We start from the raw sequence: 144,179 nt of genomic DNA, 5'->3' as shown, positions 1-144,179 counted from the left end.
TATGTGTACAGTATGGCACTACAGTGTGAATGTGCATCTATATGTGTGTGTACTGTGTGGCGGCACTACTTATGTGTACAGTATGGCACTACAGTGTGAATGTACTTCTATATGTGTGTGTACTGTGTGGCGGCACTACTTATGTGTACAGTATGGCACTACAGTGTGAATGTGCATCTATATGTGTGTGTGTACTGTGTGGCGGCACTACTTATGTGTACAGTATGGCACTACAGTGTGAATGTACTTCTATATGTGTGTGTACTGTGTGGCGGCACTACTTATGTGTACAGTATGGCACTACAGTGTGAATGTACTTCTATATGTATGTGTACTGTGTGGCGGCACTAATTATGTGTACAGTATGGCACTACAGTGTGAATGTACTTCTATATGTGTGTGTACTGTGTGGCGGCACTACTTATGTGTACAGTATGGCACTACAGTGTGAATGTTCTTCTATATGTATGTGTACTGTGTGGCGGCACTACTTATGTGTACAGTATGGCACTACAGTGTGAATGTACTTCTATATGTATGTGTACTGTGTGGCGGCACTACTTATGTGTACAGTATGGCACCACAGTGTGAATGTGCATCTATATGTGTGGTGTACTGTGTGGCGGCACTACTTATGTGTACAGTATGGCACTACAGTGTGAATGTACATCTATATGTATGTGTACTGTGTGGCGGCACTACTTATGTGTACAGTATGGCACTACAGTGTGAATGTGCATCTATATGTGTGTGTACTGTGTGGCGGCACTACTTATGTGTACAGTATGGCACTACAGTGTGAATGTGCATCTATATGTGTGTGTACTGTGTGGCGGCACTACTTATGTGTACAGTATGGCACTACAGTTTGAATGTACATCTATATGTGTGTGTACTGTGTGGCGGCACTACTTATGTGTACAGTATGGCACTACAGTTTGAATGTACATCTATATGTGTGTGTACTGTGTGGCAGGCACTACTTATGTGTACAGTATGGCACTACAGTTTGAATGTACATCTATATGTGTGTGTACTGTGTGCGGCACTACTTATGTGTACAGTATGGCACTTACAGTGTGAATGTACTTCTATATGTATGTGTACTGTGTGGCGGCACTACTTATGTGTACAGTATGGCACTACAGTTTGAATGTACATCTATATGTGTGTGTACTGTGTGGCGGCACTACTTATGTGTACAGTATGGCACTACAGTTTGAATGTACATCTATATGTGTGTGTACTGTGTGGTGGCACTACTTATGTGTACAGTATGGCACTACAGTGTGAATGTACTTCGTATATGTATGTGTACTGTGTGGTGGCACTACTTATGTGTACAGTATGGCACTACAGTGTGAATGTTCTTCTATATGTATGTGTACTGTGTGGCGGCACTACTTATGTGTACAGTATGGCACCACAGTGTGAATGTACTTCTCTATGTGTGTGTACTGTGTGGCGGCACTACTTATGTGTAAAGTATGGCACCACAGTGTGAATGTACATCTATATGTATGTGTACTGTGTGGTGGCACTACTTATGTGTACAGTATGGCACTACAGTGTGAATGTACTTCTATATGTATGTGTACTGTGTGGTGGCACTACTTATGTGTACAGTATGGCACTACAGTTTGAATGTACATCTATATGTGTGTGTACTGTGTGGTGGCACTACTTATGTGTACAGTATGGCACTACAGTGTGAATGTACTTCTATATGTGTGTGTACTGTGTGGTGGCACTACTTATGTGTACAGTATGGCACTACAGTGTGAATGTACTTCTATATGTGTGTGTACTGTGTGACGGCACTACTTATGTGTACAGTATGGCACTACAGTGTGAATGTGCATCTATATGTGTGTGTACTGTGTGGCGGCACTACTTATGTGTACAGTATGGCACTACAGTTTGAATGTACATCTATATGTGTGTGTACTGTGTGGTGGCACTACTTATGTGTACAGTATGGCACTACAGTGTGAATGTACTTCTATATGTATGTGTACTGTGTGGCGGCACTACTTATGTGTACAGTATGGAACTACAGTGTGAATGTGCATCTATATGTGTGTGTACTGTGTGGCAGCACTACTTATGTGTACAGTATGGCACTACAGTGTGAATGTACTTCTATATGTATGTGTACTGTGTGGTGGCACTACTTATGTGTACAGTATGGCAACACAGTGTGAATGTACTTCTATATGTGTGTGTACTGTGTGGCAGCACTACTTATGTGTACAGTATGGCACTACAGTGTGAATGTACTTCTATATGTATGTGTACTGTGTGGTGGCACTACTTATGTGTACAGTATGGCACTACAGTGTGAATGTACTTCTATATGTGTGTGTACTGTGTGGCAGCACTACTTATGTGTACAGTATGGCACTACAGTGTGAATGTACTTCTATATGTATGTGTACTGTGTGGCGGCACTACTTATGTGTACAGTATGGCACTACAGTGTGAATGTACTTCTATATGTATGTGTACTGTGTGGCAGCACTACTCATGTGTACAGTATGGCACCACAGTGTGAATGTACTTCTATATGTGTGTGTACTGTGTGGCGGCACTACTTATGTGTACAGTATGGCACCACAGTGTGAATGTACTTCTATATGTGTGTGTACTGTGTGGCGGCACTACTTATGTGTACAGTGTGGCACCACAGTGTGAATGTACCTCTATATGTATGTGTACTGTGTGGCGGTACTACTTATGTGTACAGTATGGCACCACAGTGTGAATGTACTTCTATATGTATGTGTACTGTGTGGCGGCACTACTTATGTGTACAGTATGGCACCACAGTGTGAATGTACTTCTATATGTATGTGTACTGTGTGGCGGCACTACTTATGTGTACAGTATGGCACTACAGTGTGAATGTACTTCTATATGTATGTGTACTGTGTGGCGGCACTACTTATGTGTACAGTATGGCACCACAGTTTGAATGTACATCTATATGTGTGTGTACTGTGTGGCGGCACTACTTATGTGTACAGTATGGCACTACAGTTTGAATGTACATCTATATGTGTGTGTACTGTGTGGTGGCACTACTTATGTGTACAGTATGGCACCACAGTGTGAATGTACTTCTATATGTATGTGTACTGTGTGGCGGCACTACTTATGTGTACAGTATGGCACTACAGTGTGAATGTACATCTATATGTATGTGTACTGTGTGGCGGCACTACTTATGTGTACAGTATGGCACTACAGTGTGAATGTACTTCTATATGTGTGTGTACTGTGTGGCAGCACTACTTATGTGTACAGTATGGCACTACAGTGTGAATGTACTTCTATATGTATGTGTACTGTGTGGCGGCACTACTTATGTGTACAGTATGGCACTACAGTGTGAATGTACTTCTATATGTATGTGTACTGTGTGGCGGCACTACTTATGTGTACAGTATGGCACTACAGTGTGAATGTACTTCTATATGTGTGTGTACTGTGTGGCGGCACTACTTATGTGTACAGTATGGCACCACAGTGTGAATGTACCTCTATATGTATGTGTACTGTGTGGCGGTACTACTTATGTGTACAGTATGGCACCACAGTGTGAATGTACTTCTATATGTATGTGTACTGTGTGGCGACACTACTTATGTGTACAGTATGGCACCACAGTGTGAATGTACTTCTATATGTATGTGTACTGTGTGGCGGCACTACTTATGTGTACAGTATGGCACCACAGTGTGAATGTACTTCTATATGTATGTGTACTGTGTGGCGGCACTACTTATGTGTACAGTATGGCACTACAGTGTGAATGTACATCTATATGTATGTGTACTGTGTGGCGGCACTACTTATGTGTACAGTATGGCACCACAGTGTGAATGTGCATATATATGTGTGTGTACTGTGTGGCGGCACTACTTATGTGTACAGTATGGCACTACAGTGTGAATGTTCTTCTATATGTATGTGTACTGTGTGGCGGCACTACTTATGTGTACAGTATGGCACTACAGTGTGAATGTTCTTCTATATGTGTGTGTACTGTGTGGTGGCACTACTTATGTGTACAGTATGGCACCACAGTGTGAATGTGCATCTATATGTATGTGTACTGTGTGGCAGCACTACTTATGTGTACAGTATGGCACTACAGTGTGAATGTGAATCTATATGTAGGTGTACTGTGTGGCGGCACTACTTATGTGTACAGTATGGCACCACAGTGTGAATGTACTTCTATATGTATGTGTACTGTGTGGCAGCACTACTTATGTGTACAGTATGGCACTACAGTGTGAATGTACTTCTATATGTGTGTGTACTGTGTGGTGGCACTACTTATGTGTACAGTATGGCACCACAGTGTGAATGTACTTCTATATGTGTGTGTACTGTGTGGCGGCACTACTTATGTGTACAGTATGGCACCACAGTGTGAATGTACTTCTATATGTATGTGTATTGTGTGGCGGCACTACTTATGTGTACAGTATGGCACCACAGTGTGAATGTGCATCTATATGTGTGTGTACTGTGTGGCGGCACTACTTATGTGTACAGTATGGAACTACAGTGTGAATGTACTTCTATATGTATGTGTACTGTGTGGCGGCACTACTTATGTGTACAGTATGGCACTACAGTGTGAATGTACATCTATATGTGTGTGTACTGTGTGGCGGTACTACTTATGTGTACAGTATGGCACTACAGTGTGAATGTACTTCTATATGTGTGTGTACTGTGTGGCGGCACTACTCATGTGTACAGTATGGCACCACAGTGTGAATGTACTTCTCTATGTGTGTGTACTGTGTGGCGGCACTACTTATGTGTACAGTATGGCACCACAGTGTGAATGTACTTCTATATGTATGTGTACTGTGTGGCGGCACTACTTATGTGTACAGTATGGCACTACAGTGTGAATGTACTTCTATATGTGTGTGTACTGTGTGGCAGCACTACTTATGTGTACAGTATGGCACTACAGTGTGAATGTACTTCTATATGTATGTGTACTGTGTGGCGGCACTACTTATGTGTACAGTATGGCACTACAGTGTGAATGTACTTCTATATGTATGTGTACTGTGTGGCGGCACTACTTATGTGTACAGTATGGCACCACAGTATGAATGTACTTCTATATGTATGTGTACTGTGTGGCGGCACTACTTATGTGTACAGTATGGCACCACAGTATGAATGTACTTCTATATGTATGTGTACTGTGTGGCGGCACTACTTATGTGTACAGTATGGCACCACAGTGTGAATGTACTTCTATATGTATGTGTACTGTGTGGCGGCACTACTTATGTGTACAGTATGGAACTACAGTGTGAATGTACTTCTATATGTATGTACTGTGTGGCGGCACTACTTATGTGTACAGTATGGCACTACAGTGTGAATGTACTTCTATATGTATGTGTACTGTGTGGCGGCACTACTTATGTGTACAGTATGGCACTACAGTGTGAATGTACTTCTATATGTATGTGTACTGTGTGGCGGCACTACTTTTGTGTACAGTATGGCACTACAGTGTGAATGTTCTTCTATATGTATGTGTACTGTGTGGCGGCACTACTTATGTGTACAGTATGGAACTACAGTGTGAATGTACTTCTATATGTATGTGTACTGTGTGGCGGCACTACTTATGTGTACAGTATGGCACCACAGTGTGAATGTACTTCTACATGTATGTGTACTGTGTGGCGGCACCACTTATGTGTACAGTATGGCACCACAGTGTGAATGTACTTCTATATGTATGTGTACTGTGTGGCGGCACTACTTATGTGTACAGTATGGCACTACAGTGTGAATGTACTTCTATATGTATGTGTACTGTGTGGCGGCACTACTTATGTGTACAGTATGGCACCACAGTGTGAATGTACTTCTATATGTATGTGTACTGTGTGGCGGCACTACTTATGTGTACAGTATGGCACTACAGTGTGAATGTACTTCTATATGTATGTGTACTGTGTGGCGGCACTACTTATGTGTACAGTATGGCACTACAGTGTGAATGTACTTCTATATGTGTGTGTACTGTGTGGCGGCACTACTTATGTGTACAGTATGGCACCACAGTGTGAATGTACTTCTATATGTATGTGTACTGTGTGGTGGCACTACTTATGTGTACAGTATGGCACCACAGTGTGAATGTACTTCTATATGTATGTGTACTGTGTGGCGGCACTACTTATGTGTACAGTATGGCACCACAGTGTGAATGTACTTCTATATGTATGTGTACTGTGTGGCGGCACTACTTATGTGTACAGTATGGCACTACAGTGTGAATGTACATCTATATGTATGTGTACTGTGTGGCGGCACTACTTATGTGTACAGTATGGCACCACAGTGTGAATGTGCATATATATGTGTGTGTACTGTGTGGCGGCACTACTTATGTGTACAGTATGGCACTACAGTGTGAATGTACTTCTATATGTATGTGTACTGTGTGGCGGCACTACTTATGTGTACAGTATGGCACTACAGTGTGAATGTTCTTCTATATGTATGTGTACTGTGTGGCAGCACTACTTATGTGTACAGTATGGCACTACAGTGTGAATGTACTTCTATATGTGTGTGTACTGTGTGGCGGCACTACTTATGTGTACAGTATGGCACCACAGTGTGAATGTACTTCTATATGTATGTGTACTGTGTGGCGGCACTACTTATGTGTACAGTATGGCACTACAGTGTGAATGTGAATCTATATGTAGGTGTACTGTGTGGCGGCACTACTTATGTGTACAGTATGGCACTACAGTGTGAATGTACTTCTATATGTATGTGTACTGTGTGGCGGCACTACTTATGTGTACAGTATGGCACCACAGTGTGAATGTACTTCTATATGTATGTGTACTGTGTGGCGGCACTACTTATGTGTACAGTATGGCACTACAGTGTGAATGTGCATCTATATGTGTATGTGTACTGTGTGGCGGCACTACTTATGTGTACAGTATGGCACTACAATGTGAATGTACTTCTATATGTATGTGTACTGTGGCGGCACTACTTATGTGTACAGTATGGCACCACAGTGTGAATGTACTTCTATATGTGTGTGTACTGAGTGGGGGTATTAGTTATGTCTACAGTATGGCACTAGTATTCATGTGTACTGTGTAGTTATGTGTACAGTATGGCACTACAGTGTGAATGTACTTCTATATGTATGTGTACTGTGTGGCGGCACTACTTATGTGTACAGTATGGCACTACAGTGTGAATGTGCATCTATATGTGTATGTGTACTGTGTGGCGGCACTACTTATGTGTACAGTATGGCACTACAATGTGAATGTACTTCTATATGTATGTGTACTGTGGCGGCACTACTTATGTGTACAGTATGGCACCACAGTGTGAATGTACTTCTATATGTGTGTGTACTGTGTGGCGGCACTAATTATGTGTACAGTATGGCACTACAGTGTGAATGTACTTCTATATGTATGTGTACTGTGTGGCGGCACTACTTATGTGTACAGTATGGCACCACAGTGTGAATATACTTCTATATGTGTGTGTACTGTGTGGCGGCACTACTTATGTGTACAGTTTGGCACCACAGTGTGAATGTACTTCTATATGTATGTGTACTGTGTGACGGCACTACTTATGTGTACAGTATGACACCACAGTGTGAATGTACATCTATATGTAGGTGTACTGTGTGGCGGCACTACTTATGTGTACAGTTTGGCACCACAGTGTGAATGTACTTCTATATGTATGTGTACTGTGTGACGGCACTACTTATGTGTACAGTATGGCACCACAGTGTGAATGTTCTTCTATATGTGTGTGTACTGTGTGGCGGCACTACTTATGTGTACAGTATGGCACTACAGTGTGAATGTACTTCTATATGTATGTGTACTGTGTGGTGGCACTACTTATGTGTACAGTATGGCACTACAGTGTGAATGTGCATCTATATGTGTGTGTACTGTGTGGCGGCACTACTTATGTGTAAAGTATGGCACTACAGTGTGAATGTACTTCTATATGTATGTGTACTGTGTGGCGGCACTACTTATGTGTACTAAATGGCACTACAGTGTGAATGTGCATCTATATGTATGTGTACTGTGTGGCGGCACTACTTATGTGTACAGTATGGCACTACAGTGTGAATGTGCATCTATATGTATGTGTACTGTGTGGCGGCACTACTTATGTGTACAGTATGGCACTACAGTGTGAATGTACATCTATATGTGTGTGTGTACTGTGTGGCGGCACTACTTATGTATACAGTATGGCACTACAGTGTGAATGTGCATCTATATGTATGTGTACTGTGTGGCGGCACTACTTATGTGTACAGTATGGCACTACAGTGTGAATGTACATCTATATGTGTGTGTGTACTGTGTGGCGGCACTACTTATGTATACAGTATGGCACTACAGTGTGAATGTGCATCTATATGTATGTGTACTGTGTGGCGGCACTACTTATGTGTACAGTATGGCACTACAGTGTGAATGTGCATCTATATGTATGTGTACTGTGTGGCGGCACTACTTATGTGTACAGTATGGCACTACAGTGTGAATGTGCATCTATATGTATGTGTACTGTGTGGCGGCACTACTTATGTGTACAGTATGGCACTACAGTGTGAATGTACTTCTATATGTGTGTGTACTGTGTGGCGGCACTACTTATGTGTACAGTATGGCACTACATTGTGAATGTGCATCTATATGTGTGTGTACTGTGTGGCAGCACTACTTATGTGTACAGTATGGCACTACAGTGTGAATGTGCATCTATATGTAGGTGTACTGTGTGGCGGCACTACTCATGTGTAGAGTATGGCACTACAGTGTGAATGTACTTCTATATGTATGTGTACTGTGTGGCAGCACTACTTATGTGTACAGTATGGCACTACAGTGTGAATGTGCATCTATATGTGTGTGTACTGTGTGGCGGCACTACTTATGTGTACAGTATGGCACTACAGTGTGAATGTACTTCTATATGTGTGTGTACTGTGTGGCGGCACTACTTATGTGTACAGTATGGCACTACAGTGTGAATGTGCATCTATATGTGTGTGTGTACTGTGTGGCGGCACTACTTATGTGTACAGTATGGCACTACAGTGTGAATGTACTTCTATATGTGTGTGTACTGTGTGGCGGCACTACTTATGTGTACAGTATGGCACTACAGTGTGAATGTACTTCTATATGTATGTGTACTGTGTGGCGGCACTAATTATGTGTACAGTATGGCATTACAGTGTGAATGTACTTCTATATGTGTGTGTACTGTGTGGCGGCACTACTTATGTGTACAGTATGGCACTACAGTGTGAATGTTCTTCTATATGTATGTGTACTGTGTGGCGGCACTACTTATGTGTACAGTATGGCACTACAGTGTGAATGTACTTCTATATGTATGTGTACTGTGTGGCGGCACTACTTATGTGTACAGTATGGCACCACAGTGTGAATGTGCATCTATATGTGTGTGTACTGTGTGGCGGCACTACTTATGTGTACAGTATGGCACTACAGTGTGAATGTACATCTATATGTATGTGTACTGTGTGGCGGCACTACTTATGTGTACAGTATGGCACTACAGTGTGAATGTGCATCTATATGTGTGTGTACTGTGTGGCGGCACTACTTATGTGTACAGTATGGCACTACAGTGTGAATGTGCATCTATATGTGTGTGTACTGTGTGGCGGCACTACTTATGTGTACAGTATGGCACTACAGTTTGAATGTACATCTATATGTGTGTGTACTGTGTGGCGGCACTACTTATGTGTACAGTATGGCACTACAGTTTGAATGTACATCTATATGTGTGTGTACTGTGTGGCAGCACTACTTATGTGTACAGTATGGCACTACAGTTTGAATGTACATCTATATGTGTGTGTACTGTGTGGCGGCACTACTTATGTGTACAGTATGGCACTACAGTGTGAATGTACTTCTATATGTATGTGTACTGTGTGGCGGCACTACTTATGTGTACAGTATGGCACTACAGTTTGAATGTACATCTATATGTGTGTGTACTGTGTGGCGGCACTACTTATGTGTACAGTATGGCACTACAGTTTGAATGTACATCTATATGTGTGTGTACTGTGTGGTGGCACTACTTATGTGTACAGTATGGCACTACAGTGTGAATGTACTTCTATATGTATGTGTACTGTGTGGTGGCACTACTTATGTGTACAGTATGGCACTACAGTGTGAATGTTCTTCTATATGTATGTGTACTGTGTGGCGGCACTACTTATGTGTACAGTATGGCACCACAGTGTGAATGTACTTCTCTATGTGTGTGTACTGTGTGGCGGCACTACTTATGTGTAAAGTATGGCACCACAGTGTGAATGTACATCTATATGTATGTGTACTGTGTGGTGGCACTACTTATGTGTACAGTATGGCACTACAGTGTGAATGTACTTCTATATGTATGTGTACTGTGTGGTGGCACTACTTATGTGTACAGTATGGCACTACAGTTTGAATGTACATCTATATGTGTGTGTACTGTGTGGTGGCACTACTTATGTGTACAGTATGGCACTACAGTGTGAATGTACTTCTATATGTGTGTGTACTGTGTGGTGGCACTACTTATGTGTACAGTATGGCACTACAGTGTGAATGTACTTCTATATGTGTGTGTACTGTGTGACGGCACTACTTATGTGTACAGTATGGCACTACAGTGTGAATGTGCATCTATATGTGTGTGTACTGTGTGGCGGCACTACTTATGTGTACAGTATGGCACTACAGTTTGAATGTACATCTATATGTGTGTGTACTGTGTGGTGGCACTACTTATGTGTACAGTATGGCACTACAGTGTGAATGTACTTCTATATGTATGTGTACTGTGTGGCGGCACTACTTATGTGTACAGTATGGAACTACAGTGTGAATGTGCATCTATATGTGTGTGTACTGTGTGGCAGCACTACTTATGTGTACAGTATGGCACTACAGTGTGAATGTACTTCTATATGTATGTGTACTGTGTGGTGGCACTACTTATGTGTACAGTATGGCAACACAGTGTGAATGTACTTCTATATGTGTGTGTACTGTGTGGCAGCACTACTTATGTGTACAGTATGGCACTACAGTGTGAATGTACTTCTATATGTATGTGTACTGTGTGGTGGCACTACTTATGTGTACAGTATGGCACTACAGTGTGAATGTACTTCTATATGTGTGTGTACTGTGTGGCAGCACTACTTATGTGTACAGTATGGCACTACAGTGTGAATGTACTTCTATATGTATGTGTACTGTGTGGCGGCACTACTTATGTGTACAGTATGGCACTACAGTGTGAATGTACTTCTATATGTATGTGTACTGTGTGGCAGCACTACTCATGTGTACAGTATGGCACCACAGTGTGAATGTACTTCTATATGTGTGTGTACTGTGTGGCGGCACTACTTATGTGTACAGTATGGCACCACAGTGTGAATGTACTTCTATATGTGTGTGTACTGTGTGGCGGCACTACTTATGTGTACAGTGTGGCACCACAGTGTGAATGTACCTCTATATGTATGTGTACTGTGTGGCGGTACTACTTATGTGTACAGTATGGCACCACAGTGTGAATGTACTTCTATATGTATGTGTACTGTGTGGCGGCACTACTTATGTGTACAGTATGGCACCACAGTGTGAATGTACTTCTATATGTATGTGTACTGTGTGGCGGCACTACTTATGTGTACAGTATGGCACTACAGTGTGAATGTACTTCTATATGTATGTGTACTGTGTGGCGGCACTACTTATGTGTACAGTATGGCACCACAGTTTGAATGTACATCTATATGTGTGTGTACTGTGTGGCGGCACTACTTATGTGTACAGTATGGCACTACAGTTTGAATGTACATCTATATGTGTGTGTACTGTGTGGTGGCACTACTTATGTGTACAGTATGGCACCACAGTGTGAATGTACTTCTATATGTATGTGTACTGTGTGGCGGCACTACTTATGTGTACAGTATGGCACTACAGTGTGAATGTACATCTATATGTATGTGTACTGTGTGGCGGCACTACTTATGTGTACAGTATGGCACTACAGTGTGAATGTACTTCTATATGTGTGTGTACTGTGTGGCAGCACTACTTATGTGTACAGTATGGCACTACAGTGTGAATGTACTTCTATATGTATGTGTACTGTGTGGCGGCACTACTTATGTGTACAGTATGGCACTACAGTGTGAATGTACTTCTATATGTATGTGTACTGTGTGGCGGCACTACTTATGTGTACAGTATGGCACTACAGTGTGAATGTACTTCTATATGTGTGTGTACTGTGTGGCGGCACTACTTATGTGTACAGTATGGCACCACAGTGTGAATGTACCTCTATATGTATGTGTACTGTGTGGCGGTACTACTTATGTGTACAGTATGGCACCACAGTGTGAATGTACTTCTATATGTATGTGTACTGTGTGGCGACACTACTTATGTGTACAGTATGGCACCACAGTGTGAATGTACTTCTATATGTATGTGTACTGTGTGGCGGCACTACTTATGTGTACAGTATGGCACCACAGTGTGAATGTACTTCTATATGTATGTGTACTGTGTGGCGGCACTACTTATGTGTACAGTATGGCACTACAGTGTGAATGTACATCTATATGTATGTGTACTGTGTGGCGGCACTACTTATGTGTACAGTATGGCACCACAGTGTGAATGTGCATATATATGTGTGTGTACTGTGTGGCGGCACTACTTATGTGTACAGTATGGCACTACAGTGTGAATGTTCTTCTATATGTATGTGTACTGTGTGGCGGCACTACTTATGTGTACAGTATGGCACTACAGTGTGAATGTTCTTCTATATGTGTGTGTACTGTGTGGTGGCACTACTTATGTGTACAGTATGGCACCACAGTGTGAATGTGCATCTATATGTATGTGTACTGTGTGGCAGCACTACTTATGTGTACAGTATGGCACTACAGTGTGAATGTGAATCTATATGTAGGTGTACTGTGTGGCGGCACTACTTATGTGTACAGTATGGCACCACAGTGTGAATGTACTTCTATATGTATGTGTACTGTGTGGCAGCACTACTTATGTGTACAGTATGGCACTACAGTGTGAATGTACTTCTATATGTGTGTGTACTGTGTGGTGGCACTACTTATGTGTACAGTATGGCACCACAGTGTGAATGTACTTCTATATGTGTGTGTACTGTGTGGCGGCACTACTTATGTGTACAGTATGGCACCACAGTGTGAATGTACTTCTATATGTATGTGTATTGTGTGGCGGCACTACTTATGTGTACAGTATGGCACCACAGTGTGAATGTGCATCTATATGTGTGTGTACTGTGTGGCGGCACTACTTATGTGTACAGTATGGAACTACAGTGTGAATGTACTTCTATATGTATGTGTACTGTGTGGCGGCACTACTTATGTGTACAGTATGGCACTACAGTGTGAATGTACATCTATATGTGTGTGTACTGTGTGGCGGTACTACTTATGTGTACAGTATGGCACTACAGTGTGAATGTACTTCTATATGTGTGTGTACTGTGTGGCGGCACTACTCATGTGTACAGTATGGCACCACAGTGTGAATGTACTTCTCTATGTGTGTGTACTGTGTGGCGGCACTACTTATGTGTACAGTATGGCACCACAGTGTGAATGTACTTCTATATGTATGTGTACTGTGTGGCGGCACTACTTATGTGTACAGTATGGCACTACAGTGTGAATGTACTTCTATATGTGTGTGTACTGTGTGGCAGCACTACTTATGTGTACAGTATGGCACTACAGTGTGAATGTACTTCTATATGTATGTGTACTGTGTGGCGGCACTACTTATGTGTACAGTATGGCACTACAGTGTGAATGTACTTCTATATGTATGTGTACTGTGTGGCGGCACTACTTATGTGTACAGTATGGCACCACAGTATGAATGTACTTCTATATGTATGTGTACTGTGTGGCGGCACTACTTATGTGTACAGTATGGCACCACAGTATGAATGTACTTCTATATGTATGTGTACTGTGTGGCGGCACTACTTATGTGTACAGTATGGCACCACAGTGTGAATGTACTTCTATATGTATGTGTACTGTGTGGCGGCACTACTTATGTGTACAGTATGGAACTACAGTGTGAATGTACTTCTATATGTATGTACTGTGTGGCGGCACTACTTATGTGTACAGTATGGCACTACAGTGTGAATGTACTTCTATATGTATGTGTACTGTGTGGCGGCACTACTTATGTGTACAGTATGGCACTACAGTGTGAATGTACTTCTATATGTATGTGTACTGTGTGGCGGCACTACTTTTGTGTACAGTATGGCACTACAGTGTGAATGTTCTTCTATATGTATGTGTACTGTGTGGCGGCACTACTTATGTGTACAGTATGGAACTACAGTGTGAATGTACTTCTATATGTATGTGTACTGTGTGGCGGCACTACTTATGTGTACAGTATGGCACCACAGTGTGAATGTACTTCTACATGTATGTGTACTGTGTGGCGGCACCACTTATGTGTACAGTATGGCACCACAGTGTGAATGTACTTCTATATGTATGTGTACTGTGTGGCGGCACTACTTATGTGTACAGTATGGCACTACAGTGTGAATGTACTTCTATATGTATGTGTACTGTGTGGCGGCACTACTTATGTGTACAGTATGGCACCACAGTGTGAATGTACTTCTATATGTATGTGTACTGTGTGGCGGCACTACTTATGTGTACAGTATGGCACTACAGTGTGAATGTACTTCTATATGTATGTGTACTGTGTGGCGGCACTACTTATGTGTACAGTATGGCACTACAGTGTGAATGTACTTCTATATGTGTGTGTACTGTGTGGCGGCACTACTTATGTGTACAGTATGGCACCACAGTGTGAATGTACTTCTATATGTATGTGTACTGTGTGGTGGCACTACTTATGTGTACAGTATGGCACCACAGTGTGAATGTACTTCTATATGTATGTGTACTGTGTGGCGGCACTACTTATGTGTACAGTATGGCACCACAGTGTGAATGTACTTCTATATGTATGTGTACTGTGTGGCGGCACTACTTATGTGTACAGTATGGCACTACAGTGTGAATGTACATCTATATGTATGTGTACTGTGTGGCGGCACTACTTATGTGTACAGTATGGCACCACAGTGTGAATGTGCATATATATGTGTGTGTACTGTGTGGCGGCACTACTTATGTGTACAGTATGGCACTACAGTGTGAATGTACTTCTATATGTATGTGTACTGTGTGGCGGCACTACTTATGTGTACAGTATGGCACTACAGTGTGAATGTTCTTCTATATGTATGTGTACTGTGTGGCAGCACTACTTATGTGTACAGTATGGCACCACAGTGTGAATGTACTTCTATATGTATGTGTACTGTGTGGCGGCACTACTTATGTGTACAGTATGGCACTACAGTGTGAATGTACTTCTATATGTGTGTGTACTGTGTGGCGGCACTACTTATGTGTACAGTATGGCACCACAGTGTGAATGTACTTCTATATGTATGTGTACTGTGTGGCGGCACTACTTATGTGTACAGTATGGCACTACAGTGTGAATGTGAATCTATATGTAGGTGTACTGTGTGGCGGCACTACTTATGTGTACAGTATGGCACTACAGTGTGAATGTACTTCTATATGTATGTGTACTGTGTGGCAGCACTACTTATGTGTACAGTATGGCACTACAGTGTGAATGTACTTCTATATGTGTGTGTACTGTGTGGTGGCACTACTTATGTGTACAGTATGGCACCACAGTGTGAATGTACTTCTATATGTGTGTGTACTGTGTGGCGGCACTACTTATGTGTACAGTATGGCACCACAGTGTGAATGTACTTCTATATGTATGTGTATTGTGTGGCGGCACTACTTATGTGTACAGTATGGCACTACAGTGTGAATGTGCATCTATATGTGTGTGTACTGTGTGGCGGCACTACTTATGTGTACAGTATGGAACTACAGTGTGAATGTACTTCTATATGTATGTGTACTGTGTGGCGGCACTACTTATGTGTACAGTATGGCACTACAGTGTGAATGTGCATCTATATGTATGTGTACTGTGTGGCGGCACTACTTATGTGTACAGTATGGCACTACAGTGTGAATGTGCATCTATATGTATGTGTACTGTGTGGCGGCACTACTTATGTGTACAGTATGGCACTACAGTGTGAATGTACATCTATATGTGTGTGTACTGTGTGGCGGTACTACTTATGTGTACAGTATGGCACCACAGTGTGAATGTACTTCTATATGTGTGTGTACTGTGTGGCGGCACTACTCATGTGTACAGTATGGCACCACAGTGTGAATGTACTTCTCTATGTGTGTGTACTGTGTGGCGGCACTACTTATGTGTACAGTATGGCACTACAGTGTGAATGTACTTCTATATGTATGTGTACTGTGTGGCGGCACTACTTATGTGTACAGTATGGCACTACAGTGTGAATGTGCATATATATGTGTGTGTACTGTGTGGCGGCACTACTTATGTGTACAGTATGGCACCACAGTGTGAATGTACTTCTATATGTATGTGTACTGTGTGGCGGCACTACTTATGTGTACAGTATGGCACTACAGTGTGAATGTACTTCTATATGTGTGTGTACTGTGTGGCGGCACTACTTATGTGTACAGTATGGCACTACAGTGTGAATGTACTTCTATATGTGTGTGTACTGTGTGGCAGCACTACTTATGTGTACAGTATGGCACTACAGTGTGAATGTACTTCTATATGTATGTGTACTGTGTGGCGGCACTACTTTTGTGTACAGTATGGCACTACAGTGTGAATGTACTTCTATATGTATGTGTACTGTGTGGCGGCACTACTTATGTGTACAGTATGGCACTACAGTGTGAATGTTCTTCTATATGTATGTGTACTGTGTGGCGGCACTACTTATGTAAACAGTATGGCACCACAGTGTGAATGTACTTCTATATGTATGTGTACTGTGTGGCGGCACTACTTATGTAAACAGTATGGCACCACAGTGTGAATGTACTTCTATATGTATGTGTACTGTGTGGCGGCACTACTTATGTGTACAGTATGGCACTACAGTGTGAATGTACTTCTATATGTGTGTGTGTACTGTGTGGCGGCATTACTTATGTGTACAGTATGGAACTACAGTGTGAATGTACTTCTATATGTAGGTGTACTGTGTGGCGGCACTACTTATGTGTACAGTATGGCACTACAGTGTGAATGTACTTCTATATGTATGTGTACTGTGTGGCGGCACTACTTATGTGTACAGTATGGCACTACAGTGTGAATGTTCTTCTATATGTATGTGTACTGTGTGGCGGCACTACTTATGTGTACAGTATGGAACTACAGTGTGAATGTACTTCTATATGTATGTGTACTGTGTGGCGGCACTACTTATGTGTACAGTATGGCACCACAGTGTGAATGTACTTCTATATGTGTGTGTACTGTGTGGCGGCACTACTTATGTGTACAGTATGGCACTACAGTTTGAATGTACATCTATATGTGTGTGTACTGTGTGGCGGCACTACTTATGTGTACAGTATGGCACTACAGTTTGAATGTACATCTATATGTGTGTGTACTGTGTGGTGGCACTACTTATGTGTACAGTATGGCACTACAGTGTGAATGTACTTCTATATGTATGTGTACTGTGTGGTGGCACTACTTATGTGTACAGTATGGCACTACAGTGTGAATGTTCTTCTATATGTATGTGTACTGTGTGGCGGCACTACTTATGTGTACAGTATGGCACCACAGTGTGAATGTACTTCTCTATGTGTGTGTACTGTGTGGCGGCACTACTTATGTGTAAAGTATGGCACCACAGTGTGAATGTACATCTATATGTATGTGTACTGTGTGGTGGCACTACTTATGTGTACAGTATGGCACTACAGTGTGAATGTACTTCTATATGTATGTGTACTGTGTGGTGGCACTACTTATGTGTACAGTATGGCACTACAGTTTGAATGTACATCTATATGTGTGTGTACTGTGTGGTGGCACTACTTATGTGTACAGTATGGCACTACAGTGTGAATGTACTTCTATATGTGTGTGTACTGTGTGGTGGCACTACTTATGTGTACAGTATGGCACTACAGTGTGAATGTACTTCTATATGTGTGTGTACTGTGTGACGGCACTACTTATGTGTACAGTATGGCACTACAGTGTGAATGTGCATCTATATGTGTGTGTACTGTGTGGCGGCACTACTTATGTGTACAGTATGGCACTACAGTTTGAATGTACATCTATATGTGTGTGTACTGTGTGGTGGCACTACTTATGTGTACAGTATGGCACTACAGTGTGAATGTACTTCTATATGTATGTGTACTGTGTGGCGGCACTACTTATGTGTACAGTATGGAACTACAGTGTGAATGTGCATCTATATGTGTGTGTACTGTGTGGCAGCACTACTTATGTGTACAGTATGGCACTACAGTGTGAATGTACTTCTATATGTATGTGTACTGTGTGGTGGCACTACTTATGTGTACAGTATGGCAACACAGTGTGAATGTACTTCTATATGTGTGTGTACTGTGTGGCAGCACTACTTATGTGTACAGTATGGCACTACAGTGTGAATGTACTTCTATATGTATGTGTACTGTGTGGTGGCACTACTTATGTGTACAGTATGGCACTACAGTGTGAATGTACTTCTATATGTGTGTGTACTGTGTGGCAGCACTACTTATGTGTACAGTATGGCACTACAGTGTGAATGTACTTCTATATGTATGTGTACTGTGTGGCAGCACTACTCATGTGTACAGTATGGCACCACAGTGTGAATGTACTTCTATATGTGTGTGTACTGTGTGGCGGCACTACTTATGTGTACAGTATGGCACCACAGTGTGAATGTACTTCTATATGTGTGTGTACTGTGTGGCGGCACTACTTATGTGTACAGTGTGGCACCACAGTGTGAATGTACCTCTATATGTATGTGTACTGTGTGGCGGTACTACTTATGTGTACAGTATGGCACCACAGTGTGAATGTACTTCTATATGTATGTGTACTGTGTGGCGGCACTACTTATGTGTACAGTATGGCACCACAGTGTGAATGTACTTCTATATGTATGTGTACTGTGTGGCGGCACTACTTATGTGTACAGTATGGCACTACAGTGTGAATGTACTTCTATATGTATGTGTACTGTGTGGCGGCACTACTTATGTGTACAGTATGGCACCACAGTTTGAATGTACATCTATATGTGTGTGTACTGTGTGGCGGCACTACTTATGTGTACAGTATGGCACTACAGTTTGAATGTACATCTATATGTGTGTGTACTGTGTGGTGGCACTACTTATGTGTACAGTATGGCACCACAGTGTGAATGTACTTCTATATGTATGTGTACTGTGTGGCGGCACTACTTATGTGTACAGTATGGCACTACAGTGTGAATGTACATCTATATGTATGTGTACTGTGTGGCGGCACTACTTATGTGTACAGTATGGCACTACAGTGTGAATGTACTTCTATATGTATGTGTACTGTGTGGCGGCACTACTTATGTGTACAGTATGGCACTACAGTGTGAATGTACTTCTATATGTGTGTGTACTGTGTGGCGGCACTACTTATGTGTACAGTATGGCACCACAGTGTGAATGTACCTCTATATGTATGTGTACTGTGTGGCGGTACTACTTATGTGTACAGTATGGCACCACAGTGTGAATGTACTTCTATATGTATGTGTACTGTGTGGCGACACTACTTATGTGTACAGTATGGCACCACAGTGTGAATGTACTTCTATATGTATGTGTACTGTGTGGCGGCACTACTTATGTGTACAGTATGGCACCACAGTGTGAATGTACTTCTATATGTATGTGTACTGTGTGGCGGCACTACTTATGTGTACAGTATGGCACTACAGTGTGAATGTACATCTATATGTATGTGTACTGTGTGGCGGCACTACTTATGTGTACAGTATGGCACCACAGTGTGAATGTGCATATATATGTGTGTGTACTGTGTGGCGGCACTACTTATGTGTACAGTATGGCACTACAGTGTGAATGTTCTTCTATATGTATGTGTACTGTGTGGCGGCACTACTTATGTGTACAGTATGGCACTACAGTGTGAATGTTCTTCTATATGTATGTGTACTGTGTGGCGGCACTACTTATGTGTACAGTATGGCACTACAGTGTGAATGTTCTTCTATATGTGTGTGTACTGTGTGGTGGCACTACTTATGTGTACAGTATGGCACCACAGTGTGAATGTGCATCTATATGTATGTGTACTGTGTGGCAGCACTACTTATGTGTACAGTATGGCACTACAGTGTGAATGTGAATCTATATGTAGGTGTACTGTGTGGCGGCACTACTTATGTGTACAGTATGGCACCACAGTGTGAATGTACTTCTATATGTATGTGTACTGTGTGGCAGCACTACTTATGTGTACAGTATGGCACTACAGTGTGAATGTACTTCTATATGTGTGTGTACTGTGTGGTGGCACTACTTATGTGTACAGTATGGCACCACAGTGTGAATGTACTTCTATATGTGTGTGTACTGTGTGGCGGCACTACTTATGTGTACAGTATGGCACCACAGTGTGAATGTACTTCTATATGTATGTGTATTGTGTGGCGGCACTACTTATGTGTACAGTATGGCACCACAGTGTGAATGTGCATCTATATGTGTGTGTACTGTGTGGCGGCACTACTTATGTGTACAGTATGGAACTACAGTGTGAATGTACTTCTATATGTATGTGTACTGTGTGGCGGCACTACTTATGTGTACAGTATGGCACTACAGTGTGAATGTACATCTATATGTGTGTGTACTGTGTGGCGGTACTACTTATGTGTACAGTATGGCACTACAGTGTGAATGTACTTCTATATGTGTGTGTACTGTGTGGCGGCACTACTCATGTGTACAGTATGGCACCACAGTGTGAATGTACTTCTCTATGTGTGTGTACTGTGTGGCGGCACTACTTATGTGTACAGTATGGCACCACAGTGTGAATGTACTTCTATATGTATGTGTACTGTGTGGCGGCACTACTTATGTGTACAGTATGGCACTACAGTGTGAATGTACTTCTATATGTGTGTGTACTGTGTGGCAGCACTACTTATGTGTACAGTATGGCACTACAGTGTGAATGTACTTCTATATGTATGTGTACTGTGTGGCGGCACTACTTATGTGTACAGTATGGCACTACAGTGTGAATGTACTTCTATATGTATGTGTACTGTGTGGCGGCACTACTTATGTGTACAGTATGGCACCACAGTATGAATGTACTTCTATATGTATGTGTACTGTGTGGCGGCACTACTTATGTGTACAGTATGGCACCACAGTATGAATGTACTTCTATATGTATGTGTACTGTGTGGCGGCACTACTTATGTGTACAGTATGGCACCACAGTGTGAATGTACTTCTATATGTATGTGTACTGTGTGGCGGCACTACTTATGTGTACAGTATGGAACTACAGTGTGAATGTACTTCTATATGTATGTACTGTGTGGCGGCACTACTTATGTGTACAGTATGGCACTACAGTGTGAATGTACTTCTATATGTATGTGTACTGTGTGGCGGCACTACTTATGTGTACAGTATGGCACTACAGTGTGAATGTACTTCTATATGTATGTGTACTGTGTGGCGGCACTACTTTTGTGTACAGTATGGCACTACAGTGTGAATGTTCTTCTATATGTATGTGTACTGTGTGGCGGCACTACTTATGTGTACAGTATGGAACTACAGTGTGAATGTACTTCTATATGTATGTGTACTGTGTGGCGGCACTACTTATGTGTACAGTATGGCACCACAGTGTGAATGTACTTCTACATGTATGTGTACTGTGTGGCGGCACCACTTATGTGTACAGTATGGCACCACAGTGTGAATGTACTTCTATATGTATGTGTACTGTGTGGCGGCACTACTTATGTGTACAGTATGGCACTACAGTGTGAATGTACTTCTATATGTATGTGTACTGTGTGGCGGCACTACTTATGTGTACAGTATGGCACCACAGTGTGAATGTACTTCTATATGTATGTGTACTGTGTGGCGGCACTACTTATGTGTACAGTATGGCACTACAGTGTGAATGTACTTCTATATGTATGTGTACTGTGTGGCGGCACTACTTATGTGTACAGTATGGCACTACAGTGTGAATGTACTTCTATATGTGTGTGTACTGTGTGGCGGCACTACTTATGTGTACAGTATGGCACCACAGTGTGAATGTACTTCTATATGTATGTGTACTGTGTGGTGGCACTACTTATGTGTACAGTATGGCACCACAGTGTGAATGTACTTCTATATGTATGTGTACTGTGTGGCGGCACTACTTATGTGTACAGTATGGCACCACAGTGTGAATGTACTTCTATATGTATGTGTACTGTGTGGCGGCACTACTTATGTGTACAGTATGGCACTACAGTGTGAATGTACATCTATATGTATGTGTACTGTGTGGCGGCACTACTTATGTGTACAGTATGGCACCACAGTGTGAATGTGCATATATATGTGTGTGTACTGTGTGGCGGCACTACTTATGTGTACAGTATGGCACTACAGTGTGAATGTACTTCTATATGTATGTGTACTGTGTGGCGGCACTACTTATGTGTACAGTATGGCACTACAGTGTGAATGTTCTTCTATATGTATGTGTACTGTGTGGCAGCACTACTTATGTGTACAGTATGGCACTACAGTGTGAATGTACTTCTATATGTGTGTGTACTGTGTGGCGGCACTACTTATGTGTACAGTATGGCACCACAGTGTGAATGTACTTCTATATGTATGTGTACTGTGTGGCGGCACTACTTATGTGTACAGTATGGCACTACAGTGTGAATGTGAATCTATATGTAGGTGTACTGTGTGGCGGCACTACTTATGTGTACAGTATGGCACTACAGTGTGAATGTACTTCTATATGTATGTGTACTGTGTGGCAGCACTACTTATGTGTACAGTATGGCACTACAGTGTGAATGTACTTCTATATGTGTGTGTACTGTGTGGTGGCACTACTTATGTGTACAGTATGGCACCACAGTGTGAATGTACTTCTATATGTGTGTGTACTGTGTGGCGGCACTACTTATGTGTACAGTATGGCACCACAGTGTGAATGTACTTCTATATGTATGTGTATTGTGTGGCGGCACTACTTATGTGTACAGTATGGCACTACAGTGTGAATGTGCATCTATATGTGTGTGTACTGTGTGGCGGCACTACTTATGTGTACAGTATGGAACTACAGTGTGAATGTACTTCTATATGTATGTGTACTGTGTGGCGGCACTACTTATGTGTACAGTATGGCACTACAGTGTGAATGTGCATCTATATGTATGTGTACTGTGTGGCGGCACTACTTATGTGTACAGTATGGCACTACAGTGTGAATGTGCATCTATATGTATGTGTACTGTGTGGCGGCACTACTTATGTGTACAGTATGGCACTACAGTGTGAATGTACATCTATATGTGTGTGTACTGTGTGGCGGTACTACTTATGTGTACAGTATGGCACCACAGTGTGAATGTACTTCTATATGTGTGTGTACTGTGTGGCGGCACTACTCATGTGTACAGTATGGCACCACAGTGTGAATGTACTTCTCTATGTGTGTGTACTGTGTGGCGGCACTACTTATGTGTACAGTATGGCACTACAGTGTGAATGTACTTCTATATGTATGTGTACTGTGTGGCGGCACTACTTATGTGTACAGTATGGCACTACAGTGTGAATGTGCATATATATGTGTGTGTACTGTGTGGCGGCACTACTTATGTGTACAGTATGGCACCACAGTGTGAATGTACTTCTATATGTATGTGTACTGTGTGGCGGCACTACTTATGTGTACAGTATGGCACTACAGTGTGAATGTACTTCTATATGTGTGTGTACTGTGTGGCGGCACTACTTATGTGTACAGTATGGCACTACAGTGTGAATGTACTTCTATATGTGTGTGTACTGTGTGGCAGCACTACTTATGTGTACAGTATGGCACTACAGTGTGAATGTACTTCTATATGTATGTGTACTGTGTGGCGGCACTACTTTTGTGTACAGTATGGCACTACAGTGTGAATGTACTTCTATATGTATGTGTACTGTGTGGCGGCACTACTTATGTGTACAGTATGGCACCACAGTATGAATGTACTTCTATATGTATGTGTACTGTGTGGCGGCACTACTTATGTAAACAGTATGGCACCACAGTGTGAATGTACTTCTATATGTATGTGTACTGTGTGGCGGCACTACTTATGTGTACAGTATGGCACTACAGTGTGAATGTACTTCTATATGTGTGTGTGTACTGTGTGGCGGCATTACTTATGTGTACAGTATGGAACTACAGTGTGAATGTACTTCTATATGTAGGTGTACTGTGTGGCGGCACTACTTATGTGTACAGTATGGCACTACAGTGTGAATGTACTTCTATATGTATGTGTACTGTGTGGCGGCACTACTTATGTGTACAGTATGGCACTACAGTGTGAATGTTCTTCTATATGTATGTGTACTGTGTGGCGGCACTACTTATGTGTACAGTATGGAACTACAGTGTGAATGTACTTCTATATGTATGTGTACTGTGTGGCGGCACTACTTATGTGTACAGTATGGCACCACAGTGTGAATGTACTTCTATATGTGTGTGTACTGTGTGGCGGCACTACTTATGTGTACAGTATGGCACCACAGTGTGAATGTACTTCTATATGTGTGTGTACTGTGTGGCGGCACTACTTATGTGTACAGTATGGCACCACAGTGTGAATGTACTTCTATATGTGTGTGTACTGTGTGGCGGCACTACTTATGTGTACAGTATGGCACTACAGTGTGAATGTACTTCTATATGTGTGTGTACTGTGTGGCGGCACTACTTATGTGTACAGTATGGCACTACAGTGTGAATGTACTTCTATATGTATGTGTACTGTGTGGCGGCACTACTTATGTGTACAGTATGGCACCACAGTATGAATGTACTTCTATATGTATGTGTACTGTGTGGCGGCACTACTTATGTGTACAGTATGGCACTACAGTGTGAATGTACTTCTATATGTATGTGTACTGTGTGGCGGCACTACTTATGTGTACAGTATGGCACTACAGTATGAATGTACTTCTATATGTATGTGTACTGTGTGGTGGCACTACTTATGTGTACAGTATGGCACCACAGTGTGAATGTGCATCTATATGTATGTGTACTGTGTGGCGGCACTACTTATGTGTACAGTATGGCACCACAGTGTGAATGTGCATCTATATGTATGTGTACTGTGTGGCGGCACTACTTATGTGTACAGTATGGCACCACAGTGTGAATGTACTTCTATATGTATGTGTACTGTGTGGCGGCACTACTTATGTGTACAGTATGGCACCACAGTATGAATGTACTTCTATATGTATGTGTACTGTGTGGCGGCACTACTTATGTGTACAGTATGGAACTACAGTGTGAATGTACTTCTATATGTGTGTGTACTGTGTGGCGGCACTACTTATGTGTACAGTATGGCACTACAGTGTGAATGTACTTCTATATGTATGTGTACTGTTTGGCAGCACTACTTATGTGTACAGTATGGCACTACAGTGTGAATGTTCTTCTATATGTATGTGTACTGTGTGGCGGCACTACTTATGTGTACAGTATGGCACCACAGTGTGAATGTACTTCTATATGTGTGTGTACTGTGTGGCGGCACTACTTATGTGTACAGTATGGCACCACAGTGTGAATGTACTTCTACATGTATGTGTACTGTGTGGCGGCACTACTTATGTGTACAGTATGGTACTACAGTGTGAATGTACCTCTATATGTATGTGTACTGTGTGGCGGCACTACTTATGTGTACAGTATGGCACTACAGTGTGAATGTACCTCTATATGTATGTGTACTGTGTGGTGGCACTACTTATGTGTACAGTATGGCACTACAGTGTGAATGTACCTCTATATGTATGTGTGCTGTGTGGCGGTACTACTTATGTGTACAGTATGGCACTACAGTGTGAATGTACTTCTATATGTATGTGTACTGTGTGGCGGCACTACTTATGTGTACAGTATGGCACCACAGTGTGAATGTACTTCTATATGTATGTGTACTGTGTGGCGGCACTACTTATGTGTACAGTATGGCACTACAGTGTGAATGTTCTTCTATATGTATGTGTACTGTGTGGCGGCACTACTTATGTGTACAGTATGGCACTACAGTGTGAATGTTCTTCTATATGTATGTGTACTGTGTGGCGGCACTACTTATGTGTACAGTATGGCACTACAGTGTGAATGTGCATCTATATGTGTGTGTACTGTGTGGCAGCACTACTTCTGTGTACAGTATGGCACTACAGTGTGAATGTTCTTCTATATGTATGTGTACTGTGTGGCGGCACTACTTATGTGTACAGTATGGCACCACAGTGTGAATGTACTTCTATATGTATGTGTACTGTGTGGCGGCACTACTTATGTGTACAGTATGGCACCACAGTGTGAATGTTCTTCTATATATATATGTGTACTGTGTGGCGGCACTACTTATGAGTACAGTATGGCACTACAGTGTGAATGTGCATCTATATATGTATGTGTACTGTGTGGTGGCACTACTTATGTGTACAGTATGGCACTACAGTGTGAATGTACTTCTATATGTATGTGTACTGTGTGGCGGCACTACTTATGTGTACAGTATGGCACCACAGTGTGAATGTACTTCTATATGTATGTGTACTGTGTGGCGGCACTACTTATGTGTACAGTATGGCACCACAGTGTGATTGTACTTCTATATGTAGGTGTACTGTGTGGCGGCACTACTTATGTGTACAGTATGGCACCACAGTGTGAATGTTCTTCTATATGTATGTGTAGTGTGTGGCGGCACTACTTATGTGTACAGTATGGCACTACAGTGTGAATGTACTTCTATATGTATGTGTACTGTGTGGCGGCACTACTTATGTGTACAGTATGGCACTACAGTGTGAATGTACTTCTATATGTATGTGTACTGTGTGGTGGCACTACTTATGTGTACAGTATGGCACTACAGTGTGAATGTACTTCTATATGTGTGTGTACTGTGTGGCGGCACTACTTATGTGTACAGTATGGCACCACAGTGTGAATGTACTTCTATATGTATGTGTACTGTGTGGTGGCACTACTTATGTGTACAGTATGGCACTACAGTGTGAATGTACTTCTATATGTATGTGTACTGTGTGGCGGCACTACTTATGTGTACAGTATGGAACTACAGTGTGAATGTACTTCTATATATGTGTGTACTGTGTGGCGGCACTACTTATGTGTACAGAATGGCACCACAGTGTGAATGTTCTTCTATATATATATGTGTACTGTGTGGCGGCACTACTTATGTGTACAGTATGGCACTACAGTGTGAATGTACTTCTATATATGTATGTGTACTGTGTGGTGGCACTACTTATGTGTACAGTATGGCACTACAGTGTGAATGTACTTCTATATGTATGTGTACTGTGTGGCGGCACTACTTATGTGTACAGTATGGAACTACAGTGTGAATGTACTTCTATATGTAGGTGTACTGTGTGGCGGCACTACTTATGTGTACAGTATGGCACCACAGTGTGAATGTGCATATATATGTGTGTGTACTGTGTGGCGGCACTAGTTATGTGTACAGTATGGCACTACAGTGTGAATGTACTTCTATATGTATGTGTACTGTGTGGCGGCACTACTTATGTGTACAGTATGGCACCACAGTGTGAATGTACTTCTATATGTATGTGTACTGTGTGGCGGCACTACTTATGTGTACAGTATGGCACTACAGTGTGAATGTTCTTCTATATGTATGTGTACTGTGTGGCGGCACTACTTATGTGTACAGTATGGCACTACAGTGTGAATGTTCTTCTATATGTATGTGTACTGTGTGGCGGCACTACTTATGTGTACAGTATGGCACTACAGTGTGAATGTGCATCTATATGTTTGTGTACTGTGTGGCAGCACTACTTATGTGTACAGTATGGCACTACAGTGTGAATGTTCTTCTATATGTATGTGTACTGTGTGGCGGCACTACTTATGTGTACAGTATGGCACTACAGTGTGAATGTACTTCTATATGTATGTGTACTGTGTGGCGGCACTACTTATGTGTACAGTATGGCACTACAGTGTGAATGTACTTCTATATGTGTGTGTACTGTGTGGCAGCACTACTTATGTGTACAGTATGGCACTACAGTGTGAATGTACTTCTATATGTATGTGTACTGTGTGGCGGCACTACTTATGTGTACAGTATGGCACCACAGTGTGAATGTGCATCTATATGTGTGTGTACTGTGTGGCGGCACTACTTATGTGTACATTATGGAACTACAGTGTGAATGTGCATCTATATGTGTGTGTACTGTGTGGCGGCACTACTTATGTGTACAGTATGGCACTACAGTGTGAATGTACTTCTATATGTATGTGTACTGTGTGGCGGCACTACTTATGTGTACAGTATGGCACCACAGTGTGAATGTACTTCTATATGTATGTGTACTGTGTGGCGGCACTACTTATGTGTACAGTATGGCACCACAGTGTGAATGTTCTTCTATATATATATGTGTACTGTGTGGCGGCACTACTTATGAGTACAGTATGGCACTACAGTGTGAATGTGCATCTATATATGTATGTGTACTGTGTGGTGGCACTACTTATGTGTACAGTATGGCACCACAGTGTGAATGTACTTCTATATGTATGTGTATTGTGTGGCGGCACTACTTATGTGTACAGTATGGCACTACAGTGTGAATGTACTTCTATATGTATGTGTACTGTGTGGCGGCACTACTTATGTGTACAGTATGGCACTACAGTGTGAATGTGCATCTATATATGTATGTGTACTGTGTGGTGGCACTACTTATGTGTACAGTATGGCACCACAGTGTGAATGTACTTCTATATGTATGTGTATTGTGTGGCGGCACTACTTATGTGTACAGTATGGCACTACAGTGTGAATGTACTTCTATATGTATGTGTACTGTGTGGCGGCACTACTTATGTGTACAGTATGGCACCACAGTGTGAATGTACTTCTATATGTATGTGTACTGTGTGGCGGCACTACTTATGTGTACAGTATGGCACCACAGTGTGAATGTTCTTCTATATATATATGTGTACTGTGTGGCGGCACTACTTATGAGTACAGTATGGCACTACAGTGTGAATGTGCATCTATATATGTATGTGTACTGTGTGGTGGCACTACTTATGTGTACAGTATGGCACCACAGTGTGAATGTACTTCTATATGTATGTGTATTGTGTGGCGGCACTACTTATGTGTACAGTATGGCACTACAGTGTGAATGTACTTCTATATGTATGTGTACTGTGTGGCGGCACTACTTATGTGTACAGTATGGCACTACAGTGTGAATGTACTTCTATATGTATGTGTACTGTGTGGTGGCACTACTTATGTGTACAGTATGGCACTACAGTGTGAATGTACTTCTATATGTGTGTGTACTGTGTGGCGGCACTACTTATGTGTACAGTATGGCACCACAGTGTGAATGTACTTCTATATGTATGTGTACTGTGTGGTGGCACTACTTATGTGTACAGTATGGCACTACAGTGTGAATGTACTTCTATATGTATGTGTACTGTGTGGCGGCACTACTTATGTGTACAGTATGGAACTACAGTGTGAATGTACTTCTATATATGTGTGTACTGTGTGGCGGCACTACTTATGTGTACAGTATGGCACCACAGTGTGAATGTTCTTCTATATATATATGTGTACTGTGTGGCGGCACTACTTATGTGTACAGTATGGCACTACAGTGTGAATGTGCATCTATATATGTGTGTACTGTGTGGTGGCACTACTTATGTGTACAGTATGGCACTACAGTGTGAATGTACTTCTATATGTATGTGTACTGTGTGGCGGCACTACTTATGTGTACAGTATGGCACTACAGTGTGAATGTACTTCTATATGTGTGTGTACTGTGTGGCGGCACTACTTATGTGTACAGTATGGCACCACAGTGTGAATGTACTTCTATATGTGTGTGTACTGTGTGGCGGCACTACTTATGTGTACAGTATGGCACCACAGTGTGAATGTACTTCTATATGTGTGTGTACTGTGTGGCGGCACTACTTATGTGTACAGTATGGCACTACAGTGTGAATGTACTTCTATACGTGTGTGTACTGTGTGGCGGCACTACTTATGTGTACAGTATGGCACTACAGTGTGAATGTACTTCTATATGTGTGTGTACTGTGTGGCGGCACTACTTATGTGTACAGTATGGCACTACAGTGTGAATGTACTTCTATATGTATGTGTACTGTGTGGCGGCACTACTTATGTGTACAGTATGGCACCACAGTGTGAATGTTCTTCTATATATATATGTGTACTGTGTGGCGGCACTACTTATGTGTACAGTATGGCACTACAGTGTGAATGTACTTCTATATGTGTGTGTACTGTGTGGCGGCACTACTTATGTGTACAGTATGGCACCACAGTGTGAATGTACTTCTATATGTGTGTGTACTGTGTGGCGGCACTACTTATGTGTACAGTATGGCACTACAGTGTGAATGTACTTCTATACGTGTGTGTACTGTGTGGCGGCACTACTTATGTGTACAGTATGGCACTACAGTGTGAATGTACTTCTATATGTGTGTGTACTGTGTGGTGGCACTACTTATGTGTACAGTATGGCACTACAGTGTGAATGTTCTTCTATATATATATATGTATGTGCTATTGATGGCTCTCGGCAGGTCGGTCCATTTGGTGGTGGAGAGGGGACAGAAGTCGTGTCATTCACAGCCCGGAGATGTTTCTTGGTTGATATTGGTCCATGTAAATCCGCCACATCCTTAGTACTGTATAATACCGTCTTACACTCTTCTTGGACTCATATTGTGCAGTTTGCAGCCATCTTGTCGGTTCCCCATATTACATTAAATTCTGAGATATTATAGTGTGGGTGTAATAGAGAGCAAATCTGAGGAGGGAGAAGCGGAGAGTTAGTGAGCGGGGAGGAATCGGGAGCCTCACATAATGTCTGTATCAGCGGGGCAGGGACTCGCGGAGGAATTTATAGGGTTAAATTGACGACCCGGGGATGACACAGGACGGCTTTATCCCCTGGGTGAGGAGCAGTTACACAATATATACACGGGCCTCACTTCTGCAACTACCAACCGTGCAAACTTTTTTGAATTATGCGGAGGTGCGGCTGCGCGGACTGTCAGGTGTTTGCTTTGGCTTAGAGCTTCGGGGCAGACTGCAGTGTGACTAGAGCAGGGCACGGCCTCAGGTTACGTCACATTACACCGCTGTTGTACTGATGTTTGTGGGTTGTCAGTATTATTGTCATTGTCCTTTCTCCTGGTTTATGTCGCTCTCCCCTCCCCCTGTTCTGGAGAATAATTAAGGGTAATAATATCTATGAATGCCGCCATTATGTGCACTTTATAATACCGTCTACTGTATGGCGCCGTCTAGCTGCTGACTGGGGTCCGGTATTTACAAAGCAGCTTTGTGTTTGGTATTGGGGCCCAGGCACACGGTGTACACACGTGTACATCACATGATAAGTGGCGATATCTATCTATGTCCTTTATGGCAGCAGACAGAGGTTGTGCAGCCTCATACTAAGGAGCCTCCGTGTCAGGTCTCGGAGCCCTCAGCTTCTCTTTGTTCACCAGCGCAGGGGAAGCCGAAGACCCCGACGTGAAATTGTTAGTGAAAATTGCAGAAATTGCTGATCTTGTTGCCCCTCTAATCCCTGTCACTAATACACCCATAGACTGTATAGGGATATACACCAGGAATTCCTACTCTGTTCCAGGGGTCTAGAATGTAACACCTGGGACTAGAGTTACCTTCTGTATGACGGCGCGCAGCGCGGGATCAGAGGACGAGTGGCTTGTCAGTCTAACTCTAAGGACTGAGGTTCCTGCAAAAAACAGAAATATAATCTCAGGACGAGAAACTTAGACAATGAAAGAAATATCAACCAAGACTGGAATAGAAGAAGAGATATCACCATAGGAAGAGTCTGACCAGGATCTCACAGCCCTCACTGCAGTCCTGCGCATGCGCCGGCCTCTCATCTATTGTAACATGTGCAAGACTTCAGAGCTGCGAGGCAGAGACCACACCCTGAGTGCACCAAACACCTCATCTGCATATACGTCATGGTGGAGGCCGCATGTTACAGAAACGCAGCAAAGCTAATCACGTCATGGGAATTTACATCAGATACAAAAAGTGGTACCAAAACCCACGGCCGTCTGTGTCCATAGACATCAGGGGACAAAATATCTGATGGACTGGACGGACACAAAGAAATGTTCTAATAGATATAATTATATACAATGCAAAACCGTAATGTGAATGAGAAGTCACTGAATCTAATCCAAAGACTGCAGAACAAAAACCTCTGCAAAAATGCAAAAAAACCCACAGAATTGTATAATACCCATGGAAATGCTCTGTATACTGCATAGACTTGTACAGGGAATGCAAGAATGGAAGACACTGATCAGTTGTTTTATATCCTAATAATACAAATATCTTACCGGCTATTGACCTTAGTGCAGGCGCTGTAGTCCTAGTGGTGGTTGTCGTAGACTTGGTTGCAGAGCTGATGGTTGTATTTGCTGCAGTCCTTGGAGTGGTCCTTGGGGCTGTTGTAGATACCCTGAGTGTAGCAGTCATGTCTGTCACCCTTTCTGGAGTATTTGTTGGTATAGCAGGATTACTACTTGCACTATCTGGTGTAGAGGTGCAGGGAGCGATGGCTGTTACTGGAGATGTGGCCGTAGAGGCTCCTGTTGTACAGGTTGTAGTCCTGGTCACCAGGCTGGCACTGGTCGTCTGTATTGTAGTATCCGCTCGGGGTGATGCCGCACTTGCAGAATTTGCTGTTACTACAGTCAGTCCTGTACTTGGTGCTGGAGAAGTGATGGCGGTGTTGGATATCATTACCGTGGTTGATCTCGTGGCTGTTCTGGATGCGACAGGAGTCAGACTAGAAGTTGAGGTTGTGGTCACCGCTGTAACACTGGAATAGTCTGCGGTAGGTGTTTCTAATGTAGGAAACGTTCCGGGTGTAGAAATTGATGTGAGTTCACCAGTTGGATCTATATCCTCACTTGTGCCTGTAGTGATGGTGGTAGTCGTGCTGTATCTCCCCCTTGTATCTGTGGTAGGACCAGTAGTTGTGTATACAGCCTCATTTGTTCCTGTGCTGGTTTTGGTGGTTTTAGTAAGTTCCTCAGTTGCATCAGTGGTAGATCCGGAGATAGAAGTTGTATCTATATCCTCAGTTGTATCTATATCCTCAGTTGTATCTATATCCTCAGTTGTATCTGTAGTAGGACCAGTGATATTAGATGTATCTATATCCGCCATTGTATCTGTGATAGGTCCGGGGATAGAAGTTGTATCTATATCTTCCATTGTATCTGTGGTAGAATCAATGATGGAAGTTGTATCTATATCCTCAGTTGTATCAGCGGTTGGTTCGGTGATAGTAGTTGTATCTATATTCTCAGTTGTATATTTGGTAGATCCGGGGATATTAGTTGTATCTATATCTTCACTTGTATCCGTGGTAGAAACAATGATGGAAGTTGTATCTATATCCTCAGTGATATCTGTGCTAGGTCCAGTGATAGTGGTTGTATCTATATCCTCAGTTGTATCTATATCCTCAGTTGTATCTATATCCTCAGTTGTATCTGTAGTAGGACCAGTGATATTAGATGTATCTATATCCGCCATTGTATCTGTGATAGGTCCGGGGATAGAAGTTGTATCTATATCTTCCATTGTATCTGTGGTAGAATCAATGATGGAAGTTGTATCTATATCCTCAGTTGTATCAGCGGTTGGTTCGGTGATAGTAGTTGTATCTATATTCTCAGTTGTATATTTGGTAGATCCGGGGATATTAGTTGTATCTATATCTTCACTTGTATCCGTGGTAGAAACAATGATGGAAGTTGTATCTATATCCTCAGTGATATCTGTGCTAGGTCCAGTGATAGTGGTTGTATCTATATCCTCAGTTGTATCTATATCCTCAGTTGTATCTATATCCTCAGTTGTATCTGTAGTAGGACCAGTGATATTAGATGTATCTATATCCGCCATTGTATCTGTGATAGGTCCGGGGATAGAAGTTGTATCTATATCTTCCATTGTATCTGTGGTAGAATCAATGATGGAAGTTGTATCTATATCCTCAGTTGTATCTATATCCTCAGTTGTATCTATATCCTCAGTGATATCAGTACTGGTGTCTTCATTGTTCATAGTCACGCCATCAGGATCAGATGACACTATGCGGCTCGGTTCGGTTCCTGTAGTTGATGGATTTGTGCTGGGGATTATCGGACCATGTTTGGGAGCAGAAGCTGCAAGAAAGAGTTAATAAGTGTTAATATCAATATAAATATGCAATATAAGTAACTTAATTTAGAGAGAGAAATGTCATCAGTCATAATACATATCCTGTGGCTAAAAGATAAAAACACTGTTGTTCACAGTAAGGGCTCGTTCACACGGTGTAACGTCCCGCGAGATTTGGCACGTGTACGCCGTGTGACCCTTTGCGTGCCGTACACGCTCCCATTCATTTCAATGGGAGCGGGGATCGTATGCGCCGCGCTAGTTTGCGGCCATGCATTTATTCACGGCCGCAAACTAGCACGGCGCATACGATCCCCGCTCCCATTGAAATGAATGGGAGCGTGTACAGCACGCAAAGGGTCACGCGGCGTACACGTGCCAAATCTCGCGGGACGTTACACCGTGTGAATGAGCCCAAACCTATCTATCTGCAGGGCTGGGGTGATATGCTGAGGGACAGTAACCTATCTATCTGCAGGGCTGGGGTGATATGCTGAGGGACAGTAACCTATCTATCTGCAGGGCTGGGGTGATATGCTGAGGGACAGTAACCTATCTATCTGCAGGGCTGGGGTGATATGCTGGGTCTGGTGACAGTAACCTATCTATCTGCAGGGCTGGGGTGATATGCTGGTTCTGGTGACAGTAACCTATCTATCTGCAGTGCTGGGGTGATATGCTGAGGGACAGTAACCTATCTATCTGCAGGGCTGGGGTGATATGCTGGGTCTGGTGACAGTAACCTATCTATCTGCAGGGCTGGGGTGATATGCTGGGTCTGGTGACAGTAACCTATCTATCTGCAGGGCTGGGGTGATATGCTGGGTCTGGTGACAGTAACCTATCTATCTGCAGGGCTGGGGTGATATGCTGGGTCTGGTGACAGTAACCTATCTATCTGCAGGGCTGGGGTGATATGCTGAGGGACAGTAACCTATCTATCTGCAGGGCTGGGGTGATATGCTGGGTCTGGTGACAGTAACCTATCTATCTGCAGGGCTGGGGTGATATGCTGAGGGACAGTAACCTATCTATCTGCAGGGCTGGGGTGATATGCTGAGGGACAGTAACCTATCTATCTGCAGGGCTGGGGTGATATGCTGAGGGACAGTAACCTATCTATCTGCAGGACTGGGGTGATATGCTGGGTCTGGTGACAGTAACCTATCTATCTGCAGGGCTGGGGTGATATGCTGGTTCTGGTGACAGTAACCTATCTATCTGCAGGGCTGGGGTGATATGCTGGGTCTGGTGACAGTAACCTATCTATCTGCAGGGCTGGGGTGATATGCTGGGTCTGGTGACAGTAACCTATCTATCTGCAGGGCTGGGGTGATATGCTGGGTCTGGTGACAGTAACCTATCTATCTGCAGGGCTGGGGTGATATGCTGAGGGACAGTAACCTATCTATCTGCAGGGCTGGGGTGATATGCTGAGGGACATAATACTGTGTGCAGGGGCCACTAAGGGATATAATAGAGCGTGCAGGAATGCGATCGCCACGGGGCCTCCTAGTTATGCCACTAATCACAGGCACAGTGCAAGGAACAAGTTCAGCAGCAGGACAGTTTGAGAGCTGCCGAAACGCCGAGCAGGTGGATCATCGGCACCAACAACACGCTCATTATATGGCGTCCCAGCGAGCTGCTGAGATGCCAGAACAATCACAGGCACGGCGTGAGGAGCAAGTTCAGCAGCAGGACAGCGTGAGAGCTGCTGAAACACTGGAGCAAGCGAACCATTGACGGCCCAGCCCCACTACCCCATCATACTTACCTGTCTGGATATTGTGGGCACAGGAGATGACTTCCTTCTGTCCGGCCATCCTCCTCCTCCTCCTCCTCTTGACATCTTCCAGCATTTGCTCAATCCAGAGGAGGAGCCGCCCCCACCAGAAGGAAGTGGTGTTGTGTGTCCAGGAGACAGGTAAGTACGGTGGGGTGGGAATGGAGGTATTGGTGATGTTTGTTTCCGAATCCAATATCTGTGAATGTGCCTGGGGCGGCCCCGGGTGATCTGGGTAAAGATACATTTCTAGAAGTTCATATTATCCCGGACAACCCGTGTAAGCAACGTGACTTCATCAGGATCAATACTGTGCAGATATTCATGTACCCGGCCATGACAGGAAGATACTGTCTGTGTATCACCATAGTGGGAGGTATAGACTGAGTCCTCCTCTTAGTCTTCTACATGTGGCCATATGGTGACACCGAACCCATTGCACTGCCCAATATCCGTAACTAGAAGTCTCTGCAGACAAGAAATAGATATTACTGAGAAGCAATATGTCCTAAGGGAATGGTTTCAGCAGTGAAACCTGTGGTGTCCGATTCCCTACCGAGCGCGTCTTGTCCCCGAGCACACGCTAAGTACACATACAATGACACCAGCTCAGTACATGGAAAAATTTATTTGTGAGACTCTTTCCACAGGACGAAGCTCTTTCTTAGCGCCAGGTGATTCCTTTGAGATGTTTTTCCCATTATTGAGGGTCATTGTAAACCTTTGTGTGACGGGGTCAGAAGGGAATTGGATACTGCAGTGGAGAAGCTGTCGTTGGTTTTCAGGAACATCTCGTTCTTGTTTGGCAGTGAGTTTTATTTACATATTGCAGGCACCGCGATGGGGGCCAGTATGACGCCATTTTATTTCAACACCTATAAGAATGTATTGGAGAAGGTATCGGTCCACATATCCCACCAGGGGATGAGCCGAGGTGTTAGGCGACCTTCGCAAGATTCCTTCCATGAATATTCTCATGGTTAACCTGAGCCTGAACTTGTTTCATCCAAACCCAAAGTGATGGTAGCAATCCTGCGCCAACATTGAGGCCTGTGATTTGACGCAAGTGTCAGGACGTCAACTCCCCCGTGACCGCTGAGGTCCAATCATAGGGAGGGAATGGCAGGGAAAGAAGAGCAGATGCCGCCAGGTTACCCAGGAGAGGTGGGGGAGGGTGAGAATCTCTGGATATTAGTTTTTGCACCTTCCTTGGGCTTATTATTTTCTAGATCAAACATTGGTGTGTACTCGAGTATATACGATAAGTTATTTACTGCCATGTCCGTGTAATCTCTTGTATGGCAGGATTAGTGAGGCTCAACCAACACAAGGAAAGAAAGATAGAAATGTATAGATATGAGAGATGGAGATACATGAGACGTATAGATAAAGAGGAGACGTGAAGGAGATGAGACTGGTGGATATGAGAGATGGAGATCCATGAGACGTATAGATAGATAACGAGGAGACGTGAAGGAGATGAGACTGATGGATATGAGAGATGGAGATACATGAGACGTATAGATAGATAACGAGGAGACGTGAAGGAGATGAGACTGATGGATATGAGAGATGGAGATACATGAGACGTATAGATAACGAGGAGACGTAAAGATGAGACTGATGGATATGAGAGATGGAGATACATGAGACGTATAGATAGATAAAGAGGAGACGTGAAGGAGATGAGACTGGTGGATATGAGAGATGGAGATACATGAGACGTATAGATAACGAGGAGACGTGAAGGAGATGAGACTGGTGGATATGAGAGATGGAGATCCATGAGACGTATAGATAGATAACGAGGAGACGTGAAGGAGATGAGACTGGTGGATATGAGAGATGGAGATCCATGAGACGTATAGATAACGAGGAGACGTGAAGGAGATGAGACTGGTGGATATGAGAGATGGAGATACATGAGACATATAGATAGATAACGAGGAGACGTGAAGGAGATGAGACTGGTGGATATGAGAGATGGAGATCCATGAGACGTATAGATAACGAGGAGACGTGAAGGAGATGAGACTGGTGGATATGAGAGATGGAGATACATGAGACGTATAGATAACGAGGAGACGTAAAGATGAGACTGATGGATATGAGAGATGGAGATACATGAGACGTATAGATAGATAAAGAGGAGACGTGAAGGAGATGAGACTGGTGGATATGAGAGATGGAGATACATGAGACGTATAGATAACGAGGAGACGTGAAGGAGATGAGACTGGTGGATATGAGAGATGGAGATACATGAGACGTATAGATAGATAAAGAGGAGACGTGAAGGAGATGAGACTGGTGGATATGAGAGATGGAGATACATGAGACGTATAGATAACGAGGAGACGTGAAGGAGATGAGACTGGTGGATATGAGAGATGGAGATACATGAGACATATAGATAGATAACGAGGAGACGTGAAGGAGATGAGACTGGTGGATATGAGAGATGGAGATACATGAGACGTATAGATAGATAACGAGGAGACGTGAAGGAGATGAGACTGATGGATATGAGAGATGGAGATCCATGAGACGTATAGATAATGAGGAGACGTGAAGGAGATGAGACTGGTGGATATGAGAGATGGAGATACATGAGACGTATAGATAGATAACGAGGAGACGTGAAGGAGATGAGACTGATGGATATGAGAGATGGAGATACATGAGACGTATAGATAGATAACGAGGAGACGTGAAGGAGATGAGACTGATGGATATGAGAGATGGAGATCCATGAGACGTATAGATAATGAGGAGACGTGAAGGAGATGAGACTGGTGGATATGAGAGATGGAGATACATGAGACGTATAGATAGATAAAGAGGAGACGTGAAGGAGATGAGACTGGTGGATATGAGAGATGGAGATACATGAGACGTATAGATAACGAGGAGACGTGAAGGAGATGAGACTGGTGGATATGAGAGATGGAGATACATGAGACGTATAGATAACGAGGAGACGTGAAGGAGATGAGACTGGTGGATATGAGAGATGGAGATACATGAGACGTATAGATAGATAACGAGGAGACGTGAAGGAGATGAGACTGATGGATATGAGAGATGGAGATCCATGAGACGTATAGATAATGAGGAGACGTGAAGGAGATGAGACTGGTGGATATGAGAGATGGAGATACATGAGACGTATAGATAGATAAAGAGGAGACGTGAAGGAGATGAGACTGGTGGATATGAGAGATGGAGATACATGAGACGTATAGATAGATAACGAGGAGACGTGAAGGAGATGAGACTGATGGATATGAGAGATGGAGATACATGAGACGTATAGATAGATAACGAGGAGACGTGAAGGAGATGAGACTGATGGATATGAGAGATGGAGATCCATGAGACGTAGAGATAATGAGGAGACGTGAAGGAGATGAGACTGGTGGATATGAGAGATGGAGATACATGAGACGTATAGATAGATAAAGAGGAGACGTGAAGGAGATGAGACTGGTGGATATGAGAGATGGAGATACATGAGACGTATAGATAACGAGGAGACGTGAAGGAGATGAGACTGGTGGATATGAGAGATGGAGATACATGAGACGTATAGATAACGAGGAGACGTGAAGGAGATGAGACTGGTGGATAAGAGAGATGGAGATACATGAGACGTATAGATAACGAGGAGACGTGAAGGAGATGAGACTGGTGGATATGAGAGATGGAGATACATGAGACGTATAGATAGATAAAGAGGAGACGTGAAGGAGATGAGACTGATGGATATGAGAGATGGAGATACATGAGACGTATAGATAGATAACGAGGAGACGTGAAGGAGATGAGACTGATGGATATGAGAGATGGAGATCCATGAGACGTATAGATAATGAGGAGACGTGAAGGAGATGAGACTGGTGGATATGAGAGATGGAGATACATGAGACGTATAGATAGATAAAGAGGAGACGTGAAGGAGATGAGACTGGTGGATATGAGAGATGGAGATACATGAGACGTATAGATAACGAGGAGACGTGAAGGAGATGAGACTGGTGGATATGAGAGATGGAGATACATGAGACGTATAGATAACGAGGAGACGTGAAGGAGATGAGACTGGTGGATATGAGAGATGGAGATCCATGAGACGTATAGATAGATAAAGAGGAGACGTAAAGGAGATGAGACTGATGGATATGAGAGATGGAGATCCATGAGACGTATAGATAGATAAAGAGGAGACGTAAAGGAGATGAGACTGATGGATATGAGAGATGGAGATCCATGAGACGTATAGATAACGAGGAGACGTGAAGGAGATGAGACTGGTGGATATGAGAGATGGAGATACATGAGACGTATAGATAGATAAAGAGGAGACGTGAAGGAGATGAGACTGATGGATATGAGAGATGGAGATCCATGAGACGTATAGATAACGAGGAGACGTGAAGGAGATGAGACTGGTGGATATGAGAGATGGAGATACATGAGACGTATAGATAAAGAGGAGACGTGAAGGAGATGAGACTGGTGGATATGAGAGATGGAGATACATGAGACGTATAGATAGATAAAGAGGAGACGTGAAGGAGATGAGACTGGTGGATATGAGAGATGGAGATACATGAGACGTATAGATAAAGAGGAGACGTGAAGGAGATGAGACTGATGGATATGAGAGATGGAGATACATGAGACGTATAGATAATGAGGAGACGTGAAGGAAATGAGACTGGTGGATATGAGAGATGGAGATACATGTGACGTATAGATAGATAACGAGGAGACGTGAAGGAGATGAGACTGGTGGATATGAGAGATGGAGATACATGAGACGTATAGATAGATAAAGAGGAGACGTGAAGGAGATGAGACTGATGGATATGAGAGATGGAGATACATGAGACGTATAGATAGATAACGAGGAGACGTGAAGGAGATGAGACTGGTGGATATGAGAGATGGAGATACATGAGACGTATAGATAGATAAAGAGGAGACGTGAAGGAGATGAGACTGATGGATATGAGAGATGGAGATACATGAGACGTATAGATAGATAACAAGGAGACGTGAAGGAGATGAGACTGATGGATATGAGAGATGGAGATACATGAGACGTATAGATAAAGAGGAGACGTGAAGGAGATGAGACTGGTGGATATGAGAGATGGAGATACATGAGACGTATAGATAGATAAAGAGGAGACGTGAAGGAGATGAGACTGGTGGATATGAGAGATGGAGATACATGAGACGTATAGATAACGAGGAGACGTGAAGGAGATGAGACTGATGGATATGAGAGATGGAGATACATGAGACGTATAGATAGATAACGAGGAGATGTGAAGGAGATGAGACTGATGGATATGAGAGATGGAGATACATGAGACGTATAGATAACGAGGAGACGTGAAGGAGATGAGACTGGTGGATATGAGAGATGGAGATACACGAGACGTATAGATAAAGAGGAGACGTGAAGGAGATGAGACTGATGGATATGAGAGATGGAGATCCATGAGACGTATAGATAACGAGGAGATGTGAAGGAGATGAGACTGGTGGATATGAGAGATGGAGATCCATGAGACGTATAGATAAAGAGGAGACGTAAAGATGAGACTGGTGGATATGAGAGATGGAGATACATGAGATGTATAGATAGATAAAGAGGAGACGTGAAGGAGATGAGACTGGTGGATATGAGAGATGGAGATCCATGAGACGTATAGATAGATAAAGAGGAGACGTGAAGATGAGACTGATGGATATGAGAGATGGAGATCCATGAGACGTATAGATAAAGAGGAGACGTGAAGGAGATGAGACTGGTGGATATGAGAGATGGAGATACATGAGACGTATAGATAAAGAGGAGACGTGAAGGAGATGAGACTGGTGGATATGAGAGATGGAGATCCATGAGACGTATAGATAAAGAGGAGACGTGAAGGAGATGAGACTGGTGGATATGAGAGATGGAGATACATGAGACGTATAGATAGATAACGAGGAGACGTGAAGGAGATGAGACTGGTGGATATGAGAGATGGAGATACTTGAGACGTATAGATAGATCACAAGGAGACGTGAAGGAGATGAGACTGATGGATATGAGAGATGGAGATACATGAGACGTATAGATAATGAGGAGACGTGAAGGAGATGAGACTGGTGGATATGAGAGATGGAGATACATGAGACGTATAGATCACAAGGAGACGTGAAGGAGATGAGACTGATGGATATGAGAGATGGAGATACATGAGACGTATAGATAGATTACGAGGAGACGTGAAGGAGATGAGACTGATGGATATGAGAGATGGAGATACATGAGACGTATAGATAACGAGGAGACGTGAAGGAGATGAGACTGATGGATATGAGAGATGGAGATACATGAGACGTATAGATAGATAATGAGGAGACGTGAAGGAGATGAGACTGGTGGATATGAGAGATGGAGATCCATGAGACGTATAGATAAAGAGGAGACGTGAAGGAGATGAGACTGATGGATATGAGAGATGGAGATACATGAGACGTATAGATAAAGAGGAGACGTGAAGGAGATGAGACTGATGGATATGAGAGATGGAAATCCATGAGATGTATAGATAACGAGGAGACGTGAAGGAGATGAGACTGGTGGATATGAGAGATGGAGATACAAGAGACGTATAGATAACGAGGAGACGTGAAGGAGATGAGACTGATGGATATGAGAGATGGATATGAGAGATGGAGATACATGAGACGTATAGATAACGAGGAGACGTGAAGGAGATGAAACTGATGGATATGAGAGATGGAGATCCATGAGACGTATAGATAGATAACGAGGAGACGTGAAGGAGATGAGACTGGTGGATATGAGAGATGGAGATACATGAGACGTATAGATAACGAGGAGACGTGAAGGAGATGAAACTGATGGATATGAGAGATGGAGATCCATGAGACGTATAGATAGATAACGAGGAGACGTGAAGGAGATGAGACTGATGGATATGAGAGATGGAAATCCATGAGATGTATAGATAACGAGGAGACGTGAAGGAGATGAGACTGATGGATATGAGAGATGGAGATCCATGAGACGTATAGATAACGAGGAGACGTGAAGGAGATGAGACTGGTGGATATGAGAGATGGAGATCCATGAGACGTATAGATAGATAACGAGGAGACGTGAAGGAGATGAGACTGGTGGATATGAGAGATGGAGATACATGAGACGTATAGATAGATAACGAGGAGACGTGAAGGAAATGAGACTGGTGGATATGAGAGATGGAGATACATGAGACGTATAGATAGATAACGAGGAGACGTGAAGGAGATGAGACTGGTGGATATGAGAGATGGAGATACATGAGACGTATAGATAGATAAAGAGGAGACGTGAAGGAGATGAGACTGCTGGATATGAGAGATGGAGATACATGAGACGTATAGATAAAGAGGAGACGTGAAGGAGATGAGACTGATGGATATGAGAGATGGAGATCCATGAGACGTATAGATAGATAACGAGGAGACGTGAAGGAGATGAGACTGGTGGATATGAGAGATGGAGATACACGAGACGTATAGATAGATAACGAGGAGACGTGAAGGAGATGAGACTGGTGGATATGAGAGATGGAGATACATGAGACGTATAGATAGATAAAGAGGAGACGTGAAGGAGATGAGACTGATGGATATGAGAGATGGAGATACATGAGACGTATAGATAACGAGGAGACGTGAAGGAGATGAGACTGGTGGATATGAGAGATGGAGATCCATGAGACGTATAGATAACGAGGAGACGTGAAGGAGATGAGACTGGTGGATATGAGAGATGGAGATCCATGAGACGTATAGATAGATAAAGAGGAGACGTGAAGGAGATGAGACTGGTGGATATGAGAGATGGAGATACATGAGACGTATAGATAACGAGGAGACGTGAAGGAGATGAGACTGATGGATATGAGAGATGGAGATCCATGAGACGTATAGATAGATAACGAGGAGACGTGAAGGAGATGAGACTGGTGGATATGAGAGATGGAGATCCATGAGACGTATAGATAAAGAGGAGACGTGAAGGAGATGAGACTGGTGGATATGAGAGATGGAGATACATGAGACGTATAGATAACGAGGAGACGTGAAGGAGATGAGACTGGTGGATATGAGAGATGGAAATCCATGAGATGTATAGATAACGAGGAGACGTGAAGGAGATGAGACTGGTGGATATGAGAGATGGAGATACATGAGACGTATAGATAAAGAGGAGACGTGAAGGAGATGAGACTGATGGATATGAGAGATGGAGATCCATGAGACGTATAGATAACGAGGAGACGTGAAGGAGATGAGACTGATGGATATGAGAGATGGAGATACATGAGACGTATAGATAAAGAGGAAACGTGAAGGAGATGAGACTGGTGGATATGAGAGATGGAGATACATGAGACGTATAGATAGATAGAGAGGAGACGTGAAGGAGATGAGACTGATGGATATGAGAGATGGAGATACATGAGACGTATAGATAACGAGGAGACGTGAAGGAGATGAGACTGATGGATATGAGAGATGGAGATACATGAGACGTATAGATAAAGAGGAAACGTGAAGGAGATGAGACTGGTGGATATGAGAGATGGAGATACATGAGACGTATAGATAGATAGAGAGGAGACGTGAAGGAGATGAGACTGATGGATATGAGAGATGGAGATACATGAGACGTATAGATAACGAGGAGACGTGAAGGAGATGAGACTGATGGATATGAGAGATGGAGATACATGAGACGTATAGATAACGAGGAGTCGTGAAGGAGATGAGACTGATGGATATGAGAGATGGAGATACATGAGACGTATAGATAGATAAAGAGGAGACGTGAAGGAGATGAGACTGGTGGATATGAGAGATGGAGATCCATGAGATGTATAGATAGATAACGAGGAGACGTGAAGGAGATGAGACTGATGGATATGAGAGATGGAGATACATGAGACGTATAGATAGATAAAGAGGAGACGTGAAGGAGATGAGACTGGTGGATATGAGAGATGGAGATACATGAGACGTATAGATAAAGAGGAGACGTGAAGGAGATGAGACTGGTGGATATGAGAGATGGAGATACATGAGACGTATAGATAGATAAAGAGGAGACGTGAAGGAGATGAGACTGGTGGATATGAGAGATGGAGATACATGAGACATATAGATAAAGAGGAGACGTGAAGGAGATGAGACTGGTGGATATGAGAGATGGAGATACATGAGACATATAGATAAAGAGGAGACGTGAAGGAGATGAGACTGGTGGATATGAGAGATGGAGATACATGAGACGTATAGATAACGAGGAGACGTGAAGGAGATGAGACTGATGGATATGAGAGATGGAGATCCATGAGACGTATAGATAACGAGGAGACGTGAAGGAGATGAGACTGATGGATATGAGAGATGGAGATACATGAGACGTATAGATAGATAAAGAGGAGACGTGAAGGAGATGAGACTGGTGGATATGAGAGATGGAGATACATGAGACGTATAGATAATGAGGAGACGTGAAGGAGATGAGACTGGTGGATATGAGAGATGGAGATACATGAGACGTATAGATAACGAGGAGACGTGAAGGAGATGAGACTGGTGGATATGAGAGATGGAGATACATGAGACGTATAGATAACGAGGAGACGTGAAGGAGATGAGACTGGTGGATATGAGAGATGGAGATACATGAGACGTATAGATAACGAGGAGACGTGAAGGAGATGAGACTGGTGGATATGAGAGATGGAGATCCATGAGACGTATAGCTAGATAATGGGGAGACGTGAAGGAGATGAGACTGGTGGATATGAGAGATGGAGATACATGAGACGTATAGATAGATAAAGAGGAGACGTGAAGGAGATGAGACTGATGGATATGAGAGATGGAGATCCATGAGACGTATAGATAAAGAGGAGACGTGAAGGAGATGAGACTGATGGATATGAGAGATGGAGATCCATGAGACGTATAGATAGATAAAGAGGAGACGTGAAGGAGATGAGACTGGTGGATATGAGAGATGGAGATACATGAGACGTATAGATAACGAGGAGACGTGAAGGAGATGAGACTGGTGGATATGAGAGATGGAGATACATGAGACGTATAGATAGATAAAGAGGAGACGTGAAGGAGATGAGACTGGTGGATATGAGAGATGGAGATACATGAGACGTATAGATAAAGAGGAGACGTGAAGGAGATGAGACTGATGGATATGAGAGATGGAGATCCATGAGACGTATAGATAGATAACGAGGAGACGTGAAGGAGATGAGACTGGTGGATATGAGAGATGGACATACATGAGACGTATAGATAGATAAAGAGGAGACGTGAAGGAGATGAGACTGATGGATATGAGAGATGGAGATACATGAGACGTATAGATAGATAACGAGGAGACGTGAAGGAGATGAGACTGGTGGATATGAGAGATGGAGATACATGAGACGTATAGATAGATAAAGAGGAGACGTGAAGGAGATGAGACTGATGGATATGAGAGATGGAGATCCATAAGACGTATAGATAGATAACGAGGAGACGTGAAGGAGATGAGACTGGTGGATATGAGAGATGGAGATCCATGAGACGTATAGATAATGAGGAGACGTGAAGGAGATGAGACTGGTGGATATGAGAGATGGAGATACATGAGACGTATAGATAGATAACGAGGAGACGTGAAGGAGATGAGACTGATGGATATGAGAGATGGAGATCCATGAGACGTATAGATAATGAGGAGACGTGAAGGAGATGAGACTGGTGGATATGAGAGATGGAGATACATGAGACGTATAGATAGATAAAGAGGAGACGTGAAGGAGATGAGACTGATGGATATGAGAGATGGAGATACATGAGACGTATAGATAGATAACGAGGAGACGTGAAGGAGATGAGACTGATGGATATGAGAGATGGAGATACATGAGACGTATAGATAAAGAGGAGACGTGAAGGAGATGAGACTGGTGGATATGAGAGATGGAGATACATGAGACGTATAGATAGATAAAGAGGAGACGTGAAGGAGATGAGACTGGTGGATATGAGAGATGGAGATACATGAGACGTATAGATAACGAGGAGACGTGAAGGAGATGAGACTGATGGATATGAGAGATGGAGATACATGAGACGTATAGATAGATAACGAGGAGATGTGAAGGAGATGAGACTGATGGATATGAGAGATGGAGATACATGAGACGTATAGATAGATAACGAGGAGACGTGAAGGAGATGAGACTGGTGGATATGAGAGATGGAGATACACGAGACGTATAGATAAAGAGGAGACGTGAAGGAGATGAGACTGATGGATATGAGAGATGGAGATCCATGAGACGTATAGATAACGAGGAGATGTGAAGGAGATGAGACTGATGGATATGAGAGATGGAGATCCATGAGACGTATAGATAAAGAGGAGACGTAAAGATGAGACTGGTGGATATGAGAGATGGAGATACATGAGATGTATAGATAGATAAAGAGGAGACGTGAAGGAGATGAGACTGGTGGATATGAGAGATGGAGATCCATGAGACGTATAGATAGATAAAGAGGAGACGTGAAGATGAGACTGATGGATATGAGAGATGGAGATCCATGAGACGTATAGATAAAGAGGAGACGTGAAGGAGATGAGACTGGTGGATATGAGAGATGGAGATACATGAGACGTATAGATAAAGAGGAGACGTGAAGGAGATGAGACTGGTGGATATGAGAGATGGAGATCCATGAGACGTATAGATAAAGAGGAGACGGGAAGGAGATGAGACTGGTGGATATGAGAGATGGAGATACATGAGACGTATAGATAGATAACGAGGAGACGTGAAGGAGATGAGACTGGTGGATATGAGAGATGGAGATACTTGAGACGTATAGATAGATCACAAGGAGACGTGAAGGAGATGAGACTGATGGATATGAGAGATGGAGATACATGAGACGTATAGATAATGAGGAGACGTGAAGGAGATGAGACTGGTGGATATGAGAGATGGAGATACATGAGACGTATAGATCACAAGGAGACGTGAAGGAGATGAGACTGATGGATATGAGAGATGGAGATACATGAGACGTATAGATAGATTACGAGGAGACGTGAAGGAGATGAGACTGATGGATATGAGAGATGGAGATACATGAGACGTATAGATAACGAGGAGACGTGAAGGAGATGAGACTGATGGATATGAGAGATGGAGATACATGAGACGTATAGATAGATAATGAGGAGACGTGAAGGAGATGAGACTGGTGGATATGAGAGATGGAGATCCATGAGATGTATAGATAACGAGGAGACGTGAAGGAGATGAGACTGGTGGATATGAGAGATGGAGATACAAGAGATGTATAGATAACGAGGAGACGTGAAGGAGATGAGACTGGTGGATATGAGAGATGGAGATACATGAGACGTATAGATAACGAGGAGACGTGAAGGAGATGAAACTGATGGATATGAGAGATGGAGATCCATGATACGTATAGATAGATAACGAGGAGACGTGAAGGAGATGAGACTGGTGGATATGAGAGATGGAGATACATGAGACGTATAGATAACGAGGAGACGTGAAGGAGATGAAACTGATGGATATGAGAGATGGAGATCCATGAGACGTATAGATAAAGAGGAGACGTGAAGGAGATGAGACTGGTGGATATGAGAGATGGAGATCCATGAGACGTATAGATAGATAACGAGGAGACGTGAAGGAGATGAGACTGGTGGATATGAGAGATGGAGATACATGAGACGTATAGATAGATAACGAGGAGACGTGAAGGAAATGAGACTGGTGGATATGAGAGATGGAGATACATGAGACGTATAGATAGATAACGAGGAGACGTGAAGGAGATGAGACTGGTGGATATGAGAGATGGAGATACATGAGACGTATAGATAGATAACGAGGAGACGTGAAGGAGATGAGACTGGTGGATATGAGAGATGGAGATACATGAGACGTATAGATAGATAAAGAGGAGACGTGAAGGAGATGAGACTGCTGGATATGAGAGATGGAGATACATGAGACGTATAGATAGATAACGAGGAGACGTGAAGGAGATGAGACTGGTGGATATGAGAGATGGAGATACACGAGACGTATAGATAGATAACGAGGAGACGTGAAGGAGATGAGACTGGTGGATATGAGAGATGGAGATACATGAGACGTATAGATAGATAAAGAGGAGACGTGAAGGAGATGAGACTGATGGATATGAGAGATGGAGATACATGAGACGTATAGATAACGAGGAGACGTGAAGGAGATGAGACTGGTGGATATGAGAGATGGAGATCCATGAGACGTATAGATAGATAAAGAGGAGACGTGAAGGAGATGAGACTGGTGGATATGAGAGATGGAGATACATGAGACGTATAGATAACGAGGAGACGTGAAGGAGATGAGACTGATGGATATGAGAGATGGAGATCCATGAGACGTATAGATAGATAACGAGGAGACGTGAAGGAGATGAGACTGGTGGATATGAGAGATGGAGATCCATGAGACGTATAGATAAAGAGGAGACGTGAAGGAGATGAGACTGGTGGATATGAGAGATGGAGATACATGAGACGTATAGATAACGAGGAGACGTGAAGGAGATGAGACTGGTGGATATGAGAGATGGAGATCCATGAGACGTATAGATAGATAACGAGGAGACGTGAAGGAGATGAGACTGGTGGATATGAGAGATGGAAATCCATGAGATGTATAGATAACGAGGAGACGTGAAGGAGATGAGACTGGTGGATATGAGAGATGGAGATACATGAGACGTATAGATAAAGAGGAGACGTGAAGGAGATGAGACTGATGGATATGAGAGATGGAGATCCATGAGACGTATAGATAACGAGGAGATGTGAAGGAGATGAGACTGATGGATATGAGAGATGGAGATACATGAGACGTATAGATAAAGAGGAAACGTGAAGGAGATGAGACTGGTGGATATGAGAGATGGAGATACATGAGACGTATAGATAGATAGAGAGGAGACGTGAAGGAGATGAGACTGATGGATATGAGAGATGGAGATACATGAGACGTATAGATAACGAGGAGACGTGAAGGAGATGAGACTGATGGATATGAGAGATGGAGATACATGAGACGTATAGATAAAGAGGAAACGTGAAGGAGATGAGACTGGTGGATATGAGAGATGGAGATACATGAGACGTATAGATAGATAGAGAGGAGACGTGAAGGAGATGAGACTGATGGATATGAGAGATGGAGATACATGAGACGTATAGATAACGAGGAGACGTGAAGGAGATGAGACTGATGGATATGAGAGATGGAGATACATGAGACGTATAGATAACGAGGAGACGTGAAGGAGATGAGACTGGTGGATATGAGAGATGGAGATACATGAGACGTATAGATAACGAGGAGTCGTGAAGGAGATGAGACTGATGGATATGAGAGATGGAGATACATGAGACGTATAGATAGATAAAGAGGAGACGTGAAGGAGATGAGACTGGTGGATATGAGAGATGGAGATCCATGAGACGTATAGATAGATAACGAGGAGACGTGAAGGAGATGAGACTGATGGATATGAGAGATGGAGATACATGAGACGTATAGATAGATAAAGAGGAGACGTGAAGGAGATGAGACTGGTGGATATGAGAGATGGAGATACATGAGACGTATAGATAAAGAGGAGACGTGAAGGAGATGAGACTGGTGGATATGAGAGATGGAGATACATGAGACGTATAGATAACGAGGAGTCGTGAAGGAGATGAGACTGATGGATATGAGAGATGGAGATACATGAGACGTATAGATAGATAAAGAGGAGACGTGAAGGAGATGAGACTGGTGGATATGAGAGATGGAGATACATGAGACATATAGATAAAGAGGAGACGTGAAGGAGATGAGACTGGTGGATATGAGAGATGGAGATACATGAGACATATAGATAAAGAGGAGACGTGAAGGAGATGAGACTGGTGGATATGAGAGATGGAGATACATGAGACGTATAGATAACGAGGAGACGTGAAGGAGATGAGACTGATGGATATGAGAGATGGAGATCCATGAGACGTATAGATAACGAGGAGACGTGAAGGAGATGAGACTGATGGATATGAGAGATGGAGATACATGAGACGTATAGATAACGAGGAGACGTGAAGGAGATGAGACTGGTGGATATGAGAGATGGAGATACATGAGACGTATAGATAACGAGGAGACGTGAAGGAGATGAGACTGGTGGATATGAGAGATGGAGATCCATGAGACGTATAGCTAGATAATGGGGAGACGTGAAGGAGATGAGACTGGTGGATATGAGAGATGGAGATACATGAGACGTATAGATAGATAAAGAGGAGACGTGAAGGAGATGAGACTGATGGATATGAGAGATGGAGATCCATGAGACGTATAGATAAAGAGGAGACGTGAAGGAGATGAGACTGATGGATATGAGAGATGGAGATCCATGAGACGTATAGATAGATAAAGAGGAGACGTGAAGGAGATGAGACTGGTGGATATGAGAGATGGAGATACATGAGACGTATAGATAACGAGGAGACGTGAAGGAGATGAGACTGGTGGATATGAGAGATGGAGATACATGAGACGTATAGATAGATAAAGAGGAGACGTGAAGGAGATGAGACTGGTGGATATGAGAGATGGAGATACATGAGACGTATAGATAAAGAGGAGACGTGAAGGAGATGAGACTGATGGATATGAGAGATGGAGATCCATGAGACGTATAGATAGATAACGAGGAGACGTGAAGGAGATGAGACTGGTGGATATAAGAGATGGACATACATGAGACGTATAGATAGATAAAGAGGAGACGTGAAGGAGATGAGACTGATGGATATGAGAGATGGAGATACATGAGACGTATAGATAGATAACGAGGAGACGTGAAGGAGATGAGACTGGTGGATATGAGAGATGGAGATACATGAGACGTATAGATAGATAAAGAGGAGACGTGAAGGAGATGAGACTGATGGATATGAGAGATGGAGATCCATAAGACGTATAGATAGATAACGAGGAGACGTGAAGGAGATGAGACTGATGGATATGAGAGATGGAGATCCATGAGACGTATAGATAGATAAAGAGGAGACGTGAAGGAGATGAGACTGATGGATATGAGAGATGGAGATACATGAGACGTATAGATAACGAGGAGACGTGAAGGAGATGAGACTGGTGGATATGAGAGATGGAGATACATGAGACGTATAGATAACGAGGAGACGTGAAGGAGATGAGACTGATGGATATGAGAGATGGAGATACATGAGACGTATAGATAACGAGGAGACGTGAAGGAGATGAGACTGATGGATATGAGAGATGGAGATCCATGAGACGTATAGATAGATAACGAGGAGACGTGAAGGAGATGAGACTGGTGGATATGAGAGATGGAGATCCATGAGACGTATAGATAAAGAGGAGACGTGAAGGAGATGAGACTGGTGGATATGAGAGATGGAAATCCATGAGATGTATAGATAACGAGGAGACGTGAAGGAGATGAGACTGGTGGATATGAGAGATGGAGATACATGAGACGTATAGATAAAGAGGAGACGTGAAGGAGATGAGACTGATGGATATGAGAGATGGAGATCCATGAGACGTATAGATAGATAAAGAGGAGACGTGAAGGAGATGAGACTGGTGGATATGAGAGATGGAGATCCATGAGACGTATAGATAGATAAAGAGGAGATGTGAAGGAGATGAGACTGATGGATATGAGAGATGGAGATCCATGAGACGTATAGATAACGAGGAGACGTGAAGGAGATGAGACTGGTGGATATGAGAGATGGAGATACATGAGACGTATAGATAGATAAAGAGGAGACGTGAAGGAGATGAGACTGGTGGATATGAGAGATGGAGATACATGAGACGTATAGATAAAGAGGAGACGTGAAGGAGATGAGACTGATGGATATGAGAGATGGAGATCCATGAGACGTATAGATAACGAGGAGACGTGAAGGAGATGAGACTGATGGATATGAGAGATGGAGATACATGAGACGTATAGATAACGAGGAGACGTGAAGGAGATGAGACTGATGGATATGAGAGATGGAGATACATGAGACGTATAGATAGATAACGAGGAGACGTGAAGGAGATGAGACTGGTGGATATGAGAGATGGAGATCCATGAGACGTATAGATAGATAAAGAGGAGACGTGAAGGAGATGAGACTGGTGGATATGAGAGATGGAGATACATGAGACGTATAGATAAAGAGGAGACGTGAAGGAGATGAGACTGGTGGATATGAGAGATGGAGATACATGAGACGTATAGATAAAGAGGAGACGTGAAGGAGATGAGACTGATGGATATGAGAGATGGAGATACATGAGACGTATAGATAACGAGGAGACGTGAAGGAGATGAGACTGGTGGATATGAGAGATGGAGATACATGAGACGTATAGATAAAGAGGAGACGTGAAGGAGATGAGACTGATGGATATGAGAGATGGAGATCCATGAGACGTATAGATAACGAGGAGACGTGAAGGAGATGAGACTGGTGGATATGAGAGATGGAGATACATGAGACGTATAGATAACGAGGAGACGTGAAGGAGATGAGACTGGTGGATATGAGAGATGGAGATACATGAGACGTATAGATAGATAACGAGGAGACGTGAAGGAGATGAGACTGGTGGATATGAGAGATGGAGATACATGAGACGTATAGATAGATAAAGAGGAGACGTGAAGATGAGACTGATGGATATGAGAGATGGAAATCCATGAGACGTATAGATAACGAGGAGACGTGAAGGAGATGAGACTGGTGGATATGAGAGATGGAGATACATGAGACGTATAGATAACGAGGAGACGTGAAGGAGATGAGACTGGTGGATATGAGAGATGGAGATACATGAGACGTATAGATAACGAGGAGACGTGAAGGAGATGAGACTGGTGGATATGAGAGATGGAGATACATGAGACGTATAGATAACGAGGAGACGTGAAGGAGATGAGACTGGTGGATATGAGAGATGGAGATACATGAGACGTATAGATAACGAGGAGACGTGAAGGAGATGAGACTGATGGATATGAGACATGGAGATCCATGAGACGTATAGCTAGATAATGGGGAGACGTGAAGGAGATGAGACTGGTGGATATGAGAGATGGAGATACATGAGACGTATAGATAGATAATGGGGAGACGTGAAGGAGATGAGACTGGTGGATATGAGAGATGGAGATACATGAGACGTATAGATAGATAAAGAGGAGACGTGAAGGAGATGAGACTGATGGATATGAGAGATGGAGATCCATGAGACGTATAGATAACGAGGAGACGTGAAGGAGATGAGACTGGTGGATATAAGAGATGGAGATACATGAGACGTATAGATAAAGAGGAGACGTGAAGGAGATGAGACTGATGGATATGAGAGATGGAGATCCATGAGACGTATAGATAGATAAAGAGGAGACGTGAAGGAGATGAGACTGGTGGATATGAGAGATGGAGATACATGAGACGTATAGATAACGAGGAGACGTGAAGGAGATGAGACTGGTGGATATGAGAGATGGAGATACATGAGACGTATAGATAGATAAAGAGGAGACGTGAAGGAGATGAGACTGGTGGATATGAGAGATGGAGATACATGAGACGTATAGATAAAGAGGAGACGTGAAGGAGATGAGACTGATGGATATGAGAGATGGAGATCCATGAGACGTATAGATAGATAACGAGGAGACGTGAAGGAGATGAGACTGGTGGATATGAGAGATGGAGATACATGAGACGTATAGATAGATAAAGAGGAGACGTGAAGGAGATGAGACTGATGGATATGAGAGATGGAGATACATGAGACGTATAGATAGATAACGAGGAGACGTGAAGGAAATGAGACTGGTGGATATGAGAGATGGAGATACATGAGACGTATAGATAGATAACGAGGAGACGTGAAGGAGATGAGACTGATGGATATGAGAGATGGAGATCCATGAGACGTATAGATAGATAAAGAGGAGACGTGAAGGAGATGAGACTGATGGATATGAGAGATGGAGATACATGAGACGTATAGATAACGAGGAGACGTGAAGGAGATGAGACTGGTGGATATGAGAGATGGAGATCCATGAGACGTATAGATAAAGAGGAGACGTGAAGGAGATGAGACTGGTGGATATGAGAGATGGAGATACATGAGACGTATAGATAACGAGGAGACGTGAAGGAGATGAGACTGATGGATATGAGAGATGGAGATCCATGAGACGTATAGATAGATAACGAGGAGACGTGAAGGAGATGAGACTGGTGGATATGAGAGATGGAGATCCATGAGACGTATAGATAAAGAGGAGACGTGAAGGAGATGAGACTGGTGAATATGAGAGATGGAGATACATGAGACGTATAGATAACGAGGAGACGTGAAGGAGATGAGACTGGTGGATATGAGAGATGGAGATCCATGAGACGTATAGATAGATAACGAGGAGACGTGAAGGAGATGAGACTGGTGGATATGAGAGATGGAAATCCATGAGATGTATAGATAACGAGGAGACGTGAAGGAGATGAGACTGGTGGATATGAGAGATGGAGATACATGAGACGTATAGATAACGAGGAGACGTGAAGGAGATGAGACTGGTGGATATGAGAGATGGAGATACATGAGACGTATAGATAACGAGGAGACGTGAAGGAGATGAGACTGGTGGATATGAGAGATGGAGATACATGAGACGTATAGATAACGAGGAGACGTGAAGGAGATGAGACTGATGGATATGAGAGATGGAGATCCATGAGACGTATAGCTAGATAATGGGGAGACGTGAAGGAGATGAGACTGGTGGATATGAGAGATGGAGATACATGAGACGTATAGATAGATAATGGGGAGACGTGAAGGAGATGAGACTGGTGGATATGAGAGATGGAGATACATGAGACGTATAGATAGATAAAGAGGAGACGTGAAGGAGATGAGACTGATGGATATGAGAGATGGAGATCCATGAGACGTATAGATAACGAGGAGACGTGAAGGAGATGAGACTGGTGGATATAAGAGATGGAGATACATGAGACGTATAGATAAAGAGGAGACGTGAAGGAGATGAGACTGATGGATATGAGAGATGGAGATCCATGAGACGTATAGATAGATAAAGAGGAGACGTGAAGGAGATGAGACTGGTGGATATGAGAGATGGAGATACATGAGACGTATAGATAACGAGGAGACGTGAAGGAGATGAGACTGGTGGATATGAGAGATGGAGATACATGAGACGTATAGATAGATAAAGAGGAGACGTGAAGGAGATGAGACTGGTGGATATGAGAGATGGAGATACATGAGACGTATAGATAAAGAGGAGACGTGAAGGAGATGAGACTGATGGATATGAGAGATGGAGATCCATGAGACGTATAGATAGATAACGAGGAGACGTGAAGGAGATGAGACTGGTGGATATGAGAGATGGAGATACATGAGACGTATAGATAGATAAAGAGGAGACGTGAAGGAGATGAGACTGATGGATATGAGAGATGGAGATACATGAGACGTATAGATAGATAACGAGGAGACGTGAAGGAAATGAGACTGGTGGATATGAGAGATGGAGATACATGAGACGTATAGATAGATAACGAGGAGACGTGAAGGAGATGAGACTGGTGGATATGAGAGATGGAGATACATGAGACGTATAATTAGATAAAGAGGAGACGTGAAGGAGATGAGACTGATGGATATGAGAGATGGAGATACATGAGACTTATAGATAACGAGGAGACGTGAAGGAGATGAGACTGGTGGATATGAGAGATGGAGATACATGAGACGTATAGATAGATAAAGAGGAGACGTGAAGGAGATGAGACTGATGGATATGAGAGATGGAGATCCATGAGACGTATAGATAGATAACGAGGAGACGTGAAGGAGATGAGACTGATGGATATGAGAGATGGAGATCCATGAGACGTATAGATAGATAAAGAGGAGACGTGAAGGAGATGAGACTGATGGATATGAGAGATGGAGATACATGAGACGTATAGATAACGAGGAGACGTGAAGGAGATGAGACTGGTGGATATGAGAGATGGAGATCCATGAGACGTATAGATAACGAGGAGACGTGAAGGAGATGAGACTGGTGGATATGAGAGATGGAGATCCATGAGACGTATAGATAAAGAGGAGACGTGAAGGAGATGAGACTGGTGGATATGAGAGATGGAGATACATGAGACGTATAGATAGATAAAGAGGAGACGTGAAGATGAGACTGGTGGATATGAGAGATGGAGATCCATGAGATGTATAGATAACGAGGAGACGTGAAGGAGATGAGACTGATGGATATGAGAGATGGAGATACATGAGACGTATAGATAAAGAGGAGACGTGAAGGAGATGAGACTGATGGATATGAGAGATGGAGATCCATGAGACGTATAGATAACGAGGAGACGTGAAGGAGATGAGACTGGTGGATATGAGAGATGGAGATACATGAGACGTATAGATAACGAGGAGACGTGAAGGAGATGAGACTGGTGGATATGAGAGATGGAGATACATGAGACGTATAGATAAAGAGGAGACGTGAAGGAGATGAGACTGATGGATATGAGAGATGGAGATCCATGAGACGTATAGATAGATAAAGAGGAGACGTGAAGGAGATTAGACTGATGGATATGAGAGATGGAGATACATGAGACGTATAGATAGATAAAGAGGAGACGTGAAGGAGATGAGACTGGTGGATATGAGAGATGGAGATACATGAGACATTTAGATAGATAACGAGGAGACGTGAAGGAAATGAGACTGGTGGATATGAGAGATGGAGATACATGAGACGTATAGATAGATAACGAGGAGACGTGAAGGAGATGAGACTGGTGGATATGAGAGATGGAGATACATGAGACGTATAGATAGATAAAGAGGAGACGTGAAGGAGATGAGACTGATGGATATGAGAGATGGAGATACATGAGACGTATAGATAACGAGGAGACGTGAAGGAGATGAGACTGGTGGATATGAGAGATGGAGATACATGAGACGTATAGATAGATAAAGAGGAGACGTGAAGGAGATGAGACTGATGGATATGAGAGATGGAGATACATGAGACGTATAGATAAAGAGGAGACGTGAAGGAGATGAGACTGGTGGATATGAGAGATGGAGATCCATGAGACGTATAGATAAAGAGGAGACGTGAAGGAGATGAGACTGGTGGATATGAGAGATGGAGATACATGAGACGTATAGATAAAGAGGAGACGTGAAGGAGATGAGACTGATGGATATGAGAGATGGAGATACATGAGACGTATAGATAGATAAAGAGGAGACGTGAAGGAGATGAGACTGATGGATATGAGAGATGGAGATCCATGAGACGTATAGATAACGAGGAGACGTGAAGGAGATGAGACTGGTGGATATGAGAGATGGAGATACATGAGACGTATAGATAAAGAGGAGACGTGAAGGAGATGAGACTGATGGATATGAGAGATGGAGATACATGAGACGTATAGATAACGAGGAGACGTGAAGGAGATGAGACTGGTGGATATGAGAGATGGAGATACATGAGACGTATAGATAACGAGGAGACGTGAAGGAGATGAGACTGGTGGATATGAGAGATGGAGATCCATGAGACGTATAGATAACGAGGAGACGTAAAGATGAGACTGGTGGATATGAGAGATGGAGATACATGAGACGTATAGATAGATAATGAGGAGACGTGAAGGAGATGAGACTGGTGGATATGAGAGATGGAGATACATGAGACGTATAGATAGATAAAGAGGAGACGTGAAGGAGATGAGACTGGTGGATATGAGAGATGGAGATACATGAGACGTATAGATAGATAACGAGGAGACGTGAAGGAGATGAGACTGATGGATATGAGAGATGGAGATACATGAGACGTATATATAGATAACGAGGAGACGTGAAGGAGATGAGAGTGGTGGATATGAGAGATGGAGATACATGAGACGTATAGATAGATAACGAGGAGACGTGAAGGAGATGAGACTGATGGATATGAGAGATGGAGATCCATGAGACGTATAGATAACGAGGAGACGTGAAGAAGATGAGACTGATGGATATGAGAGATGGAGATACATGAGACGTATAGATAGATAAAGAGGAGACGTGAAGGAGATGAGACTGATGGATATGAGAGATGGAGATCCATGAGACGTATAGATAAAGAGGAGACGTGAAGGAGATGAGACTGGTGGATATGAGAGATGGAGATACATGAGACGTATAGATAAAGAGGAGACGTGAAGGAGATGAGACTGATGGATATGAGAGATGGAGATACATGAGACGTATAGATAACGAGGAGACGTGAAGGAGATGAGACTGGTGGATATGAGAGATGGAGATACATGAGACGTATAGATAGATAATGAGGAGACGTGAAGGAGATGAGACTGGTGGATATGAGAGATGGAGATACATGAGACGTATAGATAGATAAAGAGGAGACGTGAAGGAGATGAGACTGGTGGATATGAGAGATGGAGATACATGAGACGTATAGATAACGAGGAGACGTGAAGGAGATGAGACTGATGGATATGAGAGATGGAGATACATGAGACGTATAGATAGATAATGAGGAGACGTGAAGGAGATGAGACTGGTGGATATGAGAGATGGAGATCCATGAGACGTATAGATAGATAAAGAGGAGACGTGAAGGAGATGAGACTGGTGGATATGAGAGATGGAGATCCATGAGACGTATAGATAGATAACGAGGAGACGTGAAGGAGATGAGACTGATGGATATGAGAGATGGAGGTACATGAGACGTATAGATAGATAACGAGGAGACGTGAAGGAGATGAGACTGGTGGATATGAGAGATGGAGATACATGAGACGTATAGATAACGAGGAGACGTGAAGGAGATGAGACTGATGGATATGAGAGATGGAGATCCATGAGACGTGTAGATAGATAGAGAGGGGACGTGAAGGAGATGAGACTGGTGGATATGAGAGATGGAGATACATGAGACGTATAGATAAAGAGGAGACGTGAAGGAGATGAGACTGATGGATATGAGAGATGGAGATCCATGAGACGTATAGATAACGAGGAGACGTGAAGGAGATGAGACTGGTGGATATGAGAGATGGAGATACATGAGACGTATAGATAAAGAGGAGACGTAAAGATGAGACTGGTGGATATGAGAGATGGAGATACATGAGACGTATAGATAACGAGGAGACGTGAAGGAGATGAGACTGATGGATATGAGAGATGGAGATCCATGAGATGTATAGATAACGAGGAGACGTGAAGGAGATGAGACTGATGGATATGAGAGATGGAGATACATGAGACGTATAGATAAAGAGGAGACGTGAAGGAGATGAGACTGATGGATATGAGAGATGGAGATCCATGAGACGTATAGATAACGAGGAGACGTGAAGGAGATGAGACTGGTGGATATGAGAGATGGAGATACATGAGACGTATAGATAGATAAAGAGGAGACGTGAAGGAGATGAGACTGGTGGATATGAGAGATGGAGATACATGAGACGTATAGATAGATAAAGAGGAGACGTGAAGGAGATGAGACTGATGGATATGAGAGATGGAGATACATGAGACGTTTAGATAGATAACGAGGAGACGTGAAGGAAATGAGACTGGTGGATATGAGAGATGGAGATACATGAGACGTATAGATAGATAACGAGGAGACGTGAAGGAGATGAGACTGGTGGATATGAGAGATGTAGATACATGAGACGTATAGATAAAGAGGAGACGTGAAGGAGATGAGACTGATGGATATGAGAGATGGAGATACATGAGACGTATAGATAACGAGGAGACGTGAAGGAGATGAGACTGATGGATATGAGAGATGGAGATCCATGAGACGTATAGATAACGAGGAGACGTGAAGGAGATGAGACTGATGGATATGAGAGATGGAGATCCATGAGATGTATAGATAACGAGGAGACGTGAAGGAGATGAGACTGATGGATATGAGAGATGGAGATACATGAGACGTATAGATAAAGAGGAGACGTGAAGGAGATGAGACTGATGGATATGAGAGATGGAGATCCATGAGACGTATAGATAACGAGGAGACGTGAAGGAGATGAGACTGGTGGATATGAGAGATGGAGATACATGAGACGTATAGATAGATAAAGAGGAGACGTGAAGGAGATGAGACTGGTGGATATGAGAGATGGAGATACATGAGACGTTTAGATAGATAACGAGGAGACGTGAAGGAAATGAGACTGGTGGATATGAGAGATGGAGATACATGAGACGTATAGATAGATAACGAGGAGACGTGAAGGAGATGAGACTGGTGGATATGAGAGATGGAGATACATGAGACGTATAGATAGATAAAGAGGAGACGTGAAGGAGATGAGACTGATGGATATGAGAGATGGAGATACATGAGACGTATAGATAACGAGGAGACGTGAAGGAGATGAGACTGGTGGATATGAGAGATGGAGATACATGAGACGTATAGATAGATAAAGAGGAGACGTGAAGGAGATGAGACTGGTGGATATGAGAGATGGAGATACATGAGACGTATAGATAGATAACGAGGAGACGTGAAGGAGATGAGACTGATGGATATGAGAGATGGAGATACATGAGACGTATAGATAAAGAGGAGACGTGAAGGAGATGAGACTGATGGATATGAGAGATGGAGATACATGAGACGTATAGATAGATAAAGAGGAGACGTGAAGGAGATGAGACTGGTGGATATGAGAGATGGAGATACATGAGACGTATAGATAACGAGGAGACGTGAAGGAGATGAGACTGATGGATATGAGAGATGGAGATACATGAGACGTATAGATAGATAAAGAGGAGACGTGAAGGAGATGAGACTGGTGGATATGAGAGATGGAGATACATGAGACGTATAGATAAAGAGGAGACGTGAAGGAGATGAGACTGATGGATATGAGAGATGGAGATACATGAGACGTATAGATAACGAGGAGACGTGAAGGAGATGAGACTGGTGGATATGAGAGATGGAGATACATGAGACGTATAGATAACGAGGAGACGTGAAGGAGATGAGACTGGTGGATATGAGAGATGGAGATCCATGAGACGTATAGATAACGAGGAGACGTAAAGATGAGACTGGTGGATATGAGAGATGGAGATACATGAGACGTATAGATAGATAATGAGGAGACGTGAAGGAGATGAGACTGGTGGATATGAGAGATGGAGATACATGAGACGTATAGATAGATAAAGAGGAGACGTGAAGGAGATGAGACTGATGGATATGAGAGATGGAGATACATGAGACGTATAGATAACGAGGAGACGTGAAGGAGATGAGACTGGTGGATATGAGAGATGGAGATACATGAGACGTGTAGATAGATAACGAGGAGACGTGAAGGAGATGAGACTGATGGATATGAGAGATGGAGATACATGAGACGTATAGATAGATAACGAGGAGACGTGAAGGAGATGAGACTGGTGGATATGAGAGATGGAGATACATGAGACGTATAGATAACGAGGAGACGTGAAGGAGATGAGACTGGTGGATATGAGAGATGGAGATACATGAGACGTATAGATAAAGAGGAGACGTGAAGGAGATGAGACTGATGGATATGAGAGATGGAGATACATGAGACGTATAGATAACGAGGAGACGTGAAGGAGATGAGACTGGTGGATATGAGAGATGGAGATACATGAGACGTATAGATAGATAATGAGGAGACGTGAAGCAGATGAGACTGGTGGATATGAGAGATGGAGATACATGAGACGTATAGATAGATAAAGAGGAGACGTGAAGGAGATGAGACTGGTGGATATGAGAGATGGAGATACATGAGACGTATAGATAACGAGGAGACGTGAAGGAGATGAGACTGGTGGATATGAGAGATGGAGATACATGAGACGTATAGATAGATAATGAGGAGACGTGAAGGAGATGAGACTGGTGGATATGAGAGATGGAGATCCATGAGACGTATAGATAGATAACGAGGAGACGTGAAGGAGATGAGACTGATGGATATGAGAGATGGAGGTACATGAGACGTATAGATAGATAACGAGGAGACGTGAAGGAGATGAGACTGGTGGATATGAGAGATGGAGATACATGAGACGTATAGATAACGAGGAGACGTGAAGGAGATGAGACTGATGGATATGAGAGATGGAGGTACATGAGACGTATAGATAGATAACGAGGAGACGTGAAGGAGATGAGACTGATGGATATGAGAGATGGAGATCCATGAGACGTGTAGATAGATAGAGAGGAGACGTGAAGGAGATGAGACTGGTGGATATGAGAGATGGAGATACATGAGACGTATAGATAGATAACGAGGAGATGTGAAGGAGATGAGACTGATGGATATGAGAGATGGAGATACATGAGACGTATAGATAAAGAGGAGACGTGAAGGAGATGAGACTGATGGATATGAGAGATGGAGATCCATGAGACGTATAGATAACGAGGAGACGTGAAGGAGATGAGACTGGTGGATATGAGAGATGGAGATACATGAGACGTATAGATAAAGAGGAGACGTAAAGATGAGACTGGTGGATATGAGAGATGGAGATCCATGAGATGTATAGATAACGAGGAGACGTGAAGGAGATGAGACTGATGGATATGAGAGATGGAGATACATGAGACGTATAGATAACGAGGAGACGTGAAGGAGATGAGACTGGTGGATATGAGAGATGGAGATACATGAGACGTATAGATAACGAGGAGACGTGAAGGAGATGAGACTGATGGATATGAGAGATGGAGATACATGAGACGTATAGATAGATAAAGAGGAGACGTGAAGGAGATGAGACTGATGGATATGAGAGATGGAGATCCATGAGACGTATAGATAACGAGGAGACGTGAAGGAGATGAGACTGGTGGATATGAGAGATGGAGATACATGAGACGTATAGATAAAGAGGAGACGTGAAGGAGATGAGACTGATGGATATGAGAGATGGAGATCCATGAGACGTATAGATAGATAAAGAGGAGACGTGAAGGAGATGAGACTGGTGGATATGAGAGATGGAGATACATGAGATGTATAGATAAAGAGGAGACGTGAAGGAGATGAGACTGATGGATATGAGAGATGGAGATCCATGAGACGTATAGATAGATAAAGAGGAGACGTGAAGGAGATGAGACTGATGGATATGAGAGATGGAGATACATGAGACGTATAGATAGATAAAGAGGAGACGTGAAGGAGATGAGACTGATGGATATGAGAGATGGAGATACATGAGACGTATAGATAGATAACGAGGAGACGTGAAGGAGATGAGACTGGTGGATATGAGAGATGGAGATACATGAGACGTATAGATAGATAAAGAGGAGACGTGAAGGAGATGAGACTGATGGATATGAGAGATGGAGATACATGAGACGTATAGATAACGAGGAGACGTGAAGGAGATGAGACTGGTGGATATGAGAGATGGAGATACATGAGACGTATAGATAGATAAAGAGGAGACGTGAAGGAGATGAGACTGATGGATATGAGAGATGGAGATACATGAGACGTATAGATAACGAGGAGACGTGAAGGAGATGAGACTGGTGGATATGAGAGATGGAGATCCATGAGACGTATAGATAACGAGGAGACGTGAAGGAGATGAGACTGGTGGATATGAGAGATGGAGATACATGAGACGTATAGATAAAGAGGAGACGTGAAGGAGATGAGACTGATGGATATGAGAGATGGAGATACATGAGACGTATAGATAACGAGGAGACGTGAAGGAGATGAGACTGGTGGATATGAGAGATGGAGATACATGAGACGTGTAGATAGATAACGAGGAGACGTGAAGGAGATGAGACTGATGGATATGAGAGATGGAGATACATGAGACGTATAGATAGATAACGAGGAGACGTGAAGGAGATGAGACTGATGGATATGAGAGATGGAGATCCATGAGACGTATAGATAGATAAAGAGGAGACGTGAAGGAGATGAGACTCTTGGATATGAGAGATGGAGATACATGAGACGTATAGATAGATAACGAGGAGACGTGAAGGAGATGAGACTGGTGGATATGAGAGATGGAGATACATGAGACGTATAGATAAAGAGGAGACGTGAAGGAGATGAGACTGATGGATATGAGAGATGGAGATACATGAGACGTATAGATAGATAACGAGGAGACGTGAAGGAGATGAGACTGGTGGATATGAGAGATGGAGATACATGAGACGTATAGATAAAGAGGAGACGTAAAGATGAGACTGGTGGATATGAGAGATGGAGATACATGAGACGTATAGATAACGAGGAGACGTGAAGGAGATGAGACTGATGGATATGAGAGATGGAGATCCATGAGACGTATAGATAACGAGGAGACGTGAAGGAGATGAGACTGATGGATATGAGAGATGGAGATCCATGAGACGTATAGATAACGAGGAGACGTGAAGGAGATGAGACTGATGGATATGAGAGATGGAGATCCATGAGATGTATAGATAACGAGGAGACGTGAAGGAGATGAGACTGATGGATATGAGAGATGGAGATACATGAGACGTATAGATAGATAAAGAGGAGACGTGAAGGAGATGAGACTGGTGGATATGAGAGATGGAGATCCATGAGACGTATAGATAACGAGGAGACGTGAAGGAGATGAGACTGATGGATATGAGAGATGGAGATCCATGAGATGTATAGATAACGAGGAGACGTGAAGGAGATGAGACTGATGGATATGAGAGATGGAGATCCATGAGATGTATAGATAACGAGGAGACGTGAAGGAGATGAGACTGATGGATATGAGAGATGGAGATCCATGAGACGTATAGATAGATAAAGAGGAGACGTGAAGGAGATGAGACTCTTGGATATGAGAGATGGAGATACATGAGACGTATAGATAGATAACGAGGAGACGTGAAGGAGATGAGACTGGTGGATATGAGAGATGGAGATACATGAGACGTATAGATAACAAGGAGACGTGAAGGAGATGAGACTGATGGATATGAGAGATGGAGATCCATGAGACGTGTAGATAGATAGAGAGGAGACGTGAAGGAGATGAGACTGGTGGATATGAGAGATGGAGATACATGAGACGTATAGATAAAGAGGAGACGTGAAGGAGATGAGACTGATGGATATGAGAGATGGAGATCCATGAGACGTATAGATAACGAGGAGACGTGAAGGAGATGAGACTGGTGGATATGAGAGATGGAGATACATGAGACGTATAGATAAAGAGGAGACGTAAAGATGAGACTGGTGGATATGAGAGATGGAGATACATGAGACGTATAGATAACGAGGAGACGTGAAGGAGATGAGACTGATGGATATGAGAGATGGAGATCCATGAGACGTATAGATAACGAGGAGACGTGAAGGAGATGAGACTGATGGATATGAGAGATGGATATACATGAGACGTATAGATAGATAACGAGGAGACGTGAAGGAGATGAGACTGGTGGATATGAGAGATGGATATACATGAGACGTATAGATAGATAACGAGGAGACGTGAAGGAGATGAGACTGATGGATATGAGAGATGGAGATACATGAGACGTATAGATAAAGAGGAGACGTGAAGGAGATGAGACTGATGGATATGAGAGATGGAGATACATGAGACGTATAGATAGATTACGAGGAGACGTGAAGGAGATGAGACTGGTGGATATGAGAAACATATATGAGATAGAATGAGAGGTACGAAGGAGAAAGACAGATAAATATGAGAGATAAATCCATCGATAGATAAATTCTGAATAGAGCTTAGAATATTAACTATGACATATAAGATCGTCCTCCTCCAGATCCCTGACCTAACCCCCAATACCCTCCCACACACACACATGTCATCTCTGATACTTCTCTTATCTCTTCTCACAACCATCTCCAATATTCCTCTCCTGCCTCCCGCTTGCTCTGGGACTCGCTACCGTCACACATCAGACTGTCCTCTACAATCACAACTCCAATCTGAACCTGAAAACCTTCCTCATTAGGAAAGCCTCCCCCCTCCAGAGCTCCTGCTGCCACCATCTGAGCAGGTTCTTGAGGACCTCTACTGTCCATCTTACATGGTCCTCGGTGGGTCACTCTCTAGTTCTTGCACTGGTTTGTATGTGAATAGTGTTCTATAATACCAGTTCTATAGTGTGACAGGTCTCATGTACTCACCTGATATCAGAAGCAGAGTCAGCGTCCAGTAGAGAGCCCAGGCCGTCCCAGAGGTCATGGCTCCTCGCTCCCAGCATCTCATTATAACTTCTCCTTGTGATGTTGGATTGAGGTCAGTGGCGAGCTGAGTGGTGAGACCTCGCACCGCGCCAGAGACTTATTACAGTAATGTGTGTATACAAACAATGAGCAGACGCTGAGGACTGAAAGGAAACCTGATCTGAGCCGGACACGTCAGGTCCCGTAACCAAATTATATCGAACTGGAGAAGTCACAGAACAAAGACAAGGAAAGTGAGAAGGGGCGAAATACAAAAACATTCAGCCATAGTCCTAAAAGGGGAAGTGCAATGAGGAGATCCCCTTTATAGACCATTATGTGCAAATGAACGGGAACAAGAGGGACATTAGGAAAATAATTGCAAATATTGTCCCCAAGTGTCATGAGGTGAAGTCACCCACAGTCTTACCTTTAAGGGTTTCTCCATGGAGGACTTACTTATAGTGTCTCTTCCAATGGCTGCACACAGCACCCTGGGCTAAGGAGTCACCCAACCAGTGTTCCGTCATCACCTCCCCCAGACATGTCCTCCATAGCTGACCCGTCCACTATCCTTTACCTCCACTCCTCGTATAGGTTATAGGTTCCTGTGATCAGGACTCATCCTCCACCTCTTGTATCTCCTATGGATAAGACCACGAATGACTCCTTGAACGAGGTCAACCTCCAATAGGAGAAGGAGTTCACCCGCTCTGTTGTATTCCCACACGCACGGCATCCCAGGGTCATAAGATAAGGGGGTCATAAGATAAAGGGGTCATAAGATAAGGGGGTCATAAGATAAGGGGGTCATAAGATAAGGGGGTCATAAGATAAGGGGGTCATAAGATAAGGGGGTCATAAGATAAGGGGGTCATAAGATAAGGGGGTCATAAGATTTCACTTGACAAGCCTTGAGCCCATGAGATTCTATCAGGAGAGAAGGCAGGGCCAGACCAGGACAGGTGAGTGTAATACTTTCATTATTGTCTACGTATTTTCGGGATTCCGGGGTCTGTGCTGATTATATTGATGTCCTGCAGGAGTCCTGTGGTGGAGTTTTATTTCAATTAATGTTTTTTTTAATGTCTTTATGTCTAGTTTTTTCTTTGTTTTTTTTTTTACTTCATTAGTAGAGATGAGGGAACAGTAAGATATTCGATATTCGTTATTCGTTCCGAATATCATCTGAATATGTGACTATTGGAAGGAATATCGAGCCCCATTATAGTCTATGGGAGAAAATGCTTCATTTCAGGGGATCCCACCATTCACCTCAGGAGGGTCACCAAGTCCACTATGACACCCCAGGAAATGATGCAACACCTCTGCAATGTAACTGGGCCAGCAGGGGGCGCATGTTTGGGGGCATCTAACACACTGGGACAGCAGGGGGAGCATGTCTGGGGGCATCTAACACACTGGGACAGCAGGGGGCGCATGTCTGGGGGCATCTAACACACTGGGACAGCAGGGGGAGCATGTCTGGGGGCATCTAACACACTGGGACAGCAGGGGGCGCATGTCTGGGGGCATCTAACACACTGGGACAGCAGGGGGAGCATGTCTGGGGGCATCTAACACACTGGGACAGCAGGGGGCGCATGTTTGGGGGCATCTAACACACTGGGACAGCAGGGGGAGCATGTCTGGGGGCATCTAACACACTGGGACAGCAGGGGGCGCATGTCTGGGGGCATCTAACACACTGGGACAGCAGGGGGAGCATGTCTGGGGGCATCTAACACACTGGGACAGCAGGGGGCGCATGTCTGGGGGCATCTAACACACTGGGACAGCAGGGGGAGCATGTCTGGGGGCATCTAACACACTGGGACAGCAGGGGGCGCATGTCTGGGGGCATCTAACACACTGGGACAGCAGGGGGCGCATGTCTGGGGGCATCTAACACACTGGGACAGCAGGGGGAGCATGTCTGGGGGCATCTAACACACTGGGACAGCAGGGGGCGCATGTCTGGGGGCATCTAACATGCCCAAGTCCCTGTATTATGTCGGGATCCCTCTCAGCTTGTGATATGCGGGAGCTGATCTCTTCCCATAGGAATGCATTGAACAGCGTTGATTGGCCGAATGCCATACAGAGTACAGCATCCGGCCAATCAACGCTGGTTCTGCCGGAGGAGGCGGAGTCTAAGATCAGACCACAATGGAGACTGCTGTGGACCGATCAGTGCCGCACCTCCCATGAGGCGACCTGAAGCGAGCGCTATGGCAGGGCCCCAGGGAGGGCGGCATTTTTGCTTACCTAAGCCAGTCCAGGACAAGCTGTCCTGGGACTGGCTTAGCACTGAGCGGTGGATTGGGGAGGCCACTGGAGCAGCGCTGCTCCAGTGGCCTCCCCTCACACTCAGGCAGAGAGCAGGTCCTCTCCCTGCCTGTTCTCTGCCTGCGAACGTCGCTAAGCCCCGCCCCCTTCGCTTCACTTTGCCCCCCTCCTCCCGGGGGGAGGGGGGTGGCTTTCTGTCATCCGCCTCGGGCGGCGGAAAGGGCAGGTTCACCCCTGGAACCGATCTTAGACTCCGCCTCCACTGGCAGAACCAGCTTTGATTGGCTGAATGCTGTACCCTATGGCATTCGGCCAATTAACGCTGGCCAATGCATTCCTATGCCGAGATGTAGCAGAGCTGAGTGCGCTGAACCCTGCAAACAGTCGACAGCAAATGATCTTTTCACTGATGAGATATTGTGGTTGTTACGTGAGAGGCGGCAGAAGACGCGGCTGCTCCGATATTCTCTGCACATGAAATGTGATTGGACCTACAGGAGAGGTTTTACATCCGACCTCTCCCAACTGTACCTTCTGCCGATCCTATGACTGGCGCCCCCCAGTGTAATCCTCTAGGGAGCACCCCCTGAGTATGGCAGCTAAAGGGAGCCCCTAATTCTATTACCCCTGATTACTACTCTTCTAGGCTGCTCCCATTCCTCTAGGGGGCGCTCTCCATCTTCTGTAGAGCCTATAACTGCATGGCCTGTTGTTAGAGCCGGTGATAAGGATTAGATTGGTGGCCCTGACTAGCTGAAGGGGTCCTGGTGCTCATGGACATCACAGGCTCTTGCCCCCTGGTTTGGATCCACAAATTCGGCACATTGTGAGGTCCCTGGTATTGCAGCGGGTCACGTTTACTTTCATGTGACAACTCTTGAATATCTTGCAACACCACTGTGACGTCAGATACAATGTAAGTCAGCGACATACCGCCATGTAGACTGTGAAGAGGCCGCAGTTCTTACAGGAGCGACATGAGCCCAAACATGTGGTTGGTGGGGAATATATTGTATAACAACAGCAAAAGAAAGCACAGAATACACATAATATATACCGCACAACCGTGCACATCAGTATATACAGACCGCAGGAAGGTACCAGGAAGTGCAGCTACAGCAGGACACAGAGGACTTACTTATGCACAATCTTCTGTTTGCTTTCACAGAATGGACTCAGTGTTATCTGTGTGTTTACAAAGACAAATAACAGACCGGGCTTTATCAGCAAGCTGCAGAGGAACGTAAATTCGTAACAGTAGTGAAGCCATGTCATTTACCGGGATAGAAAGTAGCCCATGTGTTACAATCTATCTATCTGCCAAATCTCATCCAAATCCGTTTAGTAGGAATAGGAATTAGTAGGAAGGATAGCATAGGATCACCACAGTGTGAATGTGCATCTATATGTGTGTGTACTGTGTGGCGGCACTACTTATGTGTACAGTATGGCACTACAGTGTGAATGTGCATCTATATGTGTGTGTACTGTGTGGTGGCACTACTTATGTGTACAGTATGGCACTACAGTGTGAATGTACTTCTATATGTATGTGTACTGTGTGGCGGCACTACTTATGTGTACAGTATGGCACCACAGTGTGAATGTGCATCTATATGTGTGTGTACTGTGTGGCGGCACTACTTATGTGTACAGTATGGCACTACAGTGTGAATGTGCATCTATATGTGTGTGTACTGTGTGGTGGCACTACTTATGTGTACAGTATGGCACTACAGTGTGAATGTACTTCTATATGTATGTGTACTGTGTGGCGGCACTACTTATGTGTACAGTATGGCACCACAGTGTGAATGTACTTCTATATGTATGTGTACTGTGTGGCGGCACTACTTATGTGTACAGTATGGCACCACAGTGTGAATGTACTTCTATATGTATGTGTACTGTGTGGCGGCACTACTTATGTGTACAGTATGGCACTACAGTGTGAATGTACTTCTATATGTATGTGTACTGTGTGGCGGCACTACTTATGTGTACAGTATGGCACTACAGTGTGAATGTGCATCTATATGTGTGTGTACTGTGTGGCGGCACTACTTATGTGTACAGTATGGCACTACAGTGTGAATGTACTTCTATATGTGTGTGTACTGTGTGGCGGCACTACTTATGTGTACAGTATGGAACTACAGTGTGAATGTGCATCTATATGTATGTGTACTGTGTGGTGGCACTACTTATGTGTACAGTATGGCACTACAGTGTGAATGTACTTCTATATGTATGTGTACTGTGTGGCGGCACTACTTATGTGTACAGTATGGCACTACAGTGTGAATGTACTTCTATATGTATGTGTACTGTGTGGCAGCACTACTTATGTGTACAGTATGGCACTACAGTGTGAATGTACTTCTATATGTATGTGTACTGTGTGGTGGCACTACTTATGTGTACAGTATGGCACTACAGTGTGAATGTACTTCTATATGTATGTGTACTGTGTGGCGGCACTACTTATGTGTACAGTATGGCACTACAGTGTGAATGTGCATCTATATGTGTGTGTACTGTGTGGCGGCAATACTTATGTGTACAGTATGGCACCACAGTGTGAATGTGCATCTATATGTGTGTGTACTGTGTGGCGGCACTACTTATGTGTACAGTATGGCACCACAGTGTGAATGTGCATCTATATGTATGTGTACTGTGTGGCGGCACTACTTATGTGTACAGTATGGCACTACAGTGTGAATGTACTTCTATATGTGTGTGTACTGTGTGGCGGCACTACTTATGTGTACAGTATGGCACTACAGTGTGAATGTACTTCTATATGTATGTGTACTGTGTGGCGGCACTACTTATGTGTACAGTATGGCACCACAGTGTGAATGTACTTCTATATGTGTGTGTACTGTGTGGCGGCACTACTTATGTGTACAGTATGGCACCACAGTGTGAATGTGCATCTATATGTATGTGTACTGTGTGGCAGCACTACTTATGTGTACAGTATGGCACCACAGTGTGAATGTACTTCTATATATATATGTGTACTGTGTGGCGGCACTACTTATGTGTACAGTATGGCACCACAGTGTGAATGTGCATCTATATGTATGTGTACTGTGTGGCAGCACTACTTATGTGTACAGTATGGCACCACAGTGTGAATGTGCATCTATATGTATGTGTACTGTGTGGCGGCACTACTTATGTGTACAGTATGGCACCACAGTGTGAATGTGCATCTATATGTATGTGTACTGTGTGGCAGCACTACTTATGTGTACAGTATGGCACCACAGTGTGAATGTACTTCTATATGTATGTGTACTGTGTGGCGGCACTACTTATGTGTACAGTATGGCACCACAGTGTGAATGTACTTCTATATGTATGTGTACTGTGTGGCGGCACTACTTATGTGTACAGTATGGCACCACAGTGTGAATGTACTTCTATATGTATGTGTACTGTGTGGCGGCACTACTTATGTGTACAGTATGGCACCACAGTGTGAATGTACTTCTATATGTGTGTGTACTGTGTGGCGGCACTACTTATGTGTACAGTATGGCACCACAGTGTGAATGTACTTCTATATGTGTGTGTACTGTGTGGTGGCACTACTTATGTGTACAGTATGGCACTACAGTGTGAATGTACTTCTATATGTATGTGTACTGTGTGGCGGCACTACTTATGTGTACAGTATGGCACTACAGTGTGAATGTACTTCTATATGTGTGTGTACTGTGTGGCGGCACTACTTATGTGTACAGTATGGTACTACAGTGTGAATGTACTTCTATATGTGTGTGTACTGTGTGGCGGCACTACTTATGTGTACAGTATGGCACCACAGTGTGAATGTACTTCTAAATGTATGTGTACTGTGTGGCGGCACTACTTATGTGTACAGTATGGCACCACAGTGTGAATGTACTTCTATATGTATGTGTACTGTGTGGCGGCACTACTTATGTGTACAGTATGGCACTACAGTGTGAATGTGCATCTATATGTATGTGTACTGTGTGGCGGCACTACTTATGTGTACAGTATGGCACCACAGTGTGAATGTGCATCTATATGTGTGTGTACTGTGTGGTGGCACTACTTATGTGTACAGTATGGCACCACAGTGTGAATGTACTTCTATATGTATGTGTACTGTGTGGTGGCACTACTTATGTGTACAGTATGGCACTACAGTGTGAATGTACTTCTATATGTATGTGTACTGTGTGGCAGCACTACTTATGTGTACAGTATGGCACCACAGTGTGAATGTACTTCTATATGTATGTGTACTGTGTGGTGGCACTACTTATGTGTACAGTATGGCACTACAGTGTGAATGTACTTCTATATGTGTGTGTACTGTGTGGCGGCACTACTTATGTGTACAGTATGGCACTACAGTGTGAATGTGCATCTATATGTATGTGTACTGTGTGGCGGCACTACTTATGTGTACAGTATGGCACTACAGTGTGAATGTACTTCTATATGTATGTGTACTGTGTGGCGGCACTACTTATGTGTACAGTATGGCACTACAGTGTGAATGTGCATCTATATGTATGTGTACTGTGTGGCGGCACTACTTATGTGTACAGTATGGCACTACAGTGTGAATGTACTTCTATATGTATGTGTACTGTGTGGCGGCACTACTTATGTGTACAGTATGGCACCACAGTGTGAATGTACTTCTATATGTATGTGTACTTTGTGGCGGCACTACTTATGTGTACAGTATGGCACTACAGTGTGAATGTACTTCTATATGTATGTGTACTGTGTGGCGGCACTACTTATGTGTACAGTATGGCACCACAGTGTGAATGTACTTCTATATGTGTGTGTACTGTGTGGCGGCACTACTTATCTGTGCAGTATGGCACCACAGTGTGAATGTACTTCTATATGTATGTGTACTGTGTGGCGGCACTACTTATGTGTACAGTATGGCACTACAGTGTGAATGTGCATCTATATGTATGTGTACTGTGTGGCGGCACTACTTATCTGTGCAGTATGGCACCACAGTGTGAATGTACTTCTATATGTATGTGTACTGTGTGGCGGCACTACTTATGTGTACAGTATGGCACTACAGTGTGAATGTACTTCTATATGTGTGTGTACTGTGTGGCGGCACTACTTATGTGTACAGTATGGCACCACAGTGTGAATGTACTTCTATATGTGTGTGTACTGTGTGGCGGCACTACTTATGTGTACAGTATGGCACCACAGTGTGAATGTACTTCTATATGTATGTGTACTGTGTGGCGGCACTACTTATGTGTACAGTATGGCACCACAGTGTGAATGTACTTCTATATGTATGTGTACTGTGTGGTGGCACTACTTATGTGTACAGTATGGCACTACAGTGTGAATGTACTTCTATATGTATGTGTACTGTGTGGCGGCACTACTTATGTGTACAGTATGGCACCACAGTGTGAATGTACTTCTATATATGTATGTGTACTGTGTGGCGGCACTACTTATGTGTACAGTATGGCACTACAGTGTGAATGTACTTCTATATGTATGTGTACTGTGTGGTGGCACTACTTATGTGTACAGTATGGCACTACAGTGTGAATGTACTTCTATATGTATGTGTACTGTGTGGCGGCACTACTTATGTGTACAGTATGGCACTACAGTGTGAATGTACTTCTATATGTATGTGTACTGTGTGGTGGCACTACTTATGTGTACAGTATGGCACCACAGTGTGAATGTACTTCTATATGTATGTGTACTGTGTGGTGGCACTACTTATGTGTACAGTATGGCACTACAGTGTGAATGTACTTCTATATGTATGTGTACTGTGTGGCGGCACTACTTATGTGTACAGTATGGCACTACAGTGTGAATGTACTTCTATATGTGTGTGTACTGTGTGGCGGCACTACTTATGTGTACAGTATGGCACCACAGTGTGAATGTGCATCTATATGTATGTGTACTGTGTGGTGGCACTACTTATGTGTACAGTATGGCACCACAGTGTGAATGTACTTCTATATGTATGTGTACTGTGTGGCGGCACTACTTATGTGTACAGTATGGCACTACAGTGTGAATGTGCATCTATATGTATGTGTACTGTGTGGCGGCACTACTTATGTGTACAGTATGGCACTACAGTGTGAATGTACTTTTATATGTGTGTGTACTGTGTGGCGGCACTACTTATGTGTACAGTATGGCACTACAGTGTGAATGTACTTCTATATGTACGTGTACTGTATGGCGGCACTACTTATGTGTACAGTATGGCACCACAGTGTGAATGTACTTCTATATGTATGTGTACTGTGTGGTGGCACTACTTATGTGTACAGTATGGCACTACAGTGTGAATGTACTTCTATATGTATGTGTACTGTGTGGTGGCACTACTTATGTGTACAGTATGGCACTACAGTGTGAATGTTCTTCTATATGTGTGTGTACTGTGTGGCGGCACTACTTATGTGTACAGTATGGCACTACAGTGTGAATGTACTTCTATATGTGTGTGTACTGTGTGGTGGCACTACTTATGTGTACAGTATGGCACCACAGTGTGAATGTGCATCTATATGTGTGTGTACTGTGTGGCGGCACTACTTATGTGTACAGTATGGCACCACAGTGTGAATGTACTTCTATATGTGTGTGTACTGTGTGGCGGCACTACTTATGTGTACAGTATGGCACCACAGTGTGAATGTACTTCTATATGTATGTGTACTGTGTGGCGGCACTACTTATGTGTACAGTATGGCACTACAGTGTGAATGTACTTCTATATGTGTGTGTACTGTGTGGCGGCACTACTTATGTGTACAGTATGGCACTACAGTGTGAATGTACTTCTATATGTATGTGTACTGTGTGGCGGCACTACTTATGTGTACAGTATGGCACTACAGTGTGAATGTACTTCTATATGTATGTGTACTGAGTGGCGGCACTACTTATGTGTACAGTATGGCACCACAGTGTGAATGTACTTCTATATGTGTGTGTGTACTGTGTGGCGGCACTACTTATGTGTACAGTATGGCACTACAGTGTGAATGTACTTCTATATGTATGTGTACTGTGTGGTGGCACTACTTATGTGTACAGTATGGCACTACAGTGTGAATGTACTTCTATATGTATGTGTACTGTGTGGCGGCACTACTTATGTGTACAGTATGGCACTACAGTGTGAATGTACTTCTATATGTATGTGTACTGTGTGGCGGCACTACTTATGTGTACAGTATGGCACCACAGTGTGAATGTACTTCTATATGTATGTGTACTGTGTGGTGGCACTACTTATGTGTACAGTATGGCACTACAGTGTGAATGTACTTCTATATGTATGTGTACTGTGTGGCGGCACTACTTATGTGTACAGTATGGCACCACAGTGTGAATGTACTTCTATATGTATGTGTACTGTGTGGTGGCACTACTTATGTGTACAGTATGGCACTACAGTGTGAATGTACTTCTATATGTATGTGTACTGTGTGGCGGCACTACTTATGTGTACAGTATGGCACTACAGTGTGAATGTACTTCTATATGTATGTGTACTGTGTGGTGGCACTACTTATGTGTACAGTATGGCACTACAGTGTGAATGTACTTCTATATGTATGTGTACTGTGTGGCGGCACTACTTATGTGTACAGTATGGCACTACAGTGTGAATGTACTTCTATATGTATGTGTACTGTGTGGCGGCACTACTTATGTGTACAGTATGGCACTACAGTGTGAATGTACTTCTATATGTGTGTGTACTGTGTGGCGGCACTACTTATGTGTACAGTATGGCACCACAGTGTGAATGTACTTCTATATGTGTGTGTACTGTGTGGTGGCACTACTTATGTGTACAGTATGGCACTACAGTGTGAATGTGCATCTATATGTATGTGTACTGTGTGGCGGCACTACTTATGTGTACAGTATGGCACTACAGTGTGAATGTACTTCTATATGTATGTGTACTGTGTGGCGGCACTACTTATGTGTACAGTATGGCACCACAGTGTGAATGTACTTCTATATGTATGTGTACTGTGTGGCGGCACTACTTATGTGTACAGTATGGCACCACAGTGTGAATGTGCATCTATATGTATGTGTACTGTGTGGCGGCACTACTTATGTGTACAGTATGGCACTACAGTGTGAATGTGCATCTATATGTATGTGTACTGTGTGGCGGCACTACTTATGTGTACAGTATGGCACTACAGTGTGAATGTGCATCTATATGTATGTGTACTGTGTGGCGGCACTACTTATGTGTACAGTATGGCACTACAGTGTGAATGTACTTTTATATGTGTGTGTACTGTGTGGCGGCACTACTTATGTGTACAGTATGGCACTACAGTGTGAATGTACTTCTATATGTACGTGTACTGTATGGCGGCACTACTTATGTGTACAGTATGGCACCACAGTGTGAATGTACTTCTATATGTATGTGTACTGTGTGGCGGCACTACTTATGTGTACAGTATGGCACCACAGTGTGAATGTGCATCTATATGTGTGTGTACTGTGTGGCGGCACTACTTATGTGTACAGTATGGCACCACAGTGTGAATGTACTTCTATATGTATGTGTACTGTGTGGCGGCACTACTTATGTGTACAGTATGGCACTACAGTGTGAATGTACTTCTATATGTATGTGTACTGTGTGGCGGCACTACTTATGTGTACAGTATGGCACTACAGTGTAAATGTACTTCTATATGTATGTGTACTGTGTGGCGGCACTACTTATGTGTACAGTATGGCACTACAGTGTGAATGTACTTCTATATGTGTGTGTACTGTGTGGTGGCACTACTTATGTATACAGTATGGCACCACAGTGTGAATGTGCATCTATATGTGTGTGTACTGTGTGGCGGCACTACTTATGTGTACAGTATGGCACCACAGTGTGAATGTACTTCTATATGTGTGTGTACTGTGTGGTGGCACTACTTATGTGTACAGTATGGCACTACAGTGTGAATGTACTTCTATATGTGTGTGTACTGTGTGGCGGCACTACTTATGTGCACAGTATGGCACCACAGTGTGAATGTGCATCTATATGTATGTGTACTGTGTGGTAGCACTATTTATGTGTACAGTATGGCACTACAGTGTGAATGTACTTCTATATGTGTGTGTACTGTGTGGCGGCACTACTTATCTGTGCAGTATGGCACTACAGTGTGAATGTACTTCTATATGTATGTGTACTGTGTGGCGGCACTACTTGTTTGTACAGTATGGCACTACAGTGTGAATGTACTTCTATATGTATGTGTACTGTGTGGCGGCACTACTTATGTGTACAGTATGGCACTACAGTGTGAATGTACTTCTATATGTATGTGTACTGTGTGGCGGCACTACTTGTTTGTACAGTATGGCACTACAGTGTGAATGTACTTCTATATGTATGTGTACTGTGTGGCGGCACTACTTATGTGTACAGTATGGCACTACAGTGTGAATGTACTTCTATATGTATGTGTACTGTGTGGCGGCACTACTTATGTGTACAGTATGGCACTACAGTGTGAATGTACTTCTATATGTATGTGTACTGTGTGGTGGCACTACTTATGTGTACAGTATGGCACTACAGTGTGAATGTACTTCTATATGTATGTGTACTGTGTGGCGGCACTACTTATGTGTACAGTATGGCACCACAGTGTGAATGTACTTCTATATGTAGGTGTACTGTGTGGCGGCACTACTTATGTGTACAGTATGGCACTACAGTGTGAATGTACTTCTATATGTATGTGTACTGTGTGGTGGCACTACTTATGTGTACAGTATGGCACTACAGTGTGAATGTACTTCTATATGTGTGTTTACTGTGTGGCGGCACTACTTATGTGTACAGTATGGCACTACAGTGTGAATGTGCATCTATATGTGTGTGTACTGTGTGGCAGCACTACTTATGTGTACAGTATGGCACTACAGTGTGAATGTACTTCTATATGTGTGTTTACTGTGTGGCGGCACTACTTATGTGTACAGTATGGCACTACAGTGTGAATGTGCATCTATATGTGTGTGTACTGTGTGGCAGCACTACTTATGTGTACAGTATGGCACCACAGTGTGAATGTACTTCTATATGTATGTGTACTGTGTGGCGGCACTACTTATGTGTACAGTATGGCACTACAGTGTGAATGTGCATCTATATGTGTGTGTACTGTGTGGCGGCACTACTTATGTGTACAGTATGGCACTACAGTGTGAATGTGCATCTATATGTATGTGTACTGTGTGGCGGCACTACTTATGTGTACAGTATGGCACTACAGTGTGAATGTGCATCTATATGTATGTGTACTGTGTGGCGGCACTACTTATGTGTACAGTATGGCACCACAGTGTGAATGTACTTCTATATGTATGTGTACTGTGTGGCGGCACTACTTATGTGTACAGTATGGCACTACAGTGTGAATGTGCATCTATATGTATGTGTACTGTGTGGCGGCACTACTTATGTGTACAGTATGGCACCACAGTGTGAATGTACTTCTATATGTGTGTGTACTGTGTGGCGGCACTACTTATGTGTACAGTATGGCACTACAGTGTGAATGTACTTCTATATGTATGTGTACTGTGTGGCGGCACTACTTATGTGTACAGTATGGCACCACAGTGTGAATGTGCATCTATATGTATGTGTACTGTGTGGCGGCACTACTTATGTATACAGTATGGCACCACAGTGTGAATATACTTCTATATGTGTGTGTACTGTGTGGCGGCACTACTTATGTGCACAGTATGGCACCACAGTGTGAATGTGCATCTATATATGTGTGTACTGTGTGGCGGCACTACTTATGTGTACAGTATGGCACCACAGTGTGAATGTGCATCTATATGTGTGTGTACTGTGTGGCGGCACTACTTATGTGTACAGTATGGCACTACAGTGTGAATGTACTTCTATATGTGTGTGTACTGTGTGGCGGAACTACTTATGTGTACAGTATGGCACCACAGTGTGAATGTACTTCTATATGTATGTGTACTGTGTGGCGGCACTACTTATGTGTACAGTATGGCACTACAGTGTGAATGTGCATCTATATGTATGTGTACTGTGTGGCGGCACTACTTATGTGTACAGTATGGCACCACAGTGTGAATGTGCATCTATATGTGTGTGTACTGTGTGGCGGCACTACTTATGTGTACAGTATGGCACTACAGTGTGAATGTACTTCTATATGTGTGTGTACTGTGTGGCGGAACTACTTATGTGTACAGTATGGCACCACAGTGTGAATGTGCATCTATATGTATGTGTACTGTGTGGCGGCACTACTTATGTATACAGTATGGCACTACAGTGTGAATGTACTTCTATATGTATGTGTACTGTGTGGCGGCACTACTTATGTGTACAGTATGGCACCACAGTGTGAATATACTTCTATATGTATGTGTACTGTGTGGCGGCACTACTTATGTGTACAGTATGGCACCACAGTGTGAATGTACTTCTATATGTATGTGTACTGTGTGGCGGCACTACTTATGTGTACAGTATGGCACCACAGTGTGAATGTACTTCTATATGTGTGTACTGTGTGGCGGCACTACTTATGTGTACAGTATGGCACTACAGTGTGAATGTACTTCTATATGTGTGTGTACTGTGTGGCGGCACTACTTATGTGTACAGTATGGCACCACAGTGTGAATGTACTTCTATATGTGTGTACTGTGTGGCGGCACTACTTATGTGTACAGTATGGCACCACAGTGTGAATGTACTTCTATATGTGTGTGTACTGTGTGGCGGCACTACTTATGTGTACAGTATGGCACTACAGTGTGAATGTACTTCTATATGTATGTGTACTGTGTGGCAGCACTACTTATGTGTACAGTATGGTACTACAGTGTGAATGTACTTCTATATGTATGTGTACTGTGTGGCGGCACTACTTATGTGTACAGTATGGCACCACAGTGTGAATGTACTTCTATATGTATGTGTACTGTGTGGCAGCACTACTTATGTGTACAGTATGGTACTACAGTGTGAATGTACTTCTATATGTGTGTGTACTGTGTGGCGGCACTACTTATGTGTACAGTATGGCACTACAGTGTGAATGTACTTCTATATGTGTGTGTACTGTGTGGCGGCACTACTTATGTGTACAGTATGGCACTACAGTGTGAATGTGCATCTATATGTATGTGTACTGTGTGGCAGCACTACTTATGTGTACAGTATGGCACTACAGTGTGAATGTACTTCTATATGTATGTGTACTGTGTGGCGGCACTACTTATGTGTACAGTATGGCACTACAGTGTGAATGTACTTCTATATGTATGTGTACTGTGTGGCGGCACTACTTATGTGTACAGTATGGCACTACAGTGTGAATGTGCATCTATATGTATGTGTACTGTGTGGCGGCACTACTTATGTGTACAGTATGGCACTACAGTGTGAATGTACTTCTATATGTATGTGTACTGTGTGGCGGCACTACTTATGTGTACAGTATGGCACCACAGTGTGAATGTACTTCTATATGTATGTGTGTACTGTGTGGCGGCACTACTTATGTGTACAGTATGGCACTACAGTGTGAATGTACTTCTATATGTGTGTGTACTGTGTGGCGGCACTACTTATGTGTACAGTATGGCACTACAGTGTGAATGTACTTCTATATGTATGTGTACTGTCTGGCGGCACTTCTTATGTGTACAGTATGGCACTACAGTGTGAATGTACTTCTATATGTGTGTGTACTGTGTGGCGGCACTACTTATGTGTACAGTATGGCACTACAGTGTGAATGTACTTCTATATGTATGTGTACTGTGTGGCGGCACTACTTATGTGTACAGTATGGCACTACAGTGTGAATGTACTTCTATATGTGTGTACTGTGTGGTGGCACTACTTATGTGTACAGTATGGCACTACAGTGTGAATGTACTTCTATATGTGTGTACTGTGTGGCGGCACTACTTATGTGTACAGTATGGCACCACAGTGTGAATGTACTTCTATATGTATGTGTACTGTGTGGCGGCACTACTTATGTGTACAGTATGGCACTACAGTGTGAATGTACTTCTATATGTGTGTACTGTGTGGCGGCACTACTTATGTGTACAGTATGGCACCACAGTGTGAATGTACTTCTATATGTGTGTACTGTGTGGCGGCACTACTTATGTGTACAGTATGGCACTACAGTGTGAATGTGCATCTATATGTGTGTGTACTGTGTGGTGGCACTACTTATGTGTACAGTATGGCACCACAGTGTGAATGTGCATCTATATGTATGTGTACTGTGTGGCGGCACTACTTATGTGTACAGTATGGCACTACAGTGTGAATGTGCATCTATATATGTGTGTACTGTGTGGCAGCACTACTTATGTGTACAGTATGGCACTACAGTGTGAATGTGCATCTATATGTGTGTGTACTGTGTGGCGGCACTACTTATGTGTACAGTATGGCACTACAGTGTGAATGTACTTCTATATGTATGTGTACTGTGTGGCGGCACTACTTATGTGTACAGTATGGCACTACAGTGTGAATGTACTTCTATATGTATGTGTACTGTGTGGCGGCACTACTTATGTGTACAGTATGGCACCACAGTGTGAATGTGCATCTATATGTATGTGTACTGTGTGGCGGCACTACTTATGTGTACAGTATGGCACTACAGTGTGAATGTACTTCTATATGTGTGTGTACTGTGTGGCGGCACTACTTATGTGTACAGTATGGCAACACAGTGTGAATGTACTTCTATATGTGTGTGTACTGTGTGGCAGCACTACTTATGTGTACAGTATGGCACTACAGTGTGAATGTGCATCTATATGTGTGTGTACTGTGTGGCGGCACTACTTATGTGTACAGTATGGCACTACAGTGTGAATGTACTTCTATATGTATGTGTACTGTGTGGCGGCACTACTTATGTGTACAGTATGGCACTACAGTGTGAATGTACTTCTATATGTATGTGTACTGTGTGGCGGCACTACTTATGTGTACAGTATGGCACCACAGTGTGAATGTGCATCTATATGTATGTGTACTGTGTGGCGGCACTACTTATGTGTACAGTATGGCACTACAGTGTGAATGTACTTCTATATGTGTGTGTACTGTGTGGCGGCACTACTTATGTGTACAGTATGGCAACACAGTGTGAATGTACTTCTATATGTGTGTGTACTGTGTGGCAGCACTACTTATGTGTACAGTATGGCACTACAGTGTGAATGTACTTCTATATGTATGTGTACTGTGTGGCGGCACTACTTATGTGTACAGTATGGCACTACAGTGTGAATGTACTTCTATATGTATGTGTACTGTGTGGCGGCACTACTTATGTGTACAGTATGGCACCACAGTGTGAATGTGCATCTATATGTATGTGTACTGTGTGGCGGCACTACTTATGTGTACAGTATGGCACCACAGTGTGAATGTACTTCTATATGTGTGTTTACTGTGTGGCGGCACTACTTATGTGTACAGTATGGCACTACAGTGTGAATGTACTTCTATATGTATGTGTACTGTGTGGCGGCACTAGTTATGTGTACAGTATGGCACCACAGTGTGAATGTACTTCTATATGTATGTGTAATGTCTGGCGGCACTTCTTATGTGTACAGTATGGCACCACAGTGTGAATGTACTTCTATATGTATGTGTACTGTGTGGCGGCACTACTTATGTGTACAGTATGGCACTACAGTGTGAATGTACTTCTATATGTATGTGTACTGTGTGGTGGCACTACTTATGTGTACAGTATGGCACTACAGTGTGAATGTGCATCTATATGTAGGTGTACTGTGTGGCGGCACTACTTATGTGTACAGTATGGCACTACAGTGTGAATGTACTTCTATATGTAGGTGTACTGTGTGGTGGCACTACTTATGTGTACAGTATGGCACTACAGTGTGAATGTACTTCTATATGTGTGTACTGTGTGGCGGCACTACTTATGTGTACAGTATGGCACCACAGTGTGAATGTACTTCTATATGTGTGTACTGTGTGGCGGCACTACTTATGTGTACAGTATGGCACTACAGTGTGAATGTACTTCTATATGTATGTGTACTGTGTGGCGGCACTACTTATGTGTACAGTATGGCACCACAGTGTGAATGTACTTCTATATGTGTGTGTACTGTGTGGCGGCACTACTTATGTGCACAGTATGGCACCACAGTGTGAATGTACTTCTATATGTGTGTGTACTGTGTGGTGGCACTACTTATGTGTACAGTATGGCACCACAGTGTGAATGTGCATCTATATGTATGTGTACTGTGTGGCGGCACTACTTATGTATACAGTATGGCACTACAGTGTGTATGTGCATCTATATGTGTGTGTACTGTGTGGTGGCACTACTTATGTGTACAGTATGGCACCACAGTGTGAATGTGCATCTATATGTATGTGTACTGTGTGGCGGCACTACTTATGTATACAGTATGGCACTACAGTGTGTATGTGCATCTATATGTGTGTGTACTGTGTGGCGGCACTACTTATGTGTACAGTATGGCACCACAGTGTGAATGTGCATCTATATGTATGTGTACTGTGTGGCGGCACTACTTATGTGTACAGTATGGCACCACAGTGTGAATGTACTTCTATATGTATGTGTACTGTGTGGTGACACTACTTATGTGTACAGTATGGCACTACAGTGTGAATGTACTTCTATATGTGTGTGTACTGTGTGGCGGCACTACTTATGTGTACAGTATGGCACTACAGTGTGAATGTACTTCTATATGTATGTGTACTGTGTGGCGGCACTACTTATGTGTACAGTATGGCACTACAGTGTGAATGTACTTCTATATGTATGTGTACTGTGTGGCGGCACTACTTATGTGTACAGTATGGAACTACAGTGTGAATGTGCATCTATATGTGTGTGTACTGTGTGGCGGCACTACTTATGTGTACAGTATGGCACTACAGTGTGAATGTGCATCTATATGTATGTGTACTTTGTGGCGGCACTACTTATGTGTACAGTATGGCACTACAGTGTGAATGTGCATCTATATATGTGTGTACTGTGTGGCGGCACTACTTATGTGTACAGTATGGCACCACAGTGTGAATGTACTTCTATATGTATGTGTACTGTGTGGCAGCACTAATTATGTGTACAGTATGGCACTACAGTGTGAATGTGCATCTATATGTGTGTGTACTGTGTGGCGGCACTACTTATGTGTACAGTATGGCACCACAGTGTGAATGTACTTCTATATGTATGTGTACTGTGTGGCGGCACTACTTATGTGTACAGTATGGAACTACAGTGTGAATGTACTTCTATATGTATGTGTACTGTGTGGCAGCACTAATTATGTGTACAGTATGGCACTACAGTGTGAATGTGCATCTATATGTGTGTGTACTGTGTGGCGGCACTACTTATGTGTACAGTATGGCACTACAGTGTGAATGTACTTCTATATGTATGTGTACTGTGTGGCGGCACTACTTATGTGTACAGTATGGCACCACAGTGTGAATGTACTTCTATATGTATGTGTACTGTGTGGCGGCACTACTTATGTGTACAGTATGGCACTACAGTGTGAATGTACTTCTATATGTATGTGTACTGTGTGGCGGCACTACTTATGTGTACAGTATGGAACTACAGTGTGAATGTACTTCTATATGTATGTGTACTGTGTGGTGGCACTACTTATGTGTACAGTATGGCACTACAGTGTGAATGTACATCTATATGTATGTGTACTGTGTGGCGGCACTACTTATGTGTACAGTATGGCACCACAGTGTGAATGTACTTCTATATGTATGTGTACTGTGTGGCGGCACTACTTATGTGTACAGTATGGCACCACAGTGTGAATGTGCATCTATATGTATGTGTACTGTGTGGTGGCACTACTTATGTGTACAGTATGGCACCACAGTGTGAATGTACTTCTATATGTATGTGTACTGTGTGGCAGCACTAATTATGTGTACAGTATGGCACTACAGTGTGAATGTACTTCTATATGTGTGTGTACTGTGTGGCGGCACTACTTATCTGTGCAGTATGGCACCACAGTGTGAATGTGCATCTATATGTATGTGTACTGTGTGGCGGCACTACTTATGTGTACAGTATGGCACCACAGTGTGAATGTACTTCTATATGTGTGTGTACTGTGTGGCGGCACTACTTATGTGTACAGTATGGCACTACAGTGTGAATGTACTTCTATATGTATGTGTACTTTGTGGCAGCACTACTTATGTGTACAGTATGGCACTACAGTGTGAATGTACTTCTATATGTATGTGTACTGTGTGGCGGCACTACTTATGTGTACAGTATGGCACCACAGTGTGAATGTACTTCTATATGTATGTGTACTGTGTGGCGGCACTACTTATGTGTACAGTATGGCACTACAGTGTGAATGTACTTCTATATGTATGTGTACTGTGTGGCAGCACTACTTATGTGTACAGTATGGCACTACAGTGTGAATGTACTTCTATATGTATGTGTACTGTGTGGCGGCACTACTTATGTGTACAGTATGGCACCACAGTGTGAATGTACTTCTATATGTATGTGTACTGTGTGGCGGCACTACTTATGTGTACAGTATGGCACCACAGTGTGAATGTTCTTCTATATGTATGTGTACTGTGTGGTGGCACTACTTATGTGTACAGTATGGCACCACAGTGTGAATGTACTTCTATATGTATGTGTACTGTGTGGCGGCACTACTTATGTGTACAGTATGGCACCACAGTGTGAATGTACTTCTATATGTATGTGTACTGTGTGGCGGCACTACTTATGTGTACAGTATGGCACTACAGTGTGAATGTACTTCTATATGTATGTGTACTGTGTGGTGGCACTACTTATGTGTACAGTATGGCACTACAGTGTGAATGTGCATCTATATATATGTGTACTGTGTGGCGGCACTACTTATATGTACAGTATGGCACCACAGTGTGAATGTACTTCTATATGTATGTGTACTGAGTGGCGGCACTACTTATGTGTACAGTATGGCACTACAGTGTGAATGTACTTCTATATGTGTGTGTACTGTGTGGTGGCACTACTTATGTATACAGTATGGCACTACAGTGTGAATGTGCATCTATATGTATGTGTACTGTGTGGCGGCACTACTTATATGTACAGTATGGCACCACAGTGTGAATGTACTTCTATATGTATGTGTACTGTGTGGCGGCACTAGTTATGTGTACAGTATGGAACTACAGTGTGAATGTGCATCTATATGTGTGTGTACTGTGTGGCGGCACTACTTATGTGTACAGTATGGCACCACAGTGTGAATGTGCATCTATATATGTGTGTACTGTGTGGCGGCACTACTTATGTGTACAGTATGGCACCACAGTGTGAATGTGCATCTATATATGTGTGTACTGTGTGGCGGCACTACTTATGTGTACAGTATGGCACCACAGTGTGAATGTGCATCTATATATGTGTGTACTGTGTGGCGGCACTACTTATGTGTACAGTATGGCACCACAGTGTGAATGTGCATCTATATGTATGTGTACTGTGTGGCGGCACTACTTATGTGTACAGTATGGCACCACAGTGTGAATGTACTTCTATATGTATGTGTACTGTGTGGCGGCACTACTTATGTGTACAGTATGGCACCACAGTGTGAATGTACTTCTATATGTGTGTGTACTGTGTGGCGGCACTACTTATGTGTACAGTATGGCACTACAGTGTGAATGTGCATCTATATGTATGTGTACTGTGTGGCGGCACTACTTATGTGTACAGTATGGCACCACAGTGTGAATGTGCATCTATATGTATGTGTACTGTGTGGCGGCACTACTTATGTGTACAGTATGGCACCACAGTGTGAATGTACTTCTATATGTGTGTGTGTACTGTGTGGCGGCACTACTTATGTGTACAGTATGGCACCACAGTGTGAATGTACTTCTATATGTATGTGTACTGTGTGGCGGCACTACTTATGTGTACAGTATGGCACCACAGTGTGAATGTACTTCTATATGTATGTGTACTGTGTGGCGGCACTACTTATGTGTACAGTATGGCACCACAGTATGAATGTACTTCTATATGTATGTGTACTGTGTGGCGGCACTACTTATGTGTACAGTATGGCACCACAGTGTGAATGTACTTCTATATGTATGTGTACTGTGTGGCGGCACTACTTATGTGTACAGTATGGCACTACAGTGTGAATGTACTTCGATATGTATGTGTACTGTGTGGCGGCACTACTTATGTGTACAGTATGGCACTACAGTGTGAATGTGCATCTATATGTATGTGTACTGTGTGGCGGCACTACTTATGTGTACAGTATGGCACTACAGTGTGAATGTACTTCTATATGTATGTGTACTGTGTGGCGGCACTACTTATGTGTACAGTATGGCACCACAGTGTGAATGTACTTCTATATGTATGTGTACTGTGTGGTGGCACTACTTATGTGTACAGTATGGCACCACAGTGTGAATGTACTTCTATATGTATGTGTACTGTGTGGCGGCACTACTTATGTGTACAGTATGGCACTACAGTGTGAATGTACTTCTATATGTGTGTGTGTACTGTGTGGCGGCACTACTTATGTGTACAGTATGGCACTACAGTGTGAATGTACTTCTATATGTATGTGTACTGTGTGGCGGCACTACTTATGTGTACAGTATGGCACTACAGTGTGAATGTACTTCTATATGTATGTGTACTGTGTGGTGGCACTACTTATGTGTACAGTATGGCACCACAGTGTGAATGTACTTCTATATATGTGTGTACTGTGTGGCGGCACTACTTATGTGTACAGTATGGCACCACAGTGTGAATGTTCTTCTATATGTATGTGTACTGTGTGGCGGCACTACTTATGTGTACAGTATGGCACTACAGTGTGAATGTGCATCTATATATGTGTGTACTGTGTGGCAGCACTACTTATGTGTACAGTATGGCACTACAGTGTGAATGTACTTCTATATGTATGTGTACTGTGTGGCGGCACTACTTATGTGTACAGTATGGCACCACAGTGTGAATGTACTTCTATATGTATGTGTACTGTGTGGCGGCACTACTTATGTGTACAGTATGGCACTACAGTGTGAATGTGCATCTATATGTATGTGTACTGTGTGGCGGCACTACTTATGTGTACAGTATGGCACTACAGTGTGAATGTACTTCTACATGTGTGTGTGTACTGTGTGGCGGCACTACTTATGTGTACAGTATGGCACTACAGTGTGAATGTACTTCTATATGTATGTGTACTGTGTGGCGGCACTACTTATGTGTACAGTATGGCACTACAGTGTGAATGTTCTTCTATATGTATGTGTACTGTGTGGCGGCACTACTTATGTGTACAGTATGGCACTACAGTGTGAATGTACTTCTATATGTGTGTGTGTACTGTGTGGCGGCACTACTTATGTGTACAGTATGGCACTACAGTGTGAATGTACTTCTATATGTATGTGTACTGTGTGGCGGCACTACTTATGTGTACAGTATGGAACTACAGTGTGAATGTGCATCTATATGTATGTGTACTGTGTGGCGGCACTACTTATGTGTACAGTATGGCACCACAGTATGAATGTACTTCTATATGTATGTGTACTGTGTGGCGGCACTACTTATGTGTACAGTATGGCACCACAGTGTGAATGTGCATCTATATGTATGTGTACTGTGTGGTGGCACTACTTATGTGTACAGTATGGCACTACAGTGTGAATGTACTTCTATATGTGTGTGTGTACAGTGTGGCGGCACTACTTATGTGTACAGTATGGCACCACAGTGTGAATGTACTTCTATATGTATGTGTACTGTGTGGCGGCACTACTTATGTGTACAGTATGGCACTACAGTGTGAATGTACTTCTATATGTATGTGTACTGTGTGGCAGCACTACTTATGTGTACAGTATGGCACCACAGTGTGAATGTGCATCTATATATGTGTGTACTGTGTGGCGGCACTACTTATGTGTACAGTATGGCACCACAGTGTGAATGTACTTCTATATGTATGTGTACTGTGTGGCGGCACTACTTATGTGTACAGTATGGCACCACAGTGTGAATGTACTTCTATATATGTGTGTACTGTGTGGTGGCACTACTTATGTGTACAGTATGGAACTACAGTGTGAATGTACTTCTATATGTATGTGTACTGTGTGGCGGCACTACTTATCTGTGCAGTATGGCACCACAGTGTGAATGTACTTCTATATGTATGTGTACTGTGTGGCGGCACTACTTATGTGTACAGTATGGCACTACAGTGTGAATGTACTTCTATATGTATGTGTACTGTGTGGCGGCACTACTTATGTGTACAGTATGGAACTACAGTGTGAATGTACTTCTATATGTATGTGTACTGTGTGGTGGCACTACTTATGTGTACAGTATGGCACTACAGTGTGAATGTACTTCTATATGTATGTGTACTGTGTGGCGGCACTACTTATGTGTACAGTATGGCACCACAGTGTGAATGTGCATCTATATGTGTGTGTACTGTGTGGCGGCACTACTTATGTGTACAGTATGGCACCACAGTGTGAATGTACTTCTATATGTATGTGTACTGTGTGGCGGCACTACTTATGTGTACAGTATGGCACCACAGTGTGAATGTACTTCTATATGTATGTGTACTGTGTGGCGGCACTACTTATGTGTACAGTATGGCACTACAGTGTGAATGTACTTCTATATATGTATGTGTACTGTGTGGCGGCACTACTTATGTGTACAGTATGGCACTACAGTGTGAATGTACTTCTATATGTATGTGTACTGTGTGGCGGCACTACTTATGTGTACAGTATGGCACTACAGTGTGAATGTGCATCTATATGTGTGTGTACTGTGTGGTGGCACTACTTATGTGTACAGTATGGCACTACAGTGTGAATGTGCATCTATATGTATGTGTACTGTGTGGCGGCACTACTTATGTGTACAGTATGGCACCACAGTGTGAATGTACTTCTATATGTATGTGTACTGTGTGGCGGCACTACTTATGTGTACAGTATGGCACTACAGTGTGAATGTACCTCTATATGTATGTGTACTGTGTGGCGGTACTACTTATGTGTACAGTATGGCACCACAGTGTGAATGTACTTCTATATGTATGTGTACTGTGTGGCGGCACTACTTATGTGTATAGTATGGCACCACAGTGTGAATGTACTTCTATATGTGTGTGTACTGTGTGGCGGCACTACTTATGTGTACAGTATGGCATCACAGTGTGAATGTACTTCTATATGTGTGTACTGTGTGGCGGCACTACTTATGTGTACAGTATGGCACCACAGTGTGAATGTTCTTCTATATGTATGTGTACTGTGTGGTGGCACTACTTATGTGTACAGTATGGCACCACAGTGTGAATGTACTTCTATATGTATGTGTACTGTGTGGCGGCACTACTTATGTGTACAGTATGGCACTACAGTGTGAATGTACTTCTATATGTATGTGTACTGTGTGGTGGCACTACTTATGTGTACAGTATGGCACCACAGTGTGAATGTACTTCTATATGTGTGTGTACTGTGTGGCGGCACTACTTATGTGTACAGTATGGCACTACAGTGTGAATGTGCATCTATATGTATGTGTACTGTGTGGCGGCACTACTTATATGTACAGTATGGCACCACAGTGTGAATGTACTTCTATATGTATGTGTACTGAGTGGCGGCACTACTTATGTGTACAGTATGGCACTACAGTGTGAATGTACTTCTATATGTGTGTGTACTGTGTGGTGGCACTACTTATGTATACAGTATGGCACTACAGTGTGAATGTGCATCTATATGTATGTGTACTGTGTGGCGGCACTACTTATATGTACAGTATGGCACCACAGTGTGAATGTACTTCTATATGTATGTGTACTGTGTGGCGGCACTAGTTATGTGTACAGTATGGAACTACAGTGTGAATGTGCATCTATATGTGTGTGTACTGTGTGGCGGCACTACTTATGTGTACAGTATGGCACCACAGTGTGAATGTGCATCTATATATGTGTGTACTGTGTGGCGGCACTACTTATGTGTACAGTATGGCACCACAGTGTGAATGTGCATCTATATATGTGTGTACTGTGTGGCGGCACTACTTATGTGTACAGTATGGCACCACAGTGTGAATTTGCATCTATATATGTGTGTACTGTGTGGCGGCACTACTTATGTGTACAGTATGGCACCACAGTGTGAATGTGCATCTATATGTATGTGTACTGTGTGGCGGCACTACTTATGTGTACAGTATGGCACCACAGTGTGAATGTACTTCTATATGTATGTGTACTGTGTGGCGGCACTACTTATGTGTACAGTATGGCACCACAGTGTGAATGTACTTCTATATGTGTGTGTACTGTGTGGCGGCACTACTTATGTGTACAGTATGGCACTACAGTGTGAATGTGCATCTATATGTATGTGTACTGTGTGGCGGCACTACTTATGTGTACAGTATGGCACCACAGTGTGAATGTGCATCTATATGTATGTGTACTGTGTGGCGGCACTACTTATGTGTACAGTATGGCACCACAGTGTGAATGTACTTCTATATGTGTGTGTGTACTGTGTGGCGGCACTACTTATGTGTACAGTATGGCACCACAGTGTGAATGTACTTCTATATGTATGTGTACTGTGTGGCGGCACTACTTATGTGTACAGTATGGCACCACAGTGTGAATGTACTTCTATATGTATGTGTACTGTGTGGCGGCACTACTTATGTGTACAGTATGGCACCACAGTATGAATGTACTTCTATATGTATGTGTACTGTGTGGCGGCACTACTTATGTGTACAGTATGGCACCACAGTGTGAATGTACTTCTATATGTATGTGTACTGTGTGGCGGCACTACTTATGTGTACAGTATGGCACTACAGTGTGAATGTACTTCGATATGTATGTGTACTGTGTGGCGGCACTACTTATGTGTACAGTATGGCACTACAGTGTGAATGTACTTCTATATGTATGTGTACTGTGTGGCGGCACTACTTATGTGTACAGTATGGCACTACAGTGTGAATGTGCATCTATATGTGTGTGTACTGTGTGGCGGCACTACTTATGTGTACAGTATGGCACTACAGTGTGAATGTACTTCTATATGTATGTGTACTGTGTGGCGGCACTACTTATGTGTACAGTATGGCACCACAGTGTGAATGTACTTCTATATGTATGTGTACTGTGTGGTGGCACTACTTATGTGTACAGTATGGCACCACAGTGTGAATGTACTTCTATATGTATGTGTACTGTGTGGCGGCACTACTTATGTGTACAGTATGGCACTACAGTGTGAATGTACTTCTATATGTGTGTGTGTACTGTGTGGCGGCACTACTTATGTGTACAGTATGGCACTACAGTGTGAATGTACTTCTATATGTATGTGTACTGTGTGGCGGCACTACTTATGTGTACAGTATGGCACTACAGTGTGAATGTACTTCTATATGTATGTGTACTGTGTGGTGGCACTACTTATGTGTACAGTATGGCACCACAGTGTGAATGTACTTCTATATATGTGTGTACTGTGTGGCGGCACTACTTATGTGTACAGTATGGCACCACAGTGTGAATGTTCTTCTATATGTATGTGTACTGTGTGGCGGCACTACTTATGTGTACAGTATGGCACTACAGTGTGAATGTGCATCTATATATGTGTGTACTGTGTGGCAGCACTACTTATGTGTACAGTATGGCACTACAGTGTGAATGTACTTCTATATGTATGTGTACTGTGTGGCGGCACTACTTATGTGTACAGTATGGCACCACAGTGTGAATGTACTTCTATATGTATGTGTACTGTGTGGCGGCAGTACTTATGTGTACAGTATGGCACTACAGTGTGAATGTGCATCTATATGTATGTGTACTGTGTGGCGGCACTACTTATGTGTACAGTATGGCACTACAGTGTGAATGTACTTCTACATGTGTGTGTGTACTGTGTGGCGGCACTACTTATGTGTACAGTATGGCACTACAGTGTGAATGTACTTCTATATGTATGTGTACTGTGTGGCGGCACTACTTATGTGTACAGTATGGCACTACAGTGTGAATGTTCTTCTATATGTATGTGTACTGTGTGGCGGCACTACTTATGTGTACAGTATGGCACTACAGTGTGAATGTACTTCTATATATATATGTGTACTGTGTGGCGGCACTACTTATGTGTACAGTATGGAACTACAGTGTGAATGTACTTCTATATGTATGTGTACTGTGTGGCGGCACTACTTATCTGTGCAGTATGGCACTACAGTGTGAATGTACTTCTATATGTATGTGTACTGTGTGGCGGCACTACTTATGTGTACAGTATGGCACCACAGTATGAATGTACTTCTATATGTATGTGTACTGTGTGGCGGCACTACTTATGTGTACAGTATGGCACCACAGTGTGAATGTGCATCTATATGTATGTGTACTGTGTGGTGGCACTACTTATGTGTACAGTATGGCACTACAGTGTGAATGTACTTCTATATGTGTGTGTGTACAGTGTGGCGGCACTACTTATGTGTACAGTATGGCACCACAGTGTGAATGTACTTCTATATGTATGTGTACTGTGTGGCGGCACTACTTATGTGTACAGTATGGCACTACAGTGTGAATGTACTTCTATATGTATGTGTACTGTGTGGCAGCACTACTTATGTGTACAGTATGGCACCACAGTGTGAATGTGCATCTATATATGTGTGTACTGTGTGGCGGCACTACTTATGTGTACAGTATGGCACCACAGTGTGAATGTACTTCTATATGTATGTGTACTGTGTGGCGGCACTACTTATGTGTACAGTATGGCACCACAGTGTGAATGTACTTCTATATATGTGTGTACTGTGTGGTGGCACTACTTATGTGTACAGTATGGCACCACAGTGTGAATGTACTTCTATATGTATGTGTACTGTGTGGCGGCACTACTTATGTGTACAGTATGGCACTACAGTGTGAATGTACTTCTATATGTATGTGTACTGTGTGGCGGCACTACTTATGTGTACAGTATGGAACTACAGTGTGAATGTACTTCTATATGTATGTGTACTGTGTGGTGGCACTACTTATGTGTACAGTATGGCACTACAGTGTGAATGTACTTCTATATGTATGTGTACTGTGTGGCGGCACTACTTATGTGTACAGTATGGCACCACAGTGTGAATGTGCATCTATATGTGTGTGTACTGTGTGGCGGCACTACTTATGTGTACAGTATGGCACCACAGTGTGAATGTACTTCTATATGTATGTGTACTGTGTGGCGGCACTACTTATGTGTACAGTATGGCACCACAGTGTGAATGTACTTCTATATGTATGTGTACTGTGTGGCGGCACTACTTATGTGTACAGTATGGCACTACAGTGTGAATGTACTTCTATATGTATGTGTACTGTGTGGCGGCACTACTTATGTGTACAGTATGGCACTACAGTGTGAATGTGCATCTATATGTGTGTGTACTGTGTGGTGGCACTACTTATGTGTACAGTATGGCACTACAGTGTGAATGTACTTCTATATGTATGTGTACTGTGTGGCGGCACTAGTTATGTGTACAGTATGGCACCACAGTGTGAATGTACTTCTATATGTATGTGTACTGTGTGGCGGCACTACTTATGTGTACAGTATGGCACTACAGTGTGAATGTGCATCTATATGTATGTGTACTGTGTGGCGGCACTACTTATGTGTACAGTATGGCACCACAGTGTGAATGTACTTCTATATGTATGTGTACTGTGTGGCGGCACTACTTATGTGTACAGTATGGCACTACAGTGTGAATGTACTTCTATATGTATGTGTACTGTGTGGCGGCACTACTTATGTGTATAGTATGGCACCACAGTGTGAATGTACTTCTATATGTGTGTGTACTGTGTGGCGGCACTACTTATGTGTACAGTATGGCATCACAGTGTGAATGTACTTCTATATGTGTGTACTGTGTGGCGGCACTACTTATGTGTACAGTATGGCACCACAGTGTGAATGTACTTCTATATGTGTGTACTGTGTGGCGGCACTACTTATGTGTACAGTATGGCACTACAGTGTGAATGTACTTCTATATGTGTGTGTACTGTGTGGCGGCACTACTTATGTGTACAGTATGGCACCACAGTGTGAATGTGCATCTATATGTGTGTGTACTGTGTCGTGGCACTACTTATGTGTACAGTATGGCACTACAGTGTGAATGTACTTCTATATGTATGTGTACTGTGTGGCGGCACTACTTATGTGTACAGTATGGCACCACAGTGTGAATGTACTTCTATATGTAGGTGTACTGTGTGGCGGCACTACTTATTTGTACAGTATGGCACTACAGTGTGAATGTACTTCTATATGTGTGTGTGTACTGTGTGGTGGCACTACTTATGTGTACAGTATGGCACTACAGTGTGAATGTACTTCTATATGTATGTGTACTGAGTGGCGGCACTACTTATGTGTACAGTATGGCACCACAGTGTGAATGTACTTCTATATGTATGAGTACTGAGTGGCGGCACTACTTATGTGTACAGTATGGCACTACAGTGTGAATGTGCATCTATATGTGTGTGTACTGTGTGGCGGCACTACTTATGTGTACAGTATGGCACTACAGTGTGAATGTGCATCTATATGTGTGTGTACTGTGTGGCGGCACTACTTATGTGTACAGTATGGCACCACAGTGTGAATGTACTTCTATATGTGTGTGTACTGTGTGGCGGCACTACTTATGTGTACAGTATGGCACCACAGTGTGAATGTACTTCTATATGTGTGTGTACTGTGTGGCGGCACTACTTATGTGTACAGTATGGCACCACAGTGTGAATGTTCTTCTATATGTATGTGTACTGTGTGGCGGCACTACTTATGTGTACAGTATGGCACTACAGTGTGAATGTGCATCTATATGTGTGTGTACTGTGTGGCGGCACTACTTATGTGTACAGTATGGCACTACAGTGTGAATGTGCATCTATATGTATGTGTACTGTGTGGCGGCACTACTTATGTGTACAGTATGGCACCACAGTGTGAATGTACTTCTATATGTATGTGTACTGTGTGGTGGCACTACTTATGTGTACAGTATGGTACTACAGTGTGAATGTACTTCTATATGTATGTGTACTGTGTGGCGGCACTACTTATGTGTACAGTATGGCACTACAGTGTGAATGTACATCTATATGTATGTGTACTGTGTGGCGGCACTACTTATGTGTACAGTATGGCACCACAGTGTGAATGTGCATCTATATGTATGTGTACTGTGTGGCGGCACTACTTATGTGTACAGTATGGCACTACAGTGTGAATGTGCATCTATATGTGTGTGTACTGTGTGGCGGCACTACTTATGTGTACAGTATGGCACCACAGTGTGAATGTACTTCTATATGTATGTGTACTGTGTGGCAGCACTACTTATGTGTACAGTATGGCACCACAGTGTGAATGTACTTCTATATGTATGTGTACTGTGTGGCGGCACTACTTATGTGTACAGTATGGCACTACAGTGTGAATGTACTTCTATATGTGTGTGTACTGAGTGGCGGCACTACTTATGTGTACAGTATGGCACTACAGTGTGAATGTACTTCTATATGTGTGTGTACTGTGTGGCGGCACTACTTATGTGTACAGTATGGAACTACAGTGTGAATGTGCATCTATATGTGTGTGTACTGTGTGGCGGCACTACTTATGTGTACAGTATGGCACTACAGTGTGAATGTACTTCTATATGTATGTGTACTGTGTGGCGGCACTACTTATGTGTACAGTATGGCACTACAGTGTGAATGTGCATCTATATGTATGTGTACTGTGTGGCGGCACTACTTATGTGTACAGTATGGCACTACAGTGTGAATGTACTTCTATATGTATGTGTACTGTGTGGCAGCACTACTTATGTGTACAGTATGGCACTACAGTGTGAATGTGCATCTATATGTATGTGTACTGTGTGGCGGCACTACTTATGTGTACAGTATGGCACCACAGTGTGAATGTACTTCTATATGTATGTGTACTGTGTGGCGGCACTACTTATGTGTACAGTATGGCACCACAGTGTGAATGTACTTCTATATGTATGTGTACTGTGTGGCGGCACTACTTATGTGTACAGTATGGCACCACAGTGTGAATGTGCATCTATATATGTGTGTACTGTGTGGCGGCACTACTTATGTGTACAGTATGGCACCACAGTGTGAATGTACTTCTATATGTGTGTGTACTGTGTGGCGGCACTACTTATGTGTACAGTATGGCACCACAGTGTGAATGTACTTCTATATGTGTGTACTGTGTGGCGGCACTACTTATGTGTACAGTATGGCACTACAGTGTGAATGTACTTCTATATGTGTGTGTACTGTGTGGCGGCACTACTTATGTGTACAGTATGGCACTACAGTGTGAATGTACTTCTATATGTATGTGTACTGTGTGGCGGCACTACTTATGTGTACAGTATGGCACTACAGTGTGAATGTGCATCTATATGTGTGTGTACTGTGTGGCGGCACTACTTATGTGTACAGTATGGCACCACAGTGTGAATGTACTTCTATATGTGTGTGTACTGAGTGGCGGCACTACTTATGTGTACAGTATGGCACTACAGTGTGAATGTGCATCTATATGTGTGTGTACTGTGTGGCGGCACTACTTATGTGTACAGTATGGCACTACAGTGTGAATGTGCATCTATATGTGTGTGTACTGTGTGGCGGCACTACTTATGTGTACAGTATGGCACTACAGTGTGAATGTGCATCTATATGTATGTGTACTGTGTGGCGGCACTACTTATGTGTACAGTATGGCACTACAGTGTGAATGTGCATCTATATGTATGTGTACTGTGTGGCGGCACTACTTATGTGTACAGTATGGCACCACAGTGTGAATGTACTTCTATATGTATGTGTACTGTGTGGCGGCACTACTTATGTGTACAGTATGGCACCACAGTGTGAATGTACTTCTATATGTATGTGTACTGTGTGGCGGCACTACTTATGTGTACAGTATGGCACCACAGTGTGAATGTGCATCTATATATGTGTGTACTGTGTGGCGGCACTACTTATGTGTACAGTATGGCACCACAGTGTGAATGTACTTCTATATGTGTGTGTACTGTGTGGCGGCACTACTTATGTGTACAGTATGGCACCACAGTGTGAATGTACTTCTATATGTGTGTACTGTGTGGCGGCACTACTTATGTGTACAGTATGGCACTACAGTGTGAATGTACTTCTATATGTGTGTGTACTGTGTGGCGGCACTACTTATGTGTACAGTATGGCACTACAGTGTGAATGTACTTCTATATGTATGTGTACTGTGTGGCGGCACTACTTATGTGTACAGTATGGCACTACAGTGTGAATGTGCATCTATATGTGTGTGTACTGTGTGGCGGCACTACTTATGTGTACAGTATGGCACTACAGTGTGAATGTGCATCTATATGTGTGTGTACTGTGTGGCGGCACTACTTATGTGTACAGTATGGCACTACAGTGTGAATGTGCATCTATATGTGTGTGTACTGTGTGGCGGCACTACTTATGTGTACAGTATGGCACCACAGTGTGAATGTACTTCTATATGTGTGTGTACTGTGTGGCGGCACTACTTATGTGTACAGTATGGCACTACAGTGTGAATGTACTTCTATATGTGTGTGTACTGTGTGGCGGCACTACTTATGTGTACAGTATGGCACTACAGTGTGAATGTACTTCTATATGTATGTGTACTGTGTGGCGGCACTACTTATGTGTACAGTATGGCACCACAGTGTGAATGTACTTCTATATGTGTGTGTACTGTGTGGCGGCACTACTTATGTGTACAGTATGGCACTACAGTGTGAATGTACTTCTATATGTATGTGTACTGTGTGGCGGCACTACTTATGTGTACAGTATGGCACCACAGTGTGAATGTGCATCTAAATGTGTGTGTACTGTGTGGCGGCACTACTTATGTGTACAGTATGGCACTACAGTGTGAATGTACTTCTATATGTATGTGTACTGTGTGGCGGCACTACTTATGTGTACAGTATGGCACTACAGTGTGAATGTACTTCTATATGTATGTGTACTGTGTGGTGGCACTACTTATGTGTACAGTATGGCACTACAGTGTGAATGTACTTCTATATGTGTGTGTACTGTGTGGCGGCACTACTTATGTGTACAGTATGGAACTACAGTGTGAATGTACATCTATATGTGTGTGTACTGTGTGGCGGCACTACTTATGTGTACAGTATGGCACTACAGTGTGAATGTACTTCTATATGTGTGTGTACTGTGTGGCGGCACTACTTATGTGTACAGTATGGCACTACAGTGTGAATGTGCATCTATATGTATGTGTACTGTGTGGCGGCACTACTTATGTGTACAGTATGGCACTACAGTGTGAATGTACTTCTATATGTATGTGTACTGTGTGGCGGCACTACTTATGTGTACAGTATGGCACTACAGTGTGAATGTACTTCTATATGTATGTGTACTGTGTGGCGGCACTACTTATGTGTACAGTATGGCACCACAGTGTGAATGTACTTCTATATGTATGTGTACTGTGTGGCGACACTACTTATGTGTACAGTATGGCACTACAGTGTGAATGTACTTCTATATGTATGTGTACTGTGTGGCAGCACTACTTATGTGTACAGTATGGCACTACAGTGTGAATGTACTTCTATATGTATGTGTACTGTGTGGCGGCACTACTTATGTGTACAGTATGGCACTACAGTGTGAATGTACTTCTATATGTGTGTGTACTGTGTGGCGGCACTACTTATGTGTACAGTATGGCACTACAGTGTGAATGTACTTCTATATGTGTGTTTACTGTGTGGCGGCACTACTTATGTGTACAGTATGGCACTACAGTGTGAATGTACTTCTATATGTGTGTTTACTGTGTGGCGGCACTACTTATGTGTACAGTATGGCACTACAGTGTGAATGTACTTCTATATGTATGTGTACTGTGTGGCGGCACTACTTATGTGTACAGTATGGCACCACAGTGTGAATGTACATCTATATGTGTGTGTGTACTGTGGCGGCACTACTTATGTGTACAGTATGGAACTACAGTGTGAATGTACTTCTATATGTATGTGTACTGTGTGGCGGCACTACTTATGTGTACAGTATGGCACCACAGTGTGAATGTGCATCTATATGTATGTGTACTGTGTGGCAGCACTACTTATGTGTACAGTATGGCACTACAGTGTGAATGTACTTCTATATGTGTGTGTACTGTGTGGCGGCACTACTTATGTGTACAGTATGGCACTACAGTGTGAATGTACTTCTATATGTATGTGTACTGTGTGGCGGCACTACTTATGTGTACAGTATGGCACTACAGTGTGAATGTACTTCTATATGTATGTGTACTGTGTGGCGGCACTACTTATGTGTACAGTATGGAACTACAGTGTGAATGTGCATCTATATGTGTGTGTACTGTGTGGCGGCACTACTTATGTGTACAGTATGGCACTACAGTGTGAATGTGCATCTATATGTGTGTTTACTGTGTGGCAGCACTACTTATGTGTACAGTATGGCACCACAGTGTGAATGTGCATCTATATATGTGTGTACTGTGTGGCGGCACTACTTATGTGTACAGTATGGCACTACAGTGTGAATGTGCATCTATATGTATGTGTACTGTGTGGCGGCACTACTTATGTGTACAGTATGGCACCACAGTGTGAATGTGCATCTATATATGTGTGTGTACTGTGTGGCGGCACTACTTATGTGTACAGTATGGCACTACAGTGTGAATGTACTTCTATATGTATGTGTACTGTGTGGTGGCACTACTTATGTGTACAGTATGGCACCACAGTGTGAATGTACTTCTATATGTGTGTGTACTGTGTGGCGGCACTAGTTATGTGTACAGTATGGCACTACAGTGTGAATGTACTTCTATATGTATGTGTACTGTGTGGCGGCACTAGTTATGTGTACAGTATGGCACTACAGTGTGAATGTACTTCTATATGTATGTGTACTGTGTGGCGGCACTACTTATGTGTACAGTATGGCACTACAGTGTGAATGTACTTCTATATGTGTGTGTACTGTGTGGCGGCACTAGTTATGTGTACAGTATGGCACTACAGTGTGAATGTACTTCTATATGTATGTGTACTGTGTGGCAGCACTACTTATGTGTACAGTATGGCACCACAGTGTGAATGTACTTCTATATGTGTGTGTACTGTGTGGCAGCACTACTTATGTGTACAGTATGGCACCACAGTGTGAATGTACTTCTATATGTGTGTGTACTGTGTGGCGGCACTACTTATGTGTACAGTATGGCACCACAGTGTGAATGTGCATCTATATATGTGTGTACTGTGTGGCAGCACTACTTATGTGTACAGTATGGCACTACAGTGTGAATGTACTTCTATATGTGTGTGTACTGTGTGGCGGCACTACTTATGTGTACAGTATGGCACTACAGTGTGAATGTGCATCTATATGTGTGTGTACTGTGTGGCGGCACTACTTATGTGTACAGTATGGCACTACAGTGTGAATGTACATCTATATGTATGTGTACTGTGTGGCGGCACTACTTATGTGTACAGTATGGCACCACAGTGTGAATGTACTTCTATATGTATGTGTACTGTGTGGTGGCACTACTTATGTGTACAGTATGGCACTACAGTGTGAATGTACTTCTATATGTATGTGTACTGTGTGGCAGCACTACTTATGTGTACAGTATGGCACCACAGTGTGAATGTACTTCTATATGTATGTGTACTGTGTGGCGGCACTACTTATGTGTACAGTATGGCACTACAGTGTGAATGTACTTCTATATGTGTGTGTACTGTGTGGCGGCACTACTTATGTGTACAGTATGGCACTACAGTGTGAATGTACTTCTATATGTATGTGTACTGTGTGGCGCACTACTTATGTGTACAGTATGGCACTACAGTGTGAATGTGCATCTATATGTATGTGTACTGTGTGGCGGCACTACTTATGTGTACAGTATGGCACTACAGTGTGAATGTACTTCTATATGTATGTGTACTGTGTGGCGGCACTACTTATGTGTACAGTATGGCACCACAGTGGGAATGTACTTCTATATGTATGTGTACTGTGTGGCGGCACTACTTATGTGTACAGTATGGCACTACAGTGTGAATGTACTTCTATATGTATGTGTACTGTGTGGCGGCACTACTTATGTGTACAGTATGGCACTACAGTGTGAATGTACTTCTATATGTGTGTGTACTGTGTGGCAGCACTACTTATGTGTACAGTATGGCACTACAGTGTGAATGTACTTCTATATGTGTGTGTACTGTTTGGTGGCACTACTTATGTGTACAGTATGGCACCACAGTGTGAATGTACTTCTATATGTATGTGTACTGTGTGGCGGCACTACTTATGTGTACAGTATGGCACTACAGTGTGAATGTACTTCTATATGTGTGTGTACTGTGTGGCGGCACTACTTATGTGTACAGTATGGCACTACAGTGTGAATGTACTTCTATATGTATGTGTACTGTGTGGCGGCACTACTTATGTGTACAGTATGGCACCACAGTGTGAATGTGCATCTATATGTATGTGTACTGTGTGACGGCACTACTTATGTGTACAGTATGGCACTACAGTGTGAATGTGCATCTATATGTATGTGTACTGTGTGGCGGCACTACTTATGTGTACAGTATGGCACTACAGTGTGAATGTACTTCTATATGTGTGTGTACTGTGTGGCAGCACTACTTATGTGTACAGTATGGCACTACAGTGTGAATGTACTTCTATATGTATGTGTACTGTGTGGCGGCACTACTTATGTGTACAGTATGGCACTACAGTGTGAATGTACTTCTATATGTATGTGTACTGTGTGGCGGCACTACTTATGTGTACAGTATGGCACTACAGTGTGAATGTACTTCTATATGTATGTGTACTGTGTGGCGGCAGTACTTATGTGTACAGTATGGAACTACAGTTTGAATGTACTTTTATATGTATGTGTACTGTGTGGCGGCACTAGTTATGTGTACAGTATGGCACTACAGTGTGAATGTACTTCTATATGTATGTGTACTGTGTGGCGGCACTACTTATGTGTACAGTATGGCACTACAGTGTGAATGTACTTCTATATGTATGTGTACTGTGTGGCGGCACTACTTATGTGTACAGTATGGCACTACAGTGTGAATGTGCATCTATATGTGTGTGTACTGTGTGGCGGCACTACTTATGTGTACAGTATGGCACTACAGTGTGAATGTACTTCTATATGTATGTGTACTGTGTGGCGGCACTACTTATGTGTACAGTATGGCACCACAGTGTGAATGTACTTCTATATGTATGTGTACAGTGTGGCGGCACAACTTATGTGTACAGTATGGCACTACAGTGTGAATGTACTTCTATATGTATGTGTACAGTGTGGCGGCACAACTTATGTGTACAGTATGGCACTACAGTGTGAATGTACTTCTATATGTATGTGTACAGTGTGGCGGCACTACTTATGTGTACAGTATGGCACCACAGTATGAATGTACTTCTATATGTATGTGTACTGTGTGGCGGCACTACTTATGTGTACAGTATGGCACCACAGTGTGAATGTACATCTATATGTGTGTGTACTGTGTGGCGGCACTACTTATGTGTACAGTATGGCACCACAGTGTGAATGTACTTCTATATGTATGTGTACTGTGTGGCGGCACTACTTATGTGTACAGTATGGCACCACAGTGTGAATGTACTTCTATATGTATGTGTACTGTGTGGCGGCACTACTTATGTGTACAGTATGGCACTACAGTGTGAATGTACTTCTATATATGTATGTGTACTGTGTGGCGGCACTACTTATGTGTACAGTATGGCACTACAGTGTGAATGTACTTCTATATATGTATGTGTACTGTGTGGCAGCACTACTTATGTGTACAGTATGGCACTACAGTGTGAATGTGCATCTATATATGTATGTGTACTGTGTGGCGGCACTACTTATGTGTACAGTATGGCACTACAGTGTGAATGTACTTCTATATATATATGTGTACTGTGTGGCGGCACTACTTATGTGTACAGTATGGCACCACAGTGTGAATGTTCTTCTATATGTATGTGTACTGTGTGGCGGCACTACTTATGTGTACAGTATGGCACCACAGTGTGAATGTACTTCTATATGTATGTGTACTGTGTGGCGGCACTACTTATGTGTACAGTATGGCACCACAGTGTGAATGTTCTTCTATATGTATGTGTACTGTGTGGCGGCACTACTTATGTGTACAGTATGGCACCACAGTGTGAATGTTCTTCTATATGTATGTGTACTGTGTGGTGGCACTACTTATGTGTACAGTATGGCACTACAGTGTGAATGTACTTCTATATGTATGTGTACTGTGTGGCGGCACTACTTATGTGTACAGTATGGCACCACAGTGTGAATGTACTTCTATATGTATGTGTACTGTGTGGCGGCACTACTTATGTGTACAGTATGGCACTACAGTGTGAATGTACTTCTATATGTATGTGTACTGTGTGGCGGCACTACTTATGTGTACAGTATGGCACTACAGTGTGAATGTACTTCTATATGTGTGTGTGTACTGTGTGGCGGCACTACTTATGTGTACAGTATGGCACCACAGTGTGAATGTACTTCTATATGTATGTGTACTGTGTGGCGGCACTACTTATGTGTACAGTATGGCACTACAGTGTGAATGTACTTCTATATGTGTGTGTACTGTGTGGCGGCACTACTTATGTGTACAGTATGGCACCACAGTGTGAATGTACTTCTATATGTATGTGTACTGTGTGGCGGCACTACTTATGTGTACAGTATGGCACTACAGTGTGAATGTACTTCTATATGTATGTGTACTGTGTGGCGGCACTACTTATGTGTACAGTATGGCACCACAGTGTGAATGTTCTTCTATATATATATATGTATGTGCTATTGATGGCTCTCGGCAGGTCGGTCCATTTGGTGGTGCAGAGGGGACAGAAGTCGTGTCATTCACAGCCCGGAGATGTTTCTTGGTTGATATTGGTCCATGTAAATCCGCCACATCCTTAGTACTGTATAATACCGTCTTATACTCTTCTTGGACTCATATTGTGCAGTTTGCAGCCATCTTGTCGGTTCCCCATATTACATTAAATTCTGAGATATTATAGTGTGGGTGTAATAGAGAGCACATCTGAGGAGGGAGAAGCGGAGAGTTAGTGAGCGGGGAGGAATCGGGAGCCTCACATAATGTCTGTATCAGCAGGGCAGGGACTCAGCAGAGATTAGTAGCGTCTATTGTAATAACAGCACACAAACAGATTTGTCATAAAGCTGATATCTATATCCAATGGATTTCAATGTGATTTGTTCACTTGTCATCCGTGTCCATATCACCAAGTCCGTCACGTGTGCGGTATTTATTATTATTTACGGACTTAATAACACGGCGTGCAGGTCTCTGCTCAAAATAGTGGACTTCCAAGATGGTGGTCTGTTATATCCACCAGTAGTGTGAACCACACATAGCACCAACATATGGAGAACAAACATATCCTAGTGTTCTTTGTGAGCGCTTCACATAAAGTATTGCTGGGAGTCGCGTAGTACAAGGCGCAGCACAAGAGAAGACTTACACATTACAGTATAGCAGAATTATTTATGTGCACTACATGGTGACATTAGTTATATACTCAGTAGATATTGCTGTATTGTATGGCAGAATTATTAATACTACATGCTAACATTAGTAATGTGCACAGTATGGCAGTACTATCTGTATAGTATGGTGATATCAGTAATGTGCACAGTATGACAGTACTATCTGTATAGTATGGTGATATCAGTAATGTGCACAGTATGACAGTACTATCTGTATAGTATAATGATATCAGTAATGTGCACAGTATGACAGTACTATCTGTATAGTATGGTGATATCAGTAATGTGCACAGTATGACAGTACTATCTGTATAGTATAATGATATCAGTAATGTGCACAGTATGACAGTACTATCTGTATAGTATGGTGATATCAGTAATGTGCACAGTATGACAGTACTATCTGTATAGTATGGTGATATCAGTAATGTGCACAGTATGACAGTACTATCTGTATAGTATGGTGATATCAGTAATGTGCACAGTATGACAGTACTATCTGTATAGTATGGTGATATCAGTAATGTGCACAGTATGTCAGTACTATCTGTATAGTATAATGATATCAGTAATGTGCACAGTATGGCAGTACTATCTGTATAGTATGGTGATATCAGTAATGTGCACAGTATGACAGTACTATCTGTATAGTATGGTGATATCAGTAATGTGCACAGTATGACAGTACTATCTGTATAGTATGGTGATATCAGTAATGTGCACAGTATGACAGTACTATCTGTATAGTATGGTGATATCAGTAATGTGCACAGTATGACAGTACTATCTGTATAGTATGGTGATATCAGTAATGTGCACAGTATGACAGTACTATCTGTATAGTATGGTGATATCAGTAATGTGCACAGTATGACAGTACTATCTGTATAGTATGGTGATATCAGTAATGTGCACAGTATGACAGTACTATCTGTATAGTATGGTGATATCAGTAATGTGCACAGTATGACAGTACTATCTGTATAGTATGGAGATATCAGTAATGTGCACAGTATGACAGTACTATCTGTATAGTATGGTGATATCAGTAATGTGCACAGTATGACAGTACTATCTGTATAGTATGGTGATATCAGTAATGTGCACAGTATGACAGTACTATCTGTATAGTATAATGATATCAGTAATGTGCACAGTATGACAGTACTATCTGTATAGTATGGTGATATCAGTAATGTGCACAGTATGACAGTACTATCTGTATAGTATGGTGATATCAGTAATGTGCACAGTATGACAGTACTATCTGTATAGTATGGTGATATCAGTAATGTGCACAGTATGACAGTACTATCTGTATAGTATAATGATATCAGTAATGTGCACAGTATGACAGTACTATCTGTATAGTATAATGATATCAGTAATGTGCACAGTATGACAGTACTATCTGTATAGTATGGTGATATCAGTAATGTGCACAGTATGACAGTACTATCTGTATAGTATGGAGATATCAGTAATGTGCACAGTATGGCAGTACTATCTGTATAGTATGGTGATATCAGTAATGTGCACAGTATGACAGTACTATCTGTATAGTATAATGATATCAGTAATGTGCACAGTATGACAGTACTATCTGTATAGTATGGTGATATCAGTAATGTGCACAGTATGACAGTACTATCTGTATAGTATGGAGATATCAGTAATGTGCACAGTATGGCAGTACTATCTGTATAGTATGGTGATATCAGTAATGTGCACAGTATGACAGTACTATCTGTATAGTATAATGATATCAGTAATGTGCACAGTATGACAGTACTATCTGTATAGTATGGTGATATCAGTAATGTGCACAGTATGACAGTACTATCTGTATAGTATGGTGATATCAGTAATGTGCACAGTATGACAGTACTATCTGTATAGTATAATGATATCAGTAATGTGCACAGTATGACAGTACTATCTGTATAGTATGGTGATATCAGTAATGTGCACAGTATGACAGTACTATCTGTATAGTATGGTGATATCAGTAATGTGCACAGTATGACAGTACTATCTGTATAGTATAATGATATCAGTAATGTGCACAGTATGACAGTACTATCTGTATAGTATGGTGATATCAGTAATGTGCACAGTATGACAGTACTATCTGTATAGTATGGTGATATCAGTAATGTGCACAGTATGACAGTACTATCTGTATAGTATGGTGATATCAGTAATGTGCACAGTATGACAGTACTATCTGTATAGTATAATGATATCAGTAATGTGCACAGTATGACAGTACTATCTGTATAGTATGGTGATATCAGTAATGTGCACAATATGACAGTACTATCTGTATAGTATGGTGATATCAGTAATGTGCACAGTATGACAGTACTATCTGTATAGTATGGTGATATCAGTAATGTGCACAGTATGACAGTACTATCTGTATAGTATAATGATATCAGTAATGTGCACAGTATGACAGTACTATCTGTATAGTATAGTGATATCAGTAATGTGCACAGTATGACAGTACTATCTGTATAGTATGGTGATATCAGTAATGTGCACAGTATGACAGTACTATCTGTATAGTATAATGATATCAGTAATGTGCACAGTATGACAGTACTATCTGTATAGTATGGTGATATCAGTAATGTGCACAGTATGACAGTACTATCTGTATAGTATGGTGATATCAGTAATGTGCACAGTATGACAGTACTATCTGTATAGTATGGTGATATCAGTAATGTGCACAGTATGACAGTACTATCTGTATAGTATGGTGATATCAGTAATGTGCACAGTATGACAGTACTATCCGTATAGTATGGTGATATCAGTAATGTGCACAGTATGACAGTACTATCCGTATAGTATGGTGATATCAGTAATGTGCACAGTATGACAGTACTATCCGTATAGTATGGTGATATCAGTAATGTGCACAGTATGACAGTACTATCTGTATAGTATAATGATATCAGTAATGTGCACAGTATGACAGTACTATCTGTATAGTATGGTGATATCAGTAATGTGCACAGTATGACAGTACTATCTGTATAGTATGGTGATATCAGTAATGTGCACAGTATGACAGTACTATCTGTATAGTATGGTGATATCAGTAATGTGCACAGTATGACAGTACTATCTGTATAGTATGGTGATATCAGTAATGTGCACAGTATGACAGTACTATCTGTATAGTATGGTGATATCAGTAATGTGCACAGTATGACAGTACTATCTGTATAGTATGGTGATATCAGTAATGTGCACAGTATGACAGTACTATCTGTATAGTATGGTGATATCAGTAATGTGCACAGTATGACAGTACTATCTGTATAGTATAATGATATCAGTAATGTGCACAGTATGACAGTACTATCTGTATAGTATAATGATATCAGTAATGTGCACAGTATGACAGTACTATCTGTATAGTATAATGATATCAGTAATGTGCACAGTATGACAGTACTATCTGTATAGTATGGTGATATCAGTAATGTGCACAGTATGACAGTACTATCTGTATAGTATGGTGATATCAGTAATGTGCACAGTATGACAGTACTATCTGTATAGTATGGTGATATCAGTAATGTGCACAGTATGACAGTACTATCTGTATAGTATGGTGATATCAGTAATGTGCACAATATGACAGTACTATCTGTATAGTATGGTGATATCAGTAATGTGCACAGTATGACAGTACTATCTGTATAGTATGGTGATATCAGTAATGTGCACAGTATGACAGTACTATCTGTATAGTATGGTGATATCAGTAATGTGCACAGTATGACAGTACTATCTGTATAGTATGGTGATATCAGTAATGTGTACAGTATGACAGTACTATCTGTATAGTATAATGATATCGGTAATGTGCACAGTATGACAGTACTATCTGTATAGTATGGTGATATCGGTAATGTGCACAATATGACAGTACTATCTGTATAGTATGGTGATATCAGTAATGTGCACAGTATGACAGTACTATCTGTATAGTATGGTGATATCAGTAATGTGCACAGTATGACAGTACTATCTGTATAGTATAGTGATATCAGTAATGTGCACAGTATGACAGTACTATCTGTATAGTATGGTGATATCAGTAATGTGCACAGTATGACAGTACTATCTGTATAGTATGGTGATATCAGTAATGTGCACAGTATGACAGTACTATCTGTATAGTATGGTGATATCAGTAATGTGCACAGTATGACAGTACTATCTGTATAGTATGGTGATATCGGTAATGTGCACAGTATGACAGTACTATCTGTATAGTATGGTGATATCAGTAATGTGCACAGTATGACAGTACTATCTGTATAGTATGGTGATATCAGTAATGTGCACAGTATGACAGTACTATCTGTATAGTATGATGATATCAGTAATGTGCACAGTATGACAGTACTATCTGTATAGTATGGTGATATCAGTAATGTGCACAGTATGACAGTACTATCTGTATAGTATAATGATATCAGTAATGTGCACAGTATGACAGTACTATCTGTATAGTATGGTGATATCAGTAATGTGCACAGTATGACAGTACTATCTGTATAGTATAGTGATATCAGTAATGTGCACAGTATGACAGTACTATCTGTATAGTATGGTGATATCAGTAATGTGCACAGTATGACAGTACTATCTGTATAGTATGGTGATATCAGTAATGTGCACAGTATGACAGTACTATCTGTATAGTATGGTGATATCAGTAATGTGCACAGTATGACAGTACTATCTGTATAGTATGGTGATATCAGTAATGTGCACAGTATGACAGTACTATCTGTATAGTATGGTGATATCAGTAATGTGCACAGTATGACAGTACTATCTGTATAGTATGGTGATATCAGTAATGTGCACAGTATGACAGTACTATCTGTATAGTATGGTGATATCAGTAATGTGCACAGTATGACAGTACTATCTGTATAGTATAGTGATATCAGTAATGTGCACAGTATGACAGTACTATCTGTATAGTATGGTGATATCAGTAATGTGCACAGTATGACAGTACTATCTGTATAGTATGGTGATATCAGTAATGTGCACAGTATGACAGTACTATCTGTATAGTATGGTGATATCAGTAATGTGCACAGTATGACAGTACTATCTGTATAGTATGGTGATATCAGTAATGTGCACAGTATGACAGTACTATCTGTATAGTATGGTGATATCGGTAATGTGCACAGTATGACAGTACTATCTGTATAGTATGGTGATATCAGTAATGTGCACAGTATGACAGTACTATCTGTATAGTATAGTGATATCAGTAATGTGCACAGTATGACAGTACTATCTGTATAGTATGGTGATATCAGTAATGTGCACAGTATGACAGTACTATCTGTATAGTATGGTGATATCAGTAATGTGCACAGTATGACAGTACTATCTGTATAGTATGGTGATATCAGTAATGTGCACAGTATGACAGTACTATCTGTATAGTATAATGATATCAGTAATGTGCACAGTATGACAGTACTATCTGTATAGTATGGTGATATCAGTAATGTGCACAGTATGACAGTACTATCTGTATAGTATGGTGATATCAGTAATGTGCACAGTATGACAGTACTATCTGTATAGTATGGAGATATCAGTAATGTGCACAGTATGACAGTACTATCTGTATAGTATGGTGATATCAGTAATGTGCACAGTATGACAGTACTATCTGTATAGTATGGTGATATCAGTAATGTGCACAGTATGACAGTACTATCTGTATAGTATAGTGATATCAGTAATGTGCACAGTATGACAGTACTATCTGTATAGTATAATGATATCAGTAATGTGCACAGTATGACAGTACTATCTGTATAGTATGGTGATATCAGTAATGTGCACAGTATGACAGTACTATCTGTATAGTATAGTGATATCAGTAATGTGCACAGTATGACAGTACTATCTGTATATATTGGGGACAAAGACTTTGCTTCTCCATCTCTAGATACGTTTGTGTGATAACTACATATGCAAAATCAGATAGGAAAATCATGCGGGCTTCAGGATATTGACGCCGGTGCGGTTAGTGGATTTTATTATGTGTAAATAGTGAAGAAGTGTATGGTCACCGGGTCACATGTCCTCTTATCAGTGGAGGGCGCCTAGTAGTGACTATAACTAAATGCCAGTGTTATATACAGCATATGATGTATTACGGTGTTATATACAGCATATGATGTATTACGGTGTTATATACAGCATATGATGTATTACGGTGTTATATACAGCATATGATGTATTACGGTGTTATATACAGCATATGATGTATTACGGTGTTATATACAGCATATGATGTATTACGGTGTTATATACAGCATATGATGTATTACGGTGTTATATACAGCATATGATGTATTACGGTGTTATATACAGCATATGATGTATTACGGTGTTATATACAGCATATGATCGGTGCGGTCCTGTTATACCGTTTGCATTTGGGTCTAGGAGTTTCTAGGTAGCCAATCTAGAGTTGCCATTGAGGTGCACGGGGCCTCCATTGTATCTTGGTTTTCCTCCATTGACATTGCCAACGATGGCACAAGGAAGGGATTTTTCTTGAAAATTGCTAAAATGGCTCATCTTGTTGCAGCTCCATTACCTGTCCCTAATACACCTATATACAGTAGATATGGAGCAGGTATACAGCATGAATTCCTATTCTATTCCATGGAGCTGAATTGAGGATCTAGCAAATGTAACGCCTGGGACTAGAATTACCTCCTGTATGACGGCGCGCAGCGCGGCTTCATTGTCCAACTTGCTGGTAAATTTAACTCTAAGGACTGAGGTTCCTACAGAAAATACAGATGTGAAAAACGTAAATATAATCTCAATACGAGAATAAAAGAAATGTCAGTCCGGACTGGAATAGATCAAACAATATCACTATTGCAAGAGACTGTCCAGAATCTCTCCTGCAGCCCTGCGCATGCACCAGCACCTCATCCAATGGTGGATACACAAGACTTCAGAGCCACAACATGGGCTCTGGCAGGATCTGACCATTTTTCCACTGGTGATATGCTGGTTCTGGTGACAGTAACCTATCTATCTGCAGGGCTGGGGTGATATGCTGGTTCTGGTGACAGTAACCTATCTATCTGCAGGGCTGGGGTGATATGCTGGTTCTGGTGACAGTAACCTATCTATCTGCAGGGCTGGGGTGATATGCTGGTTCTGGTGACAGTAACCTATCTATCTGCAGGGCTGGGGTGATATGCTGGTTCTGGTGACAGTAACCTATCTATCTGCAGGACTGGGGTGATATGCTGGTTCTGGTGACAGTAACCTATCTATCTGCAGGGCTGGGGTGATATGCTGGTTCTGGTGACAGTAACCTATCTATCTGCAGGGCTGGGGTGATATGCTGGTGACAGTAACCTATCTATCTGCAGGACTGGGGTGATATGCTGGGTCTGGTGACAGTAACCTATCTATCTGCAGGGCTGGGGTGATATGCTGATTCTGGTGACAGTAACCTATCTATCTGCAGGGCTGGGGTGATATGCTGATTCTGGTGACAGTAACCTATCTATCTGCAGGGCTGGGGTGATATGCTGGTTCTGGTGACAGTAACCTATCTATCTGCAGGGCTGGGGTGATATGCTGGGTCTGGTGACAGTAACCTATCTATCTGCAGGGCTGGGGTGATATGCTGGTTCTGGTGACAGTAACCTATCTATCTGCAGGGCTGGGGTGATATACTGGGTCTGGTGACAGTAACCTATCTATCTGCAGGACTGGGGTGATATGCTGGGTCTGGTGACAGTAACCTATCTATCTGCAGGACTGGGGTGATATGCTGGTTCTGGTGACAGTAACCTATCTATCTGCAGGGCTGGGGTGATATGCTGGTTCTGGTGACAGTAACCTATCTATCTGCAGGGCTGGGGTGATATGCTGGTTCTGGTGACAGTAACCTATCTATCTGCAGGGCTGGGGTGATATGCTGGGTCTGGTGACAATAACCTATCTATCTGCAGGGCTGGGGTGATATGCTGGTTCTGGTGACAGTAACCTATCTATCTGCAGGGCTGGGGTGATATGCTGGGTCTGGTGACAGTAACCTATCTATCTACAGGGCTGGGGTGATATGCTGGTTCTGGTGACAGTAACCTATCTATCTGCAGGGCTGGGGTGATATGCTGGTTCTGGTGACAGTAACCTATCTATCTGCAGGGCTGGGGTGATATGCTGGTTCTGGTGCCTATAACCTATCTATCTGCAGGGCTGGGGTGATATGCTGGTTCTGGTGACAGTAACCTATCTATCTGCAGGGCTGGGGTGATATGCTGGTTCTGGTGCCTATAACCTATCTATCTGCAGGGCTGGGGTGATATGCTGGTTCTGGTGACAGTAACCTATCTATCTGCAGGGCTGGGGTGATATGCTGGTTCTGGTGACAGTAACCTATCTATCTGCAGGGCTGGGGTGATATGCTGGGTCTGGTGACAGTAACCTATCTATCTGCAGGACTGGAGTGATATGCTGGTTCTGGTGACAGTAACCTATCTATCTGCAGGGCTGGGGTGATATGCTGGTTCTGGTGACAGTAACCTATCTATCTGCAGGGCTGGGGTGATATGCTGGTTCTGGTGACAGTAACCTATCTATCTGCAGGACTGGGGTGATATGCTGGTTCTGGTGACAGTAACCTATCTATCTGCAGGGCTGGGGTGATATGCTGGGTCTGGTGACAGTAACCTATCTATCTGCAGGGCTGGGGTGATATGCTGGTTCTGGTGACAGTAACCTATCTATCTGCAGGGCTGGGGTGATATGCTGGGTCTGGTGACAGTAACCTATCTATCTGCAGGGCTGGGGTGATATGCTGGTGACAGTAACCTATCTATCTGCAGGGCTGGGGTGATATGCTGGTTCTGGTGACAGTAACCTATCTATCTGCAGGGCTGGGGTGATATGCTGGTTCTGGTGACAGTAACCTATCTATCTGCAGGGCTGGGGTGATATGCTGGGTCTGGTGACAGTAACCTATCTATCTGCAGGGCTGGGGTGATATACTGGTTCTGGTGACAGTAACCTATCTATCTGCAGGGCTGGGGTGATATGCTGGGTCTGGTGACAGTAACCTACCTATCTGCAGGGCTGGGGTGATATGCTGGATCTGGTGACAGTAACCTATCTATCTGCAGGGCTGGGGTGATATGCTGGTTCTGGTGACAAAAACCTATCTATCTGCAGGGCTGGGGTGATATGCTGGGTCTGGTGACAGTAACCTATCTATCTGCAGGGCTGGGGTGATATGCTGGTGACAGTAACCTATCTATCTGCAGGGCTGGGGTGATATGCTGGTTCTGGTGACAGTAACCTATCTATCTGCAGGGCTGGGGTGATATGCTGGGTCTGGTGACAGTAACCTATCTATCTGCAGGGCTGGGGTGATATACTGGTTCTGGTGACAGTAACCTATCTATCTGCAGGGCTGGGGTGATATGCTGGTTCTGGTGACAGTAACCTATCTATCTGCAGGGCTGGGGTGATATGCTGGGTCTGGTGACAGTAACCTATCTATCTGCAGGGCTGGGGTGATATACTGGTTCTGGTGACAGTAACCTATCTATCTGCAGGGCTGGGGTGATATGCTGGTTCTGGTGACAGTAACCTATCTATCTGCAGGGCTGGGGTGATATACTGGTTCTGGTGACAGTAACCTATCTATCTGCAGGGCTGGGGTGATATGCTGGGTCTGGTGACAGTAACCTATCTATCTGCAGGACTGGGGTGATATGCTGGTTCTGGTGACAGTAACCTATCTATCTGCAGGACTGGGGTGATATGCTGGTTCTGGTGACAGTAACCTATCTATCTGCAGGGCTGGAGTGATATGCTGGGTCTGGTAACAGTAACCTATCTATCTGCAGGGCTGGGGTGATATGCTGGTTCTGGTGACAGTAACCTATCTATCTGCAGGACTGGGGTGATATGCTGGGTCTGGTGACAGTAACCTATCTATCTGCAGGACTGGGGTGATATGCTGGTTCTGGTGACAGTAACCTATCTATCTGCAGGGCTGGGGTGATATACTGGGTCTGGTGACAGTAACCTATCTATCTGCAGGGCTGGGGTGATATGCTGGTTCTGGTGACAGTAACCTATCTATCTGCAGGGCTGGTGTGATATGCTGGGTCTGGTGACAGTAACCTATCTATCTGCAGGGCTGGGGGATATGCTGGTTCTGGTGACAGTAACCTATCTATCTGCAGGGCTGGGGTGATATGCTGGGTCTGGTGACAGTAACCTATCTATCTGCAGGGCTGGGGTGATATGCTGGTTCTGGTGACAGTAACCTATCTATCTGCAGGGCTGGGGTGATATGCTGGTTCTGGTGACAGTAACCTATCTATCTGCAGGGCTGGGTGATATGCTGGTTCTGGTGACAGTAACCTATCTATCTGCAGGGCTGGGGTGATATGCTGGGTCTGGTGACAGTAACCTATCTATCTGCAGGGCTGGGGTGATATGCTGGTTCTGGTGTCAGTAACCTATCTATCTGCAGGGCTGGGGTGATATGCTGGTTCTGGTGACAGTAACCTATCTATCTGCAGGGCTGGGGTGATATGCTGGTTCTGGTGACAGTAACCTATCTATCTGCAGGGCTGGGTGATATGCTGGTTCTGGTGACAGTAACCTATCTATCTGCAGGGCTGGGGTGATATGCTGGTTCTGGTGACAGTAACCTATCTATCTGCAGGGCTGGGGTGATATGCTGGTTCTAGTGACAGTAACCTATCTATCTGCAGGGCTGGGGTGATATGCTGGGTCTGGTGACAGTAACCTATCTATCTGCAGGGCTGGGGTGATATGCTGGTTCTGGTGACAGTAACCTATCTATCTGCAGGGCTGGGGTGATATGCTGGTTCTGGTGACAGTAACCTATCTATCTGCAGGACTGGGGTGATATGCTGGTTCTGGTGACAGTAACCTATCTATCTGCAGGGCTGGGGTGATATGCTGGTTCTGGGGACAGTAACCTATCTATCTGCAGGGCTGGGGTGATATGCTGGTTCTGGTGACAGTAACCTATCTATCTGCAGGGCGGGGGTGATATGCTGGTTCTGGTGACAGTAACCTATCTATCTGCAGGACTGGGGTGATATGATGGTTCTGGTGACAGTAACCTATCTATCTGCAGGGCTGGGGTGATATGCTGGTTCTGGGGACAGTAACCTATCTATCTGCAGGACTGGGGTGATATGCTGGTTCTGGTGACACTAACCTATCTATCTGCAGGGCTGTGGTGATATGCTGGGTCTGGTGACAGTAACCTATCTATCTGCAGGACTGGGGTGATATACTGGTTCTGGTGACAGTAACCTATCTATCTGCAGGGCTGGGGTGATATGCTGGGTCTGGTGACAGTAACCTATCTATCTGCAGGCCTGGGGTGATATGCTGGTTCTGTTGACAGTAACCTATCTATCTGCAGGGCTGGGGTGATATGCTGGGTCTGGTGACAGTAACCTATCTATCTGCAGGGCTGGGGTGATATGCTGGGTCTGGTGACAGTAACCTATCTATCTGCAGGGCTGGGGTGATATGCTGGTGACAGTAACCTATCTATCTGCAGGGCTGGGGTGATATGCTGGTTCTGGTGACAGTAACCTATCTATCTGCAGGGCTGGGGTGATATGCTGGTTCTGGTGACACTAACCTATCTATCTGCAGGGCTGGGGTGATATGCTGGTTCTGGTGACAGTAACCTATCTATCTGCAGGGCTGGGGTGATATGCTGGTTCTGGTGACACTAACCTATCTATCTGCAGGGCTGGGGTGATATGCTGGTTCTGGTGACACTAACCTATCTATCTGCAGGGCTGTGGTGATATGCTGGGTCTGGTGACAGTAACCTATCTATCTGCAGGACTGGGGTGATATACTGGTTCTGGTGACAGTAACCTATCTATCTGCAGGGCTGGGGTGATATGCTGGGTCTGGTGACAGTAACCTATCTATCTGCAGGCCTGGGGTGATATGCTGGTTCTGTTGACAGTAACCTATCTATCTGCAGGGCTGGGGTGATATGCTGGGTCTGGTGACAGTAACCTATCTATCTGCAGGGCTGGGGTGATATGCTGGGTCTGGTGACAGTAACCTATCTATCTGCAGGGCTGGGGTGATATGCTGGTGACAGTAACCTATCTATCTGCAGGGCTGGGGTGATATGCTGGTTCTGGTGACAGTAACCTATCTATCTGCAGGGCTGGGGTGATATGCTGGTTCTGGTGACAGTAACCTATCTATCTGCAGGGCTGGGGTGATATGCTGGTTCTGGTGACAGTAACCTATCTATCTGCAGGGCGGGGGTGATATGCTGGTTCTGGTGACAGTAACCTATCTATCTGCAGGGCTGGGGTGATATGCTGGGTCTGGTGACAGTAACCTATCTATCTGCAGGGCTGGGGTGATATACTGGGTCTGGTGACAGTAACCTATCTGTCTGCAGGGCTGGGGTGATATACTGGTTCTGGTGACAGTAACCTATCTATCTGCAGGGCGGGGGTGATATGCTGGTTCTGGTGACAGTAACCTATCTATCTGCAGTGCTGGGGTGATATGCTGGGTCTGGTGACAGTAACCTATCTATCTGCAGGGCTGGGGTGATATACTGGATCACAATTTATATAAACCGCAAGTATCAACTACAACAAGAACTCGTATTGTTGCAGTCATCCAACAATACGTTACATGTTACATATCTATACTGCAGATCTGTGACACCAAAATCTATCTTTTCTGAGATTGCGGAGCGCACTGTACGTAACAACACAATTTAATACTTCACATACACAATCACCTTCATGTAACTTTGCAGCAAACAGAGATTCAAACAAAAATTGTATAAAAGTTGTAATTTGCTACTTAAGTGCCGCTCAAGCAATCTCATGCTGCAAAAGAAATGTTTTTTTCAAAAAAACTGCAATATGTGAGGGATCCGTATATACTGTACATACAAACCACACACACACACACACATATATATATATATTTACAGGTGTTAAAGAAAAGCCAAAATCACAGATATGTGGCCACTAGAGATGAGTGAATACCACGAGGCAAAAACACTAAAAATTTGTGTCCCCTCCCACCTTTCCTGGCGCTTTTTTTGCACCAATTATTGTGCAAGGGAGGTGGGACAAGAACTACGACAACGGAGGCATCGAAAAAAAATCGGAAAAAGTAACTGGCTGCCGAAATCAGGTGACCTCCAATTTATACGAATGGTGGGTTTAATATCCGGGTGATATGAGACTGTGACCCATGTGACTGTGAGACAGGGACAGATGTACAGGCGGGTTAGCTAGGGAGAACCTTTATTTAGGGGGGATGTCACTCACACAGCTCTTTGGGGCTCTATCTCATCGACGAGATAGTGGGGTAATAGAGGGTCTTTGGTGTGTTAGACGCCCCCAGACATGCGCCCCCTGCTGGCCCAGTTACATTGCAGAGGTGTCGGCATCATTCCCTGGGGTGTCATAGTGGACTTGGTGATCCTCCTGAGTCAAAGTGTGGCTTCCCCTGAAACGAAGCATTTTCTCCCACAGACTATAATGGGGTTCCATATTTGTTCGAATAGTCCAATATTGAGGGGCTGCTCGAAACAAATAACGAATCTCGAATATTTCATTGTTCGCTCCTCTCTAGTGGCCACCAATTTTGTGAATGTAAATGAAATAGGGGATTATATAAGAAGAGAAGTTGTCCCGCTAATGATTCATTACAATCTCTCACCTAACTAGTGTGATAACTAGGGCCGTGTTCAGATTGGTGTAACACGGCTGCTTTATTGCTCACATGTTACAGACACAACCTTTGACGTTCCTGCGGTTCATCGTTACTGGTGTCAGATTCTAAATTCTAGATCTGAAGACCCGCTAGTAGTCCTGGTGTTTCATCTGTACTATGGGTGCAAAAAATGAGTACCCGCCATTATACCCATCTGAAACACTAGAGAATGGTGCCAACAAACTTCCTGGTTATGTTCAGAAGGGTATTACAGAAGAAGACCACTGAGATTAGGCTCAGAGGGGTATTACAGAAGAAGACCACCGAGATTAGGCTCAGAGGGGTATTACAGAAGAAGACCACCGAGATTAGGCTCAGAGGGGTATTACAGAAGAAGACCACCGAGATTAGGCTCAGAGGGGTATTACAGAAGAAGACCACCGAGATTAGGCTCAGAGGGGTATTACAAAAGAATACCTGTGAGATCAGGCTCAGAGGGGTATTACAGAAGAAAACCCCTGAGATTAGGCTCAGAGGGGTATTACAGAAGAAGACCACTGAGATTAGGCTCAGAGGGGTATTACAGAAGAAGACCCCCGAGATTAGGCTCAGAGGGGTATTACAGAAGAAGACCACCGAGATCAGGCTCAGAGGGGTATTACAGAAGAAGACCACCGAGATTAGGCTCAGAGGGGTATTACAGAAGAAGACCACCGAGATTAGGCTCAGAGGGGTATTACAGAAGAAGACCACAGAGATCAGGCTCAGAGGGGTATTACAGAAGAATACCCCTGAGATTAGGCTCAGAGGGGTATTACAGAAGAAGACCACTGAGATTAGGCTCAGAGGGGTATTACAGAAGAAGACCCCCGAGATTAGGCTCAGAGGGGTATTACAGAAGAAGACCCCCGAGATTAGGCTCAGAGGGGTATTACAGAAGAATACCTGTGAGATCAGGCTCAGAGGGGTATTACAGAAGAAGACCCCTGACATTAGGCTCAGAGGGGTATTACAGAAGAATACCTGTGAGATTAGGCTCAGAGGGGTATTACAGAAGAAGACCCCTGACATTAGGCTTAGAGGGGTATTACAGAAGAAGACCACTGAGATTAGGCTCAGAGGGGTATTACAGAAGAACACCACCGAGATTAGGCTCAGAGGGGTATTACAGAAGAAAACCCCTGAGATTAGGCTCAGAGGGGTATTACAGAAGAAGACCACCGAGATTAGGCTCAGAGGGGTATTACAGAAGAAAACCCCTGAGATTAGGCTCAGAGGGGTATTACAGAAGAAGACCACCGAGATTAGGCTCAGAGGGGTATTACAGAAGAAGACCACCGAGATTAGGCTCAGAGGAGTATTACAGAAGACCACCGAGATTAGGCTCAGAGGGGTATTACAGAAGAAGACCACTGAGATTAGGCTCAGAGGGGTATTACAGAAGAAAACCCCTCCGATTAGGCTCAGAGGGGTATTACAGAAGAAGACCCCTGACATTAGGCTCAGAGGGGTATTACAGAAGAACACCACCGAGATTAGTCTCAGAGGAGTATTACAGAAGAATACCTGTGAGATCAGGCTCAGAGGGGTATTACAGAAGAAGACCACCGAGATTAGGCTCAGAGGGGTATTACAGAAGAAGACCACCGAGATTAGGCTCAGAGGGGTATTACAGAAGAAGACCACCGAGATTAGGCTCAGAGGGGTATTACAGAAGAAGACCACTGAGATTAGGCTCAGAGGGGTATTACAGAAGAAGACCACCGAGATTAGGCTCAGAGGGGTATTACAGAAGAAAACCCCTGCGATTAGGCTCAGAGGGGTATTACAGAAGAAGACCACCAAGATTAGGCTCAGAGGGGTATTACAGAAGAAAACCCCTGCGATTAGGCTCAGAGGGGTATTACAGAAGAAGACCACCGAGATTAGGCTCAGAGGAGTATTACAGAGGAATAACTGTGAGATCAGGCTCAGAGGGGTATTACAGAAGAAGACCATCGAGATTAGGCTCAGAGGGGTATTACAGAAGAATAACTGTGAGATTAGGCTCAGAGGGGTATTACAGAAGAAGACCACCGAGATTAGGCTCAGAGGGGTATTACAGAAGAAGACCACCAAGATTAGGCTCAGAGGGGTATTACAGAAGAAGACCACCGAGATTAGGCTCAGAGGGGTATTACAGAAGAAGACCCCCGAGATTAGGCTCAGAGGAGTATTAAAGAAGAAGACCACCGAGATTAGGCTCAGAGGGGTATTACAGAAGAAGACCATCGAGATTAGGCTCAGAGGGGTATTACAGAAGAAGACCATCGAGATTAGGCTCAGAGGGGTATTACAGAAGAATACCTGTGAGATCAGGCTCAGAGGGGTATTACAGAAGAAGACCACCGAGATTAGGCTCAGAGGAGTATTACAGAAGAAGACCACCGAGATTAGGCTCAGAGGGGTATTACAGAAGAAGACCCCCGAGATTAGGCTCAGAGGGGTATTACAGAAGAAGACCATCGAGATTAGGCTCAGAGGGGTATTGCAGAAGAATACCTGTGAGATCAGGCTCAGAGGGGTATTACAGAAGAAGACCACTGAGATTAGGCTCAGAGGGGTATTACAGAAGAAGACCACCGAGATTAGGCTCAGAGGAGTATTACAGAAGAATAACTGTGAGATCAGGCTCAGAGGGGTATTACAGAAGAAGACCACCGAGATTAGGCTCAGAGGGGTATTACAGAAGAAGACCACCGAGATTAGGCTCAGAGGGGTATTACAGAAGAAGACCACCGAGATTAGGCTCAGAGGGGTATTACAGAAGAAGACCACCGAGATTAGGTTCAGAGGGGTATTACAGAAGAAGACCACCAAGATTAGGCTCAGAGGGGTATTACAGAAGAAGACCACCGAGATTAGGTTCAGAGGGGTATTACAGAAGAAGACCACCAAGATTAGGCTCAGAGGAGTATTACAGAAGAAGACCACCTAGATTAGGCTCAGAGGAGTATTACAGAAGAAGACCACCGAGATTAGGCTCAGAGGGGTATTACAGAAGAAGACCACTAAGATTAGGCTCAGAGGGGTATTACAGGAGAATACCTGTGAGATCAGGCTCAGAGGGGTATTACAGAAGAATACCACCGAGATTAGGCTCAGAGGGGTATTACAGAAGAAGACCACCTAGATTAGGCTCAGAGGAGTATTACAGAAGAAGACCACCGAGATTAGGCTCAGAGGGGTATTACAGAAGAAGACCAACGAGATTAGGCTCAGAGGGGTATTACAGAAGAAGACCCCCGAGATTAGGCTCAGAGGGGTATTACAGAAGAAGACCACCGAGATTAGGCTCAGAGGGGTATTACAGAAGAAGACCATCGAGATTAGGCTCAGAGGGGAATTACAGAAGAAGACCCCCGAGATTAGGCTCAGAGGGGTATTACAGAAGAAGACCATCGAGATTAGGCTCAGAGGGGTATTACAGAAGAAGACCACCGAGATTAGGCTCAGAGGGGTATTACAGAAGAAGACCATCGAGATTAGGCTCAGAGGGGTATTACAGAAGAATACCTGTGAGATCAGGCTCAGAGGTGTATTACAGAAGAAGACCACCGAGATTAGGCTCAGAGGGGTATTACAGAAGAAGACCACCGAGATTAGGCTCAGAGGGGTATTACAGAAGAAGACCCCCGAGATTAGGCTCAGAGGTGTAATACAGAAGAAGACCACCGAGATTAGGCTCAGAGGGGTATTACAGAAGAAGACCACCGAGATTAGGCTCAGAGGGGTATTACAGAAGAAGACCCCCGAGATTAGGCTCAGAAAGGGTATTACAGAAGAAGACCACCGAGATTAGGCTCAGAGGAGTATTACAGAAGAAGACCACCGAGATTAGGCTCAGAGGGGTATTACAGAAGAAGACCACCGAGATTAGGCTCAGAGGGGTATTACAGAAGAAGACCACCAAGATTAGGCTCAGAGGGGTATTACAGAAGAAGACCACCGAGATTAGGCTCAGAGGAGTATTACAGAAGAAGGCCACCGAGATTAGGCTCAGAGGGGTATTACAGAAGAAGACCACCGAGATTAGGCTCAGAGGGGTATTACAGAAGAAGACCACTGAGATTAGGCTCAGAGGGGTATTACAGAAGAATACCTGTGAGATCAGGCTCCGAGGGGTATTACAGAAGAAGACCACCGAGATTAGGCTCATAGGGGTATTACAGAAGAATACCACCGAGATTAGGCTCAGAGGGGTATTACAGAAGAAGACCACCGAGATTAGGCTCAGAGGAGTATTACAGAAGAATAACTGTGAGATCAGGCTCAGAGGGGTATTACAGAAGAAAACCCCTCCGATTAGGCTCAGAGGGGTATTACAGAAGAAGACCACCGAGATTAGGCTCAGAGGGGTATTACAGAAGAAGACCCCCGAGATTAGGCTCAGAGGGGTATTACAGAAGAAGACCACTGAGATTAGGCTCAGAGGGGTATTACAGAAGAAGACCACCAAGATTAGGCTCAGAGGGGTATTACAGAAGAATACCTGTGAGATCAGGCTCAGAGGGGTATTACAGAAGAAGACCACCGAGATTAGGCTCAGAGGGGTATTACAGAAGAAGACCACCGAGATTAGGCTCAGAGGGGTATTACAGAAGAATAACTGTGAGATCAGGCTCAGAGGGGTATTACAGAAGAAGACCACCGAGATTAGGCTCAGAGGGGTATTACAGAAGAAGACCACCGAGATTAGGTTCAGAGGGGTATTACAGAAGAAGACCACCAAGATTAGGCTCAGAGGAGTATTACAGAAGAAGACCACCGAGATTAGGCTCAGAGGGGTATTACAGAAGAAGACCACCGAGATTAGGCTCAGAGGAGTATTACAGAAGAAGACCACCGAGATTAGGCTCAGAGGGGTATTACAGAAGAAGACCACCGAGATTAGGCTCAGAGGGGTATTACAGAAGAATACCTGTGAGATCAGGCTCAGAGGGGTATTACAGAAGAAGACCACCGAGATTAGGCTCAGAGGGGTATTACAGAAGAAGACCACCGAGATTAGGCTCAGAGGGGTATTACAGAAGAATAACTGTGAGATCAGGCTCAGAGGGGTATTACAGAAGAAGACCACCGAGATTAGGCTCAGAGGGGTATTACAGAAGAAGACCACCGAGATTAGGTTCAGAGGGGTATTACAGAAGAAGACCACCAAGATTAGGCTCAGAGGAGTATTACAGAAGAAGACCACCGAGATTAGGCTCAGAGGGGTATTACAGAAGAAGACCACCGAGATTAGGCTCAGAGGAGTATTACAGAAGAAGACCACCGAGATTAGGCTCAGAGGGGTATTACAGAAGAAGACCACCGAGATTAGGCTCAGAGGAGTATTACAGAAGAAGACCACCGAGATTAGGCTCAGAGGGGTATTACAGAAGAAGACCCCCGAGATTAGGCTCAGAGGGGTATTACAGAAGAAGACCCCCGAGATTAGGCTCAGAGGGGTATTACAGAAGAAGACCCCAGCGATTAGGCTCAGAGGGGTATTATAGAAGAAAGCCCCTGAGATTAGGTTTAGAGGGGTATTACAGAAGAATACCCCTGAGATTAGGCTCAGAGGGGTATTACAGAAGAATACTCCTGAGATTAGGCTCAGTGGGGAAAGGGTTAAATATAGCAGGAGGATCCCTGCTTTATATCCAGCCCAGAAGAGCCCTTAGATATCATTTATAGTAAGTTCCTTTAGTTGTGAATTTTGTAAACATAAAGACACCACAAAAAAATCAGCCCGAGGTGCAAGACACCGATCAGTATTCTTATATTACACCCAGAAATGAAAAATAACTTACCAAGTGATGAGTTTTGTATAGGAGTTGTAGTTGTGCTCGTCATTGTTGTAGTAGTTGTTGTATTGCTCACAGGGTTGATAGTACTACTTACTACATTAGTATTGGATGTAACAGTGTTATGTGCGGTGCTGGAAACCAAGGTAGGTCTATCCAAGGTTATTGTATCTAATCCCACAGTAGTCTCTATGGTAGTTGTATCTATTCTCTCAGTAGTCTCTATGGTAGTTGTATCTATTCCCTCAGTAGTCTCTATGGTAGTTGTATCTATTCTCTCAGTAGTCTCTATGGTAGTTGTATCTATTCTCTCAGTAGTCTCTATGGTAGTTGTATCTATTCCCTCAGTAGTCTCTATGGTAGTTGTATCTATTCTCTCAGTAGTCTCTATGGTAGTTGTATCTAATCCCACAGTAGTCTCTATGGTAGTTGTATCTATTCTCTCAGTAGTCTCTATGGTAGTTGTATCTATTCCCTCAGTAGTCTCTATGGTAGTTGTATCTATTCTCTCAGTAGTCTCTATGGTAGTTGTATCTATTCTCTCAGTAGTCTCTATGGTAGTTGTATCTATTCTCTCAGTAGTCTCTATGGTAGTTGTATCTATTCCCTCAGTAGTCTCTATGGTAGTTGTATCTATTCTCTCAGTAGTCTCTATGGTAGTTGTATCTATTCCCTCAGTAGTCTCTATGGTAGTTGTATCTAATCCCACAGTAGTCTCTATGGTAGTTGTATCTATTCTCTCAGTAGTCTCTATGGTAGTTGTATCTATTCTCTCAGTAGTCTCTATGGTAGTTGTATCTATTCTCTCAGTAGTCTCTATGGTAGTTGTATCTATTCTCTCAGTAGTCTCTATGGTAGTTGTATCTATTCTCTCAGTAGTCTCTATGGTAGTTGTATCTATTCTCTCAGTAGTCTCTATGGTAGTTGTATCTATTCCCTCAGTAGTCTCTATGGTAGTTGTATCTATTCTCTCAGTAGTCTCTATGGTAGTTGTATCTATTCTCTCAGTAGTCTCTATGGTAGTTGTATCTATTCTCTCAGTAGTCTCTATGGTAGTTGTATCTATTCTCTCAGTAGTCTCTATGGTAGTTGTATCTATTCCCTCAGTAGTCTCTATGGTAGTTGTATCTATTCCCTCAGTAGTCTCTATGGTAGTTGTATCTATTCTCTCAGTAGTGTCTATGGTAGTTGTATCTATTCTCTCAGTAGTCTCTATGGTAGTTGTATCTATTCTCTCAGTAGTCTCTATGGTAGTTGTATCTATTCTCTCAGTAGTCTCTATGGTAGTTGTATCTATTCTCTCAGTAGTCTCTATGGTAGTTGTATCTATTCTCTCAGTAGTCTCTATGGTAGTTGTATCTATTCCCTCAGTAGTCTCTATGGTAGTTGTATCTATTCCCTCAGTAGTCTCTATGGTAGTTGTATCTATTCCCTCAGTAGTGTCTATGGTAGTTGTATCTATTCCCTCAGTAGTCTCTATGGTAGTTGTATCTATTCCCTCAGTAGTCTCTATGGTAGTTGTATCTATTCCCTCAGTAGTCTCTATGGTAGTTGTATCTATTCTCTCAGTAGTCTCTATGGTAGTTGTATCTATTCTCTCAGTAGTCTCTATGGTAGTTGTATCTATTCCCTCAGTAGTCTCTATGGTAGTTGTATCTATTCCCTCAGTAGTCTCTATGGTAGTTGTATCTATTCCCTCAGTAGTCTCTATGGTAGTTGTATCTATTCCCTCAGTAGTCTCTATGGTAGTTGTATCTATTTCCTCAGTAGTCTCTATGGTAGTTGTATCTATTCCCTCAGTAGTCTCTATGGTAGTTGTATCTATTCTCTCAGTAGTCTCTATGGTAGTTGTATCTATTCCCTCAGTAGTCTCTATGGTAGTTGTATCTATTCCCTCAGTAGTCTCTATGGTAGCTGTATCTAATCCCTCAGTAGTCTCTATGGTAGTTGTATCTATTCCCTCAGTAATATCTATGGTAGTTGTATCTATTCTCTCAGTAGTCTCTATGGTAGTTGTATCTATTCCCTCAGTAATATCTATGGTAGTTGTATCTATTCCCTCAGTAGTCTCTATGGTAGTTGTATCTATTCTCTCAGTAGTCTCTATGGTAGTTGTATCTATTCTCTCAGTAGTCTCTATGGTAGTTGTATCTATTCCCTCAGTAATATCTATGGTAGTTGTATCTATTCCCTCAGTAGTCTCTATGGTAGTTGTATCTATTCTCTCAGTAGTCTCTATGGTAGTTGTATCTATTCTCTCAGTAGTCTCTATGGTAGTTGTATCTATTCTCTCAGTAGTCTCTATGGTAGTTTTATCTATTCCCTCAGTAGTCTCTATGGTAGTTGTATCTATTCCCTCAGTAATATCTATGGTAGTTGTATCTATTCTCTCAGTAGTCTCTATGGTAGTTGTATCTATTCTCTCAGTAGTCTCTATGGTAGTTGTATCTATTTCCTCAGTAGTCTCTATGGTAGTTGTATCTATTCTCTCAGTAGTCTCTATGGTAGTTGTATCTATTCCCTCAGTAGTCTCTATGGTAGTTGTATCTATTCCCTCAGTAGTCTCTATGGTAGTTGTATCTATTCCCTCAGTAGTCTCTATGGTAGTTGTATCTATTCTCTCAGTAGTCTCTATGGTAGTTGTATCTATTCCCTCAGTAGTCTCTATGGTAGTTGTATCTATTCTCTCAGTAGTCTCTATGGTAGTTGTATCTATTCTCTCAGTAGTCTCTATGGTAGTTGTATCTATTCTCTCAGTAGTGTCTATGGTAGTTGTATCTATTCTCTCAGTAGTCTCTATGGTAGTTGTATCTATTCTCTCAGCAGTCTCTATGGTAGTTGTATCTATTATCTCAGCAGTCTCTATGGTAGTTGTATCTATTCTCTCAGCAGTCTCTATGGTAGTTGTATCTATTCTCTCAGTAGTCTCTATGGTAGTTGTATCTATTTCCTCAGTAGTCTCTATGGTAGTTGTATCTAATCCCACAGTAGTCTCTATGGTAGTTGTATCTATTCTCTCAGTAGTCTCTATGGTAGTTGTATCTATTTCCTCAGTAGTCTCTATGGTAGTTGTATCTATTCCCTCAGTAGTCTCTATGGTAGTTGTATCTATTCCCTCAGTAGTCTCTATGGTAGTTGTATCTATTCTCTCAGCAGTCTCTATGGTAGTTGTATCTATTCTCTCAGTAGTCTCTATGGTAGTTGTATCTATCCCCTCAGTAGTCTCTATGGTAGTTGTATCTATTCCCTCAGTAGTCTCTATGGTAGTTGTATCTATTCTCTCAGTAGTCTCTATGGTAGTTGTATCTATTCTCTCAGCAGTCTCTATGGTAGTTGTATCTATTATCTCAGCAGTCTCTATGGTAGTTGTATCTATTCTCTCAGTAGTCTCTATGGTAGTTGTATCTATTCTCTCAGCAGTCTCTATGGTAGTTGTATCTATTCTCTCAGTAGTCTCTATGGTAGTTGTATCTATTCCCTCAGTAATATCTATGGTAGTTGTATCTATTCCCTCAGTAGTCTCTATGGTAGTTGTATCTATTCTCTCAGTAGTCTCTATGGTAGTTGTATCTATTCCCTCAGTAGTCTCTATGGTAGTTGTATCTATTCCCTCAGTAGTCTCTATGGTAGTTGTATCTATTCTCTCAGTAGTCTCTATGGTAGTTGTATCTATTCTCTCAGTAGTCTCTATGGTAGTTGTATCTATTCCCTCAGTAGTCTCTATGGTAGTTGTATCTATTCCCTCAGTAGTCTCTATGGTAGTTGTATCTATTCTCTCAGTAGTCTCTATGGTAGTTGTATCTATTCCCTCAGTAGTCTCTATGGTAGTTGTATCTATTCCCTCAGTAATATCTATGGTAGTTGTATCTATTCCCTCAGTAGTCTCTATGGTAGTTGTATCTATTCTCTCAGTAGTCTCTATGGTAGTTGTATCTATTCTCTCAGTAGTCTCTATGGTAGTTGTATCTATTCCCTCAGTAGTCTCTATGGTAGTTGTATCTATTCCCTCAGTAGTCTCTATGGTAGTTGTATCTATTCCCTCAGTAGTCTCTATGGTAGTTGTATCTATTCCCTCAGTAGTCTCTATGGTAGTTGTATCTATTCTCTCAGTAGTCTCTATGGTAGTTGTATCTATTCTCTCAGTAGTCTCTATGGTAGTTGTATCTATTCTCTCAGTAGTCTCTATGGTAGTTGTATCTATTCTCTCAGTAGTCTCTATGGTAGTTGTATCTATTCCCTCAGTAGTCTCTATGGTAGTTGTATCTATTCTCTCAGTAGTCTCTATGGTAGTTGTATCTATTCTCTCAGTAGTCTCTATGGTAGTTGTATCTATTCTCTCAGTAGTCTCTATGGTAGCTGTATCTAATCCCTCAGTAGTCTCTATGGTAGTTGTATCTATTCCCTCAGTAGTCTCTATGGTAGTTGTATCTATTCTCTCAGTAGTCTCTATGGTAGTTGTATCTATTCCCTCAGTAGTCTCTATGGTAGTTGTATCTATTCTCTCAGTAGTCTCTATGGTAGTTGTATCTATTCCCTCTGTAGTCTCTATGGTAGTTGTATCTATTCTCTCAGTAGTCTCTATGGTAGTTGTATCTATTCTCTCAGTAGTCTCTATGGTAGTTGTATCTATTCTCTCAGTAGTCTCTATGGTAGTTGTATCTATTCTCTCAGTAGTGTCTATGGTAGTTGTATCTATTCTCTCAGTAGTCTCTATGGTAGTTGTATCTATTCTCTCAGTAGTCTCTATGGTAGTTGTATCTATTCTCTCAGTAGTCTCTATGGTAGTTGTATCTATTCCCTCAGTAGTCTCTATGGTAGTTGTATCTATTCTCTCAGTAGTCTCTATGGTAGTTGTATCTATTCTCTCAGTAGTCTCTATGGTAGTTGTATCTATTCTCTCAGTAGTCTCTATGGTAGTTGTATCTATTCTCTCAGTAGTCTCTATGGTAGTTGTATCTATTCTCTCAGTAGTCTCTATGGTAGTTGTATCTATTCCCTCAGTAGTCTCTATGGTAGTTGTATCTATTCCCTCAGTAGTCTCTATGGTAGTTGTATCTATTCCCTCAGTAGTCTCTATGGTAGTTGTATCTATTCTCTCAGCAGTCTCTATGGTAGTTGTATCTATTATCTCAGCAGTCTCTATGGTAGTTGTATCTATTCTCTCAGTAGTCTCTATGGTAGTTGTATCTATTCCCTCAGTAGTCTCTATGGTAGTTGTATCTATTCTCTCAGTAGTCTCTATGGTAGTTGTATCTATTCTCTCAGTAGTCTCTATGGTAGTTGTATCTATTCTCTCAGTAGTCTCTATGGTAGTTGTATCTATTCTCTCAGTAGTCTCTATGGTAGTTGTATCTATTCTCTCAGTAGTGTCTATGGTAGTTGTATCTATTCCCTCAGTAGTCTCTATGGTAGTTGTATCTATTTCCTCAGTAGTCTCTATGGTAGTTGTATCTATTCCCTCAGTAGTCTCTATGGTAGTTGTATCTATTCCCTCAGTAGTCTCTATGGTAGTTGTATCTATTCTCTCAGTAGTCTCTATGGTAGTTGTATCTATTCTCTCAGTAGTCTCTATGGTAGTTGTATCTATTCTCTCAGTAGTCTCTATGGTAGTTGTATCTATTCCCTCAGTAGTCTCTATGGTAGTTGTATCTATTCTCTCAGTAGTCTCTATGGTAGTTGTATCTAATCCCACAGTAGTCTCTATGGTAGTTGTATCTATTCTCTCAGTAGTGTCTATGGTAGTTGTATCTATTCCCTCAGTAGTCTCTATGGTAGTTGTATCTATTCCCTCAGTAGTCTCTATGGTAGTTGTATCTAATCCCACAGTAGTCTCTATGGTAGTTGTATCTATTCTCTCAGTAGTCTCTATGGTAGTTGTATCTATTCCCTCAGTAGTCTCTATGGTAGTTGTATCTATTCTCTCAGTAGTCTCTATGGTAGTTGTATCTATTCTCTCAGTAGTCTCTATGGTAGTTGTATCTATTTTCTCAGTAGTGTCTATGGTAGTTGTATCTAATCCCACAGTAGTCTCTATGGTAGTTGTATCTATTCTCTCAGTAGTCTCTATGGTAGTTGTATCTATTTTCTCAGTAGTGTCTATGGTAGTTGTATCTATTCCCTCAGTAGTCTCTATGGTAGTTGTATCTATTCCCTCAGTAGTCTCTATGGTAGTTGTATCTAATCCCACAGTAGTCTCTATGGTAGTTGTATCTAATCCCACAGTAGTCTCTATGGTAGTTGTATCTATTCTCTCAGTAGTCTCTATGGTAGTTGTATCTATTCTCTCAGTAGTCTCTATGGTAGTTGTATCTATTCTCTCAGTAGTCTCTATGGTAGTTGTATCTAATCCCACAGTAGTCTCTATGGTAGTTGTATCTATTCTCTCAGTAGTGTCTATGGTAGTTGTATCTATTCCCTCAGTAGTCTCTATGGTAGTTGTATCTATTCCCTCAGTAGTCTCTATGGTAGTTGTATCTAATCCCACAGTAGTCTCTATGGTAGTTGTATCTATTCTCTCAGTAGTCTCTATGGTAGTTGTATCTATTCCCTCAGTAGTCTCTATGGTAGTTGTATCTATTCTCTCAGTAGTCTCTATGGTAGTTGTATCTATTCTCTCAGTAGTCTCTATGGTAGTTGTATCTATTTTCTCAGTAGTGTCTATGGTAGTTGTATCTATTCCCTCAGTAGTCTCTATGGTAGTTGTATCTATTCCCTCAGTAGTCTCTATGGTAGTTGTATCTAATCCCACAGTAGTCTCTATGGTAGTTGTATCTAATCCCACAGTAGTCTCTATGGTAGTTGTATCTATTCTCTCAGTAGTCTCTATGGTAGTTGTATCTATTCTCTCAGTAGTCTCTATGGTAGTTGTATCTATTCCCTCAGTAGTCTCTATGGTAGTTGTATCTATTCTCTCAGTAGTCTCTATGGTAGTTGTATCTATTCTCTCAGTAGTGTCTATGGTAGTTGTATCTAATCCCTCAGTAGTCTCTATGGTAGTTGTATCTATTCTCTCAGTAGTCTCTATGGTAGTTGTATCTATTCCCTCAGTAGTCTCTATGGTAGTTGTATCTATTCCCTCAGTAGTCTCTATGGTAGTTGTATCTATTCTCTCAGTAGTCTCTATGGTAGTTGTATCTATTCTCTCAGTAGTCTCTATGGTAGTTGTATCTATTCTCTCAGTAGTCTCTATGGTAGTTGTATCTATTCTCTCAGTAGTCTTTATGGTAGTTGTATCTATTCCCTCAGTAGTGTCTATGGTAGTTGTATCTATTCTCTCAGTAATATCTATGGTAGTTGTATCTATTCTCTCAGTAGTCTCTATGGTAGTTGTATCTATTCTCTCAGTAGTGTCTATGGTAGTTGTATCTATTCCCTCAGTAGTCTCTATGGTAGTTGTATCTATTCCCTCAGTAGTCTCTATGGTAGTTGTATCTATTCCCTCAGTAGTCTCTATGGTAGTTGTATCTAATCCCACAGTAGTCTCTATGGTAGTTGTATCTAATCCCACAGTAGTCTCTATGGTAGTTGTATCTATTCTCTCAGTAGTCTCTATGGTAGTTGTATCTATTCTCTCAGTAGTGTCTATGGTAGTTGTATCTAATCCCACAGTAGTCTCTATGGTAGTTGTATCTATTCTCTCAGTAGTCTCTATGGTAGTTGTATCTATTCCCTCAGTAGTCTTTATGGTAGTTGTATCTATTCCCTCAGTAGTGTCTATGGTAGTTGTATCTATTCTCTCAGTAATATCTATGGTAGTTGTATCTATTCTCTCAGTAGTCTCTATGGTAGTTGTATCTATTCCCTCAGTAGTCTCTATGGTAGTTGTATCTATTCCCTCAGTAGTCTCTATGGTAGTTGTATCTATTCTCTCAGTAGTCTCTATGGTAGTTGTATCTATTCTCTCAGTAGTCTCTATGGTAGTTGTATCTATTCTCTCAGTAGTCTCTATGGTAGTTGTATCTATTCCCTCAGTAGTCTCTATGGTAGTTGTATCTATTCTCTCAGTAGTCTCTATGGTAGTTGTATCTATTCTCTCAGTAGTCTCTATGGTAGTTGTATCTATTTTCTCAGTAGTGTCTATGGTAGTTGTATCTAATCCCACAGTAGTCTCTATGGTAGTTGTATCTATTCTCTCAGTAGTCTCTATGGTAGTTGTATCTATTCCCTCAGTAGTCTCTATGGTAGTTGTATCTATTCCCTCAGTAGTCTCTATGGTAGTTGTATCTATTCTCTCAGTAGTCTCTATGGTAGTTGTATCTATTCTCTCAGTAATATCTATGGTAGTTGTATCTATTCTCTCAGTAGTCTCTATGGTAGTTGTATCTATTCCCTCAGTAGTCTCTATGGTAGTTGTATCTATTCCCTCAGTAGTCTCTATGGTAGTTGTATCTATTCCCTCAGTAGTCTCTATGGTAGTTGTATCTATTCTCTCAGTAGTCTCTATGGTAGTTGTATCTATTCTCTCAGTAGTCTCTATGGTAGTTGTATCTATTCCCTCAGTAGTCTCTATGGTAGTTGTATCTATTCCCTCAGTAGTCTCTATGGTAGTTGTATCTATTCCCTCAGTAGTCTCTATGGTAGTTGTATCTATTCCCTCAGTAGTCTTTATGGTAGTTGTATCTATTCCCTCAGTAGTCTCTATGGTAGTTGTATCTATTCCCTCAGTAGTCTCTATGGTAGTTGTATCTATTCCCTCAGTAGTCTCTATGGTAGTTGTATCTATTCCCTCAGTAGTCTCTATGGTAGTTGTATCTATTCTCTCAGTAGTCTCTATGGTAGTTGTATCTATTCCCTCAGTAGTCTCTATGGTAGTTGTATCTATTCTCTCAGTAGTCTCTATGGTAGTTGTATCTATTCTCTCAGTAGTCTCTATGGTAGTTGTATCTATTCCCTCAGTAGTCTCTATGGTAGTTGTATCTATTCCCTCAGTAGTCTTTATGGTAGTTGTATCTATTCCCTCAGTAGTGTCTATGGTAGTTGTATCTATTCTCTCAGTAGTCTCTATGGTAGTTGTATCTAATCCCACAGTAGTCTCTATGGTAGTTGTATCTATTCTCTCACTTGTATCTTTGGTAGGGCCAGTGATATTTGTTTCTATGTCCTCCGTTGTTTCTATACTGATAGTAATGGCTGTCGTTAATCCCTTGGTTGTATCTGTGGTATATCCAGTGTTAGTATCTTTATCCTCGGTTGTATCTGTAGTAGTTTCAGCGATTGTAGATCTTTGTGTAGTCTCAGTGTTGGTGGTAGCTTTGGTTATCGTAGCTTTATCTGTATCCTCCGATGAATCAGTTGGCTTAATTGTTACTGTTTTAATGTTAGTTGGTTCAGGGAATCCCTTGGTTGTTTCTGTTGTAGGTCCGGTCATAGTCATTGTATCTATATCCTCAGTTGTATCAGTAGGAGGACCTGTAGTGGTGTCTGTATCAGTTGGTCTGTCCTTTATACTGGTAGAAATGGTATTGATGGTCGGAGCAGTCGTATCAGCGGTGATGGCATTCTGTGCCGGATCAGTGATATTGGTTAGGACTCTGTCAGTTGTCTCACCATCCATGGTGGTCACGTTAGTCTCGGCTGTCAGACCAGTCACGTTGGTAACGCTGATACCAGTTGTTTCTGCCATAGCGATTGTAGGAGTGTACGGATCCGTCAGGGTTGTAGGTTTTCCATCAGCTGTTGGATTGACCATATTGGTTGTAGTGTCTATGACCCCATCAGTCCCATTAGTCAGATGTCCGTGTGTTGTTGGATTGATGATACTGGTTGTAGCATAGGTGTAGCTGCCGTCCCTTGTTGGACCTGTCAGGCTGGTAGACTTGCTCTCAGTGATTATGGAGTTACTATTAATTGTCCTGGTATCAGGCGCTGGTTCAGTCCTTGCAGTGGGGCTGGTGCTAATACCACTTGTCTCACCTGTATGGCCATTATCAGGTGTTGTACCTGGACCTATAATAATACTGATATTATCTGAAGCCTGGCTTATATTAGAGTCTAGTGATGTGGTGGACGATGTAATACCGCCATCTACATTGTTCTTAGCTACGCCATCAGGATCAGATGACACTATGCGGCTCGGTTCGGTTCCTGTAGTTGATGGAGCTGTGCTGGGGATTATCGGACCATGTTTGGGAGCAGAAGCTGCAAGAAAGAGTTAATAAGTGTTAATATCAATATAAATAAGTAATACAAGTAGTTTAAAAGGGATTGTCTGGGATAAAATGGTATTCCTACACTAATCCAAGCAGCCTCCCCCATCTACTAAATAAGATAAGATAATTCATTAATAGTCGCACTATGGGGAACGTCAGTATGTTACAGCAGTGAGATGGCGATAGTATGGGGCAGAAGGAAGCTATACCAGGTAAACTAATGCAGAGAATGCCAGGAGCTCCCAGAGACACCCAGATATCACTCAGAGCACAGCAAAAGGTATATGGGTGCACTTAATAGCCCATTAATATCTCTCACAGACCTTTAAAAATAATAATAATATTTTTTTTTTTTTATCAGAAAACCCCTTTAAGAGTGAGATACAAATGTCACCAGTCATGACACATATCCAGCAACTAAAAGATAAAAGCATCAATTAGTTGCTGTTGAGATCTTTTCCATCTTCACATTATGGAAAAAGTTGTGATAAATCTCCCCAAGATACACAATGAATAAGTGACCCTAAAGAAAGCCAATGTGAAGAAGAAATAGAAGAAAGCTTTAATGTCAGTACTGCACATATATACAGTATATACAGAATAAAGAGGTTGATCCATACATATTAGCTGATAAATAGACAGAAAGAAATAGATAGGTAGATCTGCAGGGCTGGGGTGATATGCTGGGTCTGGTGACAGTAACCTATCTATCTGCAGGCTGGGGTGATATGCTGAGGGACAGTAACCTATCTATCTGCAGGGCTGGGGTGATATGCTGGTTCTGGTGACAGTAACCTATCTATCTGCAGGGCTGGGGTGATATGCTGGGTCTGGTGACAGTAACCTATCTATCTCCAGGGCTGGGGTGATATGCGGGTTCTGGTGACATTAACCTATCTATCTGCAGGGCTGGGGTGATATGCTGGATCTGGTGACAGTAACCTATCTATCTGCAGGGCTGGGGTGATATGCTGGTTCTGGTGACAGTAACCTATCTATCTGCAGGGCTGGGGTGATATGCTGGTCTGGTGACAGTAACCTATCTATCTGCAGGGCTGGGGTGATATGCTGGGTCTGGTGACAGTAACCTATCTATCTGCAGGGCTGGGGTGATATGCTGGGTCTGGTGACAGTAACCTATCTATCTGCAGGGCTGGGGTGATATGCTGAGTCTGGTGACAGTAACCTATCTATCTGCAGGGCTGGGGTGATATGCTGGGTCTGGTGACAGTAACCTATCTATCTGCAGGGCTGGGGTGATATGCTGAGTCTGGTGACAGTAACCTATCTATCTGCAGGGCTGGGGTGATATGCTGGGTCTGGTGACAGTAACCTATCTATCTGCAGGGCTGGGGTGATATGCTGGTTCTGGTGACAGTAACCTATCTATCTGCAGGGCTGGGGTGATATGCTGGTTCTGGTGACAGTAACCTATCTATCTGCAGGGCTGGGGTGATATGCTGGTTCTGGTGACAGTAACCTATCTATCTGCAGGGCTGGGGTGATATGCTGGTTCTGGTGACAGTAACCTATCTATCTGCAGGGCTGGGGTGATATGCTGGGTCTGGTGACAGTAACCTATCTATCTGCAGGGCTGGGGTGATATGCTGGTTCTGGTGACAGTAACCTATCTATCTGCAGGGCTGGGGTGATATGCTGGGTCTGGTGACAGTAACCTATCTATCTGCAGGGCTGGGGTGATATGCTGGTTCTTGGGACAGTAACCTATCTATCTGCAGGGTTGGGGTGATATGCTGGCTCTGGTGACAGTAACCTATCTATCTGCAGGACTGGGGTGATATGCTGGGTCTGGTGACAGTAACCTATCTATCTGCAGGGCTGGGGTGATATGCTGGTTCTGGTGACAGTAACCTATCTATCTGCAGGGCTGGGGTGATATGCTGGTTCTGGTGACAGTAACCTATCTATCTGCAGGGCTGGGGTGATATGCTGGTTCTGGTGACAGTAACCTATCTATCTGCAGGACTGGGGTGATATGCTGGTTCTGGTGACAGTATCCTATTTATCTGCAGGGATGGGGTGATATACTGGGTCTGGTGACAGTAACCTATCTATCTGCAGGGCTGGGGTGATATGCTGGTTCTGGTGACAGTAACCTATCTATCTGCAGGGCTGGGGTGATATGCTGGTTCTGGTGACAGTATCCTATTTATCTGCAGGGATGGGGTGATATACTGGGTCTGGTGACAGTAACCTATCTATCTGCAGGGCTGGGGTGATATGCTGGTGACAGTAACCTATCTATCTGCAGGGCTGGGGTGATATGCTGAGTCTGGTGACAGTAACCTATCTATCTGCAGGGCTGGGGTGATATGCTGGTTCTGGTGACAGTAACCTATCTATCTGCAGGGTTGGGGTGATATGCTGGCTCTGGTGACAGTAACCTATCTATCTGCAGGACTGGGGTGATATGCTGGGTCTGGTGACAGTAACCTATCTATCTGCAGGACTGGGGTGATATGCTGGGTCTGGTGACAGTAACCTATCTATCTGCAGGGCTGGGGTGATATGCTGGTTCTGGTGACAGTAACCTATCTATCTGCAGGGCTGGGGTGATATGCTGGTTCTGGTGACAGTAACCTATCTATCTGCAGGGCTGGGGTGATATGCTGGTTCTGGTGACAGTAACCTATCTATCTGCAGGACTGGGGTGATATGCTGGTTCTGGTGACAGTAACCTATCTATCTGCAGAGCTGGGGTGATATGCTGGTTCTGGTGACAGTAACCTATCTATCTGCAGGGCTGGGGTGATATGCTGGTTCTGGTGACAGTAACCTATCTATCTGCAGGGCTGGGGTGATATGCTGGTTCTGGTGACAGTAACCTATCTATCTGCAGGGCTGGGGTGATATGCTGGTTCTGGTGACAGTAACCTATCTATCTGCAGGGCTGGGGTGATATGCTGGTTCTGGTGACAGTAACCTATCTATCTGCAGGGCTGGGGTGATATGCTGGTTCTGGTGACAGTAACCTATCTATCTGCAGGGCTGGGGTGATATGCTTTTTCTGGTGACAGTAACCTATCTATCTGCAGGGCTGGGGTGATATGCTGGTTCTGGTGACAGTAACCTATCTATCTGCAGGACTGGGGTGATATACTGGTTCTGGTGACAGTATCCTATTTATCTGCAGGGATGGGGTGATATGCTGGGTCTGGTGACAGTAACCTATCTATCTGCAGGGCTGGGGTGATATGCTGGTTCTGGTGACAGTAACCTATCTATCTGCAGGACTGGGGTGATATGCTGGTTCTGGTGACAGTATCCTATTTATCTGCAGGGATGGGGTGATATGCTGGTTCTGGTGACAGTAACCTATCTATCTGCAGGACTGGGGTGATATGCTGGTTCTGGTTACAGTATCCTATTTATCTGCAGGGCTGGGGTGATATGCTGGGTCTGGTGACAGTAACCTATCTATCTGCAGGGCTGGGGTGATATGCTGGTTCTGGTGACAGTAACCTATCTATCTGCAGGGCTGGGGTGATATGCTGGTTCTGGTGACAGTAACCTATCTATCTGCAGGGCTGGGGTGATATGCTGGTTCTGGTGACAGTAACCTATCTATCTGCAGGGCTGGGGTGATATGCTGGTTCTGGTGACAGTAACCTATCTGCAGGGCTGGGGTGATATGCTGGTTCTGGTGACACTAACCTATCTATCTGCAGGGCTGGGGTGATATGCTGGTTCTGGTGACAGTAACCTATCTATCTGCAGGGCTGGGGTGATATGCTGGTTCTGGTGACAGTACAGTAACCTATCTATCTGCAGGGCTGGGGTGATATGCTGGTTCTGGTGACAGTAACCTATCTATCTGCAGGGCTGGGGTGATATGCTGGGTCTGGTGACAGTAACCTATCTATCTGCAGGGCTGGGGTGATATGCTGGGTCTGGTGACAGTAACCTATCTATCTGCAGGGCTGGGGTGATATGCGGGTTCTGGTGACATTAACCTATCTATCTGCAGGGCTGGGGTGATATGCTGGATCTGGTGACAGTAACCTATCTATCTGCAGGGCTGGGGTGATATGCTGGTTCTGGTGACAGTAACCTATCTATCTGCAGGGCTGGGGTGATATGCTGGGTCTGGTGACAGTAACCTATCTATCTGCAGGGCTGGGGTGATATACTGGTTCTGGTGACAGTAACCTATCTATCTGCAGGGCTGGGGTGATATGCTGGGTCTGGTGACAGTAACCTATCTATCTGCAGGGCTGGCGTGATATGCTGGGTCTGGTGACAGTAACCTATCTATCTGCAGGGCTGGGGTGATATGCTGGTTCTGGTGACAGTAACCTATCTATCTGCAGGGCTGGGGTGATATGCTGGTTCTGGTGACAGTAACCTATCTATCTGCAGGACTGGGGTGATATGCTGGGTCTGGTGACAGTAACCTATCTATCTGCAGGGCTGGGGTGATATGCTGGTTCTGGTGACAGTAACCTATCTATCTGCAGGGCTGGGGTGATATGCTGGGTCTGGTGACAGTAACCTATCTATCTGCAGGGCTGGGGTGATATGCTGGTTCTGGTGACAGTAACCTATCTATCTGCAGGGCTGGGGTGATATGCTGGTTCTGGTGACAGTAACCTATCTATCTGCGGGGCTGGGGTGATATGCTGGTTCTGGTGACAGTAACCTATCTATCTGCAGGGCTGGGGTGATATGCTGGTTCTGGTGACAGTAACCTATCTATCTGCAGGGCTGGGGTGATATACTGGGTCTGGTGTCAGTAACCTATCTATCTGCAGGACTGGGGTGATATGCTGGTTCTGGTGACAGTATCCTATTTATCTGCAGGGATGGGGTGATATACTGGGTCTGGTGACAGTAACCTATCTATCTGCAGGGCTGGGGTGATATGCTGGGTCTGGTGACAGTAACCTATCTATCTGCAGGGCTGGGGTGATATGCTGGTTCTGGTGACAGTAACCTATCTATCTGCAGGGCTGGGGTGATATGCTGGTTCTGGTGACAGTATCCTATTTATCTGCAGGGATGGGGTGATATACTGGGTCTGGTGACAGTAACCTATCTATCTGCAGGGCTGGGGTGATATGCTGGTGACAGTAACCTATCTATCTGCAGGGCTGGGGTGATATGCTGAGTCTGGTGACAGTAACCTATCTATCTGCAGGGCTGGGGTGATATGCTGGTTCTGGTGACAGTAACCTATCTATCTGCAGGGTTGGGGTGATATGCTGGCTCTGGTGACAGTAACCTATCTATCTGCAGGACTGGGGTGATATGCTGGGTCTGGTGACAGTAACCTATCTATCTGCAGGACTGGGGTGATATGCTGGGTCTGGTGACAGTAACCTATCTATCTGCAGGGCTGGGGTGATATGCTGGTTCTGGTGACAGTAACCTATCTATCTGCAGGGCTGGGGTGATATGCTGGTTCTGGTGACAGTAACCTATCTATCTGCAGGGCTGGGGTGATATGCTGGTTCTGGTGACAGTAACCTATCTATCTGCAGGACTGGGGTGATATGCTGGTTCTGGTGACAGTAACCTATCTATCTGCAGAGCTGGGGTGATATGCTGGTTCTGGTGACAGTAACCTATCTATCTGCAGGGCTGGGGTGATATGCTGGTTCTGGTGACAGTAACCTATCTATCTGCAGGGCTGGGGTGATATGCTGGTTCTGGTGACAGTAAC

Source organism: Leptodactylus fuscus, chromosome 4, assembly GCF_031893055.1.
Source record: "Leptodactylus fuscus isolate aLepFus1 chromosome 4, aLepFus1.hap2, whole genome shotgun sequence".
Taxonomy (NCBI): domain Eukaryota; kingdom Metazoa; phylum Chordata; class Amphibia; order Anura; family Leptodactylidae; genus Leptodactylus; species Leptodactylus fuscus.
Note: the sequence above shows the minus strand (reverse complement) of the source record.